At 37.5% G+C, this 144,179-nt stretch overlaps 2 protein-coding genes and 1 long non-coding RNA gene across 3 annotated transcripts; 1 reads left to right on the plus strand and 2 right to left on the minus strand.

The window, feature by feature from the left end:
* Window positions 1-539: 539 nt before the first annotated feature.
* Window positions 540-37,530, minus strand: LOC5579011. The gene is made up of 4 exons (XM_021839609.1): window positions 36,906-37,530; window positions 16,498-17,140; window positions 2,689-3,048; window positions 540-2,630 (listed from the first exon to the last, which is right to left on the minus strand). Exons 2-4 carry the CDS (start codon window positions 16,516-16,518, stop codon window positions 909-911), a joined length of 2,103 nt encoding a protein of 700 aa, XP_021695301.1. The 5' UTR covers window positions 16,519-17,140; window positions 36,906-37,530; the 3' UTR covers window positions 540-908.
* Window positions 37,531-40,708: 3,178 nt separating this feature from the next.
* On the minus strand, window positions 40,709-41,242 carry LOC110675231. Its single transcript, XR_002499308.1, has 2 exons — window positions 41,052-41,242; window positions 40,709-40,971 (listed from the first exon to the last, which is right to left on the minus strand). It is a non-coding gene; the product is annotated as an uncharacterized LOC110675231 (long non-coding RNA).
* Window positions 41,243-59,219: 17,977 nt separating this feature from the next.
* On the plus strand, window positions 59,220-61,501 carry LOC5579009 (uncharacterized protein F54F2.9). The gene is made up of 4 exons (XM_001664139.2): window positions 59,220-59,656; window positions 59,725-60,045; window positions 60,105-60,331; window positions 60,392-61,501. Exons 1-4 carry the CDS (start codon window positions 59,495-59,497, stop codon window positions 61,338-61,340), a joined length of 1,659 nt encoding a protein of 552 aa, XP_001664189.2. The 5' UTR covers window positions 59,220-59,494; the 3' UTR covers window positions 61,341-61,501.
* The last annotated feature ends 82,678 nt before the right edge of the window (window positions 61,502-144,179 follow it).

Consider the following 144,179-nt stretch of genomic DNA (forward strand, 5'->3'; position numbering starts at 1 on the left):
TAGATACAGCCTAGCCATATTAGTCCTAGTTTTCCAGATTCTGAAAGGTCACTCGTTACGCCTGTAGATCTGATGGTTTGTACTCCTTGTAGCTCTTGGATAGAACTCAAATCCTGATAGCATGTAATTATATAAGCTGGTATAGGTATCAATCTTGTTCCTAATCCTGCGAAAGATCACTGGTTGCGCATGTAGATCTGTAGGCCTGTACTCAAAGAAGTTCATTGTATAACCTTTAACGGTCGTTGTACACAGAACTTGATGGAATATATCTGCATGAGCATATATGAGTTTAGATGTTGTTCATTATTCTTTGAGAGATGACTAGTTCAGCTTGTAGATCTGAAGACCTATGCTTGAAGGAGGTTTTGGATAACCTGAAATAGTCGTTGAACCCAAAACATGGTACAGCCTAGATATAAGAGTCTGTTTGGATATTATTCTAGTTTGCAAGACTCTGAAAGGCCAGTCGTTCAGCTTGTAGTTCTGAAGAGCTGAACTCCAAGTAGTTCTTGGGTATCATCAAATAGACGTTGAACTTAAATTCTGCTTGTAATTATATAAACCCATATAGGCATCAACCTTGTTCCTAATCCTCTAAAAGATCACTATTTATGTATGTAGATCTAAAGGCATGTACTCAAAAGATTTCTTGTATTGCGACTGCACATAAAGTCAGCCTTAATAGTGCACCTCATTTTCATAACATATCCTTTCATCCCCTGAAGCCTTCAATATCTCAGCGCTGCACAACAAACTGATTGTCCAAATAATTGTTCTACGTGTCCTGATCGAACACAAACCCATCCTTACGCCTAAACGCTACCTAACGATAATCATCTATAACACACACCGAAAAGATCCCCCTCCAAAAAGTTCCCCAAACCCTCTCACAATCCCCGTCACTCCTACACATTCTGCTCGCCGTCCTCGTCCTGTTCGTTCAACAGCAGCGGACTGTGGTCCCCAATAGCAGCCCCGGCTCCCGAACCCCCGCCCCCACTTCCAGGCGGTAGACCCGTTCCCGGGGTCGTTGGCGCCGACTTGGACATCCAACTGCTACACCTGTTCCGACCTCGACCCAACAATCCCACCGCAGCGGCACTGGCCATCGCCGAAGGACTCCGCAGCGAGCGGTGCAGACCTGTCGTTGATGGTCCCGTCGAGTTCTGATTCGATGCTATCGGAATGTACATGGCTTTGCGCCCGCCGGAGCTTCCCAGCGCACCCAGGGCCGATCCTTGCGAGGGCACTTTCGAAAAGAACTTCTTCTTGCTGATCAGGGAGGAAGGCCGTCTCAGGTGCGAGGTCGTGGGAGGAGCCGTGGCTGCACTACTGGGATTACTGCTGTTGTTGTTGATGGAGTTGTTGGAGGCACCGGCGCCGGCTCCCGTCGGCGGAAGCTGCGGGTTGATGATGATGATTCCTTCGCTGGTACTGTTCGAAGCACTGATGTTCTGCAGCTGCCGGATCTGCTCCAGCAGTTCACGAACCTCGAGCGTGGGGCTGGTGGCCCGTGGCGGTGAATCGGGAGTTCCCAGATTCGCCAGGCTGGAAACGTTCGAGCCGGTGTTGGAACCGATGTAGGAATTCCGAAGACCTTCGAACTTCTTCGCCAGCTCGATGTTGATGGGGGAGTCTTCGCTGTTTGCCGTGAAACCGGAGGAAGGCTGCTGGTGTGCGTGGAACTGCGCTTGCTTTTGCTGCTGCTGCAGAATTTGGCAGCAGGTTTCTAGACTTCGCCGCAGGGCGTTGAGGTCCTGGTACTCGCTCTCGGAGTTGGCGGGGATCGTGATGGAGATGCCACCGATCGAACCGCACGAGCTGTAGATGTTGGCGTTGGTCAGACTGTTTCTTGTGCTGAGGTTGGCCGCGTTGCCACTTCCGCTATTGTTGTTGATGGTGTTGGAATGTTCGCTGGGAGCTTGCTGCTCCACGGCGTCGATGCTGCCTTCTAAGGAAGCGTTCCTGCTCGATTGTAGTGTTGAGGCAGCGTGATGCTGCGCATAGATCAGTCCTAAGGGGTTGGAGCCATCGCTGGCAACACTGTTGTTGTTGTTGGTGCTGTTATGTACACTGAATCGGTAGTGGTCGCTTTGCGATCCGGACATGGGAGCTGAGCTTCCGGATTGTTCACTCGCATCGCCTGCACTCCGCGCTTCTCCACTGCTAGCGCCTTGATTGCTGTTGTTGTTGTTGTTGAATTGGGCACTTTCCGACGACCGGAGCATCAATCCATGGCTGCCCATGAAACCACCGACCACGCCGTAGATGTTGGAGTTCGGCACCGAGTTGGGTCTGTGGCCGGAGGCCATGCCTTCCAAGGTACATGCTTGCTGCGAGGCAGATCGGGGCATCCCTAGATAGTTTCGCGTCGTCATTGACAGGTCCGGGCTGGCAGCTCTGGAATAAGGCGGCGGAATGAGCGTGTTCGCTTCATTCGCCGTACAGATGAAACTAGAACTGAGGGAATCTACGGTACTGGTCCCAGATAGCGATCCCACCGGACGCACAATATAGTTCCGGAAGTATTGCACCATCAGGTAGTTGGCGCCTCCTCCATTCCCGTTCTTCCCGGTGTCTCCGGTATAGCTGAACACCAGTGGATATAGGTCCGGTTTGGAGGTTACCTAGAAAAGGAGAGAGCAGTTAGATAAATTCTTCACAATCCCGAACGTCGACAACTACCTCCGTATAAGGCGGCGGTGCATGAATGTGAAACGAGTTGCACCGGCTGTACTGAGGCGGGGCGTAGCACGACCCCGCCGAGTCACCCTCCGACTGCGAGTGATGCCCTGGAGATCCCCAACCGCACAGCTGGCGGCGTTTCTTCCACAGGGAACAGGCGCACAGCAGGGCCAATACGATGGCCAGCACGAAGCACCAGAAGTACCAATGGTTGAACAGGAACAGATTCAGTACGTGGTCCGTCGCGGGCGTTGGCGTCCGAGGGGCGCTCGGAGGGGCGTACAGATAGCAGCATCCCTGGGCGCAGCATTCCTTGGGCGGCAGGCACCGATGGCCGCCTTCGCAGAACCGGGCAGCCACCTATAGGGTTGGATGAAATGGGAAATGATTAAAAACCATTCAACTGGAAGAGAAAGGTCAGGCAGTCAAACATCGAAACAGACATAGCTAATAATTATTGTTGCAACCGTTGTTCGTGCATGAGTTATGGATCAATCAAGGCCGCTGTAAGCGCTAGGATGGGCAGAGTGCAGTAAAACAGTTTTGGTGCAGTCGATGATGCCGGGTATTTATGCAAAGCAACGAGAGCAAGCGAACAAAGGTGGGAAGCGAACGTGAAAAGTTATAATCCAAACAACCGGGTCGGGTCGGGTGCCGGGAGTCAGAGACAGAGAGAGAGCAATCAAAGATCCCTCTGCTGCAGTAAGAGTGGAGAGGGCCTCAAGAGTGGTGCAGTGCAGTGCAGTGTGTCGTGCGGAGGAATGCAGAGTGCCGTCATATCCGTAGTCAGGTGTTTGTGCGAAGGACAGACAAAAGAGGTGCAATCGCCTACGACCGTGACTGTGTGGATAGACGTTAGACAAAGTGCATATAGGTAAGTACTAATAATAATAACAAAGGTGGATAATCGTCTTTCTTGATGGGTGGCGATGGAGCGACGGATGCAGGAGAAGCTAGTGGCTGTGAATTTCCGTGAAGACGATGATGATGATGATGATTTCCGGTAAGGTGGAGAGTTGTCGAGTGGATTATGCAAGGTCGAGATGGTTTTTGATGGAAACGGGGCTTCAAGGTCTTCTCTTGAGAATGGCTTTGAAATGAGTTGACTTATTGTGTATTTTAAATAAATGCCTGAAAATGATTCTACGTATACAATAATGGCTTTTGGTTAAAACTCATTAAAATTAATTTGAATGAGCAGTCGAAATTAATCAAAAATGAACAGCCTTGATACTTTTACACCCTCCCAATTGGAGATTTTTCGAGTGGTTCCATTGACTAGATTGTTGCTTTTGCTAGGTCTAAGGTCTCTTTGAGATGCGAGCTCTCAAATTTTCAACGAAACCAACAGGATTTCGGAAAATTTCATTTCAGAGCTTATTTTAGGATTTTTCCAGGAACCACTACAAGGAAACTTTTAAGAATCCCTCAAGAGAAAAATTCTACTAGGAACTCCTTTGAGTATTTCTCCTGAAATTACCCTGAACAGATTTTTGTAATATAGTTTTACAGGAGCTGCGTCCAAAATAACTCCTTCATAACTCGATATTAAAGGGAACATCGAGTTAGAAACGAAGGTATCGAGTTATGGAACACAAAACCAGTGCAACTGCGATCCAAGGAACCATCGTGGTAGCCATCCAAACCAACTTTTACTATGGTTCTCTTACTCGATATCGAGATACTAAATAATGAGTTAGGGAAAGTTGACTGTACCGTAATCCGGGGTAACATTGATCATTTTTTTTATATATATTTCTTAAATATTTCGTTGTAAAATGCAAATGTGGCAAATTTTATATTTTTCAAACAAGTACTGCCATCTATAACTCGTGACTATATACTTTATTTTGTTTTTTGAACGATTTAAGAATAATGTTTAGGCGATTTTTTGATTTAGCTGGTATGGGGTACCATTGATCACTTATGTAAACAACGTTCGCTAATATTGTGAATGTCGTTACTTACTTAAATCATGGCCCCTGAAGCCGAATATGAAGGCCAAACGCTTACAAGTCATTTAATGGTTTGGTGTTTTTATGTATGCAAAAAATCTTGTTCATTTTTATCGTCTTTTATAAACAATGATTTCTGTGAAAACGGATGGAATTTTTACTAAAGATGTTCGAATCTAACATCTTAGAAAATGTTTTGCACGAAATCCGTATGGCGAACAGATTAATCTGAAAACTATTTTTTTCCTACTTACAGGAATTCCAAACAAACTTTTTTGGAGGGAATATTTTAAAACTATTGTGGTAGAAGGGTGCAGGTCGTTAGGTTAAATGCCATCAGGTCGAAGGCCATTAGGCTGAATGCCGTTCGGCCGAAAGGGTTGTTAGGCCGAATGGGTTGTTAGGCGGAAATGACATTTGGTCATTTACCATTGTTTCAAATGACTAATACATTCATCTGTTTTTTTTAGTTATATTTCACAGCTGGTATTAGAGGTTTCTAGGTAATGTTAATTACCCTGATCTAACAACTAACAATCCATTCGACCAGAAAATTCATTCGACGGCTTCTAGGTATTGAAAATTAACCTGACCTATCCTTGTTGGTTACCCAATCAACCTTATGGTTCATTAGAACTATCGGTCATTTTTTGCCTAATTACCCTTTCGGCCTAACGACCCTCTCGGCCTAACGGCATTCGGCCTAAAGGCATTCGGCCTAACGGCATTCGGCCTAACGGGATAGAACCAAAAATCCTACGATTTTTCAATACTCCTAAAACTATTTTTTTTCCTTTAGATTCTTTAAAATGTTACTTCAATGATAAGATTTTTTGTATGAAGTTGCTCAAGAAAGCCTCAGGCGAAGGAAGGAGAAATATTCTTCTTCTTCTTTCTGGCATTACGTCCCCACTGGGACAGAGCCTGCTTCTCAGCTTAGTGTTCTTATGAGCACTTCCACAGTTATTAACTGAGAGCTTTCTATGCCAATGACCATTTTTGCATGTGTATATCGTGTGGCAGGTACGAAGATACTCTATGCCCTGGGAAGTCGAGGAAATTTCCAACCCGAAAATATCCTCGACCGGTGGGATTCGAACCCACGACCCTCAGCTTGGTCTTGCTGAATAGCTGCGCGTTTACCGCTACGGCTATCTGGGCCCCTTTGCAGTAGTGATCGTCAGGAAGGAGAAACAACAACATGTTAAATCAAACAGAATCAACCGATGGATAACGAAACAAAGAAATTAAGCAGATTTCCTTCTTTGATTTCTGGATTCTTCATAATTCCGCTAAAAAGCCTCTAGGGATTCTGCCTTGGAATCGCACAAGAATTCAACTCCTTAATTGCAATTTTTGATCAAACTATTTCGAAAGTAGTGTTTTAGGGAAGTTTTTTTTTCAAATTTCTTTATGAATTTCTTTACAAATCCCTGCCAAGTTGTTTTGCTAAATGTTTCTCCACATAGGGAAACTTACGGCTTCGGCAGCATTCGACTATTATCGGCAACCAAATTACAAACGCAAAATCCTCAGTATTTTTCTATCGAAACACATCAATGAAAACATTCAGATTATTCTTTGTTCTGTCAGCTTCCCGCTGACCAGATTGCCGAGACTGAACAAACAATATCGCCAGAGATGTCATCAATTTAAATGAACACGGCTCAAAAAGCGACTGATTTGGAGCTGCCGAAGAGATTCACCAGCAGTTCTTATGGGAAAGTTGCCGAAGAGATTGAAGCTGCCGACAATAGTAACACTGACAAGAGATGTTCGCAGCGTTGTAAAAAACATTTCCAAAAGCATGTTGATAAGTCTGTCGGTGTGAATCGATAGAGGATTTAGCAACGCATAAACGTAAACAAACAAACATGGAATTTGTCTGCTGATGGCCGAGAAAATTACAAAAAAAAGCGCGGCGTCGGCTTAGACTGCCGAGAATACGTAAGTTCCCCTATTCCTTTACCGCTATGCTAATTTCGGAAACGGAAGGTTTTCAATGAATGTTCTCTGAAGATTCTAAGTCAAAAGATATTACAAAAATACTTCTGAGCAATTCTCGCTGAAACCAGGCCGCCATCGGCACCCATCGTTAGAATTCCAATTTTATGTCACTGATCGCTAGTTTTCGATAAAACTTAAGGGTGGTCCTTTCGGTTTTTTCAAATTGGTGGACCCCTCGTGCGCCAGCTAGCTGAACAGTTTGCAAAAAAGCCCATTTTTTTGACAAATCTTGGGTATTTCTTCACGTGATATATCTCATATTTCCCTTGAGACACACAGCACACTTAGTGGCATCGTATAGAGAAACAATATAGCTTTCATTTGAAGTTTAAAAAATTTTGGCGGCCATTTTGAATTTGGCCGCCATCTTGATTTTTGTTTGAAAAATCGATTTTTCACCATAAGCGCACCGCTGGTTTTGAATTCTGAGATCACCATCAGAAAGCTGAGGAAAAAATGCGTAAGATAGGCTACAAAAACTAGGTGAGCAATGGTATTTACCCTATGAAATGAATGATTTTCTAAATCATGTTCCACGATTTTGACGTATATGGCGAGTGCAATCAATGCAAACATTATTTTTTATACAACAAAGAAACAATTTTTCAATAGTTAGTGTTTGTTCGATTCAGATGAAAAATAGAAGTATTATTTTGAGTGAAAAAATATGGCGGCCATCTTGGATTTTGACGCCATTTTGGTTTTAAGTAGTAGAATGAGTTTGCGCCTTGTTAGCACTCAACATGTTGAATTTTAATGCTACCGTTACACTTATTCTTCTTCTTGTTCTTTTGTTTCCTGACGTTTCGTACCTACTAGAACAGAGCCAGCCCTTCAGCTCAACTAGAAATTAACAATCAGTTGAACAGCTGAGATAAGAAAAGAAAGAAATAATCTGGTTGTTTTTTAACGAAGGCCTCATAATTCACCATGATCAGCGCTGAGATGGTAAAACATCATTCAACTGCTAAAAACCAAGATGGCGTTGAAATCCAAGATGGCCGCCAGATTTTCCAACCCTCAAATTAAACACCTGCGTTTCGGCATTACGTCCACATTAGAACAAAGCCTGCTTCTCATCTTTCAATTTCACTATTTTTCACATGTATGTTGGGCGATAGTAAAAACGATACTTTATGGCTCAGAAAATCAAGGATTTTTTCTGCTCCAAAACTTAAGATTTCCATTCTTAATTAATGCACTTTTGGCATTAATTTATAATCAAAATAATACGATAAAACTACAGATATTACCACAAGACTTGTGTCCCAACGCGCAATCTATAAACTTCAATGAAAAACAATGCATATGATAAAACAAGTTTGTTTATTTAAATCAATGTTCATCAATTTCCATTTCTTGAATTTGTTCAATCATTATTCCTGAATTCAAAGATATGTCGAAGAATTATTATGTTATCAAAAATTGCATTATAAAAGAAAATTCCTATTCAATAATCTGTATATATAACTAGTACCGAGTATCAGGCTCGGTTCCGGTAGGGACGTAATGTCAAAAAAATGAAGAACAATAAAAAGAAGAGTATACGTAACCTTGTTTTTCTTGGTAGCCTCTAAATTCGACATGCTGAGTGCTTACAAGGTGAAAACTTATACTACTACTTAAAACCAAGATGGCGTCAAAATCCAAGATGGCCGCCATATTTTTTTACTCAAAATAATACTCTTATTCCACACTCGACTCGTATTAAATACCAACGATTGAATACTTGTTTCTTTGTTGTACAAAAAATAATGTTTGCATTGATTGCACTCGCCATATACGTCAAAATCGTGGAACATGATTTAGAAAATCATTCATACCATAGGGTAAATACCATTGCTCACCTAGTTTTTGTAGCCTATCTTACGCATTTTTTCCTCAGCTTTCTGATGGTGATCTCAGAATTCAAAACCAGTGGTGCGCTAATGGTGAAAAATCGATTTTTCAAACAAAAATCAAGATGGCGGCCAAATTCAAAATGACCGCCAAAATTTTTTAAACTTCAAATGAAAGCTATATTGTTTCTCTATACGATGCCACTAAGTGTGCTGTGTGTCTCAAGGGAAATATGAGACATATCACGTGAAGAAATACCCAAGATTTGTCAAAAAATGGGCTTTTTTGCAAACTGTTCAGCTAGCTGGCGTACGAGGGGTCCACCAATTTGAAAAAACCGAAAGGACCACCCTTAAGTTTTATCGAAAACTAGCGATCAGTGACATAAAATTGGAATTCTAACGATGGGTGCCGATGGCGGCCTGGTTTCAGCGAGAATTGCTCTCTCGTAGATAATTTCTGTATAATCCGGGGATATGAAGCAGAATTTACAGAACAAAAACAAAGGAAAATTTGTGACGTAATTGATGATGCATTTTGAAAATATTTCTGAAGGACTTTTGATGAACTTCGCAAAAAAGTTTTTAATAACTGTTTTGGGAAAACTATATGAAGATTTTTGACAGAAACAATATATTTTGGTAAAAATGCTATGGCAATGCTTTAACTTTTGAAAGGTTAAGTATTTTTTTTTTTTGATTACTTCCGGGAACACATTTTGGGAGCATCTTGAACATGAACAAATCTTACAATAATATTTGACTAATTTCTAAGGAATTTGTAGCAAAAGATTTAAAGCCACTCTTCGATATTACTTGGTCGGCGTTAAGTCAGAGTGGACCAAGTGACATTTTTGATATTTTGAGTAAAATGGGTTTAAAGTCTAACGCTCTGTAATTTTTGAACTCGTTTAAATTTCGGCTCAATATTTTTACACGTCTTTATGTTACTTTCAAACAATATAATGTGAAGTGATAATCATGAAAAATCATAATTCAAACCTCTAATAGAACGATTTTTTGATGGACTATGTATACTTGGTCCACTCTGACTGAACCAAAGACCACCGTTCAGTGAGCTGGTTCACTCTGACTGAACAATTTCTTGAAAAATAACAATCATTTAATGCTTGCATGGTCAAATTGGGTGCATATCTCTAAGATAAACAGATTATCAAGACCCTTCGACACCAGTTTCGTAAATTCTTAAATGACCCATATCGTAAATACCAAAATCAGTGGCATTACGATAGCTTGAAAATTAAGGTTTCGCAGGGTCAGGGCGTTGAAGACCTGAAATATTCAAATATGCGTTCAGTCAGAGTGGACCAAGTGAAAATCTTGAGTACCGACCAAAATATGCTGGTCCAATAAGCGGATCGTAGGACATGCCATACATACAACATAGAACTACCGTAAACTTCTATCGGACTCTGAAATTGACTCAAAAAATGAAGTAATCAATCATTTTATTGCTTTTCAACACTTGGTCCGCTCTGTCTGCACAGAATTTGTTGCAATTTCTGACCACCCATCCGAATATGGTAAATGATCAAAAATCAAAATCAAATGCATCGAATCATGTAATTTTTATAAATTTCTATTGATGGATAAGTAGAAGAATGATTCGATGTCGAAAAATCTGACAAATCACCTGAAATGTCTTTCCTTTCCTCGCATTCTTAAGCGTGCTGATCATTTTCGCTGTTATGGTAATAAGCACTTGGTCCATTCTGACTGCACACTTTTATCGATTTTTGATGATCATCCAAAGTAAATTTATTACATATCTCTCGCAGTTTACAGCATTCTTCAAATCTGATCAAAGTGTAATGGAGGTAAAGTTATTTTGCATCTAATGAGAGAATAATCCAATTTTCTCAAGTATTGTACTTGGTCCCCTCTGACTTAACGGCGACCACTTAACAAATTTGATTAAACTAAAATTTTTGAGATTTTATTTTTTTCATTTTTATCATGGAGAGTTTAGTTTAGTTTAGAGTTCAAGGAATAAGTCCATTCATGCAAAATTATAAAAAAAGAAAGAACATATTGCTGGAATAAAAACTATGGCTGGTTTTTTGGACTTTTCTTAGAACCAAGGTTGAGATTCCTTAAAAAGATGTTTATGAATTAGGCCTTGTTTGTCGCCAATAATTCCTGCTATGTCATGTCTAAGAAGTTCCTTCAGTATTTTTTCCGATTTATTTATTTGCCGATCTTGTTCCGACCGGATTCGTAGCGAGCACCATCTTTACAGGATTGTTGTCCGGCATTCTTGTAACATGCCCTGCCCAGCGTATCCTTCCAGCCTTAGCTACCTTCACGATATTGGGTTCGCCGTAGAGTTGAGCGAGCTCGTGGTTCATCCTTCGCCGCCACACTCCGTTCTCCTGCACGCCGCCGAAGATCGTCCTTAGCACTCGGCGTTCGAAGACACCAAGAGCTTGCAAGTCCTCCTCGAGCATAGTCCACGCCTCATGCCCATAGAGGACTACCGGTCTTATGAGCGTTTTGTACATCGTGCATTTGGTGCGGGGGTGAATCTTTCTTGACCGCAGTTTCTTCTGGAGCCCATAGTAGGCACGACTTCCGCTGATGATGCGCCTTCGTATTTTCCGACTAACATTGTTGTCAGCCGTCAACAAGGATCCGAGGTAGACGAACTCGTCCACCACCTCGAAGGTATCCCCGTCTATCGTAACACTGCTTCCTAGGCGGGTCCTGTCGCGCTCAGTTCCTCCAACCAGCATGTACTTTGTTTTCGACGCATTCACCATTAGCCCGACTCTTGTTGCTTCGCGTTTTAGGCGGGTGAACAAATCTGCCACCGTTTCAAATTTTCGCCCAATAATATCCATGTCGTCCGCGAAACAAACAAATTGTCCGGATCTCGTGAAAATCGTGCCTCGACTGTTCAGTCCGGCTCTCCGCATGACACCTTCAAGCGCAATATTGAACAACAGGCACGAAAGCCCGTCACCCTGTCGTAGTCCCCACCGAGACTCGAACGAACTGGAGTGTTCGTCCGAGATCTTCACGCAGTTTTGCACACCGTTCATCGTTGCTCTAATCAATCTTGTGAGCTTCCCGGGAAAACTGTTCTCGTGCATGATCTTCCATAGCTCTACACGGTCAATGCTGTCGTACGCCGCTTTGAAATCTATGAACAGATGGTGCGTAGGGACCTGGTACTCACGGCATTTCTGGAGGATTTATCGCACGAAAAAGATCTGGTCCGTTGTCGAGAGCCGTCGATGAAACCTGCTTGATAGCTTCCCATGAACGCGTTTGCTATAGGTGGTAGACGACGGAAGAGAATCTGGGATAGCACTTTGTAGGCGGCGTTTAGGATGTGATTGCACGATAATTTTCACACTCCAGTTGGTCGCCCTTTTTGTAGATAGGGCATAATATATTATAACGCCTTGCTTCCACTCCTCCGGTAGCTGTTCCGTTTTCCAGATACTGACTATCAGCCGATGCAGACAAGCGGCCAACCTGTCCGGACCCATCTTGATGAGTTCGGCTCCGATGCCATCCTTGCCAGCGGTCTTGTTGTTCTTGAGCTGTTGAATGGCATCCTTAACTTCCCCCATCGTGGGAGTTGGTTGGTTTCCGCTGTCCGCTGTGCTGACCATCGCCTTCGTTGTCCTGACCTTCTGTGCCTGTGTTCTCTGCGCCATTCAGGTGTTCATCGTAGTGCTGCTTCTACCTTTCGATCACCTCGCGTCCGTCCGTCAAGATGCTCCCATCCTTATCCCGGCACATCTCAGATCGCGGCACGAAGCCTTTGCGGGATGTGTTGAGCTTCTGATAGAACTTCTGCGTTTCTTGAGAACGGTACAGCAACTCCATCTCTTGGCATTCCACCTCTTCCAGGCGGCGCTTTTTGTTTCCGCTTCAGTCTGTATCGTTCCACGTTTTGCCGCGTACCCTGCTGCAGCATTACAGCCCGCGCTGCATTCTTCTCCTCTAAAACCTCCTGGCACTCCTCGTCGAACCAATCGTTTCTTGAGCTCCATCCGACAACGTTTTCCGCAGCGTCGTTAATGGCTGCTTTGACTGTCCTCCAGCAGTCCTCAAGAGGGGCCCTATCGAGCTCGCCCTCATCTGGCAACGCTGCCTCAAGATGCTGCGCGTACGCATTGGCGACATCCGGTTGTTTCAGCCACTCGAGATTGTACCGGGGCGGGCGTCGGTACCTTACATCACTGATGACGGATAGTTTTGGGCGCAGTTTCACCATCACCAGGTAGTGGTCGGAGTCAATGTTAGCTCCACGATAGGTTCTGATGTCGGTTATATAGGAGAAGTGCCGTCCATCGATCAAAACGTGGTCAATTTGCGATTCTGTCTGCTGAGGTGAACTCCAGATGTACCGATACGGGAGGCTGTGCTGGAAATAGGTGCTACGAATGGCCATGTTCTTGGAGGCGGCAAAATCTATCAGTCGTAGGCCATTCTCGTTCGTCAGCCGGTGGGCGCTGAACTTTCCAATCGTCAGTCTGAACTCCTCCTCCTGGCCAACCTGAGCGTTCAAATCTCCTATGATGATCTTGACGTCGTGGCTTGGGCAGCTGTCGTACTCGCGTTTGATCTGCGCATAAAATGTGTCCTTGTCATCATCAGTGCTTCCGGAGTGTGGGCTATGCACGTTGATTATGCTGAAGTTAAAGAATCGGCCTTTGATTCTTAACTTGCACATTCGTTCATTGATCGGCCACCACCCGATCACGCGCCTTCGCATATCACCCATCACTATGAAAGCTGTTCCCAGCTCGCGTGTGTTGCCGCAGCTCTGGTAGATGGTATGATTACCTCTTAACTCCAATGCTCCTGTCCAGCACACCTCCTGCAGCGCTACGATGTCGAAACCGCGGGTCTTCAGTACATCGGAGAGTATGTGAGTACTTTCAATGAAGTTGAGAGATTTGCAGTTCCACGTACCGAGTTTCCAATCGCTAGTCCATTTCCGTCGCTGTGGTCTTTGCCGATTGTTCCGGTCCGTATTCTCTCGTTGACGTTCCTGTGCTGATGTGTTTTTACGGTTGGCTTGCAGGGCCTGACACCAATCCCCTAGATTTCCGGAGGACCATTCCCCCTAAATGTTCGGAGGGCCATAGTGCGCAGTTTAGCTTAGAGTCCTTCTCTTGCACTCGGACGATGATCAGCCGCCCCTGACATGGGGAACAGACGCTGTTGTGAGCCGCTCCTAACATGGAGTACAGACGCTCTAGGTTTGCAAAAGCAAAAGCAAAAGCAAAAGCAAACCCCCCCCTTCCCTGTCAGCATACGACCAAAGTTCCCACCGGGGGTTGGTTACCCGATGAGGTGAATATCGTTATGATATGATGTAAAATCTGATACCTTTAGAATTCTTTTTGACTGTGTTACAACTATTAGTGGATGTATTTTCGGTGGAGCAATGAAAATTTTCAGAAATATTTGTTTTGCTCACGTTTTTTGCGTGGTGTTCATTTTACCACCAACTACTGTTCATTTTACCCACATAGTGCAGGTAAAATGAACATTTGCATTTCTTTTTGATAGCGATGAAAATATGTGAAAATTTAGCTATTTTAGTCTGAATCCATGTCGCTGCTATAGATTACATCCCTATTTTTGATGTTGTACGATAGAACTAAACAAATTACTCATTTTTCTCTCAGAAACAAGCTGATTTCCTTAAGGTGTTCATTTTACCACCCCTTCCCCTACGCCATGCCCAGCCATTTACCGCGCAATAAATTGCATAAAGATTAAAAAAAAACACCATTAGTATCATTTAAACATTACATTCGTTTCTTTTATCTAAGTGTTCTGTGTTAATGAACACTATAATTCTAAATTGGTAATAATAAATTAGACTATTATTAATATATTGTTAACAACATGTTACATTTCCCTGGTTGTAGCAAATCAGAATGTTTACATGTGAATTGAATTCACCTGCTAATATGAGTGAAACACGCTTTCAAAAACTTAACCTTACTTAACCCAAATGTATAACTCCTTTTTCGTGATAATAGAAGATTGCAACGATTTTTGTATGAAATTATTTACAATTTTATTCGACATTGGTTCCAATGTGTCAACATCGGATATTCTATGTAACTCAATAAAATGGTGTCGTATAATATTGATCCCAAAATGGTGCCTTGAGGAGGTTTTAGATTCGTTGTAACGAATCAAATTTGTTACACGTTAAAGTTGATGAATGGTCGAATGTCCATGTCCATCAATACATTTTGAACCCTCAAAGTATATATTTTGGACACCTGGCATTTTTTTTTATCGTTTGGCGACGAAGTTCACGACACTGGTTGTATAATACGGTTGTCCATAATCTAACCAATCGATTGACAATGGAAAACCGCAGAAATTCTACACTTCTAGTTCAGAAATTTGAAAAAAGTTTTTGCTTACATATGAAAAATTTCTGACGGCTTCAATATCTGTGTGTAACGTGTTGTAACGGTTGAATGGATGAATCGATTAAATTTAATTAATTTCAGATAGAATAAACACATTTTATATGTACAAACGGTTGATGCAACTTTGGAATAGTCCTATCCTTCCAAATGACATGCGAATTGAGTTGGTCTTTCGATTTAAACTGGGAAATTTGCAGGAAAATGGCCCAGGGGGTCCAAAATATATAGGGGTCCAAAATGTATTGGTTACCCTATATCAGCTAAGAATGATAAGCTACTCTTTGGAAGTTTCTAGATGAGGATATGAACAATTCCATCATCTCCAGAGGCTTTCATATTTTGATTTTTTTTTAATAATAGTTCTCAAATAAGTCTCGAAGAAATTGTCTATTGTTTGGATCCAGGTTTCAAAAAAGTTTTAGTAATAACTACTATATGTACGTTATGACTGGCATTAAATGGTATTTGTTGAACACTTCCTTTGATAGACAAGCTTATAATAAAAAAAAGTAAATATAAATAAATTATATTGAATAAATCGGATGGTTTACCATTAACCTTTCCTTTATCCCTAGGAATACAAGACAGGTGAATCGATCTAAACATATTACTCAAACTTTGAAAAGATTTAAATTGTTGGACATTCATCACTTTCAACAAAAGAAATTGAAAAACATTGCGTCCCTCCACTGCATCTGAGTGACAGTGATCCCATTCTCTGACACCCAAAAGCCAAATTACCCCCGACTAATAACGAGATTATTAACACACAAAAAATGACATTGAATGACGTGAAAATTAAATCCCTGACAATGGCAATGTGTGTGGTGGTGGTGGCATGCGGTTCGATTCGATCATGATTGGCTTTGAACGCTGGAATGCATTTGCGATTGATATGAGGAGAGCCAAGGGGGTGATCCACCTTCCATACCCTATGGGACAATGACTGATTTTGATTGACAGTGGAAAATAAACCGAATTAAAGTGTGCATAACAAATCAACCGGTGTCGGTGGCGGAAAAGGGAGACGTTCGGTAACAGAACGGGTGACACTCGATTGGGGTGAGGAAATTCAAAAGATTGGAAAACCGAGAAAAAAACTTGACTATTTGGGTGTCCTAGATTAAATCAATGTTAGAAAAGTTATGGGTTGCGCTCAACCCTATAATGAAATATGTGCTTATTTATAGCACATTTATAGACCATATAAACTTCCAACAAAATAAAAAAAAACTTCAGAGGTTCTGCCAGATCGATTTAAGAAAATTGTCCATACCTGATGAAAATTTTTATATATCATACCCATAGGCTTTTAAACTTATTATTTTTCTATTGTTCTTTTTTTGAAAAAAAAAAACCCACTGCCGAAGTGAAATTTAAGGCTCGGAAAACTTTTGCACAAATGGTCAAAACATCGAAAATTATCAGAGGCGAAACCTTTGAATGTTCATATGTTCTTGAAAAATGCTATAAAAACACATCTTTTATACTAGGGTTGATTAACATGACTTTTCGAACATTGATTTGTTTTCCCCTGGGACACCCTATTGCATATCCAATTGGTCTATTTACGACTGAATCTTTTCTGTGCATTTGCTGATTAATTTTGACCGATTGTCGACGCTCTCCCACTGCAACAGAACGGCACAAAGCGCAAAACTTTTCCCCGACTTTTCCTCGCTCTTTGTTGTGATTGTGATTTCTTTCAATCTGCAGTTCGAAATCGCGAACTTTTTCCTTTGTTATTCTTCCTTTGTATGTACAAGTCGTTCGCCGAAACGTCCTTGGGTTGCTTTATTCGGTCGCTTCCGCTATTTAACTATTACTTCCGTGGCGATTTTCCTTTTATAGGATGGTTTTATGCAACGAACGGCGGCGCACATGTTTCTCCTTGTTCTCCACAGTCGGGGTCACCACACACTTTCACACGTACACCGATTGGCGACCGCCGATTTTTCCGTGGCTCTGACATCATAGCTAATAGTTTTCGTCTCTTCGGCACCGCGTCACAGTCACTGTTTTCTAAAACGGCACTGAAACTCGTCGCCATTCGATGATCCTTGCTGGTGATAGCTTTCCCCTCTATTGTCCTTCGACTTCCCCTCCTTCCGGGGAAGGGAAGATTAGGTTTTCACATGTCACCCTCCAACTGCGGAGCGATATCTAGGAGTATGACGACAACGATTCTGTTGATGCTTCTCTAATGGCTCTAGAGCTAATATGGGTGGAGAAAGCATCAAGTTACAGAACAATTACAGGATATCTAGTGTTTCATTGTCATTGAGTTTAGATTGGTATGTGGTAAACGGAATTTGAACAAATTAATATTCAGTGATGCCAGATCTTTTGTCGGAATAGAAGGAGATTTCTCCTTCTACTCCGACAAAAGATCTGGCAGCATTGAATATTAATTTGTTCAATAATATAAAATTGAAACTCGCTATAATTCAGGAATATTTCAATGAAATCACAATTTGCGTTATGGGTCAGGGATCTTGACACACTGACTTCACGTTGCTGATGATGATGAATGACCTCCCTGAAAATAATGCGCCTTACTCAACCCTAAAATAAAACGCACAAAAAAACTGAAAGGCTTGAATCACTACTTTGCCTTCTCGGGCACGTCTTCTGTGACGTCTTCCGTTACGTCAATACAAATAAAAAAAACTAAGAGGCACAACACACACTGCCTGCACCGCGCGCCACTCTGGCTGACCACTATCGACGCCATCCCACCGCTGCTCTCGCAAAATCCCAAAGGCGTCCTCAACCCCAGCAGAGCAAGAAAGGATTCAGAGTGGAACGACATCGAATTGAACTTAAACGAAAAAAGCAGCAGTAGCGGCAGCACTAAACATCAACCCGAAAGACGGAAAATTTAGTTGTGTGGAATAGGGTGTACCAGAAAAAAATCGGTGTTCGGAGAGTCATGGTGCGAAGCCCTAGAATGAGAGATATGCTTATTCATAGATTCTATAGAACTTTTGTAGAACAAACAAACTTTCTAAGAAATTGTTAAAAGGTTTCGCCATTTATTAATTGATATAAAAAAGTATTTTGTTTATGGAGATTTTCATATTTTAACGTATTCTGCGGATGTTTGTTTCGTATTTTAACTTGGAAACAATTTTAATTTCAAATTACAATCAAGGACACTTCAGTCGTTACGACTGCCTTCTATAACGATCGTCTACAGAATGCCGTTTGTTCCCTCCTTTTCTTCCTACCAATTTTTCACTGTTCTCTTCCGGTCAGAATAGCGTTTCATCTTTGCGTTTTCCTTTTTCCTTCTCTCCTCATTCGTACATTCAATGCGCGTCAAGTTACACGGAGAAAGTCGAAAATACTAATTAGTATGTAATTTATTATTTTACCAACATATTCTCCTTATAATCATTGAGAAACCTAAAAATTAGTCACCGAAATATTATGTTTTATACTTTCCCATGATTAACCATGAAATATTTTTTGACGTGCATATGTAGCGAATCACGCTACTCTTGGGACTTAACCGAAATAATTTCTTTTTCTTTATCTGTCCCATTGCAACCACGTCGCGTTCAAGTTCTCCGGTTGTTTTACGAAATAAGTTTGATTTTATATATTCTACTCAAAGCCGAAGTTCGTTCCGCGAAAAAACCATTAAAAATAAAACAAGAATGTGTACAGAGTTCCCGTAATAGTTTGTTCCACAGCAAACCATCCTGGCGGTGGCGGATGGGAATGAAACAATCAAGCAATACCAATGAATATGAAGGTAAGTTCGGTTTTCCCATGGCATCTCGATATTTAGAAATTTTATCTAAATTTTTCAGTTCAACTCAGGGAAGAGCTCCATTGCGATCATCGGGAGCTAGCCGGAAAGAATTGTGGGAAGAACTACAGCAAGCTTGTGGATTATGAATCTTATCGAAGCAGCATGCCGCGGCAAAAAGTGGATGTGATTGGCATCGCAATCAACACTGAGCATCAAATACAATATAATGGATCACAAATGATTAACCATTGCAAGATTTGAGTGAAAATAAATACGTTTCATACGAACATTAAGCGTTATTTTATTTTTGTTTTGTTTTTGTTCACAACAGGAAAAAATGGCTAATTTTATTCAGTGTTCAGGATTTTAAACATTTATGCATAAATTAAATAATTTCCAAAAAATCATTTCCGGATATAAAATCTGTTTATACTAACCATGCTTAAAATTTCAAAATGCATCACAATGAGTGAATAGACCGAATATGGTTTTAGAATGGTATTTAAGCCATCCAGTATAATATTTTCTTAGCGTGTAGCCGGCGCTTTTGATACACACTGAAATAAGGTTCTTCAATACTTTCATTTTCCGTGTGTCTCGGATTTCGAACACTGGAATAAATAATTTAATTCAATCCACTTCGCATATATACTTCTACAATATAGTTTAAATAATTATTTTAAAACGGAATATTTATTTATATTGTTATCTATAAACATTAAAGAAATCATTTTATAGCAATCAAAACATATTAGCCTGATCAATTATTATGATATTAATTGTTTCAGCTTTAGGACACTTTAGAATGTTGGACTAATAATATGCTTCGAATAATCGTCTCACATCTCGTTATGTAACATTATGACAGTTGTCGATCGAGCATAATTATGCTGTTTCGTTCGCAGTTGTCAAATATTTTCCTTCATAGAATCAGTTCCTACAGTTTGAAGGTTACTATTTATTCATGAATATTTTCTCATATTTGTATGAGTATTTTTTGGCATTCATACTACATTATATTATGAAAATATTCAATTTTCTTGTCTATAGTACCTTTTTATACATAAAACAAAAGGTTTTTCAAGTCATCGTTTGGTAAACATTCGACTTTAAGTACATGTACGGTATTCTATTTTAAAACCAGAAACCCTTTTATATAACAAACGGTAGAAGTCTTACCGATAATTCAAAGTTATTCATAGTAGGTTGCAGTTTGTCCTGAAACTTCCGAAGCATTATGTCATACTTTTTCGTCAACAAGTGTGTCAAAACACAGTAAAATCTAAATCAAAGGTGCGCATGAATTCAATATAACGTTTTCAAGGTGAAATTGTTACTAAGAAATTGTAGCAAAATTTCACAAAAATCATATCAACAGTCAGGTTTACTTGGAAGCTGTATTCCTAACGTAGTTTTCGCGCAGTGTTGAGCTCTTACCTTTACACTACCTCTCCCAACCCCCAACTCCGTAGCACTTAGTCGGAGGCATCTCGTTAAGTAAGTGCTACATTTCCCTCCCCAATCCCAAGTCACGGTAAAGATGGGCGTAGCCGGGAATAGCGATGTTCATGATTTTGGTATTCTTGTACATGATTGGATCAAGGTTCACTCCCCAGCCTTGTTCCTGAAAGCAGTCCAGATGAGATTACTGCCCATAAAAGCATAACTGTCCCATATTGATTTTCGAACCAACACCTTTTTTCATCGCAACATTCATGTTTAAATATATTCTTCACTATGGATATGGAAATTTATAGATTTTGTTTGAAAATGTTGTGGAAAAATATGAAGTTGGTGCAGTCCCATATTGAAAAATAAAGACATAACAGTCTCTATATGAACTATGAACCCTAGTAGCAATTATGTTCGACTTAATATTTTTTACTGATCAATATTAGTAAAATAAGTATTCTGTGGGGTGGAACTGAATGAATATGGCATTCAAAAATTTACAAGAAAATTATAAACATTTGTATGAGAATGAAAACTTCAAACTTTGAGCTCTATTTTCTCAATGCCTACTTATTCCATATGGGACAGTTATGCCTTTATGGGCAGATTATCGAACATGAATATAGCTAGTATGGAATCTACGTAGTATCTTGTATCCAACAAACAAGCTCGTGTGCAGAACGATTGAGAATATCTATGGGAAACTAACTGTAAGAATTGTAACAAGAAACTTGTTTAACAATTAGAAAAACAAATGGAGTAATCTTCTATTGCATTTCTGAATGAATCAATGAGATTCTTAAAAATATCTATGACCTATAGACAAATTGCACTGAGCGTTCCAGGAAGTAATTCTTGAAAGGTTTCTGGAACTTCCATAGTAATCTCTTGAAGAATTGTTGAAGGAGTTTCAGTGAAACATTTGGAAGAGTTTCTGCGCGATAAAACAATTTTCAAATATTTTCAAATAGTTTCTGTTGAAAATCTTGGCTTTTAGGGTCACTTCGGTGCAAAGCAAACAAAACTATACAAATGAATAGAATTTTGACTTTTCATCAATTTGTTATCTAGGAAATTAGAACAATCTCACTGGTTGTAAAGACAAGCAGTTGGTCAATTTTTGTCAAATTTGCCTAGTAAAACTGGTTAAAAGAGATATAAATATCAAGGATATTCATTCATTTTGATACGAATGATTACACAAGTTAATCCAATAAAGAATCCCAAAGACAGGGCTTTTTTTGGACTTGGTCCCTAATTAAAGTCTCTAAAAGTTTCTATTTTTAATAGGAGGTCTCTCAAGTCTCTATTTTAATCAAAATGATCCCTAAGAGCATCTTTAACGGGGGCGACTATTTGGGTGATTAAAATGATCACCCCCAGAGTTGTCATTTTAGTTTAGTCACTCATTCTCACACCGGTGGCTACCATATTTAGTAACTCGTTTCCGTACCGGTCGTTGCATTTTGGGTTAACATATGAGTTGTGAAAAAAATGGTGATCAATTCAGGTTGGGAATTTTTGTAACTCTGCTGGAATATCTATTATATTCTGGTGCGGAATTATAAGAATTTTATCGGAAATTTTTGAGATTGTTTATGAATTCGATTGGATGCTAATTTGATTGGAACCCTTGCCAATTCTACCGGAATCCTTGTAAATCTTACAAGAAATATTGTAAATTTGACCGTAATTATGGTGAATCCGACTGGAATTCTTGGGATTCCGACTGGAATCCTCGGGATTCTGATCAGAGTTGGAAAGAGATTTTGATAATCCTTGGGATTTCGACTGGAATCCTCCGAATTCCGACTGGAATCCTCCGAATTCCGACTGGAATCCTTGGAATTTCGACTGGAATCCTCGTGATTTCGGTTGGAATCCTCGGGATTCAGACTAGAGTCCTCGGGATTCTGATCAGAATGGGAAAGAGATTTTGATAAGAACACCGACTGGAATCCTTGGGATTCCGACTGGAATTATAAGAATTTTGGAACTGGAATACCAGTCAGAATCCCGAGGACTTTAGTCTGAATCCCGAGGATTCCAGCCGGAATCCCTAAGATTCCAGCCGAAATCCCGAGGATCCCAGACGATATCCCAAGGATTCCAGCTGGAGTCCAGTCGGAATTCGGAGGATTCCAGTCGGTATTTTTATCAAAATCTCTTTCCAATTCCAGTCAGAATCCCGAGAATTCCAGCCGAAATCCTAAGGATTCCAGTCGGAATCCTAAGGATTCCAGTCGGAATCCTAAGGATTCCAGTCGAAATTCCAAGGATTCCAGTCGGAATTCGGAGGATTCCAGTCGGAATTCGGAGGATTCCAGTCGGAATTCGGAGGATTCCAGTCGGAATCCCAAGGATTCTAGTCGGAATCCCAAGAATTCCAGTCGGCATCCCGAGGATTCCAGTCGGTGTTCTTATCAAAATCTCTTTCCAATTCTGATCAGAATCCCGAGGACTCCAGTCTGAATCCCGAGGATTCCAGCCGAAATCACGAGGATTCCAGTCGGAATTCTAGTTGGAATTCCAAGGATTCCAGTCGGAATCCCAAGGATTCCAGTCGGAATCCCAAGGATTCCAGTCGGAATTCCAAGGATTCCAGTCGGAATCCCAAGGATTCCAGTCGGAATCCCAAGGATTCCAGTCGGAATCCCAAGGATTCCAGTCGGAATCCCAAGGATTCCAGTCGGAATCCCAAGGATTCCAGTCGGAATCCCAAGGATTCCAGTCGGAATTCCAAGGATTCCAGTCGGAATCCAAGGATTCCAGTCGGATTCCAGTCGGATCCAAGGATTCCAGTCGGAATTCCAAGGATTCCAGTCGGAATCCCAAGGATTCCAGTCGGAATCCCAAGGATTCCAGTCGGAATCCCAAGGATTCCAGTCGGAATCCCAAGGATTCCAGTCGGAATCCCAAGGATTCCAGTCGGAATCCCAAGGATTCCAGTCGGAATCCCAAGGATTCCAGTCGGAATCCCAAGGATTCCAGTCGGAATCCCAAGGATTCCAGTCGGAATCCCAAGGATTCCAGTCGGAATCCCAAGGATTCCAGTCGGAATCCCAAGGATTCCAGTCGGAATCCCAAGGATTCCAGTCGGAATCCCAAGGATTCCAGTCGGAATCCCAAGGATTCCAGTCGGAATCCCTAGGATTCCAGTCGGAATCCCTAGGATTCCAGTCGGAATCCCTAGGATTCCAGTCGGAATCCCTAGGATTCAAGGCGGAATCCCGTGGATTCCAGTCGGAATCCCAAAATCCCATAATTCTCCGAAATCGATAAATTCTAACGAGGATTTTCGAATATTTCATAAACTTCTATCGGATTTCCAATAATTGCATCAGATTCCTAGTATTCTTATCAAAATCTTGAAGGTTTACCCGAATTCCCAAAATTTTGAAATTTCTACTTCATGCGCATCATGCATCAGATTTCCAAAACTCCAACCAGAATTTCATATCCCACACCGTATGCTTGAATTCAAATCGAATAGCAGCGCAACTATCGCGCTGCTAAATTTGATCACCCGATGCTTTCCGAAAGCAGCGCTGTCATTTTGCTACCCTGGTTAGCAGCGCCCGGTATGGATCAGCGTAATGATATTGCGCTATGTAATTTAGTTTAGTCGCGCACCGTTACGGTTGCTCTAAATTATTTTTTTCCTAATTCTGATGCCAAATTCCACAGGCTCCAGATAAACCTTCAGAAACTTTATCGGATCCAACAGGCTTTTCAAGATTCCCAGAGGAAAAGCTTCAAGAATTATCATAGTGATTTTATTTAGATTTTTTCAGGGTCTCGCACAAGAGTCTCTCCAGACCTTTTCTAGAAACTTCTCTACCAATTCTCCCAGAAATTCTTCCAAAGATTTGTTTAAAGGATGCTTAGAAGAATTTCTCCAGAATTTACTCCAGGAAATCTTTCAGAACTCCAAAGCTACTACCTCCAGTAATTTCTTCGAGTACTACCTTGATTTTCTTTTGCATAGCTATCCTAGAATTCCCACCAAATATTTTTTTTTATTAGTCCTTGAAATAAATTCTCCAATTGTTACTTTAGAAGATCTTCCCAAGATTTCCATAGAATATCTCCTGAGGTAATTCTCGAAAGTTTATTTCAAAGATTTGAAAAAAAAAAATTATAGCTAAGAAGTTTTTCATGAAACCTTGCAAGAATTACTTCTCCTGTTCATGTAGATTCCTTCGAGAATAGGGCCCTAAAATGTTTGATGAAATCTTGTTTTTATTTAATAACACGAAATAGCATGTTACTACAATTACTTTAGCATTTTTTCCCGCTCATATAAGGGATGGTACACAAATTATGTCACGCTAAATTTCAACTTTTTTGACCCCCTCCCCCCCTTTGTCACGTTTTTTGTATGAGTCCTCCGAAAATTTTGTAAGGCTTGTCACGCATGACTTGACCCCCTCCCACCCCCTTGGAGCGTGACGTAATTTGTGCATGACCCCTAACGGCTATATCATATTTAAACTTTATTTTAAAAATTGGGTCCATCAATGAACTTTGACACTTATGATGATGTTTGACGTTCGCTTAGTTGACAAAAACACCACAGGGCTTTTAGTTTTAACACTGGGGTTATTCCTATTTGACATTTAGGAAGAGACACGGAAAACAAAATACACCCAAAGTTTGAGTTTAAGCCAAGGGGAGTGAAAAAATCTCAAATACCATAAAAAATGTTTTTTTGAACACACACAAACGAAAAAGATTAAAAATTAAGTAAACATGTGTTTTTGGCCTAAACCAAAACGTTTGGCACTAAGATTTTTTTTTTTTTTTTTTTTTTTTTTTTTTTTTTTTTTTTTTTTTTTTTTTTTTTTTTTTCGCTCATTCCCGACTGAGCGGATAAAATGGAACTGCATCACTTTTTGGAGAAAGGAGTCATCGGGAAATGTCGGTCCGATAGATTTGGCTCACGGTTTCGCGCATGTTTTCGTCGCCGGAGATTTTTTTTCCTGTTTTGGAGCGTCTTGCTGGGTAGTGTTTCGTGAAGCCCAAGCAGGACAGTTCGGTTTTGCGTCGTCCGATAGATTTAGCTCACGGTTTCGCGCATGTTTTCGTCTCCGGAGATTTTTTTTTTTTGGAGCGTCTTGCTGGGTAGTGCTTCGTGAAGCCCAAGCAGGACAGTTTTTACATTCAGAAATGGAATAGTGAAAAGTGAAAAATGAAAAAGTGATTTGTTTGATTTGTGTCCTCAGTACTGTTGGTTTTTGGCTGCCCTAAGTTCACCGAACCATCCGGAAGTGACAGGCAGCACATACATTAAGAGAATCAATCCGGTGAGTTTGTTCCAGTATGATACTTTTTCTTTTGTGCGCCTTCCGGATCGTTTTTGTCCGCGTCGTGGAACTTCTGATCGTTTCTTGAACGGAAAATGTTATTTTCGGAGTTTGAGAATTATGTTCAGATTGCGCATTCTGTCCGGGCGGGTGTTACGCAACTAACAATCGGTTGTGGATGCTTTTTAACCGTTCGATGACCCTGGAGGGATCGATTCTGCTTTTCGTATAATTTTGAGCAGAAAAACCGACTGTGTTATCCTAGGGTGTTTAATTCGAACGCGCTTCCTTTCGTTTTTCGATTATCTAAAAATACAGTACCACCCAGTACAGTTTTTCAATGGGCACAGTACAGTTTTTCAATAGGCGTGATTTTTTTTTTTTACGCGTATCGTTATTTTATACAATCCGATGACCCTGGAGGGATCGGTTTTGCTTTTTACTGGTTATCGAGCAAAAATATTACTGCACAATCGACAAGCATTTCGCGTAATACTATTTATACTATAAATAAGCTATTGTTTTCTCTTTTGATTGCCGGCATTCAAAAGATTAATTTGAAAACGCTTAAACAACAAATATGTATGGTCTATCGCCAGCTTTCTAGGCGAATCCTGACAATATACCTTCCCCAACTTCCAACTCCGTAGCACTTATGAGGGTGTCGCTGAGTCGGTGGCCTCTCATTAAGTAAGCGCTACATCAACATTTCCTTCCCCTATCCCAAGTTACGGTAAAGATGGGCGTGGCCGGGAATAGCGATATTCATGCTTTTAGTATTCTTGTTTATGATTTGAACAAGGTATACTCCCCTGCCTTGTTCTTGAAAGTAGTCAGGATGAGATTATTAAAAAGAAACATGAATGTTGCTAGTATCCAATCTACGAAGTATACCGTAACTACGCTAACGCTAACGCTAACGCTAACGCTAACGCTAAACCAAAACGTTTGGCACTAAAATTGGGACAGGGCTTTAGGACCCTATTCATCCACGATTTCTACCAGGTTTGAAAACATCTTTTTTTCTGAGAATTTCTCCAGCAGTTCGTCCAAGTATTACTCCTGCAGTTTTTTCAAACATTTATTTTTTAATTTCTCAAAAATTCCCATGAAATCTTTGAAAGCTAAATAAAGTTTTCACACTAGTTAATACTACAACCATTTTCCAAATAATTCCTATGAGCATGCTTACACAACCTTCTACCCAATTTTTTTTTTCGAGTATTTTTTTTTAGAAAACCCTGTGAAATTCTATCTTCTTAAACTTCCTCAACAGTCCAGGCGTTATTTCCGGAATCATTGTTCATTAAGAGTAATTTTAAGACTTTCACTAGTTTTATATGAGATGACTTCAGGATTTTCTTTAAAAGTGCTTCACGGGTATACTTAAAAAAAAAAATTCTGGCGTTTCCCTAGAAGAAAAAAAAAAACTTTAAACACTCACTTGAGAAATTCTCAAAGCATTACAAAAAATTTTTAGCAGAAACCTCAGAAGAAATCTCTGGAGCAAATATTTTTAAAGAAATCTCGAGTTGAAATCTCAAATAAATTGTCAAAGACAATTTCATAGGAAATTCCTTAATTTTTTAATGGCGTTTTTGTAGAAGTTATTGATTGAATTTTAGAAGATATTTTGACCGGAAACCTTGCAAAAAAATCCAAGGATTTATCATTGGATAAAATCTTAGAGGGGTATGAATTTCTTGAAAAATTCTGTGATTCGCCTCGGGTAATTCTTGAGGCATCCAAAACAAAATTCTTGGAGAAATTCCCTATGACAAATTGTCAAACTCCTTTAGAAATTTCCGAAGTGATATCTAAACATTTTATCTGAATAAATTCTAGATGAAGCATCAAGTAAGTTCAAAAATGTTTTATATCTTGAAATGTATGTTCTGAGTCTTCTAAGAATTATATTATTTATTCTGTTGAGCGAAACAGTCACCTGAAAATATCATTAGAACGATTGCAAGCAGTAGAATATCTTCAACCCAAACCGACCAAAATGTAACTTACACCCCTTTGCGTTTGAATCTCTCAAATATAGTAACATTAAATGTTCAGTCTAGGATTCCATAGGGTTTACATTTTTCTTAGCTTCACCGTTTGTCCTACCCATGGTTACAAACGAGGACGCGCCTCTGTCGGTACCTAAATCAAATGGAGCTGTCACTTTTCCGTACGGAACAATGTGCCGCTCAATTATTCCGCAAGTAAATGTGACATTTCGCTCATACTGGATCAGCTGTCAAAGTTACTTTAATAAGGAGAATTTTTACTTGAGTGCTTTACTTTTGAAGTCCTTACTTGGCATAACCAAGGGTGGAGGGCGGCCGTCAAATGGCTTACCCAAAGAGCATCCATGCGCTTGAAAGGTATTGTTTGTAAGCTATGATATACTACGTGCGCTCTGTTGGCGATTCAACCACAAAATCCAGTAAAAATCAAACAAAACATGTTTTCGAGAAAATTGATTACGTTAGGTCGCTATTTTGTATGGTTATTTACATTTTAGAACCAGATTAACGTTGGGGTAGCAATAAAGAGCTGCCAGTACCTTCCTTGTGCTCAAGGTGAAAATTTTTTGAACCAAGCTTCCAATATTGCACAAAAACTTCAAAGGTACTAATCTCACGAAGTGCACTTTTTATTTTAGTTTTGTGCACTATCAGAAAGCTTAAAATAAGAAGATCAGGAACATTTGTCTGCTATTCCTCCAGTTCAGTGCCTTTAAAAACATGAGTAGGGTCACAAGTCCGCCATTGTGACGGCCATCTTTAGATTTTGAGGTGAAACAACACTGGGGTTGTTCTTATCTGTACGGCAACTCAGATCTACTAAAACCTGAGTGGTTTCAACGCAAACCCGTAGTTGGGCACAATAATCCAAATTTGGCTTAATTTCCAAGGCCTCCATGTGGTATTTTTCCTTTGAAGTCATAAGGAAAATTTACTTAAATTTGGTTTGATTCAACGCAAAATTGAGTAGGGTCGATGTACCAATAGCCGCATAGCTAAGAACAAATATTCGTATGAAATCGAAAAACAAAGCTAGCGTCATTATTTTTACATCATCTGGAAGCTATTTATCTTGGTATTGTGGGAAAAATATGAAAACTACGAAAACTCAAATGTTTGTATTTATTATCGCTTGTGCCACTATAGGAATACATGTGCCTATAGTAGCACTTTTTCTAATTTCTGTTCTTATAGTAACACTAGCATCACGGCGTTGGCAAAATACTTATCAAAACCGTATTTTTTACAAAGCTTTTATATTTTTCCTTCAAAGTGTGGATCAAAAGCTTTCGTTTGATGTAATAAAAGTTCTTAATTCATTAATTATTTCGTACAATAAAAAATAGTTTCTCTCAGTAGTGCTGCCATAGGAATAATTGGTTTACTATAGGCGCAAGAGAGCTCAAATTTTAAGCAAAACTAATTATTTCGATCATTTTTTGAACAAAATCAAGCTGTGTATCAATGGTACTTAGATAAATAGCTTCTGACCTTCATGTCAAAAAACATTTTGAAAAGATTTATAGCAAAACGGCTGTAAAAAGCCTTTAGTGCGACTATAGGGGACTGTCCACTAAGGGAACACTGACCCTACATTGTACCCAAGCTTGAGAATAATGCATTCACCCGAAATTTGACTCATTGGGCTTAACTACATCCATTGCACTATGGGCCAAGGACGCAATCTGGCGGGACAAAATTAATAACTCGGTAACGAAGCGTTTCCAGTATTTGGTGTCTTCGGCAAAGTTATTTGTAACAACGAGGGCCATCTACTGACATAAACGGATTGTTCGTAAATGTCTGCATAGGTGGCGCCACAATCTAACTTTTCACTGTGACGCTCTTAAGACTTGGCATGTTTGGCAAAGTTGTTCATTTTGATAAAACAAACAACTCTCTCGAAGACGTCAAAATTCCACAGCCTACTGTTTTCGAGTTATTGCTAAAATTAGAGAAAATCAGTGAAAAAACGATATATTTCACCGAATTTGTCATTTTTAAGAACCATGTCATACAATATTTTTTGCTGATAAATATATAACAATCACAAGCTCTGGTGGGGAATTTTTAATAATACGACGCATAAAAATTTAAAAAAAATGAAAAAACTTGAAAAATTTTTCTAACCTTAATATCTCCAAAACGCAAAAAATCGCAAGCTCAAATTTTGAGGCAACATTAAACAATACTTGATGAAACGAATGTCAAAATTTCAGAGAGGTATATTTTGGTTTTTTTTGAGAATTTTTAATTTGTTTACGGTTTTCTTTTCACTACGCGATTAATATTTTCGTGGCAAATATTAGAATGTATTTTAAAATTAGCAGAAAAATATGTTTTATTATTTCATGAAATTATTATATCTGCTCACAGTACAAGCTGGCTTTGGATTTCATTTCGAATTCATCTGTTACAATTTTCCGGAAGCTCAAAATTTAAGCAAATCAGATGATTAAACACATATTTAAGGTTAAATAACCTAACAGTTCTCAAAATCGAAGTTATCTCCAAATTGATACCTTTGATCTGTATCCTCTCATTCGAAACATCCAAGGATCAACGCTCTCCCCGCTTTAAACAAATCTACAAGCTCCGGACAAGAGAACGTGCACTCTGAAATTTTAGTATTAAGTGATATCGACATAAACATGTTTTAAAATTAGATTTTCCGTTTTAAAAATAACACATTCATAAAATAAATTGCTCACCTCGAGACATGATGACAACAATTAACTGACACATGATCAAGTTTTTCATGACATACTATATCATTTGAATTATTGAAGCAAAACAAATATGCGCCCAGTTTTTACCTACACTTTCATCTACATTACTCGATATCAACTCAATGAACTGTTCTTAATCTGAACAAGGAATATGTAGCCGATTTCTATGAGCAGATCGCAAACTCAGGGTTAGGTGCGAGTTAGCTATAAGCTAACAAATTTATTTTATTATTTTTCAGTGAATGGAATATAACAATTTTACTTACAAATTTCGGTTTTATCCTTGGGTAAATTTGTTCCGTTATTGTGCTATGCTCATTCCGAGGCTTATTCTTTTATCTGTGATTTAGATGTAGTTTTTAATGTATTCCATTTAGTTTTAAGATTAACTTACGATCTGTGATTATATCTGTGATACACACTTAGTTTTAGTTCATTTTATCATATAAGTTTGAAATTTAACTCCAAATGTTCTTCGAATTCACTTGATTAGAAATGATTAACGTTTCATCTTGCTGTTCGACATCAAATCAGTAATCACGCTACTTTTATACAATAGACTTCTGCTTATTGTTCTTTAGCTGCCTTACACTGTCACTATGGACCTATTGCAAGCAGTGCTGGCAGCAACAGCTACTATGATGGCTTTTTAAACAGTTTTGTGAAAGTTTTTGTTCCATGACTCGTTATTTTTAAAAATCGATCGTCCCTTAAGATTGACTTGTGGAAATTTAACTGTATTGGAGTAATATAATCATAGTAAAAAACTTGAAATACTGTAATGACCCGATTTTACCTACCCCTGATTTTAGCACCCTTTATGACCCGATTTTGTCTACCCCCGATTTTAGCTTCTCTTTTTCCCGATTTTTTCAGCCTAAAATTTATATATTTTTTATTAGACTAAACACATCTATACTGGCAATATTGGGTGCATAAAGTCATTTTTGAACATGGCCACATCTGTACAACCATTTAAAGATCGAATTTTTGAAAATTTAAATTCCTAATAATTACCCAAGAAGCTTATGAATGTTACCTTGGATTACGGTACATAGAAAATGAAAGTAAAAAAATAATTTTTATAGTAACAAAATCATAAAACTAAGTCCTTAGGTTAAAATAAAACTTGAAACCAGTCGAAAAATTTTATCCCGATTTTAGCTTTTTCCCGATTTTGTCAATCCTAAATGCAGCATGGGGCTGACAAAATCGGGACATTACTGTATCTCAAAAACACCAAAATATACCTCTCTGAAATTTTTACATCCGTTTCATCAAGTATTGTTCTATGTTGCCTGAAAATTTGAGCTTGCGATTTTTTGCGCTTTTGGAGATATTAAGGTTCAAAAGTTGCTCTATTTTTCCAGTTTTTTCATTATTTCTTAATATTTAATGCGTCGTATTATTAAAATTTCCCCACCAGAGCTTGTGTCTGTTATATATTTATCAGCAAAAATATTAATAAATTTAGATAAATATTAATGGCATTCGGCCAAATGACCCTTTCGGCCAAATGGCGTTCTGCCAAACGGCAAATCGGCCAAATGTTTATGTGGAAAAAGGTAAATAAAAAAAAGAATTGTTGGACAAATAGTTTCTTTTTGTTTAATTAAGAGCGTATGCATACATTTTTATTGACACAAGTTTTAGTCACTTGCCGAAAGTTAAGATATGATATTTGCATATTTTTTATGCTTAACGGTGCGATTTTACGTCGGAAGCAGGCATGCGGGTCTAAACTACCTGATGTGAAAAGAGTAATTCATGAATAACTTTGTTATTTTAAAAGGTATATTCATGCAATTGTTCAGAAAAAGAGTATTCTTGTGTGGCAAAAAAATAGTAGAATACACAAAAAATGTAAAAAATATTGGAAAAAGTTATAATAAAAATCATATTTTAAGAGGTCATTTAAATACAATGGCAAATATTTCAAAAATAACAAGAGATTGAAAAATCGTATGTTTGATAAAGTTGGATAATTTTGTCATTTCTCCTATTTTGTCGATAACACTATCTACCTAAATGTTAGATAAAATAATTTGTCTATCTTACTGCTGGTGAATTGATCACAAAACTTTTTCCTTGCCAAGAAATTATTCCAAACACACCATATCTCTAAAATCAACGGCGTCGAAAAGCGTCTAATTTTTGAAGAGCGCCTGAAACACATTAAGGTGAAACATCTCGGAATTCAAAGATGGCCGTCAGAATGGCCGCCTTGTGCCCCTACTCACGTTTTCAAAGGCACACAACTGGAGAAATAGTTGGCAAACGTTTCTGATCTTCTTATTTTAATCTTTCTGCTAGTGTACAAAACCAAAAAAAAAAGTTCACTGTTGTTGGATGCTTTCTTCGCGAGATTTGTGCCTTTGAAGTTTCAGTGTAATCTTAGAAAATGATTCCAAACTGTTTCACCTTAAGACTCTGTGGCCAGTATCGGAATACTAACAGCCAAAATCTTGATGGAAATGAAATTGAAAAATATATCAAACGGCGATCTCCGGAAGCGTGCTTTGCTCGACAAAGGTCATATAAAATTTTCGTCCGTCAAATTCAAACAAATATAAAAGATTTTAAAATATAAAAAACTTAATATGAGGATTTATTAGTGATAAATAAAAAAAAATGATTAAAATGGAATAGTTTTATTCCAATTAATTATCTAATACTTAGTGTTTTGATTATTTGATGCATTAATTACCTAATTAAGTTGAATATTGAAGTGTCTGCATCAGAAAACGTTACTTACTGAGAAGATTTTTCGATGAAATGAAGAACAAGAAGTGACTGACGGTGACTAACAATCACTGGATGATTATGGATTAATAATTTCGAACATTCGTTGTTGCGGAAGGAATAGAAAACAACGGTCTCCACAATCTTGGTTTGGTTGGAAGTACTGGAACACTAACAACGAAAATTTAGTACTAGTCTTCGCGTCCAATTATGTACATGGCAGACAGAACGATGCACCAATAGTCCAAAGCGCAACATACAATAATTGGTGGAGACAGCAAGATCATCGATCTGTACGAAAAGATCAAGCGTGTACACTGCTGAAATCTGGTGAGATCATTTTCAATACTTAATTTTATGATTTTCAATCAAATTGCCAACATGATCTCATATTTGGTGAGATATATCACGTATTCATATTCTTGTTATTCTTAATTTATATTTGTATCAACCTTTTATACTATTACTTTTGAAAGCATGTTTATTATTTTGCATAAATGTCTTTATGGGACACAGTTTCGTTTTGACAGAAAGGGGCAAAATAAGTTTTTATTTCATTTCAGAGAGCGATCAAAGGCGCTTAAACCATGGCTCTAGAGCCAAAACATGAGGAAGAAATGCCTATGTTCCATCCCAGAAGACCAACTAAGGAGTGTGCATTAACTTTCTTAGCATCACCACCCACAACAATTTTACCTATAGCCCTGAGTCGAAACGGTTGGTACGGTTGTCTTCGTTTCTTATTTCTTTGAATTTAAAAGGTTTTGACTACGGGGTAACATTAATCGGAATGGCCCATCTCGTAAAAAGTTCGTATCATCATTTATTGATTAAAGCCTGTCCACGATAAATTTCGGACACTGATGGCGGGTGTACCACAGAAAGTTCGAGAATTTTACAGAAAGAAGGATTAACATCCTTGTCAACTGTTTATTTTGTAGATATAACTCTTTTATTCTGAAATAAACAATTGTTTTTGTTGAATTATGAGTAACTTTTTTTTGCTGCCATTATTTGGGTGTCCGAAATTTAACGTGGACAGGCTTTAAATATTTCCAAATCATGAATTGTGCTTCTCCTTCTTATGTGCATAAGCTAATGAAAATTAAGAAGTTTTCGAAAATTGCATTTAATTCATGCGTAAATTTAACAACTTTTTGAAACAACAATTTTAATGGATAAGGATGACACTACCGTAGATTCATGTCTCACATAAGTTGTGCAAGCGATGATATGAGCAAGGAAAATGTGATTCTTACTAAAAATAACATCGCCAAAAACGATTCCGTTGTTAAAATTTTTATAAGAATATTAAATTAGGCAACGTTAACGAATTTCTGTTGAGAATGTAGAATTTCCTTAGGAAATTGCCTACCTTTAAGCGTATTCCGCGGTTCGAGGTGTTTATAATTTAAAAAAAAAAAACTCAAAAAGTAAATGATTTGTAAGCGTTTGGCCATCATATTTGGCTTCAGAAGCCATGATTCAAGTAAGTAACGACAATTTCAATATTACCGAACGTTGTTTACATAAGTGATCAATGTTACCCCATATCATCTAAATTAAAAAAATTGCCTGAAACATTTTTAAAAACATGCTTCAATCTTTCAACAAACAAAATACAGTACATGGTCACGAGCTATTGGTGGCAGTACTTGTTTTAAAAATATAAAACTTGCAACATTTTCGTTATTTAAATAGAATATTTAAGAACTATCCTAAAAACTGATCAATGTTACCCCGGATTACGGTATCAGTTTATTCATGCGTGAATAACCTAACCGTTATGATTTTTTCAATAAATTGTCGTCTTCAACCCCAAAGTCTGCACAGTGGGCCTGGCCAATTTAATATTTGCATAATATCGTTGATATTCTGCAAATATTAATACTGACAAGAAAATACCTAAATAAACTTAGGTATTTCCAGGATGCTTTTCGATATTGGCTGTACAAGCGCTTAGATTAGATTAGATTAGATAAATTCACTCAAACGGCAATCTCCAGCCGCCTTATTATTTAGGGTACCAAGTAGAAATATGATTTTTTTCAGCACAAGTTGCAAAATTATCCAAAGAGACTTGCAGAGTTGGATAAATATTACAAGTACCGTAAAACGGGGTAACTTTGATAGTACGAGACCCACAACATATTAAACGAAATAACGAAGTTTCTGTCGATCATTTAAGAAAAACGAATGCAAAAGTAAAAAGTATTAGTATGAAACTTCCTGTCAAAGCTATTTTCATTGGAATCAAGTGCGTTTGAGGACTTATAGGCAAATATAAAAAAATTACAAGATTTTAGCATTTTTGCAACGCTTACAAACAATCTGTTCTACGATCACTATTTGATAAATTCATAATGAGTTCGTCACTTATCCATGACAGCCTAATTATAGTAGAACATGAATTCGGTCTCAAATCTCTTAGCGAAAACCATTTTTACAAACTGGGACCATTTTTGAAATCTAAGTCAGAAATTTCCATACAGCGTTCAACGCCTAGAGATATGCAACGCCCTATAAATGCTCCGTAATTCATTCAATTTTGCTCAATTAAAACTCCATTATCAAAGTTACCCTAAAACAGAAAACCGACTTTCGATTATATGAAAAATCATAAATCCATTCAGAATAAATCTTTTGACAATTTATCAAGTGCAATCGATAGCTAGGATGTCAGTACTTGTTCTAAAAATATGAATTGTAATTCTTTGAAACAGAATGCATAAATATTGAAGTTTTCTTCGAAAAAACTATCAAAGTTACCCCGTTTTACGGTACAAAAATTCGAAAAGTTTTGTAACGAGTTGCATACAACATTTTTTGCAATTACGAAAATGATTGTTATAGTTGGATTATTTCTAAGGGCATCGATCCTATTTTCAATAAGAATCCCTACACTGAGCCAATGTTTGTTGATTAAGAATTGTTGAAAAGAATTGTTCAAGAAAATTTTTTTTGGAGAAACTTTTTTCAACGATTCCCATTTAAGCTGAAATTTATTTCCAACTGAGTAGGTACTACGATTAGAAAAAAAAAAAACGTTTTCTTGGACGATTCCTTGCCGGAATTTTCCATGTATCAAGATAGACCAAGAGATAACTTGTCAGCAGGAAATCAAGCTTTTCGATAAAAACTAGTCTGATATGCAAAGGAATTGCAAAATAAATCAATCTTTTCTTACAAAAATGATCGTATTAAATAGTACTATTGAAAAGGGGGTTTCAGTTCTCAAAATCGTACAGATGATTAATATTCTTAATGCCAGAGAAATGTTCGACCTATCGTCTCCCCCTGATAAGATTTCCGAGACTGAACAAATGATTTCGCTAGAGTTGTTGAATTCGGCTCAAAATGCAACTGATTTCAATTGTCAAATGCAAAGAGGCAAACACGTAATTTGTTCGCTTATGTTCGATAAAATTATAAGAGAATTGCGTTATCAGCTAAAATAAATGTTTTTTAGATTATAAATATATCTGTCAATACAAAAATTATTTTGTTTATTGAACACTTCAGTTGTCGCGCTGTTGTATTTTGTACAACACTATTGAAAAAAACTCGCTTTTCGTTCATAACAGCAGCGTGATGGCTCTGACGGTGGCAAACCGCGCGACGATTGGAAGGTTAAAATCATATACCGAGCGAATGCCAAAAACACTCTTAGAAAAATTATTGCAAAATAGTATGCCTCGAAAACATCTGTACAATACAACAATTTTTAACAAATAAGTCTATATTTCTCAGAAATCGATCTGGAGGAAACTCAAAACGATTTTGTAAAAAAATGAGTTATTCTGCCATAAATCAGCATATTTTTTATTCCAGGGTTGACCACCACGACTTTTCCATAATTGATATTTTTCTGGGACACCCCAATGAAGAATCGATGACAAGGACACAACAGTCTGTATACTGAAGGTAAATTAAAATGTTCAAATCCCAAAACCCAAATTTTCGTGCTTCGTACTAGATCAGAAAGGGCCGCAATCCCGTAGAACATCAGCAGTAGCAGGCCTCCGCCGGCAGTCGTCGAGTGGTGGCCTCTGCTCGAAATCATCGTTCGTTGTTCCGCTTTTTCTATTATCCTTCTTCTGCTTCTTCTTCTTCTTGTTCGTCCTTCCAAAATCACAGAGTAGGTAATTCCTTCTTTTTTCCACCGTGCAATTTTAGCTTCTTCTTCCTCATGGATACATTGTAGGCATGCTGGATTTGCACTTTGCACCGTCACACTCAGTAGGCACTGATTCCCCTTCGTATCCCCTCACATCCCTTCACAACCCTCTTCGAAGGTTTCCCATCGAGGATGGGCGAAACATTGTTCTTTCTTCTTGCACTGACTGGCCTAATCATCCCTGGTGGGCCACTCCATCATTGAACACCCCGAAACGTATCACACTGAAAACTCCCAAAAGTAGACTTCCTGGACGCGAAACCGAAATCTGGCACCGCACACAAGATGTCTCCAATCCGGGAAACGGGGAAAATCTTCAGTTTTCCATCAATCCATTACAGTCGATTGGCGTCGCGAAAATTTTCTCTCTCTACGGACCACGGCGAGGCACGGGAGTTGTTTTTCGTTCGGAACTCGGGATGGAAGTGAATGCTTTTTCGCTGACGATGTGTGGCGCAAGCTGGCAGGAATGGCAGTATACCAGCAGGCGAATATGAGCGAAAAATGAAGGGGTGGTATAAATGTAGGCGCATGCGTGGGATTTTGAATTTTCCGGTGGGATGCTTGTGCAAGTGATATTCGGTAGGGGATCGAATGTTCAGGATTACAATCGTGTTTAGCCTAGCTAATGGCTTTTCTGACAACAAACCACCTTCTGTATTTTTTGTATGAACAGAGCAAAAAATTATGTGTAACACCACGCTAGTTTAGAGGCCCATCAACTACGTTTTAAAAGTGGTGCAATGTTAGGTTTGTTTGCAACATTTAAAATGATTTAGTTAGGTATTCCCATGTGATAGATACAATTACAATGTACAAGGAAAGGGACGGCCCTGTGATTGAACCCATGATAAATAGGTGAGGGAAATAGAACAACCTCACTGGTTGTAAAGACAAGTCAACAAAATTCATTTAAAAAGGAGATGAACATAAAGGATATTCTTTTTTTTAATTAAAACGGACTGGTCATAGCTTTCATTTTAATTAAACAGGACCGGTTATAGGTTTCTTTCTAGAGACTAAAAAGTCTCTGTTTTTAATAGAAAGTTTCTAAAGTACATATCTTATCTAAAATGGTCTCCAAAGTCTCATTTTTACTTATTTTGCTTGCATTGAATCCTGATGTAAAACTGTACATAGAAACCATCAGAGATTATAACGAATTCAAAATGCTCTTCAGGAATTTCGTCTTCATATACCCCGAAATTTTTCTAGGGATTTCTCCCCAATTCACCCATAAATTAACAGCGATTTTTTAAAAGATGCTTGGAAGAATTGCTTCAGAAAATCCTTGAGATTTCTTAAATTACTATCTCCAATAATTTTCTTAAGTATTGCTTTGTTTTTTTTTTAAATACCTGAAGGGCGTAGACACAAAAGTCAATTTGGATAAATTGAGATGTAAAATTGTGAAAAATAATAGAATCGTTCTGGTAGGCTTCGATCCCACGATTCCCAATACGCTAGACTGGGCGTGTTAACCAACGGCATTGTGGTCGTGCGGTTAGCGGCGTCAGTCGTTTAGGCGTATTGTGTCACGAGGTGTGGGTTCGATTCCCGCTCCAGTCGGTGGAAACTTTTCGTCAAACGAAAAATCAATCACTGGACCACTGGTTGTTCCGCGTTGTCCGTTGTCTAATGTATGTGATCGTTCATTCTGTGCAGCCTTTGGCTGAAGACGGTGTAAATGTCTTTATAAAAAAATCATCCTAGAATTTCACTAATTTTTCAACCGAATTCTCAATTCGTTACTCTAGGAGACCTTCCAAAGATATCTTCAGAATGTCTTCCGAAGAAATCCACAAAGGTTTATTCCAGAGTGTTGCAAAAAAAATGCTTGAGGGTGTTTTTTTAAGAAAGAATTTATCCACTTGATCATGTGGTTTCCTTCAAGAATTCATCCACGTTTTCTTCCAGAAATCTAAAAATTCTTTGTTTTTCATGAATGTATCCAGAATGTCATCCATGTATTACTCCTGCAGTTTTACCTTACACTAGGAAGCTTGATAAAAAAATACATCTTTCCACGTCCCTGCAGATACAGATTAAAATCAGAAGTTATCGGAACTACCTTCCCGAGAAACACACATTCTGTGCTTTACTGGTGACGGACAGAAATTCGCTTCGATTTCTATGCTACAAATCTAGGCGGAAGGAAAACAAATCTTGGAAATAATTTGTCTGAATAGGAAAGGTGTGCCAGTTATGGCTATAGTGGTTCCCTAGTTGGCCATATGTGTTTTCTCGAAAAATTTTTCATTGTGGATATTTTTGAATGTTTTAACATCAAGATTCATTTGACATCAAACTACTAAAACACACAGAATGGTTAAAAATTTGAATATAAAGCCTGTCCACGTTAAATTTCGGACACCCAAATAATGGCAGCAAAAAAAAAGTTACTCATAATTCAACAAAAACGATTGTTTATTTCAGAATAAAAGAGTTATATCTACAAAATAAACAGTTGACAAGGATGTTAATCCTTCTTTCTGTAAAATTCTCGAACTTTCTGTGGTACACCTGCCATCCGTGTCCGAAATTTATCGTGGACAGGCTTTAATCAAATTATCACGTATGACGAAAAAGGGAACCATCATGTCCATTACTGGCACACCTACCCTATCTTGTTTTACTTCTATAAATGTCCACTTGGAGCAGATTGGGTATCAACGTCTTATTTTTCTGTTCTATATTGCTTCAGGAATTCTTGCCTTGGACTATCCACAAATATTCTTTCGGATTAGTTATACAAAAATTGTTCACGTAGCTATTGAATATATTCTTTACGGAACTGATATTTTTTTAAATATGTTATGATAGTGTTGATGAATGACAGCAAGTGGACAGCCTATCATAAGATTTGTAAGGAAGAACAGTAATGGTCTTTAGGTCATGAAACACATACCACAGCGTGTTAATAGCCACTTCCGGATAAACTCTCCTGTTAGGGATGGTACACAAATTATGTCACGCTAAATTTCGCCCCAGACCGGAAAACTTTTCATCAGGAATGTTTTCCGACTGGGCCACTGGCCGTGTATGCATAAAATATATCAAAAGCTTATTACGAAGAATAAGTGCTTTGAAGACATCAACATGGTTCGATGCAATCCCGCACTTTTATTCGCATTTTGCACTTATGAGACCGCACTTCGCAGTCCAGTGGTGAAAGAAATACCCAATACACCCTTTTGATATTTTTCCCGCTATCCCGTGCCCAAAGTGGGACATTCACGCCTCGATCTGGGTAGTCCGCTGGGAGAAATACGATTTTCACATTGAGTTCTATTGGCTTTGGTCCAGAAAACAGTTGATTACCTTTCCCTCGTACACGGAGAAAATGACATACTCAAATTTGGGTTCTTTTGACCCAACTCGGCACGTTAGTGCGTCACCCCAAATTTGAGTAAATAGCCTAGTACTCAAATTTGAGTAATTGTACCAAATCAAATCGGTGGGTGATTTTTACTCAACGTTAACTTGGGAGTAAAAACTCAAAAATAGGTATTTTCATACGAAGCGAAATCCAAAACAAAAAAATATCATAATTGATATAATAAGCATGTGTTTGTGATATATAAAGACCAAAAGATTAATTAAAAAAAACCTTTATTCGCTTGAAGCTTTTAGTCAACGACGTGGATGCCAGGAGCGACGTTCACGGTGCAAAAAAACATTTGGTATCGGGTGTGAAAATTTACTGCAATTAGGCGGTGGCACAGGGTGGCTGGAACGGGAAAACAAAGCTCGGAGCGGGGTGCCATCTGTCGAAATCAGTGCGGTAATTCTTTTGAGATCAGTAACCAGCATCTCGGTTCCGGAAATCGTTCACAACGAGTGGCAGGGAAGAACTGAGGATCTGAAAAGAAAAAGTCCGTTAGATATTAATTTCTTCGGCAAACTGAACTCTTCGGAGGAAACTAAGTCAAGGACACTTACCTTTAAAAAATCACTACACTAATCCACCAATTTTGCGACTATTTTTTAGAAACGATCACGATTTACATCCTTCACCGACGATGACTAACATGGAATGATCTGTGTTGACATTTTAAAGTGGCTGCTACATTTTTTCATCCAAAATTGTGTTTAAATTACCCAACGGCTAGAACGCAGCCTAAATGACTGCAATAAATAGAACAAGTCTCGCGTTTAGTATCATACAGGCGTATCTGCAGTGATGTCAGGCGTATCTGCAGTGAGCGATTTCTCTTCGTCGATTATCTCTTTGGACTGTTTCACGAAAGTCAATCGATATAGGTAACATTTTTCGATGTAACATGCCCAAGGACCATGAGTTCTTTCTACTAAATCGAAAAAAGCAGTGATAAGCAGTTGCCCGGCCGAGTAATTTGCTAAAGAGAAAATCGATGAAAAGAAATCGATTATTGCAGTTACGCCCTTATGATACTGAACGCAAGAAGTTGATTTTTACTCAAATTTGAGTTTTCGATAGAGAACTCAAATGTTGGGTTAAATTGATGTAATTGACAGAATGAAATTTACCCACTACTTCAGTTCGACTGCTCTACTCAATTTTGAGTATAAAAAACTTATTTTTGAGTACTTCGTTTTCTCCGTGTACAGAACTGACAGATACATTTTTTACTAATTTGTTTATTAAGGGCTCAACCGCGTTTGTTCAGGCAAAAAGTAGTCATAATCTGTGAACAACGGTAGGGTTTACTCCTAGGATTTTGCCAGCTTTTTGTTCAAGATATTTTCCGGTGAAAATTCATGAGAGATTGTTACAAAAATTTTCATAGAATTTTTTGTAGTGATTTCTCGGTCTAGTTCTAGATCTTTTTTTCAGAATTTATTTTTTTCAATACAGTTGTCAAAGAGTTTTTACAATGTTTCACAATTTATTTTTATTGAATTTTTCCTAAGGTTACGTCGTTATTTTTGGGATTAATGTAGCAATTTCACACACAAGCAAATAAACGTCACTCCACTGGTAATTGACAAGTACAAGTAGTATTTTAGAAGGGATCCACAAATCAAAGATTTGTCTAAAACTAATCATTGTGTTTGCGATTCTACCCTATTACCCTAAATGCCAAAATTCTAAAGTGACGGAGCATCTGAAAGATCTTTTCCCAAAATTAAGTCACATGAAAGTTGAGATGGGCCTCAGTGGCGCAACCAAGGGGGGGTTTTGGGGGTCAAACCCCCCCCCCCCAGAGCCGAAAAATTTTGAATTGCTAAATATTCTTGTGAAATTCAGCACTACACATCTTACAACTACAAAGCAATATCTTATTTTAATTCGTATGAATAATGTGAATGTTAGTAATTTTCAGTTATATACTTTTGAGTTGTGTGGTTTTATTCTTAAACTCTTTGTGGAGTTTGATAAAAACCAAAATTAACTGGTAAATACTACTATAACATGCTTATAAATAACAAAAATTTCTAAACTTATTAAATCAAACTGAAAGCGTTGTGCCAATAGTTGGAACATACGAATTCCTTGATTTATATAAAAAGGAGAAAAACATATCAGCGAATGCTATTGAAGTACTTATCTGCCGGTGGATGCATTTCGGTTCCGTAACAAATTTCAAACAATTTTGAGATGGATGTGGATCATGAATTACGTTCAATTTATTGGGTAAACCAAACAAATCGGGGGTTCGTTCGAAAGAAGTTGGAAAAATGTGCCCATTAAAAATATGAACGCATTGGCGTCCCACTGCAATAGTAAATCAGTATGCTTTTTTACAAAGTCATCCAAAAACAAAGTTTAATGTTCGTATTAAAAATCTAAGGTATCACAAATCACATATTTGGTCATAAAATCATCACAATGAAAGCAGAACTGATTTTAACCTTTGAAATCGATTTTCTAGGATGTCAATCCTGCAAGATGTAACAATTAGTCTACTTCCGGCTGTTTAGTTTTAAAATGCTGATCTATTTTCGACCTATTGCAACAATAGTGTCAATGATTTCTATTAAAAATTGCTGCGCTCAGCGATTATTCTCGAATTAATTTTCATTGTTAAAAATCTCCAAAACATAATTAAAGCGCAAGATAGAAGAAGAGCGGTGGAATGGTATCACACTTATGTATTGTAATTTTTCTATATTAATTTTACAATCCAAATAAATCCATTCCTAAAATGTCTTTTGAAATTTGTAAAACCCCCCCCTAGAATTAAAACCTGGTTGCGCTACTGATGGGCCTAAAATTCGAAATATATTCAAAAGCACAGATTTTGATAACATATTAACAATTGATGGAAAATCTGCTTACCAAAATTTCTAACTTGTTTGTGCTGGTTTTCTATGGTTAGAACCATAGAGCTAACAACTACAAAGAACTTATTAGTAACATGATGGCAAGTTTTAAAAAAAACTAGACGTTTATGTTACATTGAAAATGCATTCTTTGATTTGTCATCTTGCAAGATTTCCTTCAAACCTTGGAAGTTTTTTCAGACGAGCAGGGTTAGATTTCAAGGACATTGAACAACGGTTTAAAGGGTAAAATAACGTCAATGCAATGGGAACATTGGCCAAATGAAGTATTTTCAGCATTGGGCGAACATTTGTTCACATGACTATATTTTGAATTGATAATTGTTCTAGCTGTTACGTGATACGCTGTTATCTGTGATTGAACTGTCTTGGGGACAGTGATGCATTTCAAACTGAACGCGAGCCAAAAGTGAACTGAACGCGTTCTAATTTTGCACGAGAACGCAGCAAACAGTGAATTTGCGTGCAAGATTATGACGCTGCTCACGAACGGCCCGTTCACTTTAAAATGCACAGTGAAGCACAAAACCGTAAAACACTATTTTAAACAACAATGAATTCATATCACGCACAATGCATGGAACCTTAAGTGTTCATTGACATCTTAGGCAAGTCTTTCTGCGTTTAAACATGTTTTAAATCTGCCATGAAAACAATTTTCCTTTCACGTTCATTTTTCGGCTCCTTTGGGTTCAAAGTTTTGAACTGATCAATGTTCAAGCCTACTTGATCTCTCGTTCAAAAATTTGAACTGGAACGCAAACTGAACGCGTTCAAATGCAACACTGCTTGGGGAAACACTTCCCAGTGGGAACCAAAGTTGGTGAATATTTTTTACCCATGAGGTAGTATTGTGGTTCCAGAAGCCTGTTCTGAATGAATTCCTCCAGGAAGTCTAGATTTTTTTTTAAGTTTTTCCTACTACAGTCATCTTTCCTTTACTCGATATTGAAGGGACCATCGAGTTAGGGAGGTATCGAGTTACAGAACACAAAACCAGTGCAACTGAGATCTAAGGGACCATCGAGTTAGCCATGAAAACCAACTTTTACTATGGTTCTCTAACTCGATATCGAGATACGGAATATCAAGTAAGGGAGAGTTAACTGTATTTCTTACAGAATATCTCCAGCAAATCCTCTAAATGTTTCAGGGAGAATTCCTTTTAATATTCTAGCGAGATTTTTTTCAAATTTTTCTCTGATTAGAGAACTATTGAAAAAAAAATCCAAGAGCTATTCCAGAAACTAATTAAAGTTAAAAGTATTCCAGGAATAATGTTAGGGTATCCGTCCTATTATGGAGGACTTAAGCACGGTGATGAAATTAAAATCGTATTGCAGTGTCCAAAATCTAAATATCATAGTATTTTGCAATGTTAAGTGTTAAAACTATCCTTTATCTGGAGTATAGTGAAGTAAAAAAGTAATTTTTGGAATCATTCATACATTTTTTTTGACATAAATCTGAACCTCTTCCTCTGTCCTATTATTGCGGTATTTTGTCCAGCCCTGTCGTCCTGCTTAGTCGCGCTTAGTCGACGACTAAGAAGCTTTTCTCAGCATTTTCTCAACGCCATTTGGGACATCAAGCTTGTGCATGAAGATCAGGTGCAACTAAACGCCCTGTGTTTCAATACTCGAAATTAATAATTACAAGCTATATTAACGCCCTGAGTAGTTTGACCTTATTCTATGTAGAACAAGCGCAACTTAACGATCTGAAGACATCAATTCTTAGTTGTATCAACGCCCTGGAGTAGTTTAGCTTTGCTCTATGTAGATCAGGTGCATCTCAACGCCCTGTATGACATTAATCGATCAAGCTGTTTCAACGCCCTGGAGTAACTTGACTGTATTCCACATAGATCTTTGTGAAATCTGGAACATCACAACGTCCTGTAGAAAATCAATCGAAATTTCCATACTGTGTTAACGTGCTGGAGTAATTTGACCTTATTCCATGTAGATCAGATGCACCTTAACGCCTTAAATCAATCAAAAATTAAAAGCTGTATCAACGCCCTGGAGGCATTTGACCTTATTTCAAGTAGATTAGGTGCATCTTAACGCCCTGAAGGATATCAATTGTAAAATACAAGCTTTCAAAACGCATTAGAGTAATCTGATATTATTTTATGTAGATCATGTGCATCTTAATACCCTGTATCAATTGAAAATTTCAAGCTAAATCAAGGCCCTGAAATAATGTGACCTTATCCTACAAAGATCAGCTGCATATTAGGGTGAAGATGAATCGAAGCCAAAGTTCAAATTTTCACCATTGGTGACCAATCGATTAAGTTTTCAGCTTAACACTCCGGCAGCTATGACTACTTTCACTTACACGAAGTGCTGTGACCCAAAATTAGTAGGAACGGTATTTTCAACTCGCTATATCTCAGTGAGTTTTCATTCGATTTCTAATCATTTTTCACGTATCAATTTTCCCAGGTATCAAGATTACTGCAAAATGTTGAGAACTCAAATTTGTACAGTATTATAATCTTGAGAACTGAAAAACCCGAGGCAAGTCTTAAAAAAATGCTGTTTTTTGCAAATAACTTTCTTTTTATCGCGAAGATCTACACATATTTTTTGCTTAAAATGAGCACAATCTTATAAGATATTAGAATGTGAAAACTTTTTGGTAATTTATCTTGAAAAGAACCACACAATCTTCACAAATTTACGTATAATACAGATAAAATGCTTATTTTGTTTGTAACTTGAAATTTATCGCGATGACCAATACATATTATCATCTTCAAGTGTACATATGTATTTAGTGAGCAATTTTCCAGAAAAATGTTGTAAGTTTAACTTTCAAGAAACTACAAAATTTTCACTAAAATACGTGTAATACAGAGAAAATACTCATATTTGTTTGTAACTTGAAATTTCTCGTGATAACCAATACATATTATCACCTTCAAATGTACATATGTCTATATATTGCAGAACAATGTTGTAAGTTTAACTTTCAAGACACTACAAAATTTTCACTAAAATACGTATAATACAGAGAAAATGCTTTTTTTTTGTAACTTGAAATTTCTCGCGATGATCAATACATATTCTCACCTTCAAATGTACATATGTATTTAGTGAGCAACTTTGCAGAACAATTTTGTTATTTAAACTTTCAAAAGACTACAAAATTTTCCCAAAACTACGTATAATTCAAAGAAAATACACATTTTTGTTTGTAACTTGAAATTTCTCGTGATAACCGATACATATGATTACTTTCAAATGTACATATGTAAATAAAAAACAACTTTGCAGAACAATGTTGTAAGTTTAACTTTCAAGACACTACAAAATTGTCCCAAAAATACGTATAAAACAAAGAAAATACACATTTTTGTTTGTAACTTGAAATTTCTCGCGATGACGAATACATGTTATCACCTTCAAATGTACATATGTATTTAGTGAGCAACTTTGCAGAACAATTTCGTTTGTTTAACTTTCAAGACACTACAAAATTTTTCCAAAACTACGTATAATACAAAGAAAATACACATTTTTGTTTGTAACTTGAAATTTCTCGCGATGACCAATACATATTATCACCTTCAAATGTACATATGTATTTAGTAATCAACTTTGCAGAACAATGTTGTAATTTAAACTTTCAAAAAACTACAAAATTTTCCCAAAACTACGTATAATACAAATAAAATACACATTTTTGTTTGTAACTTTAAATTTCTAGTGATAACCAATACATATGATTACTTTCAAATGTACATATGTATATAAAGAACAACTTTGCAGAACAATTTTGTAAGTTTAACTTTCAAGACACTAAAAAATTGTCCCAAAAATAAGTATAAAACAAAGAAAATACACATTTTGTTTGTAACTTGAAATTTCTCGCGATGACGAATACATATTATCACCTTCAAATGTACATATGTATTTACTGAGCAACTTTGCAGAACAATGTTGTAAGTTTAACTTTCAAGACACTACAAAATTTTCACTAAAAACGTATAAAACAGAAAAAATGCTCATTTTTGTTTGTAACTTGAAATTTCTCGTGATAACCAATACATATTATCACCTTCAAATGTACATATGTCTATAATGAACAATTTTGCAGAACAATGTTGTAAGTTTAACTTTCAAGACACTACAAAATTTTCACTAAAATACGTATAATACAGAGAAAATACACATTTTTGTTTGTAACTTGAAATTTATCGCGATGACCAATACATGTTATCACCTTCAAATGTACATATGTATTTAGTGAGCAACTTTCCAGAACATTTTTGTAAGTTTAACTTTGAAGACACTACAAAATTTTCACTAAAATACGTATAATACAGAGAAAATGCTCATATTTGTTTGTAACTTGAAATTTCTCGCGATGATCAATACATATTCTCACCTTGAAATGTACATATGTATTTAATGAGCAACTTTGCTGAACAATGTTGTAGGTTGAACATTTAAGAAACTACAAAATTTTCAATAAAATACGTATAATATAGAAAAAATACTGATTTTGTTTGTAACTTGAAATTTCTCGCGATTATCAATACATGTTATCACCTTCAAGTGTACATATGTGTTTAGTGAACAACTTTCCAGAACAATGTTGTAAACTTAACATTCAAGAAACTACAAAATTTTCCCAAAAATATGTATAATACAGAAAAAATACTTATTTTGTTTGTAACTTGAAATTTCCCGCTATTACCAATACATATTATCATCTTCAAATATACATATGTATTTAGTGAGCAACTTTCCAGAACAATTTTGTAAGTTTAACTTTCAAGACACTACAAAATTTTCCCAAAAATACGTATAATACAAAGAAAATACACATTTTTGTGTGTAACTTGAAATTTCTCGAAATGACCAATACATATTATCACCTTTAAATATACATATGCAAATAGTGAACAACTTTGCTGAACAATGTTGTAAGTTTATCCTTCAAGAAACTACAAAATTTTCACTAAAATACATATAATACAGAACAAATACTGATATTGTTTGTAACTTGAAATTTCCCGCTATTACCAAGACATGTTATCACCTTTAAATGTACATTTTTACTTATTGATCAACTTTCCAGAACAATGTTGTAAGTTGAACATTTAAGAAACTACAAAATTTTCACTAAAATACGTATAATATAGAAAAAATACTGATATTGTTTGTAACTTGAAATTTCTCGGGATTATCAATACATGTTATCACCTTCAAATGTACAAATGTGTTTAGTGATCAACTTTCCAGAACAATGTTGTAAACTTAACATTCAAGAAACTACAAAATTTTCCCAAAAATACGTATAATTCAGAAAAAATACTGATATTGTTTGTAACTTGAAATTTCTCGCGATGATTCATACATATTACCATTTTCAAATGTAAACATGTTTTTAGTAAACAACTTCCTACAACAATGTTGTAAGTTTAACTTTCAAGGAACTACAAAACTCTCCCAAAACTACGTATAATACAGAGAAAATACTCATTCTGGTTTGTAACTTGAAATTTTTCGCGATGATCAATACATGTTATCACCTTCAAATGTACATATGTATTTAGTGAACAACTTAACAACTTTCCAGAACAATGTTGTAAACTTAACATTCAAGAAACTAAAAAAATTCCCAAAAATATGTATAATACAGAAAAAAATACTTATTTTGTTTGTAACTTGAAATTTTCCGCCAAGACTAATTCAAATTATCACCTTTAAATGTACATTTTTATCTAGTGATAAACTTTCCAGAACAATGTTATAAATTCAACATTCAAGAAACTACAAGATTTTCCCAAAACTACGTATAATACAGAAAAAATACTTACTTTGTTTGTAACTTGAAATTTCTCAAGTTGACCAATACATATTATCACTTTCAAATGTAAACATGTATTTAGTGAACAACTTTCCAGAACAAGATTGTAAATTTAACTTTCAAGAAACTAAAAATTTTCCCAAAATACGTATAATACAGAAAAAATACTGATATTGTTAATTACTTGAAATTTCCCTCGATGTCACCTTTAAATGCACATTTTTATTTAGTGAGCAGCTCTCCAGAACAATGTTTTAAATTTAACATTCAAGAAACCACAACATCTTCACTAAAATACGTACAATATAGAAAAAATACTAATATTGATTGTAACTTTAAATTTCTCGCGATGATTTATATACTTTATCACTTTCAAATGTAAACATGTATTTAGTGAACAACTTTCAAGAACAGTGTTGAAAGTTTAACTTTCAAGAAACTACAAAATTTTCCCAAAACTACGTATAATAATACTAATAGAGAAAACACTCATTCTGGTTTATAACTTGAAACTTCTCGCGATAACCAATACATATTATCACTTTTAAATGTTCTTATGTGTTTAGTGAGCAACTTTCCAGAACAATGTTGTAAATTTAACATTCAAAAAATGACCAAATTTTCCTAAAAACGCGTATAATACAGAAAAAATACTTATTTTGTTTGTAACTTGAAATGTCTCGCGATGATCAATACATATTATCACTTTCGAATGTTCATATGTGTTTAGTGAACAACTTACCAGAACAATGTTGTAAACTTAACATTCAAGAAACTACAAAATATTTTCCCAAAAACATGTACAATACAGAAAAAAATATATATTTTGTTTGTAACTTGAAATTGTCCGAGATGACCAATACATATTATCACTTTCAAATGTACATGTGTAGGTTTAACCTTCAAGAAATTACAATATTTCTCCAAAAATACGTTTAATACTACAAAAAATATCCGTCTTGTTTGTAACTTGAAATTTCTCGATTTGAACAACTTCAAATTTGCATCTGTGTGTAGTGAACAACTTTCCAAAACAATGTTCTGAGTGTAATTTTCAAGAAAGTACCATGTGCTTTTCAAAAATACAGAAATACAGAAAAAAGTACCGTAAAACGGGGTAACTTTGATAGTTTTTTCGAAGAAAACTTGGATATTTATACATGTTGTTTCAAAGAATAATAGTTTATATTTTTATATCAAGTACTGACATCCTACCTACCGATTGCCGTTGATAGATTGCCAAAAGATTAATTTTGAATGAATATATAATTTTCCACACAATCGAAAGTCGGCTTTCTGTTTTGGGGTAACCTTGATAATCGAACAAAATTGAATGAATTACGTAACATTTATAGGGCATTACAAACTTCTAGGCGTTTAACGATCTATAGAAATTTCTGACTAAGATTACAAAAATGGTCCCAGTTTGTGAAAATGATATTCGCTAAGAGATTTGAGACCATATTCAAGTTCTATGATAACTAGGCTGTCAAAGATAAGTGACCAACTATTCAAAACAACATCAAATTGTGATTGTTTGTGAGCGTTTCGAAAATGCTAAAATCGTTTCAATTTCTAAAATTCTCAATTCGAATAAAAACAGCTCTTACATGAAGTGTCATACTAATTTTCTTTAGTTTTGCATTCATTTTACTTAACCGATTAAAATTAATTATGATATTTGGTTTAGTATGTAGTGGGTAACGCACTATCAAAGTTACCCGCATTATCAAAGATACCCCGTTTTACGGTACTCATATTGTTTATTACTTGGATTTTTTCACAATAAAAATCACATATAAATGTGTATATGTATTTAGTGAACATCTCTTCAGAACAATGTTTTTAGTTTTTTTCCTTAAAAAAAACTATAATATCAAAGCAATACCCTCTTTATTTGTAACTTCAAATGTCTAGCCCAATTTCTTGACCAATGCATGTTATAACCTTAAAATCTCGTAGACTTGTGATCTCGCCCCAAAAACCAATGGTAATCGAGTGTGTAGCTCCTTGTTTCTAAGCAAATGAACGAGCAACTATTACCACTGAGAGATAGAGGATGATCTTCTCTTCATCGTAACATTATTGAATAGCGTGTAAATCCATTTGTTTGCTTAGTGATTACAAGCTACTCATTTGGTTACCAATGGCTTTTAAAGCGAGATCATAATTTATAGAGAAATTTATAGAGAAATGTACTTACGCATTTAGTGAACTTTTATGAATAATGCTGCAAGTTAAACCCTGAAGATTTTTTTTTCAAAAATACGTATAATACAGAAAAAATACTCTCCCTGGCTTGTAACTTGAAATTTCTCACAATAACTAATACATATCATCAACTTTATATTTTCATATGTTTTGAGTGAAAACCTTTCTAGAGCAATGTTGTTAGTTTGATTCTTAAGAAACTACTATATTTTTCCATAAATATGTATGAAACAGAAAAAATACTGTTCCTTACAGTAACTTGAAATTTATCGCGATAACCAATACATATAATTAACTCCATATGTATTTAGTGAACTATTGTTCAAACAATGTTGTCAATTTACCTATCATTAAACTAAAATATTATCTTTAATATCTACGTATAATATAAATATACTTTTCTTCAATGTGACTTTAAATTTTAAATTTTAATTTTAATTTGAAATATCTTGCGATAATCAACACATAAAATCACCTTCAAAAATATATTGGTGTGTGATAAAAACTTTCCAAAAATACATTGGTATGTCGTAAAAGACTTTCAATAACATTGATGTTATTTTAAATTCCAAGAAACTGCAATATTTTTCCAAAAATACGTGAAATACAGAAAAAATATTCTGGAATGAAACATTTTTTTTGGAGGCCGATACATATGTTGTGTGAATAACTTTCAAAAAAAATCAATATTTTTTTAAGACTACGTATAATACAGAGAAAAAATTTGTTGTGTTTATAACTTATAATTTCTCGCGATGACCAATACAAGTTCAAGTCATTTCTCCCTTGCTCAATATTTCGTATCTTGATATCGCTGAATACATACTCTTCAAACATATGTACATTAAAATTTGATAATATGTGGAGGTCATTGCGAGAAATTTCATGTTACAAACAAAAATGAGTATGCTTTTTTGTATTATACGAACTTTTTGGGAAAAAAATGTAGTATCTTGAATGTTAAAATTACAAGATGGTTCTGGAAAATTGCTCACCAAAACCATATGTACACTTGAAGGTAATAATATGGATTGGTCATCTCGAGAAATTTCAAGTTACAACCAATATTAGTATTTTTTCTGTATCTTACACACTTAAGTGAAAACTTTGTAGTCTTTTGAATGTTAAACTTACAACATTGTTCCGGAAAGTTGTTCACTAAATACATATGTATATTTGAAAGTGATAATATGATTTGGTCATCGCGTGAAATTTCAAATTACAAACATATATGAGTATTTTTCCTGTATATACGTATTTTTGGGAAAAATCTGCTGTTTCTTGAATGTTAAATTTACAACATTGTTCTTGAAAGTTGTTCATTAAATACTGTATATACATTTGAAAATGATAATATGGATTGGTCATCGCGGAAAATTTCAAGTTACGAACAAAAATATGTATTTTTCCTGTATAATACGTATTTTTGTAGTTTCTTGAGTTCCAAACTTACAACATTGTTCTTGAATGTTGTTCATCAAATACATATGTACATTTGAAGGTGATAATATGTATTGGTTATCGCGAGAAATTTCAAGTTACAAACAAGATTTTTTTTCTGTATTTAACGCATTTAGTTTCTTGAATGTTAAATTTACAATATTTTTCAGCAAAGTTGTTCACTAAATACACATGTACATTAGAAAAGTATAATATGTATTGGTCATCGCGAAAACCTTCAAGTGACGAACAAAAATAATATTTTTTCATTAGTACACGTATTTTTAGGAAAATTTGGTAGTTTCATGAAATTTGTTCTGAAAAGTTGTTCACTAAATACATATGTACATTTGAAGGTGATAATATATATTGGTCATCGCGACAAAATTCAAGTTACAAACAAAAATGAGTATTTTTTTGTATTACACGTATTTTCAGGAAAATTTTGTAGTTTCTTGAAAGTTAAACTTACAACATTGTTCTGAAAAGTTGCTAAATAAATACATATGTACATTTGAAGGTGATAATATATATTGGTCATGTCGAGAAATTTCAAGTTACAAACAAAAATGAGCATTTTCTCTGTATTATACGTATTTTTGGGAATTTTTTGTAGTTTCTTGAGAGATAAACTTACAACATTGTTCAGCAAAGTTGTTCACTATACACATATGTACATTTAAAGATGATAACATGTATTCGTCATCTCGAGAAATTTCAAGTTACAAACAAAAATGTGTATTTTCTTTGTATTATACGTATTTTTAGGAAAATTTTGTAGTGTCTTAAAAGTTAAACTTACAACATTGTTCTGCAAAGTTGTTCATTATATACATGTGTACATTTGAAGGTGATAATATGTATTGGTTATCACGAGGAATTTCAAGTTACAAACAAAAATGAGCATTTTCTCTGTTTTATACGTATTTTAGTGAAAATTTTGTAGTTTCTTGAAAGTTAAACTTACAACATTGTTCTGGAAAGTTGCTCACTAAATACATATGTACACTTGAAGGTGATAATATGTATTGGTCATCTCGAGAAATTTCAAGTTACAAACAAATATGAGTATTTTCTTTGTATTATACGTATTTTAGTGAAAATTTTGTAGTTTCTTGAAAGTTAAACTTACAACATCGTTTAGCAAAGTTGTTCACTATATACATATGTACATTTAAAGGTGATAATATGTATTGGTCATCGCGATAAATTTCAAGTTATAAACAAAATAAGCATTTTATCTGTATTATACGTAAATTTGTGAAGATTGTGTGGTTCTTTTCAAGATAAATTACCAAAAAGTTTTCAAATTCTAATATCTCATAAGATTGTGCTCATTTTAAGCAAAAAATATGTGTAGATCTTCGCGATAAAAAGAAAGTTATTTGCAAAAAACAGCATTTTTTTAAGACTTGCCTCGGGTTTTTCAGTTCTCAAGATTATAATACTGTACAAATTTGAGTTCTCAACATTTTGCAGTAATCTTGATACCTGGGAAAATTGATACGTGAAAAAAGATTAGAAATCGAATGAAAACTCACTGAGATATAGCGAATTGAAAATACCGTTCCTACTGATTTTGGGTCACAGCCGCCGGAGTGTTAAACGGATGTTTGGTTCTCCTTCGCCCTTCATGACATCAATCATACTTGTAAAGCTTCATTGACGTCATGGAGTTTGACCATATCTCATTTAGGTCAGACCTGTACTGCCCATAAAAGCATAACTGTTCCATATGAATTTTCGAACCAACACCTTTTTTCATCGCAACATTTATGTTTTAACATGTACTTTACGACGCATATAAAAATTCACACACTTTGTTTGAAAATGTTGTGAAAAAATATGAAGTTGGTGTAGTCTCTTATTGGAAAATAAAGGCACTATGAACTTCTAACCCAAATAGCACCTGAAAAAACGTAAATTGTGCTCAAGTTTATATTTTTTGCTGATCAATATAAGCAAAATGAGTTATCTGTGCGGTGATACAAAATGAATTTGACATGCAGAAATGTACTAGAAAGTTACAAAAATTTGTATGAGAAGCCAAACTTCAAACTTTGAGCGCTATTTTATCAATGCCTACTAATTCCATATGGGACAGTTATGCTTTTATGGCGAGTGTAGGACATAAGCTGAAAATTGCAAGCACTATCAACGTTCTGGATTAATTTGACCTTATTATATACATAGATCGGATGTATCTCATCGTCCATTAGGAAATCAATTAAAAATTTCGAACTTTATCTACGCTCTGAAGTACCCATAACGCGGGTAGATCACTTTTTCGTGGTGCGTTATGGGGTAAAGATCTACTAATGAATCCTAGTCCTGACTGCTTCAAACGAAGAGGACAGGATGCCATAGTAATCAAAGGAACACTATTAGTCCTTGTTACATTTTAAATCTTGTTAAAAGTGACAAGTCTCGGTTTTCCAGTAGCCGAGAATGATCTTGAGATAAGGAAAAAATGAGTCGAATTCAACTATTTGTTTTCTAAGCTTTAATTTATTATGTTCTCTAGCTTGAAGAAGTACGGACTAGGATTCTGATGCATGGACAATATCGGTGTCATTTCTTGACTTTATCAAGGGATCCGATTTTGACTGATAAAGGGGCGCGCCTGCGGAGAGTGTGCCCATTACACTCTTCGAAGGGTATAAAAAGCGGAACCTTTCAATTAGAATCCTTTCCTGAGATCAAGTTAGGAATAGCAACTGTAAAAAAACGAATACTTGATCACTTCTCGATAGTGACAAAGTAATACGACATGCACTAAACAAAGGACACGGGATATACTACAATAGATCAAATATTGGTCGCAGTGGTTTATGTTCCGAACAGAGAGAAAAAAACGCTCTGAAGTATATTGACCCAATTCCACGTAGATCATATGCATATCAACGTCCTGTATGCTATCAAACCAAATTGTCAAGCCTTATCACTGCCCTGGAGTAAACTGTAGATCAGCTGCGTCTTAACGCCCTGTATGACATCAATCGAAATTAACCCGAGCTGTATTAACGCCTTTGAGTAATTTGATGTTGTCTCAAATAGGTCATCTTAATTCTTTGTAGAACAATAATTCAAAATTCAAAGCAGAAAATGGACCTTAATCCACATATATCAGGCACATCTTTACACTCTGTAGGGCATCAATCGAAATTATCAAGCTATACAAACACCCTGGAGTAATCAAGAGCAAATTAACGCCCTGTAGAAAGTCAATTGAAATTTCCGAGCTGTACAACCTCTTGTCACCACTAAATTCTGAAATCCTTTAAACCCTTTGGTATATAAATTACTTTTTCCGCATGAAAAGAAAAATTATGTAGAAATTTCGACATTACTTCAGCATGAATCAATATCGATCGATTCTTCTAAGGCGGCGTCCATTTATTACGTAACGCTTAAATTGGAAATTTGTGACCCCCTCCCCCCCCCCTCCGTAACGCTTTTTGTATGAAGCGTTACGGGCCTACTCCCCCCTCCCCCTTGAGCGTTACGTAATTTGTGGATGCCGCCTAAGTAATTCTTGAAGTTCGATGAGATACATGGAATTTTGAAACTGAAAAAGTATTAAACAATCAGTTCGCATTCTTCTTCATTTTGGGCAAATAGTGTTCATGTGGTGATGATGAAAATTCATTTTCAAGTACGCATCAAAAACGGTGTTTGCTGAAATGAGTTTGAAAACCTGCTGTAACGAATAATTGACAATTCTGAAATCCACTAATAAATCCAACGCCAATCTATAACAATAAGGAATAGCGAAACATTAGTTCGGTAATCTCGTCAGGGGGCAGTTGGTAGAACAAAGAATAATCTAAATATTTCATTGAAAGCTGTAAATTTGACGTTTTAATTTTGTTTGCCGATAATAGTCGAATGATGCCAAAGTCGCAATTTACCGTTTTTCTCCAATGCTGATTAACTTCAAAGACATATTTTTGAAATTTTACTCTATAACTCGTCTTTGCACCCTATTCTGTTAAAAATAATGTTTGGTATGTTACTGAGTAATTCTTGCGGAAACAAAACCACCAAGCACATATCGTTAGAATTCCAATTCCCAAAGAAAAAAAAATAGTTATAGCATCTGCAAGACTAGGTAAGCAATGGAAAAGAACGATTATCTAAATTTATGCAAACAACATATTTCGTACAATAAGGTAATAAGTATTCAATCACTGGTTCTTTCCTTTAGTGAACTGTAAAATGAGATTAAATTTTGGATAAAAAAATCATCTTGATTTTAAGCAAAAGTATGAGTTATTAGTATGATGATATTCATCATGTTTGAATAAAAAAGAAATTGAGTTGAAACAAGTGCTCTCTATTTTGAGAATGTATGTAAATTTTGATCATTTGTCCCCTGGTATTGAATATATTCCGATGTTTTTTTTTTTCAATTTACAGGTGTTTCTTCGTTTCAAATTTTTATTGGAATGAGCATTGAACATAAACTAAACACGTACAAATGCATATTAGTTCTCATGTGGTTTGAATATATTAATTTGATACAATTTTCTTATGAGACTCCCTCATTAACGCCTGGGAGTACAACCGCCCTCTGGGCAACAGCAACGCCCTCCTCAAAAAAGGACGACTAAGAAGCTCAAATTTTACGACGACAGGGCTGATATTGTCCTATTATTGCGGTATACCAAAAATCATAGATTTTATTACATTCAATACCACACAATGTTCGAGCATTGAAATTATGCTCCCTCCATGTTAATGACACTGCACGGTACTGTCAGTTTGTGTAACTTTGGATGTCACGATTCGAAAACAAATCATCAGAATCGAAAGATTTTCTGCCAGTTTCGTATCCTCTTTCTTCGTAGGTGGACAATGTTAAAGTGAATAGACAAGGTACTTCCATCTGAGACCAAGAAATGAATTTGTTGACTTAAGTATAACCTACAATTTTGATGCTTTTAAAAATATTGTCCACTAGCAACACAATTTTAAAGGATTGCTTCCTTGCGATCATCTTGTATCTCTTAGTTTTTTCAACGTATTTTTGGCATGTGTTCCGATTTTCGATCAGTTTCCGTAATTTTTTGGTAGAACATTGTGTTTATTTGCAAAATATTTGTGAATAAGAGGAATTAAAAATAAACGTAAACCTTTTGTTTGACTAAATAAATGTATGAATTACTCAAAATTTTGTCCCTAATTAGTATCCCAATAATATAATTAAAGTTTCCAGCAATTACATTAAAAATGAGGAATTCTTACGAAGATACTTCCTTTAATTAATTGAAGGATTATTCGCACTTAAGAAGTGCGGAGCAAAGTAGTGAACAAAGTGTGCAATATACTCCCAGCAAACATTATACAACACGGTAACAAATTAGCAAGTTCGATTAAATGCATTGATCTCTTGAATCAATTCAAAACACAAACCACCATGATTTTAAGAGTTCCATATTTGGATTTACTCTCCTTTAGTGTCTAGACTCTAGACTCTGAAGTGAAAAGTCGTTGATTTTCAACATTATGCCTCTTGCATGAAAATCAATCACTGACAGCTCGTTGTAGAAAGTCATTGAGATTAATTCTTCCAAGTTGGTGTCGAAGTAAAATACTAGCCTTGCTCTCCGAATCTTCCATTCAAGTTCAAATCAAAATATACAACGTTGAATTCAAGAGCTGTTACTTTGATATGGTCAGGATTGAACTGAACTATTGATATTATTGTGCTTATTTTTAATCGTGAAGAAATCGCAAGCCAAGGAATTGGAAGCAATTTGTGTCTCAAATGTTAAGGCCGCACGGGACGTCATCATAATCACCCTATTCACTTCAAGAAGCAAATCTCAAGAACCACTCCATATATCGATGCGAAAATGTATCACTATGATTCGATATATGTAGTGCACAACCCGATACATTTTCAGATTCATCGGTTCACTAAAACTCGAGATTTGCTTCCACAAAGTTTTGATGATTATTGTTAGAGTGAGACGAAAGATAGGGAAAATAACACGGTCTCCCGTGTCCCCTTAAGAAATGGACAAGCAGAAAGAAAACCGTTTTACTCGATCAAGGCCTACTTACCGAGTGTGAATCGTGCTGAGATGCTCATTCCATCACTGTTGATGAAAATAAGATTTTAGAACAAATGAAGCAATAACTAACGGACCATTCAATTACCTACAATCCGCCATTACCGACGCTTGGAGCTCCGTTTCGACTAAAATGCAGAGAAAACCAACCAAAATCACGAAAACACACACAAACACACACCAATGAACGCATCGAGCGTGCAGCAACGTAAACAGAGAGCAAAACACGTTCAGTTTCGCTCGTTGTTTCTTCAGACTTCTCTTGCTCTGCTGGAGTCGCGGCAAAGCCTGCTACGAATGAACCGTCCAGGTGACACATAAACAAGCAAACGTCAAACGGGGTACTTTTTACTTTTGAACCGAAATTCCACGTCTCTTCAAAGCGGCGACGGAGGAAGAAGTTTTTCTCGAAAATTGAGATCGTTGTTTTTAGCTTTATTTTACCTTATTGCAACATGACACAGTGAAGGAAACGATGCACAAAAAACCAGCAATTCATCAGTGATTTTAAGCGAGTGGATAGATAGAGTTAATCGATAGTATAAGCTTGAGGATTTGAAAATGACTACGAATGCTAGCAGCAGGGTACTGCTGGCGGTGATGATGCTGGCAGGAATGCTATCATGTGTGGCAGGTCACGGTTGGGGTTCGGACGATATGGAAATCTTCGATCTGGTCGAGGAGGTCAACGAGAACTTTTACTCGTTGATGCAGATCAATCAGGTTTGAGTCGATGAAGTTTAGTAGCGTAGATCGTAATTACATCCGAGGATTTTTTTTTGGGCTTTTAGAATGCAACAAATCAGGAGATCAAGCGGGCTTTCCGAACCTTGTCGGTGGTACTGCATCCGGACAAGAACGACGCCGAGGATGCCAACATCAAGTTTCGGAACCTGGTTTCGGTATACGAGATATTGAAGGACTCCGGGAAGAGGGAGAAATACGACAAGGTGCTCAAGGAGGGTATGCCTAACTGGAAGTCTGCGCTGTATTACTATCGACGAATGCGGAAGGTTGGTCTGGCTGAGGGGTTAGCCATTGTGGTGCTGATCATCTCGGTTATCCAGTATGCTACGGCTTGGGCAGCGTACGCTGAGAAGAAGTATACGGCGGTAAGTTGACAGGAGGTTACAATCAAAAAAGTCGAGTAACCTTGTTCTGATCGTTTCAGGAACAAATCTTCGGCAGTAAGTTGAAGAAGTTGCAGAAGAAGAACAAAACGAACGTTGACATGGACACGATATTAAGCGAGATTCCCACGCCCAGCATATGGAACATTCTGCCGTTCCAGATACCGGTGTGGACATACAAGACCATCACTGGAACGCCCGGAGCGATCAAGTCAGCGATGAATTTCTACGCCGAGCAGAAGAAGGCTGAAGAGGAACGGAAGCAGATGTATTGCGATCAACTTGAACCCTCGTTGAACAGATCTAACTGACATTCCTTTCGTTTTAGGGAGAAAGAGGAAGAGGAGTTGCTGCGCAAACAGGAAGAAGAGCGTGCCAAACTGAAGGAAGATCGCAACCTCCGCAAACGGAACAAGAAGTTCGTCGCTCCGGAAAAGACCGACGAGGAACTCGCTGCCTACACCCAGAGTATTATCCAGCCGTCGGCGAACGACTCCAACAAAACCAAGCCAAAGCCCTTAGTTAGCGGTGGTCTCTGGACCGAGGACGACCTCACCGAGCTGGTCCGACTGGTCAAAAAGTACCCCGGCGGAACCACCGATCGATGGGAAATCATCGCCGAAATGATGGGTCGAGCCGTCTCCGAGGTGACCTACATGGCGGCCAAGATGAAAGAAACCGCCTTCAAGACGCCCGGCCAGACGGAAAGCGTCGCGGAGACCATCATCCAGGAAGCCACCAAGCAGAAGATCAAGACCAAAAAGACTGAACCAGGAGCAGCGGCGGCAGAGGCCACCGCCAACTGGTCGCAAGCCCAGCAAGCCGCCCTGGAATCGGCGATACAGAAGTATCCCAAGAGCGGCTCCACGGATCGGTGGCAGAAGATAGCCAACAGCGTGCCCGGAAAGACCAAGGAAGAGTGCATGACGCGGTACAAGTACCTGGTGGAGCTGGTCAAGAAGCAAAAGGAGGAGAAGGAACGGGAAGCGACGGCGACGGCGGCTGCTCCGGAAGAACCGCAGGAATGCCCGGCGGCTGAGGAACCCGCATGCGAAGAACCAAAATCGAAGTCAAAGGGAAAGAAGGCAAAGAAGCAGGAGGCAGCGGCGGCGGCGGTGGATGAAAATGACTTGGAGGCGGAGGACGATGCAGCTGATAAGCAGAAGGGTGGCAAGGCGAAGAACAAGCGACGCGAGCGGAAGAAGGCCATCGAGTACTACAGCTACGAAGATTCGGACGAAGACGGTGGCGGCGGCAGCGAACCGGGCGAGATTTAGTCTGAACTCGGCGGTCGTTAGGTTTAAGAGCGTGTGAAAGCGGTGAAGCGCGTGTTCGGCTGTCGGTTCCGTTCGGCACCATGAAGTTTAGCTTTGGGTTCTATGGCGAGCGCAGAACAAGTGTGAGTTTGGAAATAAAATGTCGTTTGATTGCCTCGAAACTGATCGATTTGTTGGAGGGAGTTCTTCGAAAAAACAAAGAGGGGTGGAGTGAGGTGGGGGTAATTCACGAAGTGTTATCAAATGTTCGGGGCTTGCGAATGATGAAGGTGCAAACATCAATCAAGTAAGGTAATTGAGAGAATCTGTGATATCGCAGCTGAAGTGTGGGAGCTTGCTTGTGTTATCTTTAACGGGAGCCTATGAATGGGATTGACAGAAATCGAATCATAATACAGTTAAACCTCCATGAATCGATATTCCATGACTCGATATCGACTCATGGAACCATACTAAAAACGAAATATCATGGTTACAGTCCCTTAAATCAGCCTTCCAAAGGATTTCTGTTCCATGACTCGATATTTCCATGAGTCGATGGTCCCTTCAATATCGATTCATGGAGGTTTGACTGTAACTCAATGATACTTTGGTCATTATCGTATGAGGGCGCAATAGGGTTGTAAACATTTGTATCAGATTTTGTTTCTACTCACGCGAATCTAAGAAAGTTTCTCCAAGAATTCTTGCAGAGGCTTCTGGTCGAATTCCATGGCGTGTTGCAGGGATTCCTTAAGGAACCTGTTCGCAAAATCTCCAAGAAATTGATGGGGGAGAAGTGGTAAGAATTTATCCCGAATACCTTGTGAAAGAAGTTCCGTTTATTGTTTTGGAAAATTTTCAATCTATTCTTCCTGAGTTTATTTTTAGAAATTTATGCGGAGGTTTTTTTTTATTCCTAGGGAATTTTCCAAAAGTTCCTCAGTGATGACTTCCGGGATCTTTCGAGAAATTCGTTTATTAATTTCTCTAGGAAATCTTTCAAAGATTCATAGTGAAATCTCTTTGCAAAATCTCTTAAGAATCTCTATGCGAACCTCTTAAAAAAAATATTCAAAATCATACAGAGATGTTGATGTTTTTGACTTTGATGTGAGTAGAAATAAGTTTAAAGCTAGAATAAGATTATTACATTAGATTAAGACCAATACAATCTGTACACCAATGCTATAACGAAGTGAAATAAATATAAATATAAATTTTCACCGCTCAAATAACGGCTATACCGAGTACCCCCGTTGGTTTGACCACATTTAATGTGAACACTTTTTAATTTGTACCCCGTTAATTTGCACATCTTTCAGATTAAAAATGGTTCAAAAGTCATTTACCTCCTGGAACGGAGTAAAGTGAAAAGGAACGCTGTGGAACGGAACGCAGAATCAAAACAAAACAGCGAAAAAGGTAACCCCGATGGTTTGCATGAAGTACCGTTCAAATTAACGGGGGTGTACGGTAGGGTCGATGTACCAATAGTCGCATAGCTAAGAACAAATATTCATATAAAATCGAAAAATAACGCTAGCGTCATTATTTTTACATCATCTGAAAGCTTTTTATCTTGGTTTTGTAGGAAAAATATGAAAACTACGAAAACTCATATGTTTGTATTTATTATCGCTTGTGCCACTAAAGGAACAAATGTGCCTATAGTAGCACTATTTCTAATTTTTGTTCCGATAGTAGCACTAGCACCACGGCGTTGGCAAAATACAAATCAAAGCCGTATTTTTACAAAACTTTTATATTTTTCCTACAAAATGTGGATCAAAAACTTTCGTTTTATGTATAAAGAGTTCTTAATTTATCAATAATTTCGTATAATATGAAATAGTTTCTCTCAGTAGTGCTACTATAGGAACAATAGGTTTACTATAGGCTCAAGGGAGCTCAAATTTTAAGCAAAACTAATTTTTTCGATCATTTTTTGAACAAAATCAAGATGTGTATCAATGTTACTTAGATAAATAGCTCCTGATCTTCATGTCAAAAAATATTTTGAATCGTTTAATAGGAAAACGGTCGTTAAAAGCCACTAGTGTGACTATAGGGGACTGTCTACTAAGGGAACACTGACCCTATCATGTTTAAACTTCAATTTAAAAATTGGGTCCATAAATGAACCTTGACACGACTATCATGTTTGACGTACGCTTAGTCGACAAAAAAACACCACGGGAGTTTTAGTTTTTACACTGGGGTTGTTCCTATCTGACATTTCAGAAGAGACACGGAAAACAAAATACAGTAATGCCCCGATATTGTCAGCCCCCGAATTTGTCTACCCCCGATTTAATCTACCCCCGATAGCACCGTTTTTGACCCGATTTTAGCATCCCTTTTTCCCGATTTTGTCAACCTAAAACTTATGTTTATTTTAAATAAACTAAACACATCCTATATTGGCAATATTGGGTGCATAAAGTCAATTATGACCATGGCCTCGTCTATATAATCAACTAAAGATCGAATTTTTGAAATTTGAAATTTTTAATAATTATCCAAGAAACTTATCAATGTTACCTTGGATTACGGTACATAGAAAATGGAAATAAAAAAAAATAATGTTTATATTAACAAAATCATAAAACTAAGTCCTTAAGTTAAATTAAATCCTAAAATTAGTCGAAAACTTTTATCCCGATTTTATCAACTCTAAATGCAGCATGGGGCTGACAAAATCAGGACATTACTGTACACCCAAAATTAGATTTTAAACCAAGAGGTGTGACAAAATCTAAAAAAAAAACTCAAAAAAATAACATCAAACATGCATTTGCGCCCCTTTGATTCACGAATTTTAGCCTTTTTTCCACCTGCTTCCAAAATTTTATGATTGAATTTCACACTTTTTGGAGGAAAACCTAACATTCAAGGGGTATAACAATGGTTAATTACTTTTTTACTCTAAATACAAGGGGATATCAAATGTTCCCTTCTTTCACGCTTACAGCTCGGTCATCCTGTACACCTAGGAAACTAGCCAACTAACTCATTTTCTTCCTCCAAATACTCAACATCTTCGTATTCAATATCCGATTCCGTATCTTCGCTTTTTTCTTGATTCTCTGCCTTTTGATAGATGAATCAAAAATTCATTCAAAACGTATGTTTGACACCTGGTAATTATCTAAATCAGCAACCACGTAACGATTGTTATCGAGGACCATCTTCACCACAGAGGGATTCCACGGAGGCATGCAAGTCGATTCTGATCGACCATTTCAAAAATATCTGAAACTTTGCACAGTTTTCCAGTTCCATCTAAATCGTCATTTTCCGATATCAAATCTTCAAGTTGAGTGACGACTAACTTTTCAAAAGGGTGTATGTGAAAATGGTTCAAACATATTCAAAAAGCTGCACAGCAAAAACGGTTCGTTCGATTTTTAGACAACTAAAGAAACAAAGTTAGACAACTAAATAAAGATTCCAAAAAAAAATACACACAGTAAAAAAAAATTTTTTTTTGCATTAAAAAACATCATTTTTCTCACAAAAACTCAAATATCTCAAAACCCTATCGGAATACCAACGTATTTTTTTGAGGGACCAATAAACAAAAAAGTTATGACATTTCAAATATTTCACAAATTTGACACTTAGTGAAATTTTTTTTTTTCATTGTTATTTTATTTTTAGGACCGCAGTTTGTTGCTGAATTTTTTGTTAAGGGTACCACATGAGGTTAACAAGTTGTTTTCATGATATTTTATTTAATTATTCATAACTATTATAGCATCTATTAGAAAGTTAGACGCGATCCAGTGTTGTGATCTAAAGTCTTGATAGTGTCATATTTTTTATTGTACGTAACTGAAGAAAAATTCTCTCAATAGTGTTGAAACCTTTTGATAAAAGAAACCTATAAGAAATCTAATATTGAAGACAAAAGCTACAAAAAAAGTTTTCTATACAGGTATACGACTAGTTTACCTGCAAAAAGTTTACCTCGTAGAGAACTAGGCGGGTCTATACCCAGGTGATCTAGTATACGTAAAGCAGGTCGGTTTTCTCGGCGCTGGTTTTCTCCACAAAGTTAAAATCTGACTACACCTGGGTATAGACCCGCCTTGGTAGAGAATAGACTTTGTTAATCATATTTGGGAGAAAGCGAGTAACTTCAACAACATCAAAAACATGATAGGTACATACCATGAACATACTCACGAAAAAGCTAAAAATATACTACCACTATGGTTATAAAAGATTTAATTGTAAAATTTTTCTTCAGTCAAGCAAACGACACCAAACTAGTCAGTAAAAACTTAAAAGTGATTTTGTTTATTAAAATCTAACGAGCAACATGAGTAGTCGCTTTCTCAACTGTTGCAGGCCGTTTGCAGAAAAAAAGTGTTCGAAAGAGCTACGAAATCTCACCGAAAGCACCATAGATAAACTGAAAGCGGCTGGTTATGCTCCAATGTCTACATTGAATACAAATTTACGCATTTGTACGTCCTGCCGTTTAAACGTTGACAAACGGGCAATCTGTACATCATCGGTGGATCAGGTTGCAGGAAGTTCGAAAACAACAACAACTGAGGAATTACTAGATGCACCGACAACAACTGAGGAGTTACCAGAAGTACCAAGTGCAGATAGTCTTGCCACGGTACCATCAGCGACATCTGTTTCAACAAATCAATCAGAAGATGAGTGCATCCAGAAGGTCAACATCGAACGCTTCAACGAAGGGATAGCTGGAATAAAAGTGACTCCGATTAAATGGACGAAGATGGGTTACGTCAATTATCCCGAGAAAAAATACCGTGAAATCAACGAAGCTGTACGAAGAAACCTCTTCAAATTAGGACCTGAGGATGTGGAAAATACAGACTACGATGAGGTAATTATGAATATGAAGGAAAGGTTCTCGAATCTAGCCACGACAAGGAAAGAAAAATTATTGATTTTGTCGATGCTGCCAAGCTCGTGGTCTATTCAAGACGCCATTGATGAGTTCATAACCAATAGAAATACAGCAAAAGAGGCAAAACAATTCAAAAATAACTGTCTTGCAACCAAAAATGCTAGGTCGAGTACTTCATTAACAGATGAGACAAAAGAAAAAATAATTCAATATTTTGAAGACGATGAAGTAAGTAGAGCTATGCCTGGCCAAAAAGATTATGTATCTGTAAAAAAAGATGGAAAGCGTCAAGCAATCCAAAAACGATTAATGATGACTACTTTGAAAGAAGCGTATACACGCTTCAAGGAAATTAACGAAAATATTAAGGTAGGTTTTTCCTCATTTGCAAGCCTTCGTCCAAGGCAATGCAAGCTTCTATCCAATTCAGGAACACATAATGTTTGTGTGTGTACAACACACGAAAATATTAACCTAATCTTACATAGTTTGAAAAGAATCAATTTATCAAAGGATATTAAAATGTTAACTGGTAGTCTTTTGTGTGAAAATACAACATCAAATTGCTATCTGCGATCTTGTTCGGATTGTCCAGATTCTTCATCATTGGAAAATACTTTATTCGCTGAGTTTGAAGAAAATTATATTGATCAGTTATCATTTGAGCAATGGGTGACCACGGATAGGTGTGACCTAGAAACTGTTGTAAAACCTGTAGATGAGTTTGTGTCATTTTTTTGCTTGAAATTAGAAAGTTTAATTCCTCACGACTTTATTAAAACAGAGCAATCCCGCTTTTTAAAAAACACGAAAAATACATTACAAGATGGTGAATTTTTAGTCATTTGTGATTTTTCTGAAAACTATAGCTTTGTATTGCAAGATGAAGTGCAGTCCCATCACTGGAACGTACAACAAGCTACAATTCATCCATTCGTTATTTATTTCAATGGAAGTACGCAAATTGAACATTTTAGTTTTATTGTAATTTCCGAAGATTTAAGACACGACTCAGTATCTGTAAATTTGTTCATTGCCAAAATGATTAACTTTTTACGCGTTGATAAGGGTAAAGAAATCAGAAAGATATATTTCATGTCTGATGGAGCAGCATCGCAGTACAAAAACCGTAAGAATTTTTCGAGCCTATGTCAATTTAAATCAAAGTACGGAATTGATGCAGAATGGCATTTCTTTGCTACGTCACATGGCAAAGGTCCTTGTGATGCTATTGGAGGAACCATAAAGCGCATGGCCACAAGAGCAAGTTTAGCCAAAGAACGTGAGCATCCAATTAAAACTGCAAAAGAACTATTTGATTGGGCGAATCGCAGAAAAGAAGAAGATTTAACAAAATTATCATTTTGTTTTACTACTACTGAAGAGTACGAATTAACGGCATCAGAGCTCAGCGAGCAATATAATAACGCGAAAACGATCCAAGGAACCCAAAAATTTCACTGTTTCATTGTCAGAAAATAAAATTAAAGCAAAACTGTACTCGAACTGTACTGATAATGATGCAAAAGTGTTCGATATTGTAAAAAAATTGAATAACAATAAACATATAAATAGGTATTAATAAAATGTTTTCATGATCTCATAACGCATACCCAAATCCAAAAACTTTTAAAGTTTATATATAACATTTAGAAACTCATCGATCATACTCTAAAAAAAATATCCTGGTAAAAAAAAATTTTATTTTCGTGTAATCTGTTAATTCATTTTAATTTATACATATATACAAATACATATAATATTTATACATATACATAATATTTATACATATAATATACATAATACTAATGAATACATGTTACGACTTGTTTAATTCACGCAAGGCCCTTAACAATAAAATCAGCAACAAACTGCGGTTCCCGTAATAATTTACACCGAAAATTTTTTTTTTTCTACTAAATGTGAAAATTGTGACATGTTTGAAATGTCATAACTTTTTTGGTTTATCATCACCAAATTTTTATGGTAGATAGCTAATATAATGGACCGTTTTCCCTCAAAAAATTACGTTGGTATTCCGATAGGGTTTTGAGATATTTGAGTTTTTGTGTCAAAAATTATGTTTTTTAATGCAAAAAAAAATTTTTTTTACTGTGTGTATTTTTTTTTTGGAATCTTTATCTAATTGTCTAACTTTGTTTCTTTAGTTGTCTAACAATCGAACGAACCGTTTTTGCTGTGCAGCTTTTTGAATATTTTTGAACCATTTTCACATACACCCTTTTGAAAAGTTAGTCGTGACTCAACTTGAAGATTTGATATCGGAAAATGACGATTTAGATGGAACTGGAAAACTGTGCAAAGTTTCAGCTCAATAGAAAAAAATGAATTAAAAAATTTACCAAATTTTGGTGCTGTTGCTTGGAATCACTCCACAGATGGACCTCTAAACTTCGGTTTGAGCTTATTTCTCTCTCCTACAGTGTTCATCCTTCGCAACATCACCAAATCTCCCTGCTCATACAATGTATTCCGTTTGCAATGACGGTCATAAACACGTTTATTATACAGTTGCATATATGTAAAATTCGACAAAAGTAGGCATTGAGTAAATGGAGTACCAAGGGTGCATTTTATGGCGGTATGGGAGGAAACTAAAATTTCTAAAAATTATTGCGGGGAAATTTAAAAATTTGGATTGCTTCGCGGAAATAACGCGCAACGATCTATCTCCGCATAGAGGAAATGAACTGTTGAAGCATGTGCATCGTAGTCACCTTGCAATGCAGAATACTGAAGATCTCAATCATAGTAGTCATTATATAATAATGTCAGAAATGAATTCATTCCTTCCATTACCGTTAGCCTAGCTACACGCATTTTCCTTTATTCTAAGAGGTTGTGGACCCAGTAAGAGCTAGGTAAAGAGACCGAGAGCAGCAATACGAAATGGATTCGAAGCTCGAAAAGCTGACAAACGAGAACTACCTCCAGTGGTCGTTTGAGGCGGAGATGTTATTAGAGCGTGAAGATCTCTGGAAGTACGTTGTCGATGCGGCTCCGAAACCGGTCACTGCAGCGTGGACGAAAGGGGACAGGAAGGCTCGAGCGACAATTGCTTTATTGGTCGAGAAGCGTCAACATCCACTCATCCGAGACGTCGAGACTGCGAAGGAAACCTGGAATCGATTGAGGGAGCAGCATCAGAAGACTACAATGTGTTCAAGAGTATCGCTCATCTGCCAAGTTTGCGATAAGAAGCTTCCAGAAGGAGGAGATCTTGAAGCACATATGTACGAATTGTAGGAACTGTTTTCAAGACTTCAAGGTGGAGGAAAAGACCTGGGAGAAGATGCTCAAGTGGCAATTTTTTTGCGAAGCCTTCCGGCATCCTACGAAAGCATCCGGACAGCCTTGCTGGTTCTGAAGGACGATGAACTGAAGATGTCTTTCGTCAAAGGAAAAGTTTTGGACTACGCCCGAAAGCTACAGGAGAATGATGCTGTCGTGGATGAATCCGCGTTTAAGGTAGAAGCAAAGAAGTTCATCTGTCATTTTTGCGGAATGAAAGGGCACAAGAAGAAAGATTGTCAAGCCTTCAAAACATCAAACCATCCCAACAAACCTACGAATAAGAACTCGAAACTGAAGCACAATCCTGGCACTGGTAAGAGCAAGCCTCATGACAAGCTGTACGCGTTCGTTCTTGATTCTGCTGATCGAAAAGGGGTTGACTGGATCGTTGATTCTGGCGCGACGTCTCATGTGTGCTGCGACAGAAGTTTCTTCGAAGAAGTGAAGCCAAGTTCGGAGAAGAGTGTTTATCTCGCAAACGTGAAAGAGGAAAAAGTCCAAGGAATAGGTACGGTGAAGATTTTCTGCGTAGATTCCAACGGTGATCGGACGATTATAGCCTTATCCGATGTTCTCTACGTCCCTGGATTGGAAATGAACCTTATCTCGGTGGGTAAGTTGATCGGAAAAGGCGCAAACGTGCAGTTTGGAACAAACGGTTGCCAAATTTTGTACAAGACAGAAGTAGTAGCTGTAGCAGTCAAACATGGAGGCCTGTACCGGTTGAAGATCCATGGTGAACGAGCGTGGGTGCCGGACAGAATCACACCGAGAGCTGCCAGCACACTTGGCATAGGCGTTTTGGACACCGGGATGAAGCCGTCATCCACACACTTAATCGTAGAATTTAATCTCGGTAAAACTGAATGACGATTTCAGTCCGTAAAACATATTTTTACTGAAATCTCGTTTAATTTTGACAGATGAACAATATTGACAGATGCAAATTGACGAATATCGGTAATTTGGATGAATTACTGAGATTCGGTAATGTATTTTGCGACATCAATCGGCAAACCACAATTTTCACTGAATTTCAGCAAAGCGCATCTGTCAAAATCTAAAACTCAAAGCTGCGTAACCTAAAATATGCTTGCATTGTTTAAGACGTGGAAAGGAGCATTCCAGGGGACATTCATTCACATTCATGTAATTCACTGGCTATTGTGATTATTACGTACAAATGTGCATTCAGATCATCTGTTCAGTGTAGTCAGCATTCATCTATTGCTAGCTTTAATACATTTTCATGAAATTCGTTACTAATGAAGCACGATGAAAATGGCAAAGGAAGCAGGCAAAATCTAACTTACATGGAGAAGGATAATATATCTCATATTGAGGGTAAAGTGAGATTATCAGAGTGGCGGTATTTCATGCATTTGTAGTGCAGGCCTTAAATGTGAATAATAAATTTGTTTTCTAATCAAAATTTTATTTATTATTCATTGTTTTTATTATTCTATTCATCCAGTGAAAAATACTTTGAACTTTTACCGAGATTTTTAACGAAATCTCAGCTGTTGGGTTCTCGGCAATTATTTTCGCCGGCCTCGGTGAAATAAATTAAGTGTGCAACAAATCATCAGCAAGAATTTCGGGTTGGAAATTTTCTCGACTTCCCAGGGCATAGAGTATCTTCGTACTGCCACACGATATACACATGCAAAAATGGTCATTGGCATAGTAAGCTCTCAGTTAATAACTGTGGAAGTGCTCATAAGAACACTAAGCTGAGAAGCCGGCTCTGTCCCAGTGGGGACGTAACGCCAGAAAGAAGAAGAAGAATTTGGCGAGCGGAATACAGGTACGTGACTGTGGAACCAACGAACTTTGTGAACCGTGTCTCAAAGGAAAGCAAGCTCGGAAGCCGTTTCCGAAGTCCACCGAGAAGAAGTCAACGGTCCTGATACACACCGACGTTTGCGGCCCCATGGATGCGTACTCACTAAGTGGTTTCAAGTACTTCGTGACCCTGATCGATGCCCATAGCCGCTTCTGTGTGCTTTATTTTCTGAAGAAAAAATCGGAAGTTCCGGAGAAAATTCAAGAATTTGTACGAATAGTCAAGACACAACAAGGTCGAGTTCCGAAAGCCATACGATCGGACAATGGTGGAGAATATGTCAGTGCAGAGCTGCGGAAGTTTTACAAGCAAATCGGAATTCAAGCACAGTCCTACACTACAAGTTACTCGCCGCAGTCCAATGGAGTTGCTGAACGAAAAAACCGATACCTGTCCGAAATGACAAGATGCATGCTGGCTGATGCCAAATTGGATGTCACTCCACATGAAATTTGGTACGGACGGAAACCTGATATGAAGCATTTGCGTGTTTTTGGAGCAGAAGCATATGTGCATGTCCCGAAGCCACTCCAGAAGAAGCTGAGTCCTGTTTCGCAGAAAATGACGTTCGTTGGATATTCGGTGGACCATAAGGCGTGGAGGTTCCTGGACATGAAATCGCTGAAGTTGATTGTAAGCCGAGATGCGGACTTCATGGAGTTCAATGCAGGAGGACATCAAGCCAATCAAGACATTGCGAGAAGACCGGAAGTTTGGGAATATGACCTGGATGAGCAGAAACAAGAACTGATTCCTCTTCAGGAAGATCCTGGAGCAGATGTCGTAGATCAGGATGAACGAGACACTGATGACAATCTTCAGGAGGAGTTTGAATCAGCTGCCGAATCGTCGTTCGAAGACCAGGAGGCGGAAGTCACCATCACACCAAGGCGTTCGGAACGAATTACCAAAGGAATTCCTTCACTTCGTTATCAAGAAATCACCGGTGCGGTCGTTGGTAAGTTGCAAGATGAGCCTTTTTCGTACACGGAAGCTGTCAGTGGTACCGAGCGCAATCAGTGGGTTGCTGCGATGCAGGAAGAATTGGACTCTCTGGCGGAGAATCGGACGTGGGAAATGACCGAGCTACCACCCGGAAGAAAAGCCATCGGTTGCCGCTGGATTTACAAACGCAAGACAAACGAACATGGTGCAATTGTACGCTACAAGGCTAGGTTAGTGGCCCAAGGTTTTTCCCAGCGCTATGGCTTGGACTATGAAGAAGTTTTCGCTCCGGTTGTAAAGCAAGCCACCTTCCGGATCCTGTTGACTGTTGCTTCTCGTGAAAACCTGATTGTCAAGCACGTGGACATTAAGACGGCCTATTTGTACGGTGAGTTGCAAGAAACCATATACATGAAGGTACCTCCAGGAATCGAACAACCCAGTTCCAACACAGTTTACCGATTGAGAAGAAGCTTGTATGGCCTCAAGCAAGCTGGTCGTGTTTGGAATAAAACGCTGGATGAAGTACTTCGGAGAATGGGATTCGTTGCGTCTACGGCGAATCCATGTTTGTACAAGAGAGTTACGAAGAAGAGGAACACGTTCATCGCAGTTTATGTGGACGACATGGTAATCGCGTGCAGCAGCGAAACCGAATTTCAAGAAATTATGGCTACTTTGGAGAAGAAGTTCAAAATGTCGCTACTAGGAAATCTGAAATTGTTCCTGGGAATGCATGTGGAGTTCAACAATGGCTGTTACATGGTGAGTCAGAAGGCGTATATTTCCAAGCTTGCGGAGAAATTCGGCCTTCAAAATGCCAAGCCGTCAGCAATCCCTATGGACCCAGGATATATCCAACCAAAGGAGGAGGATTCTAAAGTACTACCCAGGAGTGACGAGTATCAAAGCCTTATCGGAGCACTATTGTACGTATCTGTGATGACCAGACCAGACATTGCTATCGCTACATCAATCCTTGGGAGAAAAGTGAGCAGACCTTCTTATGCTGATTGGACAGAGGCCAAAAGATTGTTACGCTATTTGACGACCACCTGGGACCTGCGATTGAATCTAGGCGCTAGCAAGGATTATCTGAAGTGTTTCGTGGACGCCGACTGGGCAGGTGATGTCAGCGACAGGAAATCGAACTCAGGATATCTCGTATATTTCGGTGGAGGATTGATTTCATGGGCCGCTCGCAAACAGAACTGTGTGGCGTTATCATCAACCGAAGCTGAATTCATCGCTTTAGCTGAAGCCTGTCAGGAGTTACTGTGGTTGAAGAAATTACTGGACGATTTTGGTGAAAACAATGAGCCGATCAAGTTTATGGAAGATAATCAAAGTTGTATACACCAACTGGAGAACGAAAGAGTTGAGAAACGATCAAAACATATTGATACGAAATACGCATTCACGAAAGATTTGAAGAAAAACAAAGTTATCGACGTAGAATATTGCCCAACGGGTGAACAAATAGCCGATATGATGACGAAGCCTTTATCAAAAACTAAACTACAAACCTTCAGAGATGCATCTGGATTGAAATTGATCAAGAAAACTACGCTTGAGGAGGAGTGTTGAAGCATGTGCATCGTAGTCACCTTGCAATCCTGAATACTGAAGATCTCAATCATAGTAGTCATTATATAATAATGTCAGAAATAAATTCATTCCTTCCATTACCGTTAGCCTAGCTACACGCATTTTCCTTTATTCTAAGATGAACCACAGCAAGCATTGCAGGCTTGAGGAAAAAAGGTTGAATTCAATGACAGTAAGCAAAAGCTGCATTGCGTTTTTCTGCCTGTTTGACTTCATTTAAACTATCGTTTTCGTGACAAAGTTTGCAAATAACACCCATGGACGCCCGATTCTGCTCATTTGCTGATCATAAATCGGGCGTCCATGGATTCAAAAAGTCATCGGAATCAAAGATGGGTGATCTGATTCTGAATCCTCGAATGATATCGAAATCTCTAAATGGAATACTCCCCAAACGGTTCTTTCTAACGAAAAGCATATCACCCATTCAGCATTCTCCTTATGATTCGTAGAAGAATAAATTGCTCATTTGTCCCAACCCTCTATTATGATCTACATATGCTTGTTCAAAAGTTTATTTTTTTTAATATTCACACAAGAAAGATGCAGCATTGGATACAGCAGGTAAAACCTTCATAATGACAGACAGAAGCTGCAACAATGTCACGGGTGACTAGGATGAATTTTCCGATTGATTGCTTTAGATTTTCCAGGAATCAAAATTTTTCTTGCAACGCGTAATACCAGGAACTCAAGCAGGAACTCAAAAGTGCTTATATAAGGCTGATATTTTGTACAACTAATATCGCATACTAGGTGAATTGTCAGAAAATAATTCTGATAGAAATTTCATTGTTATCACATTACGAGCAAAGACAAATTAAAGACCTCCATGTCCCTTGCAGTTGCCCAAAATTTTATGGCTCATAAGGTAATCTAGAATGCCGTGAAAAGTGTACTGCGATCTGTCAAACTTGGGTACCTTTTGTACTACCGAGGGACCAAATGCAGTACTAGAAGTGGTACCCAATCTGAGCCCGAGTGTGACGGACCTGTTACGAGGCTCATTTATAATCTCAATGCGGTTATAATTACCAATGTTACAAAACAACTTGGTATATTTTTTTCGAATTTTCTAGAACAATCTCACAGGTTTCAGTGAGTTGATCGAATGTATTTATTATTTGATGACTCTCCATGGTATTAACTCCATTTTGTCAAAAATGTCGAATGTGACTGTTTTGCAATTATGGGCAGTGTAGTATACGTCCATAATTTTATTCAAAACTGATTAATGCACCAGAAACATCATTTGCGCAGACACCTATCGATCAACATTTTTCCCTCGATGTTCTACAATTTTCCATTATTTTTAACACACATAACCACAACCAAAACATTACCCGGTAACCTCGTGATTGTGCATTTCCTGGCTGTAACAACCGACCGCAGCAATTTCTTCCTCAACACAGGTAACACGATGCCACTTTTCTCCACAACAACCAGGAAACCAACCAAACTGCATCTCAAGAGGAAAAGCCACCTCGCGAATTTCCCACCCAAATCAGCCGCATTTCAACTGCTCCGAATTTGTGTTATCTCTTGCAGACTCCTCGTCATCCGCAGGTGCAAAAATTGCAAAATTGCTGCTCACGAAAACAAAAGCGCCCACACGCTGGCGCTGCAGCAAAATTAGGGACCCCTCAGCTAATCATGTGAGAAATTGCTTTCGTTTTTGTTTACAACGATAGTTTGCATCGAAATGAACCGGCAAACGAACGTAAACGATGATTATAGTGCTGTCGATGTCGATGATGATTATGATGATGATGATTGGGGGTTGCATTTCACCGAACCAAAATTCCGCAACAAAAAAGCGCGCGCTCCAAAGTGGGTAGACCAGGATGGGTGAAAAACACCACCCAAACAATAATCACTCTGACGAACTGGTGAGGTTTGGGAGGGAAAACATCGAACTACGGACAAAGCAAGAGAAAACTGAACGACCAACAGTGGTAGAGGAAGAAAGGCGCGAAGAAGGAAATAAACATCGTTTAATAAATTAATTTCGCACCTATTTATCAAATAAATTATTTTTTCCTTCGCTTAACTTGAGTGAGGTTCGGTCGATTTAAATCGACAAGAGGCGAAACAGTTGCTTTTGCTCCTTGCTTTGTATTGATGTTTCCTTTCTATAACATAAATTTTGGCGGCGAGACTCACCGCTTGGCCATTGCCGCCTCCTTCACCGCCATCGCAAGGTGCATTATTGTGCTTTTGAATGCCCCCGCGGAAATTGGCCTTAATTTAATAACACACAGCAAACACCGCGTAATGCGAGGGGAAATTTCCAATCAATTCTGAAGTTGAAAGATTCGGTTTTGAATGGGAAATGAGAGCAGACATTGAAATTAATATCAAATAAAGACTTTATCAGTGAAACAAATGTAAAATGGTTGGATTATAAAACTGAAAACTGAAAGCTTAAAACGGAAAACTAAGAACTGGAAACTGAAAACTTAGAACTGAAAACTGAAAACTGAAAGCTGAAAAATGGAAATTGAAAGCTGAACCCTTGATAATAAAAACCTGAAACTGACAACTGAAAAAGTAAAAACTAAGAACTGAAAACTGAAATTTAGAACTGAAAACTGAAAACTGAAAGCTGAAAACTGAAAACTGAAAATTGAAAGCTGAAAACAGTTAAACCTCCATGAGTCGATGTTCTATGACTCGATATCGACTCATGGAACCATACTAAAAACGAAATTCCATGGTTACAATGATGGTCCCTCGAAACAGCTTTCCAAAGTATTCCTGTTCCATGACTTGATATTTCCATGAGTCGATGGTCCCTTCAATATCGACACATGGAGGTTTTACTGTACTTAAAATTTGAAACTGACAACTGAAAAACTGAAAACTGAAAACTGAAAGCTGAAAACTGTAAACTGAAAACTTAGAACTGAAAACAAAAAACTGAAAGCTTAAAAATGAAAATTTAAAGCTGAAAACTTGATACTGAAAACTAGAAACTGAAAACTGAAAACGGAAAACTGAAAACAAAAAAACTGAAAACTGAAAACTGAAAACAGAAAACTGAGATCTGAAAACTGAAAGCTAAGAACTGAAAACTAATAACTGAAAACTGAAGACTTATTCTAAATTCTAAATTCTAAATTCCAAAATCCAAAATCCAAAATCCAAAATCCAAAATCCAAAATCCAAAATCCAAAATCCAAAATCCAAAATCCAAAATCCAAAATCCAAAATCCAAAATCCAAAATCCAAAATCCAAAATCCAAAATCCAAAATCCAAAATCCAAAATCCAAAATCCAAAATCCAAAATCCAAAATCCAAAATCCAAAATCCAAAATCCAAAATCCAAAATCCAAAATCCAAAATCCAAAATCCAAAATCCAAAATCCAAAATCCAAAATCCAAAATCCAAAATCCAAAATCCAAAATCCAAAATCCAAAATCCAAAATCCAAAATCCAAAATCCAAAATCCAAAATCCAAAATCCAAAATCCAAAATCCAAAATCCAAAATCCAAAATCCAAAATCCAAAATCCAAAATCCAAAATCCAAAATCCAAAATCCAAAATCCAAAATCCAAAATCCAAAATCCAAAATCCAAAATCCAAAATCCAAAATCCAAAATCCAAAATCCAAAATCCAAAATCCAAAATCCAAAATCCAAAATCCAAAATCCAAAATCCAAAATCCAAAATCCAAAATCCAAAATCCAAAATCCAAAATCCAAAATCCAAAATCCAAAATCCAAAATCCAAAATCCAAAATCCAAAATCCAAAATCCAAATCCATAATCGAAAATCGAAAATCGAAAATCGAAAATCGAAAATCGAAAATCGAAAATCGAAAATCGAAAATCGAAAATCGAAAATCGAAAATCGAAAATCGAAAATCGAAAATCGAAAATCGAAAATCGAAAATTTTAAAATTCAAAATTTAAAATTACGTCAAATGGCTCTAAATGGTTTCAGGTGGCTCTGAAATGGCGTAAAATGGCTTAAAATGGCTTAAAGAGGCTTAAAATGGCATAATATGGCTAAAATTGGCTTTGAATTGGTTAAAAATAGCTCCATATTACTTAAAATGGTCTAATATAACTTAAAATGGCATTTAAAGCCATTTTAAGCCGGCTTGAATTGTCTAGAAATGGCTTAAAATGGCCTAGAATGGTTTGAAATGGCTCAAAATGGATTTAAATTGCTTAAAATATGGCTTAAAATGGCCTTAAAACGATTAAAAAAGACCTAAAATGGCCCAAATGGCTTTCAGAATATCTTAAATGGCTTAAAATATTTTAAAATTGCTTACGTAGCCAAAAATGGCTGCAAATGGCTTTAAAATGTCTTAAAATTTCTTCAAATGGCTCAAAATGACTTTTAAAACGCTTATTTGGCTTGAAGGGGCCCAGAATGGCTCAAAATTCCTCAAAATGGCTTTAAAAAGCTTACAATGGCTTAAATTGGCTTGATATTGCTTAATATGGCCTAAAATGGCCTAAAATGATTCAAAATGGCTCAAGATGGCTCAAAACGACTTCAAATATCTTTAAGTGGCTTCAAACGGTTTTAAGTGGCTCAAAATTACTTAAAATTGCTTGGAAAGGCTTATATGGCTCAAAATGGCTTAAACTAGCTTAAAATGACTAAAAGGGCTTTAAATGACCTAAAATTGCATAAAATAACTAAAAACAGCCTGAAATGGCTTAAAATTGCAAAGAATGGCTTAAAATGGCTTGAAATTCCTTAAATAACTTAAATGGTTTAATACGGTTTAAAATTAGGGGCCCAGATAGCCGTAGCGGTAAACGCGCAGCTATTCAGCAAGACCAAGCTGAGGGTCGTGGGTTCGAATCCCACCGGTCGAGGATCTTTTCGGGTTGGAAATTTTCTCGACTTCCCAGGGCATAGGAGTATCTTCGTACCTGCCACACGATATACGCATGCAAAAATGGTCATTGGCACAGTAAGCTCTCAGTTAATAACTGTGGAAGTGCTCATAAGAACACTAAGCTGAGAAGCAGGCTCTGTCCCAGTGGGGACGTAATGCCAGAAAAGAAGAAGAAGACGGTTTAAAATTGCCTAAAATGGCTTCATATTGCTCTAAGTAGAATGACTTTAAATGGTTTCAAATGGTTTAAGATATGGTTCAAAATGGCCTAAAATGGCGTTGTGAAAACTTTTCGCAGTAGGGTTTTACCAAGCAACTCGACTGAAATATATTTCATTATTAGTTTGGTATTTACATTTAAATGACTATTGTCTTACAAATTGGTTCTCAATTAGCCTGATAGTAGCGCACTTGGATGGCTTGGGTGGTTTTATACCAATACTAAAATTCAGAAAATCGAATTCACGTTAATCTTTTAAATCTAGGTTTAGTTCAACTTACGGTTTTTCAACTGATCAATAGGACTTAAATTAGTTATTCTAGGTCAATGTATACCACAAAGCGCTTGCTAGTGGATTCCTAGAAGGGTATACAAATTTGTGGTTATATGGTACAATTTTAGTATTTACGAAACTATATTACCACTTCAAAAAAACTTTAGGATTTGGATGATAAAGCAAAGCTCTATAACTCGAATTAGGCTTATTAATTAAATTCTTTAGAAAACTGCATAATATTATATGAACTATAAATCACTCAACTAAACGTGCGCGCATTCGTTCACTGTCAATGTATCGGTTTTTTGACATATTCGTTCTACAGTGTATCATATGAAGTGGGCTTAACAATGTAAAGGGCCAATCGTTCCCTCGACGCAACAGGCGTTAACTGGCTTGAACTGGCTTCATATAGCTTTGAAATGCTGAAAATGGATTATAACGACTTTGAAACTAAGCCATGGTTTAAAATGGCTTAAAATAGTTAAAAAAAATCGTGAAATAGATACAAATATTTTATTGGCTTCAAGTGGATGGTTGATTAATCTGTCCTTAGATGCATGCAATATGACCGTTTAACACCAATTTCGATCATCGACACTGCCGTCTGCTCATGCGAATAAACTGGCCAATTGGATCAGCTCAGCGCCATCAACAGCCCACCCCGAAAGAGGACGCGGTCACTTTCACTGCTTGCCGCCACCGCCGAGATCAACCCTTCGAAAAAACACTTTCCGCGCCGGCAAAACCCAATCCTCGAAATTGGGTGGAATCCAGCAAAACCGAAATGCACACCTGAATCTACGCTTCTCGCACACACGGATGCCTCTGCTCGCTAAATTAATTCAATCGAATCATTTTTATTGTCCAGCCGAGCCGCCGCCCGGTGCATTTACCGAGTGCCGATGGTCCGTCTCCAAACATACTCTGCTCGAGTGGGCATTGGCTAATAAGCTTTCCTCGCAAACAAAATAATCAAATCGAATTGAGCATATGCGAAGCAGGAGGTGAACAGAGGGGGGCGTGTCGCCCCCCTGGCTAATTAAAAAAAAACACTTTAAATTTTCAAGGAGTTTCTCCAAAAACCACTCCTGGCCTTATTGCCGAAGGAATCGAAGAGAAAATAATTCAAGGAATCTTTTTGGAAAATCCGCAAGGTATCATTAGTGGAGCTCTTCAATCCTGGCTACGCCCATGAAAGTAAGTGCAAACGCGTTTGCGAACGAGATCCCAAGCTACCCAAGCTGAATGGTCAATTCAAGAGCGCGCGCGCGAAGAAATCGAAATCGTGCATCATTTGCATACGGATGCAGCGATGAAGCAGCCAGACAGCGAGCAGCAGTTTTGTCGATCGTTGCAAATTGAATTAACCATATTGCGCTGACACGAATTCACCGGACCGGTGTTAATTTTGTCCGCAAATGGACTTGAGTGGTTGTTAATTGATCCACCTTGTGTTCGCAAGAAAAAGTCTTGTTAAACATAGATCACTCCAAGATTCCGGCAAAAAGCTCGTAAAAAGTTGCTGAATATCTCACCAATAATCTTGCTAGAGATCAACTCATGATTTTATAAGGTTCAATGTCCCAAAACCATTGGCGTAGCTAGGATTTTTTGCTGGAGGGGGCCTAGGAGGGCCTACGAAATACTTGTTTTACAAATTTTGTAGTTTTATCAGATTTGCATTGATTTTATGACCTTGTTATTTAGCCTCATTTAGCGGCACATCCGTGATATTTGTAAATTTTAATTTTTGCTACGAAAAAGAATGCATTCTTTTTGTAATTCTGTCAAAAATTGTATCGAAAAAACTCACAATATCCTTTGAGATTCTTCCACGAAATTTTTAAGGTATTCAACCATGTGATATGAAGAGATTCCTCTCCTCTCCTCTCCGCTGAGAATTCATACGGGAATTTCTTCATGAATTATTTTCGTACCTTTCAGTGCTTTATCCAAAATCTTCTGTACCAGTTTTCACTAAGCCACACAAAATCATTCCCAGACATTTTGATTTCACCAAACGAATTGCTAAAAAAAAATGTTTGAAGGATTCCGCTAGATAATGCATTAGAAATTCTTACAATCGTTTATCCTTAAAGGTCTTCTACGTAGTTATTATATAATTCCAAATGGTTAGTTTAAAGAATCCATCCACCTGTGTTCATTAACAATTTGTTTAGGATTTTCTGGAATTGCTGAGGATATTTTTTATAGTACAAAAAATTCTAGGAGTCTCACCAAAAATGTCTTCAAGATCACCAAGCAAGGATTCATTCCGCGAATTCTTCAGAGAGTTCGCCAATATTTTTTCCAACTTTGCTTGTGAAGTTCATCCCAAAATATATCTACAGGATTGTTTGAAAAAGTCGCAGCAAAAATGATCCAAATTAAAAAAAAAAAAAAGATTGGCTGTTCCATGTATTACTGTAAGAATTCCTCGTAATATTCCACAAGAATTTCATGAGCAATTAAAAAAATGTCATTCATGATTTCTCATTCATGATTAATGTTCAAAGAATATTTCTATAAAGTTCCTAGCATAATACATTCATCTGTTCTTTTACAAACTCTTCCGCGAAAATACTCAAAGATTTCCCGAGTAATTCGTTGAGGGGTTTCTTAGAGAATGTTATGATTGTTTCCCTCATTTTCTTCCGAAAAAATTACCGGAGATTCATCTAAGTATTTTCCAGAGATTTTTTTCTTTGGACCGCACTAACGTTCCTTTTGGGATTTATTTGAAGAAAATTTTCACCAGATTTACTAAGATTTTGCAATTCATTCCTGAACTTTCTTTAGGAGTTACATCAAGTATTGTTTAAGGTTTTAAAAATAATCCCACTTTTTTTGCGAATGGTAATCTCAGGATTCTACCATAAATAAAATTCAAAAATTTACCCACTCTACAGTTTTAGGTTCAAAACTACTCCTGGAATATCTCAATATTATTAAGGAGATTGCTTCACCAATTCCTCTACGAATCACCTCATATCAGATTTGAAAAATTGATTGACTCTTTTGAAAATTTAAACACATACAAAAGAAAGAACCTTGTCGGTATTTAAAAAAAAAATACTGTATTCCTGTCGTCAAATTCAAGAAACAAATCGTAGAATTTCTGAAGCTTGTTGACCATGTACCTCACAGAAAGTCTTAGGTGGTCCTTGTAAGATTTACTACAAACATTCTTGTTCTTTTTTCTGTGTCATTTATAATAGAAAATTATTTTTAACACCAATCATTTGGATGGATGTAATTTTCACTGAAAGTATTTGTAACCAAAATCTTTAATAATATGAACTCCGAAGTTTCATGATACTATGTTGAACATATTGATGCAGAACTCATTTTTTCCTACTGTTCGAAATTCCAAATTTGTAGATCATCGATTATTTTGTAGTATTGTAGGAGTTGAACGTAAAAATATTGCCGGTATTTTTAAGAACGTTACCGAAGATCTATTGTGGTGAAATTCGTGATCCAGATTTTAATGAATTTGAATCATATAGGAAACTTTTGCATTACTCTGAAAATTTGTTAAGGAATTTCTGATAGACTTTTAAGAATCTGGAACCATACGTATAAGAATTCTGCAATTTTTCAAAATTCTTTCAATTTACCTTTATTTAGAATCATGCAAATGTTGCTTTTTGGAGTATGAAAAGATTTTTGTACGAAGTTCCTCAAAACGTCATGCGAAGGAAGGAGAAACAACAAAATGTTGAAGCAGGTAGAAAATAGATGGGCAACGGTACAATAAAAAATAGTTTATGTATAATCTTTTCTCTAGCGATAAATTACAAGATAGTTAAAACCTCCCTAATGAAATTACAAATAAAACAGATCTCTCAAGAAGGTCCATCAGAATCTTCTTTAGAAATAATGCTTCAAATCTATCTTTCCTTGACTTCTAGTTTTCTAACATTCAGCCAGAATACCTCTAAAAATTTCGCCCTCATATCACACAAATGTTCAAACCAAGAGTTTGGATTCTGCCAATAACTGGTAAAATTGTTTCTTCAGAAGTGTTTAAGGAAGATCAATATTAATTGCTTTATGAATACCTCAATAAATCGTTCCCCCTTCTCAGTTATTTAGCTATATGTTTCTCTACAGATTCCTTTACCGCTATGCCAATTTCTTTTTGTCCCGTGAGTTTCAACAAATTTCCTCTGAACATTCGAAGGCAAAAGATATTTCAAAAACAATATTCTTTCCAATTCTTGAATAATCCGATGATTTGTAGAAAAAAAAAAAACAAAACATAGAAGAGTTTTTGATACAATTTGTGAAGTGTTTTGGAAATATTTATTAAGGTTTTTTGTTAAACTTTGCGGAAAAAATTTAGTAACATCTTTGGAAAAAACAATTTTAATAAATTCACAGCAAAATATCCCAGATCTCAGTATTAGATTTGGCAGAATCAATTATTTTTTGGAGGAATTGCGTGTGAAAACTGAAATTTTGATGCATGTCAGTAACATTTTTTTAGGTAAATCCGGGAACATCTTCCGGAATCAATTTGCTAATAAAAAGTAGACATAGAAGGAATTTATGTCCACCAGGAGGAATTCGCTGCGAAAATATGAGCAAGTCCCACAATATTATTTCCTTATTTCCTAATTTCCAAGAGATTTGCAAAACTTTTGAAGCTACCCTTCAATATTCCTTGAGGAATTTGATTATACTAGAATTTTAAAATACTAGAATATGGAAACGTTTTTTGAAAAATCTGCTACAAAACTGTTGGATATTACTCAAATAATTTATGAAATAATAAGTTTCATTGTAAAAATAGAGCTTAAGCAATAAATTTATTCATACAAAATACTTTAAAAAATGAATCAAAATTAAAGCGAGAATTTATTGCTGAAATAAAGCACTACGGTCGGTTTTGATACATTTTTTCACACCAGGTTAAATTTCTGACATTCATCTTAACAATGTTAAGCCTGATTTTTCGACAAAAATTTCCACTATGTATTATCTAAGAAATTCCTTTAGTAATTTTGTCTGTTTTTTTTTTCAATTATATTTTTTGATGTTATACGAGTTTAAGTTAATGTATGGATTTCACAAGTGAATTCTCATAAGGGAAATCATCATCACCGGACACTTCGAACAGGGTTTCCTTCAAAAACATGATAAATCAGAATTCTGTGAATATGCTGTTTTATGCTGAAACAGTATTATTTGAATTATTAAAAACAAAAAAAAATTGGGAATCAAACTTCCTGGATATTGGCACTTATTTGTACACGGTATTTTTTGTAACGGAGATGTCGAAAAGTGGCGCTAATTGCACACAACAAGAAGCCATTTCTAACAGTAACCAACGGACGGTTCAGCTTTCGGTTGTAGCGCGATTCACCGAAGACAGAACCACCACGCTGATGCTGTGTAAGACAAGCGAGGTTTTCTCACTATAGGAGTACAACATAAAATAACGTAACTTCTGAAGAGATTTTTGTTAATAACAAGAGTCATTTACATTGATTCAGAAGATTTTGATTCATGTTATTTTTTTTTTTTTATTATCATCAAAAATTCTGGGTGGGGGGGCCTGGATGATTCTGGAGGGGGCTAGGTTAGGTTACGTCAAAGATGGTTAGAAGGAAAAAGATAACCGACTCTTGTCTTTTCTAGGCGACATGAATAGCGCCGCTCTGGTGAGTCAAAAGCCAACTAATAAGTAACGTTCTCCTAGTGACCACCAGATGTTGAAGTGGTTGTTTATGACATTCACGCTTAAAAAAAAGGTACACAGCTAAAACTGGGATGTCCGATATAGCAAATCATTTCTGAACACCATAAAATGTAAGAAAGGAAGAAAAAACAGTACAGGAACTTTGTTTAGTATGTGTGAAAATTACACCAGTTTTGTGTTGTTCTAGAAGAGCCTTATTTTATGTGAGCCGTACTCAATCCTGTGTAACATTTTTGAAGCGTGTTTGATTTCTTACACTTTATGATCGTTTTTTAATTGCACGATGATTTCAATTTAGTCGAAAATAATATTTATGCGCTTTTCACTCAACAGATGGCAGTAGTGTTACTTGAATAGCGTGTCGTCGGCAAAATATATGACAAAATGAAGAGTCGATCATCTTTTTCCTTTTAACCATCTTTGGTTACGTCAATGCCCAAAACCTTGGAACCAATGGAACGTTCAGCATTTCTCAAGAGAAGTTTGCATTAGTTTTAAAGGATATCAGATATTAGCAAGAGATTTTTATGTGAACAATAGAGTGATGCAAATTTTGAAATATTTGCTCCCCTATGCTTAAACGATTTCAATTATAGTAAATAGCATCATCCCAAAGTTTGAAGTGATTCGGAAGAAAATTGACTGTGCACACGCCATTTGAAGTTTATATGGAGATTACTATGGAAAACGCCAATCTTTTGTGTTCAGCTCTCTATCTCTTCGTCATAATATTTTATGGAAAATTGAACAAATTCTTCTAATGTGAAATCAAAGATGGTTAAAAGGAAAAAGATGATCGACTCTAAGTGACTTATCCGCTCAATACACGAAATAACATGATTGTTAGAAAACTGGCTTGTTTTTATTTTTTGGCTCTCATACAATTTGTATGGAATGAAAAATTTCAGTTTAAGTTCGAAGTAGATTTTCTCAAAACTGAGTTTTTTTTCACTGACACCCCTTTGCTTCCCTAACCCCCTCATTTTTACGCCAGACTACGCAAGTGGCTTAAAATAGGAAATTAGAGACCTATGGCCTGAAAAAAGAGACTTTAAAAGATTCAGAAAGAGGCTGTGAAGAGTCGTAACAGGAACCAAGAAAACAAAACGAAACCTATTAGAAGCCAGGAGTTCAGGCAGTTCCTTCTTGAAGAGTTCGATTCTTCATAGCATCAGAGCAGGCATTTCAAGATCCAAGATCTTTTTGGAATTACGTGATTTTCCCCAGGAATTTTATCTGCAATGTATTAAGATTAAATGTTTAGACGTTACTCCGAAAATTTCCTAAAGAGTTTGACTAGGGGAATTTGTTTTGGATGCCTCAAGAATTCAACCTAGATTTACTCAAAGAAAACCACAGAAACAGAATTTCTTCAGAGACTCATCAGAATTCCTCCTGAAATTCTTTGTGAATTTTTTCAAGAAAGTCTCAATTCCTCTAAGATTTTATCCAATGATTAATCAACCTTTTTAGGGATTTCCTATAAAACTGTCTTTGAGAGTTAATATAAGATTTCAACTAGATTTCTCCAAAGATATCTTCAGCAATCCCCTCAAAGATTTCTTCTAAGGTTTCTTCAGAAATTCCTCCTGTCATACTTATATTTTCTCCAGGAAAATGCCAATCAATTATTTTGGAAGAATATATCCGTGAAGAACTTCTAAAAAAAATTCTGAAGTTATCTCATATAAAACAAGTGGAAGTATTAAAGTCACTATTCATTATCAATGATGTCTGAAATGACGCCTGAACAAAATCAATCGAATCTCGGGATAGCACTTTGCAGGATTTTCTAAAGAAATTCCTCGAAAAATATTGGAAACAATCTCTATAGAAGCTTGTGTAGGAATGATCGGAGGAATTATTGGGAAAATTGGTATAGTATTAGCTGGTGTGAAAGCTTAAATAAGCTTTCAAAAGCTGCATGAGAATTTTTGGGAAAACTTTTTTTAAATGTTTGGAAAAACTGCAGGAGTAATACTTGGATGAAATGCTGAAGAAATTTTTAAGTAAATAAATGTTTTTTCTTTCAAGAACTCTTAAGAAATTTTGGATTTCTGGGATAAATCGTGGATGTATTCTTGAAGAAATCCACATGAACAGAAGAAATTCTTGCAGGCTTTCTTGAAAAAAAAAAAAAATAAACCCACAGCGATTTTTTTTAAATCGAAAATAAACCTTTGACGATTTCCTCAATTTCGTAGAAACCTGTGAAAATCTTAGAAAGATCTCCTGAAATACAACTAGAGCTCAGTTGAAGAGATAGTGAAAAACATATCGGGTGAAAACTCAATGATAGGAAATTACTGGAGGTAGTCGAAAGGAAACCTGGAGCATATTCTGAAGAAATTCTTCTAAGCATCCTTTGTAAAATAGAATTTCTGGGAAAATTAGTAGATAAATCTCTATAACAATTTTGAAAGAGATCCCTGTAAGAGACCCTGGAAAAAACTAAATAAAAACACTATGATAATTCCTGAAGCTATTCTTAGGGGAATCTGAGATAGAATTCATGAAGAGCCTGTTGGACCCTTTATAGTCTCTGAAATTTCTCTGAAGCATAGTTTAATTTATTTTACAAGCTTTCCGCTGGTCTTATTTTTTATTTTATTTTTTTGCTAAATCGTGGGTAGGACAATCCTTTGAGTGTACTACCCAGGTGGTTTTGTGCGTAGTACATGTCCTACCTGTCCTACCCACTTCCCGCGCCACTGCAGGCTACTATGTTATACAGCAAAAAAGCAGTGCTGCTCGAAATGTAATTGAATGATCATCTCAGCATGATTTAGACTTTGTTATCAATAAAAATAAATTATTCTTACGTCCGATCTAAATGTGGTCTTCGGCAAAGTTGTAGCTGGGGAGTTTTCCATAGATTATTATGACGAGCAGTTAGAGGACTGAACACAAAAGGTTTGCGTTTCCCATAGTAATTTCCATATAAACTTCAAATAGCGTGTGCACAACCAGATTTCTTCCGAATCGCTTCAAATTTTGGGAGGATCATTTTCATCATAAGGCAGCATCCATTTATTACGTAACGCTAAAATTGCAAATTTTTGACCCCCTCTCCCCCACCTTCGTAACGCTTTTTGTATGAAAAATTTCAAATTTTTGTATGAGCCGTAACACTTAAGCCTACTCCCCCCCTCCCCCTAGAGCGTTACGTAATTTATGGATGCCGCCTAATTGACATCGTTCAAGCATAGGAGAGTAAAAACTTCAAAATTTGCATCAGTCTAGTGAACAACATTATTTTACGCTCTATTTCAATTACGGTCGGTTAAACAAATATGTTTTCTATCAAATAATAGAAACAGCTATCCATTTTAGCTTTTCTGGGGGTAACAAATTAATTTAAAAAAATGCTAGCTTAACTGCATATGTATTGTATTGCGGGGTAAAACGCCCCGCTTGAGTTGGACGTTATTCGAGATGTAAACGAACGCACACAATTATGCTTGTTTATATATTGCATTATATGTTGCATACATCCGGTAATTGTTCAATGATAGTATACATGCTTATGCGAAAAATGTACATTTGTAAGGTTCCAATTTGCGTGTAACTTCGACGTGGCATTACGTTTGGTAGAAATTGAATTCAAACGGCTGTTTTGGTGTTATGAAGTAGGGGTGGGCGTTTTGCCCTATGAGTTGATTAAAGTTTAGGTCCATCATTAAGCTTTCTAAGGACAAATTTAACATATGTTTTGCATGTAATACAAACTATGACAGTACACAAGATGGCGATAGTTTTAGAATTTTGGATATTTATCGACCTGATCGACTGATTCAGAGTGTACACAACGAAATCGAGCAACATCGCTGTTCAAGGAGGGAAACAACCTGAAAACTCGAGATTGACGGAGGTGAAGGATAAGGTAGATGAACTCATTGTCAAGGACAGGCACAATGGGCATACCACGACCAACGGCAAGCTGACGAGCATCAAATCCTCTGTCAACGCTGCCTTGAATGAGCAGAAAGCGCTGAGGATGAGTGCATAGCTTGCTGTAAAGGCTCTGGAAAATGCTACGGAGCAAGCAGCGGCTGACAAGCTAAGGACTCCAAAGACACGAGGTGACAAACCTTCCAAGAAGCTAGATAGAGAGTCACCAGGAGAAGAGGAAGTCCTAAAAAAGCAGCGCAACGAGTAAGGAAAAGGTGTGCCGGAAAAGGACGGAAACGCGAGATAACGCTGAGCAAGTCTCAGTGCACAAGGAGCTGTGCCGAGCAGCTGACGCCAACCCCTAGGGGACGTTTATCGAAAGGTCATGACGAAAGTCAAGGGTCCATCAATGCCGGTGGAAACGTGTGCCGAAAAGCTGAGGGTTATTGCCGAGAGTCTATTCCAAACGCATGATGTGGCACCGTGGCCACTTACACCGTATGTCGACGAAGAAGAAACAAAGAACTTGTAGCAGAGGCGAATGCATTGAATGTGAAAAAAGCCCCCGGACCGGATGGAATACCGAATGTGGCACTTAAATCGGCGATCCTATCGTACCCGGATATGTTCCGGAAGGTGAAGCTGGTGCTACTACCGAAGCCAGGAAAACCACCCGGTGCTATATGCTTGCTGAATACACTTGGCAAACTCATGGAACGGGTCGTCCTAAATGTATGGAAAGCGAGCACTTATTATCAGAAAGGCAGTTTAAATTTTAAATACCTAAAATTGATCAGTTTTGACGGTTTTTCTGATCTGTTTTCTGTACTGTTGTCTATGCCCAACAACTTTATTCAGGAAAACGAGTACGATGGTGAGTTTTATTGGCTCATGTAACGAAATTTTCTAATAAATGTGATTTTAATGTTAAAAATTATCTCTAAAATAAAAAATCGGGGTAATCCCATTTTGGGGTGAAATTGATCACTTATCAATACAATAATTGTTAGATTCGAAAACTACTCAACTTATTTAATTTGCAGGGCTGTTACAAAAATCTTAAAATCGTATCCGCGAAAATCGCGACTTCAGAAATTCAATCCGCGCCTAGAAACACCAATCAGCGCCAAAAAAAAAAATCTGTTTTATTGACATCTTTACTACTCATTATAGAAAAAAAATGTGTAAACGTGCATGATCAAAAAGTGATTATTTTCACCTTATCTTAAAGTATTTATCTACCAATGAGCAAGGCAAGTTGTTATACGCATTTCTGTCAACACTGAGAATAGAGTTAAATGATGAAATATGTTTAATATGCTCTAGTTGCGCCACTAGGCAGGAAAAAAAGGTAAAAAGCAGAAAAATCCAATAAATCCAGTTTCATGTTCTTGCATTAACATTTCAATATGTTTTTTGTAGAAAATTGTACAATTTAATAAATGGTAGTGTCATAAAAAGCAGAGAGGAGGCCTAGCCAGCAACTGTAATTAACAAAATTCGATATAATCTTTGCATATAATAGGAGATGCAAAATGAAGTTACTAATGATAACTTAAGAAGAAATACGTACACAGTAATTTTACATTGTCAATTGGAAGCATAGGAAACCTTAAATTGCTATTTAAATTTCGAAATACTCTTTTATCTAACTTTACACTATATTTTAAGTGGTGATGTTGTCGAGAGCGAAAAGATTGCCATTAATAAGATTAGATCGCCAATACTGTATTTTTTCATGAAATACATGGATAGGATATTGTTTTAGAAAATAATGTTGCAAAAAAATTGTTTTATTTCCGAGATGAGTACAGTAAAACAATAAGTTTGAAAGGCATTCATTGTATGAAAATTGTTTTAATTTTATTTTATTTTTTCAGGGTTCATATGACGAAAATTTCAATAATTTTTTTCTAAGTGTGTGTTTGAAAAGTTAAGCACCTGGTGAAATTGCTCAAAGTAATGATATCAGCTGCATTATGATTTTTAAAATGTTTCTTCACTCGGTGTTCAACTGTTCCATCCAAAGTATCATATTAATAAATGAATATTCATGATCAGTAAGTTTAACACATTTATGTTTTCAAATATTAGAAAAACCAAGCTAAATGTACTGAGCTGTCTTAATGAGCTCCACTTTCTAAGATTTTTAACGGAAGAGAAATGTCCTTCAAACTCATAGGATTTAAACGGTATAATTTTCTATTTACAGTTTACCTTGAAGTCAAGAACCGATAGATCGCCGTTAATTTTTAATAGATTAGTTTCTTAAAAAAAATAGGGAGGAACTATCTCTTGATTGACTAGCGACCCTTGAGGAAAAATACTTCTAATAAAATGATACTGCTTTTTATATTACCCTGAACAATATTTTTGATATCAGCGGCTATACTAACTGAACTTATCTGCTCTCAAGGAGAAGACGTGGATTTTATGTTTTAAATAAAAATATCCTAATTATGAAATTACGACTGTATTTATATAAGTGCAAATTTTGCCGCATGATTTGGGAAATACGCGATTTTCGCGACATAATTTTATCCACTCACGATTTTCGCGCCTGGCACACCAAATCCGCTACAAATTCGCGAAAATCGCGAAATCCGCGAGAATCGCGAAATTCGCGCCAGTTGTAACAGCCCTGAATTTGAGCTCACTGAATCCAAATATGCTTTTTAAATTCTTAAACAATGAATATTTATTAGGGTGCGGCTTATTTTTCAAAAGTTCTCAAAACCAAAAATTCGTGTGCTCTACTGAGTTCAAATCACATTAAAAGAGAAACCTCAAAATCTGAGCCAAAAATATTTACATTTAGAGGTGGCGCAAGCGTGTTGAAGGTGAATTTTCAAGTTATTAAAATGACCTGCAGTTAAGTAAACATAACTTTGTTATTTTTCAACAGATTTCAATACTTTTAGCATCATTTTCTTTAAAATTAAATTTATAAAAATTTTGTAGTACATCAAATTTGTCTAAAATCAAAACTTGCCTTAGTAAAAAATACTTTTATTCAAATTTTTCCTCATTTTGCTAAAAAAACATTTTTGTTTGACCATAACTTCATTAAAACTCAATCGATTCCAAATCTTTTTACATATTTTTGAAGCAAATTTATTTGTTTTCAAACTGTACATACAACGTTTTTTTCTAAAAAATAATTTTGGCTTAGGTATTCAACAAAAACTACCCAAAAACATGATTTTTCAATGATAAAATCGAATTTCTTTGGATTGTTTAAGTTTTTTTTGCCGAAAATAGCATTTTTTCTATAAAACTTAAACATCCAAAGCATCTTGCTTCAATTACGAGTTGAATAGTGCATATGTTTTTTAACATATGCAAACATAATTTTGTTTCAAAATTATTTAAAAACTGTAGCAAAGTCCTTCCCAAAGGTTTAACAAATAAGAAAAATCAGTTTCAGCTTAAGAGACAATATTTTACTGCCAAAGATTTGACAAAACTGGCATTTTTCGTTAAAAAATCATGTTTTTGTGCTGTTTTTGCTGAATAACTTGGTCAAGACATTTTTTAGCGAAATGTGATATATGAGAGGTTTGAAAACAATTAAATTAGTTTTAAAAGCATGTAAAAAGATTTGGAATCGGTTGAGTAATCATGAAGTTATGGCCAAACAAAGTTGAAATTTTTAGTAAAATGAGGAAAAATTTGGAATAAATTACTTTTAACTACAACTTGTTTTGATTTTAGACAAATTTAGTGTTCAACAAAGTTTTTAAAAATTTAGTATTGAAGGTATTGATGCTAAAAGTTTTAAAATCGGTTGAAAAATAACAAAGTTATGTGTACTTCACTGAAGGTCATTATTTATAACCTGAAAATTCAACTTCAAGACGCTTGCGCCACCTCTAAATATTAATATTTTTGGCTCAGATTTTGAGGTTTCTCTTTTAATGTGATTTGAACTCAGTAGAGCACACGAATTTTTGGTTTTGAGAACTTTTGAAAAATAAGCCGCACCCTAATATTTATGGAAATATTAAATAATTAAGCTTCAACATACAGCAGAAAACGCCTCAGTGTAGGCAATTTCCAGAGGAATTTTCAAACATCTAACAGAAATTCAATTATTTCAACAAAATGAGCAAGTTTTGATGATAAAATCTGTTTTGGGGATATATATTTAGCAAACTCACAAGCTTCGAGAATGGTACCATGTTTAAATCCTTTTTTAGAACTAGAAGTTTATGGAAGTCTTCGAATACCCGCCCGAACATGCATTTGCATTTTTACATTATTTCCATAGAAAAAAATATTCTTCAACAGAAAAAAACTTCACAACACACAATTCGACAATAGTTAAGACAAACAACGTTTATTCACTACCCTGAATCCATTGACTACCTTTCAATGGTTTTCTTTACCAGCTCAATGATTTTTTTTGTTGGAATCAGGATTCGAACCCACAACTAGGATGATGGTGTGTGCTGGATGCCTGGCGCGTTGGTGTCCTGTGCTAAAGCTGCTGATGTAATAAGGTAGGATAAAAGTTCCTTATAAACGAAGCCACTGTGTGTATTAACATTACTATTGGCCCAATTATTGCGAATAGAAAGAATTCTCTTCGGCGGTTGATTTCCTTTCCTCACCAAATGAAACATCAATAGAAAGAATTTGATCACCATTCTTTCTCGTAGAGGAAATAACAGAACATAACCCACAAAACAAAGCCCAACAAAAAGATTTCAGGGGAGAGAAATTGATCGACATTTCTTCTCGCTCCTTATGAGTAAAAGATAGATAAATACAACAATTCTGATTGAATACATGTATCCTTGGATCATGAAATTGGGGTTCGAGATGAAAGAAAGTCATTTCATTATTCTTCCATATCCCACAAAACGTAATGAGCGAGTACGAACGTGCTCGATCGTCTTACTTATTTATTACAGATTCAAGTGCGTTCAATGAGGTTATGCAATCTTGTATGACAGCATAACTGTATATTCACTCTAAACGCTTAGCATAATGCTATATTAAAATAATGCTACAAAGCATTTGCAATGTTAATCAAATGCATTATTGCTTGACAGTTATTGAATAAATGCATGATAACATTATTAATGCAAAAAATGTTGACTTTCGACCAAATTAATGCAATAATATAATGCTTGTGGTTACTTGGGTACAAGTTTGATTGATTTTGGTGCTCTATTTGTAAGAATAAAATTGTGTGACATGATGATCAATTTCACCCTACCGATCAATTTGATCCGAATTTACGGTGCATAGAATGAATTATAAATGAAGAAAACCCTACAATTGTTTTCCTTATATTAATGTACGATATATCGGAAGAAAATATCGATACCACCGATATATTTAATAGGAAATATCGATACCAAAATATTGAATATCGAAAGCAAAATATCGATACTCCGATATATCGGAAGTATTGGAACGTCCCTATGCCGAAGAGCGGTGCATACACGGGGCTATCATTTCCGAAGAAGAACTGTCAAACAGCTTCCAAATTAGCTGATTTGAAACGTCTTGTGAAAAGGCCTATGGAAGAAAAGGATGAACGACGGAAGTGTGGGGTGTGTATGTTTAATACCTTTCCCCTGAGACACAGCTGAGACGGTAATGCATGCGTATGTTATAAGCGTAATATCAGTGTGTGCGTGATGTGGCCGTCAGTCTTCCACACGCTAACTTTAAAGTACCCATTAAATGGGTATCATGTACCCATCTTTCTGACCAATATGGAAATGTCAGAAAAAGGGTATTTTCCGATGACATAAAAAAGGGTACTTTAATCTCATTTCGAAGATGCTTCCATAACGATGAAAATGGGTAGATAGTGCACGTAATAGTTCGGAAAGCAAAAAACCGCCATTATATGAATCTTTTGTTGCCACAAGAAATTAACAAAAATTAAAGGTAAAATAACGTGATTTATCGAAACAAACTGTTGGAAATCAGGAAGAAAGTATCCTTTAACTTTTACCAAAAAATGCAAGCTGCATTCTATATTAACACGTAAGTACTAGACACCTTATGCTAAGATCATGATTTTCACAAATTGGTTTTCTTATTTCAGATACTTACGTGTCCTGCAGGTTGCTGTTTGTAATGACTAGCTCATTAAAACCAAAACTGCTCGATGCATCGATTCCCGTTGAAATGATTCATCATTTCGTTACTTGTTCCGGTTCTTGAAAGGAGGTTATAAAATCAAGGAATCCAGCATTGATCAGCATTGACTGGCGTTCAGGAGCTTCCATGTAGGAAAATAAATCGTAATATAAATTACAACTATTATGTGAAATAAAAGTGTTTTTGTGAAGTCTATTAATAACGTTTTATATTTTTGAGCATTATCTGAAATCCCTAACCTCAATCTACTGTATCGATAATGAAAAATATGGGGTTTCAATACCCATTTTCATGTTGGAGGTCAAGAGTAAAAAATACCCGTTGTTTGAAGTTCGTAAGCAATACTCTTTAATGAGTAAATCAACTTTACTCTTTTAATGAGTTAAGCCACTTTAGTTGGAAATGGGTACGAAAGCACCCATTAATGGGTACTTCCGAGTTAGCGTGCTATCGCCTCAAGTCAGACAGTCAGGGATTGAATCCTGAGAAAATTGAGAGAATCTCTCACGTATCGCTCTCTGTAACTATCATTACATGCTGCACATTATGATAGACTGTTTATCGTATACTGCTACAAGTTTGATCAGATTGGGGGGATAGTAGTGCATGATAAAACCCCTCTAAACATGCTCCAAGCCTGGGGGACACTGTTGTTATTGGATGTTCGTGGATTGTTTATCGTGCCAGTAAAGAAAAACACATATCCCCAACGGTAAACAAGTGAGAAAAATGGATTTTATCATCGCTCTCTCGTTGGGGCTCTCGCTCGCTGTTTCCATCTATCAGACTTGTTACACCTTGCGATACAATGACGATCGTGGACGGCAACAGATGGGATGTTTTTCTTTGCTTGCTTTGATCGTGCTTCATTCTCAAATGAGAGCGAATTCTGCAACGCCTGCAGACAGTGTTAGTTCTCCGGTGAAGTAAGTCGCATTCCGGGTGATTCTTCCACAGTGGCTTATAACATGGCTGACAGTCTCGCAATTTGTGATTGTTGAGTATTAACAGGAAGGAGGCAGAGAAGCGGAGGAAGATGAAAGGCAGTTTACTCGGCATGCACTCAGAAACACGGGTAGTCACAGAATGACTAAATTCTAGTAATTTATGACTACTTTTTACCGGCCTCTCTTTAATCCTGCAGGGAATATTATTTCTATTTGTCAATTCGTCTGGGTTGAAGCATCGCAAAGCTTCAACCCAGTAGAAATGACAGTTAGTTTAAAAAATCACAGCAGAATGAGGGAGAAGCAGATAGAAAATAGTCATTAATGCATAAACTTTAGTAATTCTGTGACTATTTTTATATCTGAGTTTGAAAGAGCAAACCACTGGCAGACTGCGCAGAGTGCAGGAGCACAGAGCGGGAAAACGTCAATAGCATAATAGCAGTTCCAGATGCTCAATCACACACCAACATTCCTTCCTCATCCCAAATGACTGTAAGGACTAGACCAGCGCCGTTATTTAATTATATAAGAGATGCTAAAAGTCCCATCCTCTACCAGTTCCGAACAATCATGGAGTAGCAACCTTTGTCAGTCTATACTATGCTGTGTTTATCAAACGGTGCTGACAATTAGCCATCCATCCTAAAATGAATTACTGTTCTTGAGCTTCTGAATGGCTACATTAACTTCCTTTATAGTGGGGAATTGCTTGATTCCATCGTCCGCTGAAATGTTGTAGACGTTTCCTCCTCTTTATATACTTTGCCTGCGCTCTTTCAAGGTCAAAATGCGGCTACATCCAGGTGTTCATCGAATTGCTGCTTCCACCTTTTGATCAGCTCACGTTCCTTAATTAAGATGCTTCCATCGCCATTCCTGAACATCTCGGTAGGAAGCAAGAAGCCTTTACGGGATGCGTAGAGCTTTTCAGAGAACTTTTATTTCCACGTTTAATGAGATCAGTAGTCGAATTCCGCGTATTTTCTTCGAACAAAAGACTATTTTCTTGCTGGTGAGTTATGAAGAAAATTTCTTCTCTTCGAAGAAAATGTGCGCCGGAATTCCCATACAACACAGTTGCTGCATATCATCACACTCCGTACGTTTGTTCTGCGCGATTTGTTGCCATAATTGTTGCCACATAACTTTCTGCATTCCTCTCCTGCAAGCCGATCAAAGCTCGAAGACCAAGAGATCGTATGAAAAATATTGAGCCAATTAAAAATTAAATAAATAAATTATAAATAATTCGACGTTTGAATCTCAAAATGTTTTGGCATTCGAAGAATTGTTTTTCGACATTTTGTCCCTAAACCGTTTACAAATGTTACAGGGTTTTGTGTTCACGAAAATGTTGTAAAGGACTTTTTTTTCTTCTGGCGTTACGTCCCAACTGGGACAGAGCCTGCTTCTCAGTTTTGTGTTATTATGAGCACTTTCACAATTATTAAAGGAGAGCTTTCTTGGTCAATTGGCACCATTTTACATGTGTATATCGTGTGGAAAGGGTTTTTTTTTATTTCCGTACAAAGTGGGCCGAAGGGTCTCAGATTTTCATGAAACTTTTTCCACAGGCAGGGCTCATTAAAAAATTAAATTAAACAAAAATTGAGAAAAATTCAGGGTCGCTTATTTTCCCGGAAAACTCAGTTGGATTTTTTTGTTTTCCTCTGACACTACTTACTTTGAAAAATCATAGCTCAAGAAAGAAGCGTCGTAGAAACAAACTTTTTTAATGAAAATGAAAGCAAATTTTCCAGGGAATAGAAAAAAAATGTTAACTGGAAAAAGTTTTCCACAAAATTTTTCACCGTTGAGAAAATTCATAAAGAAAAGCCGGAAAAACTATGTTCCAATTAGTGGAAAGCTTTCAAAAATATATTTTTGAGTAGGTAATTTCATGAGCTTGATTCGCTGAAATTTTTGAAATGTACTTTTTTTTTCGTTTTTGAGTTATGGGCAATTTTGTGGAAAATGACCATATAAGCCTTTTCTTTGAAAACCCATATTTCAAACGAAGCATCGGAAAAACAAAGATTTTTTATCAAAGCAATTGCAAATTTTCTAAAACATCTGAAAAAAGGATATGGGATTAGTTTTAATGAAGTATAAGCCGGAATGGATGATATTTTTCATGAAAAATTACACCGCTAAGAAAAACTGAAAAAAAAAACTGTTTCTGCCTCAATTTTTCATTACACTGAAAAAGGATTCTTTCTTTTTTATGGAACAAATAAGGCTATTATTATTTAATTTTTTAATTTTATTTATTCAATTATTCAGTATATAACTTACATTTTCATCTTAATACTATCCATTTTTTACAAAACTATGATCAAACGCAGGAATTAAAAAGTAGTACATCTTAAAAATTTCAGTGATTGAAATTTATAAAATACTGTTCTCAAAAATATTTCTTTGAAAATTTTACACGAGTTGAAACATAGTTTTCCCGGCTTTTCTTTATGAATTTTCTCAACGGTGGAAAATTTTGTGGAAAACTTTTTCCAGTGAACATTTTTTTCTATTCCTTAGAAAATTTGCTTTCATTTTCATAAAAAAAAAACTTTGTTTCTACGATGCTTCTACGAGCTATGATTTTTCAAAGAAAAGGCTCAAAATGGCACTTTTGCACATTTTTTACAAAATTGGCCATAACTCAAAAACAAAAAAGAATACCATTTCAAAAATTTCACCGATTAAAGCTTATGAAATTACCTTCTCAAAAATATATTTTTGAAAGTTTTCCACTAATTGGAACATAGTTTTTCCGGCTTTTCTTCACGAATTTTCTCAACGGTGAAAAATTTTGTGGAAAACTTTTTCCAGTTAATTTTTTTTTATTCCTGAGAAAATTTGCTTTCATTTTCATAGAAAAAAACTTTGTTTCTATGATACTTCGTTCTTGAGTTATGATTTTTCAAAGTAAGTAGTGTCAGGGGAAAACAAAAAATTTCCAACTGAGTTTTCCGGGAACATAGGCGACCCTGAATTTTTCTCAATTTTTTTTATTCATATATTGATGAGCCCTACCTGTGGAAAAAGTTTCATGAAAATCGGAGACCTTTCGGCTCAAACCCGTACGGAAATAAAAAAAAAATGTTCAAGTGCGAAGATACTTTACGTCATGAGATTTTGATAAAATTTCCTCTACGAAAAGACCTATCAGCGAAATTCGAACCCACGCCTCTCAGCTTGGTCTTGCTGAATAGCTGCACGTTAACCGCTACAGCGATGTGGGCCCCTTTGAGGACTAAATATAAAGAATTTAACGCCAACAAATTTTGAACTCTTTTACAAATTATTATGCTCAACAACTCTGCCGAAGATCACAAAGTGATCCAATGGCTGTAAGACCCTCACTAACCTAAATTCTTTTGCAAAAACTGTATCCTCTAGTTGTATAACAAGTCCACAAACGAAACCTTTTCCTAAGCCCTAAGGCATTTCGCCCAAAACGGAAATAATTTAGATATTTCTAAACCGCCCTAATGACTCAATGGTTCACATACTCATCGCTTACCTAATAGTGCCCGCGCCTAACCGAAATGGCTTTTCTCACCTCGTAAAAGCGATTACCCTTAGGGCCCCCGAGAGGCAGGCAGGCGTCGGTCGGTGGATTCGAAATTGGCACGTAGGTCTGGTTGGGTCTGTACCTTCATGAAAAAAAACAACCGAAAGATGTAAGCAACTTGGCACGGAGGTATCATTTCCCATTTCATCCCAGAAAGCTCATGTCGATGATGATGGTGTTGTGGTTGTAACTGATGATGATGGGCTTGATACGTTCGAAATGATGAATCTTGCATTTCTTTGCCTTCCGTCCCTCGTGGCATTACACGCGTGGAATTCGACCTACCGCAGCTGCAGCAGCAATCGACGCGTTGCACTGTGGGCAATTTGGGCGATTTAGGTGGCCAAAAGTGTTTCGAGAAGTTTTTAACATTCCTAATGTGCCGATAGAAGCGAAACACGTTCGGAACTGTATTTTGATGATCACTGGTACCGTAAACGAAAATGTGATAACTGTTAAAATTGCTTATATTTTGTGGGAAAACTTAAAATTCAAAGTTAAAAATTGAAAAATTCAAATCCGACTAGTAAAAAATAATCAAAATGAATTTGGCCACATAGATACACCAAACAGTCGTCACTTGCACTGGTGGAAAACAACATTCGAACAATTCAATGCAATGGATCACTACAATTATAACTATGAGCCTTCGCTGCGATGATGTGTTATTGTTACCCTTTCGCGTGATTTTCTTGGACGAGATGATAACCAACCTCTGCGTGCCATCGAGAGATGTTTTTTTTTCGTGTTTTTCGGATACTTTCCGCGGGCCCCCTTCTCCGAGGGTTACATCGAGAGGCAGATGTCGGTGAAGCGTTACATTTCTTAACCCACAATCTCAGTGGCACAATCTCGCACCGCGTTCGCCTTTCGAAGAGGAAGAATAGGTACAAATTGAACGATAACAACTGGAACACAACATCTGTAATAAAGTCAGCTCCCCACACACTAATAATGCAATGCAATGACGGAGCTATCGATAACGTTGCAGCATCTTTTGTGCCACCTTGCGTCGATTGCGTCAAGCTATAACCGGTAATTTACGTGCATTCGACAACATGTGTGGGATTTTCTTCTGTAATCCTAACAGGCACGTGTGATAATGTGTAACAGATCGGAGCTCGGGTTTCCTCACTTGCTCTGACTGCACAGGTGACTGGGAATCGAACGGATCTTACGGTGCCGGATCGCGTAACGCAGATCGAGAATGCTTCGCAATGGGGGAATAGAGATAGGGGACCCGTTTCAAGGCGTCATCAATCTTTTGACCCGTCATATTTAAATGCAGAACCGTTTTGTACGTAGTGTTGAATAACAATTTTTCGCTTTCAAAATTTACAAACTTACAACAACTTTTCAAAGATTTTTGTTCAACTATTCAGGTATTCCTGCGAGTGTTTGTTTTGATGTTCTTTTGGAAAAAATCCTTCACTTATATCCTTATAAGCGACTATTGGAAACATGGGCGTAGCCAGAAGAGGCAAGGGGGGTGGGATCCGTATCCTTCGTCGGCTGAGGCGAAAAAAAATCAAAACCAACTGGTTTGCTCCGAAGTTTGTATATTGTTTGATTTTTTTAAAGATGAATGCTTAAAAATTCACGAGACGCGACGGAGACAAGACATAACACTTACCGACCGAGGGTAAGGTCGGACATGGTCCCGAAGATGGGCTATATCGCGCCCGAAACCGGTCGACGAAAAGGTAATTTTTAAAACTTTTTGACGATTTGTAAGAACGATAAGTGTTATGTCTTGTCTCCGTCGCGTCTCGTGAATGTCGTGTAGTGCTTACGTTAGTGCAAACTATAAAGATGAGTAGATTGTTTTAAGCATTATTTTTTTATAATCATTTGCATCATGAAATTTTGAATATTTCCTAAAGATCAACCTAAAATCTAATGATGACTAGTCTGTGTATGAATTTCTCAAAAATTGTTTTCAGCTTTTTGTATGTATGTATGTATGTAGGTAGCCACCAATCCTTGCTTGAGTCTTGCTCTGCATGCGGCTCCACTCAACAGTAAGGTCAAATTTTATTACCAATCTGCATTCAACATATCGCTGTATGAAGGGCCAAAAGGGGGGTGGCGGACCCGTAAGTAGAAACACTTACGCGAAACCCGCGGGAAATAGAGAATCTCCTTCCAGCCATGTGATCCAACATATTGAGTATTAGAATTTGCAATACTTGTCGAGCTTTCCACGGAAAGGTTTGTTAGAAGAAGGGCGCGTCAAATCTTTTACAACTGTTGGAGAGAAAAGTACTAGACTCCGATTAGCACTCCACTTCATTGTCCAGTTGTAAATTCAATGATGCCCTGATGCTCCCTCCCTCCCAAAAACATGATAAATTCAATTATAGTGATACGTTATATAATAGAACAGATTACAATATATATAATAATATGATAATAAAATATGAAAATAAAATGGAAGTAACAATAAAATATGACGCGGTGAAACAGCATCTAAATGCATGTAGTGTTATATCGGCCGACATATATTTTTCTTTTGAATATTTGTCCTACTGATGATATTAGGCTGGTCGAGGGAAGACTGATAAAAATAAACAAATAATTTGAATAAACATTAAAAAAAATCAGCGATGTGTAAATAAAGTTTCCGGATACACCAAAAACAAAATTCCAGCTTCCATTTGTTTAGGGAGGACAAACAAAATAATATTACATCCGACGCTTCGTTTCATTCGCTGTAGCCTACTGTAGTAAACAAGGACAATTACATTTAATTAATTTTTAAGTAGCAGCATGTGGTGTAAGGATGTTACGGCACATTCCCCTATACTCCAGCTGACACCTTACTACACCGTCCATCTGTGACTTCTCTGATGCCCTAATGCACCCTCTCAATACCCAGCATATAATAAATGAAATAATTATAATAAAATATATCCAATGGAATTTATAGCTGTATATGATATGAATATAGATGTTTCAGAATTTCCATTCTTTAAATGTGATGAATTAAACCTCATTAGGTAGTCTCCAAAATAAGGACGAATTACAATTTTCGGAATAGAACGACATGTTGAAATATTAATAGCAGTGATTATGTTAGTATGGGGGGTCTGTAGCCTTGAGGTTACGCTTTCGCTTCATAAGCGGAAGGTCATGGATTCGATTCCCAGCCCCTCCACAAAAAACCCGTCCAGCCACCAGAAGACGCCTCACGGAGGAACGTGCTTTGGGGAGCACATCCATCCTCCGTCAGTATCAGATGGTAACTGAGACAAACTGACCCTCTTCGCAGGCAGCTAGCCTCACTAACAACAGAGTTCTATCCTACCCGCTCGGTGTGAGAGTAAAAGAGTAGGAGAGAGTGAAACTAGATGTAAATATAGATAAGTTGAAAATAGATCTGTATCGATAAAGAAGCTACAAGATCAACTGTCCGGCACAGTTGTGGCCACGAGCACGGAGTGCCTTAAAAAAAAAATATGTTAGTATCTCCGATGACTCCATGATGCTTCTGTAAATTATGCCAATGAATTAGTATAACAAACCAATTATAAATTAAATAAGTAATTCGTGCACCTCCACTGGACTAGTAGCTATAAGGAATGAAAATATTTGATTATTATTATTTTCATTTGATATGAAACTACTGAAACACACAGAATGATTAAAAACATGAAAATAATCAAATTATCTCGTATGGCGAAATAGGGAACCATTATGTCCATAACTGGTACACCTACCCTAGAGAGAAGAAATTATGATATATAACTTATTCGAGGGCCGTGTGCAATATGCAGCTTTAGTCCCTTATCAGCTCCAACATCGATCCATCGATTGTTCCTACTTTGTTCTCTAAAAGTTTAATAGAATTGAAATTTAATTTATTGAAAATTGGAATTTTACATACAAGTGTTAATAGAATTCTGTTATGTAACGGTCAGTATACTCTGTAGTTTCATCAGATTAAACTGCAATAGATGTATAATTTACTGTTAACTGCTCGAAAAAAGACGAATATGTTCATTGGATACTATAGTAAAATACAATCTTCTATCATGCTGTAAAATAATAATGGAACACTTTTTGTATGTAATGATTTGGTAAAGTCAATTTACCTGAAAAGTAAAAAAAAATCAATCTGACATTATGTTAAGGACCTCACACTGGCAGGAACAGAAACAGATGGAACTTAAAATCACACAAACGCTGCAACAATGTAAAGTTTACCGTACGATCTAGTTTCATATTTTCATATTTTAAAATACAATAGTATAACCTATGTATTATAATATACTATTTCATGATACAATCCAATAAAATATTACATAATTTTATATAGCATAACACAATTCATTATAATATATCTCTGATTTGGTCCGTTTCTGCTCTTCTGTTATTTTTGCTAGAAGAAAATTTTTTTTTGGTAAGAACATGCATCTTTTAAAGGAAACATTGTTATTTTGAAATGATCCTTTCCGCACTTTTTTTAATTGGGCATTTCCTTTCCATAGCAATCTCCATATAAACCTCAAAGAGCGTGTGCACAACCAAACTTCCTCCGAATCACTCCAAACCTCGGGAGTATCATTCTCATCATAATTGGCATCGTTTAAGCACAGGGGAGCAAAAACTTCAAAATTTGCATCAATCTTATAGTCACGCAATCATCGAACAGTCACGCCCAATGCCAAAAACATTATGTTTGCCATACCGGAAACTATGTGGCGATTGTGGACTAATGCCAAACTCTAATAAAACCGATACGCGTGAGTTGTTGGTCAACCACCAAACATTAGAATAAAGCGTTTTCCTTCAGAACAATAAAACCTAATAAACAACCAAGTCAGATTCAGTCATTTCTCGAGACCAAAGCAGCAGAATTTCACAGTAGGGTAAGTGTACCAGTTATGGACCTAATGGTTCTCTATTTCGCCATAAGTGATTTTATTATATTCAAATTTTTAATCATTTGGTGTGTTTAAGAACTTTGATATCAATTATATCTTGATGTTAAAACATTCAAAGATTTTCAAAATGTGAAATTTTTCGAGAAAACACATATGACAAAATAGGGAATCACCATAGCCATAACTGGTACACTTTCCCTAGGTATTGTGTGTGAATGGGGACAGAAGAAAATATTTGTGTGTTGCGTCACTGAGGCTTTGCGCGAGATAAAATGGTTGACTTTTGCTGTGCGTTTTGCTTTCAAATACTATGCGAAGGAGAGTGAGACATTAGCACAGAGTGCACTGCACAGTGAAAGTCAGAGAATAGCTCTGAAATGAAGAGTAATTTTCTCCCGCAAATTCTACCTACGTCCTCAGTGTACTTAGCTTCAGATTGCAGTTGTAGTTTCTCCGCATCTTCGTTTGTATTCTCCCTTGAAATATCTCACTGATTGCGAAAACACGCACACATTATGACATGCAAATGTATCATCACTGTCATCACTCTACCAAACGCAAGCACAATATTGCTTTGGTTGCATGGATCGATGGCACTGTTTATGTTCGCATTACTGTGCTACACTTGTTTAGTAGCAGCTGTTCGTTTGAATTGACATACATGTAAAGGCGTGACATTATCTGTAGCACTAAACACACACACAAACGAAATGCTTTGGACGCAAAATTTGGACGCGAAAAAATGGCTGCTAGGCAGAAATGAATCACTTGAAAAGTTCACTATTTTCATATCATTTTCACTCTATTCATTAGCCCTTCACTTCCTTCTTTATCCACGAACACGTCTTAATACTCTTCATTTTGCTATTAAATTGTGATAATTGCACGAAATAGAGCATAAAGCACGGAACCACCACATAATATCAGGACTGTTTCACAGTAGTGAAAACAAATTGTTTTCAGCTTTTTGTATACAAAATAATTGCGTCTTGATTGATTTCTTCAAAAAAAATTTCCATCAAAGTCTAATTAGGGTAGGCGTTCCAGTTATGGACAAAATGGTTCCCTATTTCACCATGCCTGATAATATGATTATTTTCAAAATTTTAATAATTGTGTGTGTTTTAGTAGTTTAACATCAAATGGATCTTGATGTTAAAACATTCAAAAATATTCAAAATGTGAAAATTTTCGAGAAAACGTATATGGACAAATAGGGAACCACTATAGCCAGTTTATTATTTATTTATTTATTTAGTTGGTGTTACATCATTTAGTTTGATAAAACCTCGTTAACGATGTTACGCCAATTTACTCGGTCCATGGCTGTGTCTCTCCAACTTTTTGGCCCACGTTCTCCAGATCTTGTTGCACCTGATCAAGCCACCTCGCTCGCTGTGCTCCCCGCCTTTTGGGCCAACCGGATTCGACGCGAACACCATCTTTGCAGGATTGTTATCCGGTAGTCTTGCAACATGCCCTGCCCAGCGCACCCTTCCGGCTTTCGCAACCTTCTGGATACTGAGTTCGCCGTAGAGTCTAGCGAGCTCGTGGTTCATTCTCCCCCGCCACACACCGTTCTCCTGCACTCCGTCAAAGATCGTTCTAAGCACCCTTCGTTCGAACACTCCAAGTGCTTGCAGGTCCTCTTCCAGCATGGTCCATGCTTCATGTCCATAGAGGACCACCGGTCTTATAAGCGTTTTCTTCTGGAGCCCATAGTAGGCGCGACTTCCACTGATGATGCGTCTCCGTATTTCACGACTAACGTTGTTATCAGCCGTTAACAAGGATCCGAGGTAGACGAACTCATCAACCACCTCAAAAGTATCCTCGTCTATCGTAACACTGCTTCCCAGGCGGGCTCTGTCGCGCTTGGTTCCGCCTATCAGCATGTACTTTGTTTTTGACGCATTCACCACCAGGCCGACTTTTGTCGTTCACGTTTCAGGCGGGTGTGCAGGTCTGCCACCGTTCCAAATGTTCTGCCGACAATATCCATATCATCCGCGAAGCAAACAAATTGGCTGAATCTTGTGAAAATCGTACCTCGGTTATTGAACCCAGCTCTCCGCATGACACCTTCAAGCGCGATGTTGAACAGCAGGCACGAAAGTCCATCACCCTGTCGAAGTCCCCGGCGAGATTCGAACGAACTGGAATGTTCACCCGAAATCTTCACGCTATTCTGCAAACCGTCCATCGTTGCTCTTATTAGTCTTGTGAGCTTCCCGGGAAAGCTGCTCTCGTCCATGATTTTCCATAGCTCTTCGCGGTCGATACTATCGTATGCCGTCTTGAAATCGATGAACAAATGGTGCGTAGGGACCTGGTACTCACGGCATTTCTGAAGGATTTGCCGCACGGAAAAGATCTGGTCCGTTGTCGAGCGGCCGTCGATGAAACCTGCTTGATAACTTCCCACGAACTCGTTTGCTATAGGTGATAGACGACGCGTCGCGACGGAAGAGAATCTGGGATAGCACTTTATAGGCGGCGTTTAGGATGGTGATTGCACGATAATTTTCACACTCCAGTTTGTCGCCCTTTTTTATAGATAGGGCATATAACGCCTTGCTTCCACTCCTCCGGTAGTTGTTCCGTTTCCCAGATTCTGACTATCAGCCGATGCAGACAAGCGGCCAACCTGTCCGGGCCCATCTTGATGAGTTCGGCTCCGATACCATCCTTGCCAGCGGCCTTGTCGTTCTTGAGCTGTTGAATGGCATCCTTAACTTCCCACATCGTGGGAGCTGGTTGCTTTTCACTGTCCGCTGTGCTGACGTAGCCATCGCCTTCGCTATCCTGACCTCTGTGCCTGTGTTCTCTGCGCCATTCATGTTTTCATCGTAGTGCTGCTTCCACCTTTCGATCACCTCGCGTCCGTCCGTCAAGATGCTCCCATCCTTATCCCTGTACTTCTCGGCACGTGGCACGAAGTAGTTGCGGGATGCGTTGAGATTCTGATAGAACTTCCGCGTTTCTTGAGAACGGTACAGCAACTCCATCTCTTGACATTCCTTCTCTTCCAGGCGGCGCTTTTTGTCCCGGAATAGGCGGGTTTGCTGTTACCGCTCTAAAACCTCCAGGCACTCTTCGTCGAACCAATCGTTTCTTGAGCTCCGTTCCACATATCCGACAATGCTTTCGGCAGCGTCGTTATTGGCTGGTTTGACTGTCCTTCAGCAGTTCTCAAGAGGGGCCCTGTCGAGCTCGCCCTCATCCGCAACGCTGCCTCAAGATGCTGCGCGTACGCATTGGCGACATCCGGTTGTTTCAGCCGCTCGAGATTATACCGGGGCGGGCGTCGGTACCGTACATCATTAAAGACGGATAGTTTTGGGCGCAGTTTCACCATCACCAGGTAGTGGTCGGAGTCAATGTTAGCGCCACGATAGGTTCTGACGTCGGTTATGTCGGAGAAGTGCCGTCCATCGATCAAAACGTGGTCGATTTGCGATTCTGTCTGCTGAGGTAATCTCCAGGTGTACCGATACGGGAGACTGTGCTGGAAATAGGTGCTACGAATGGCCATGTTCTTGGAGGCGGCAAAATCTATCAGTCGTAGGCCGTTCTCGTTTGTCGGCCGATGGGCGCCAATCCAATCGTCAGTCTGAACTCCTCCTCCTGGCCAGCCGCCCCTGACATGGGGAACAGACGTTGTCGTGAGCCGCTCCTAACATGGAGTACAGACTCTCCAGGTTTGCAAAGGCAAATGCAAACCCCCCTTTCTCTGTCAGCATACGACCAAAGTTCCCACCGGGAGTTGGTTACCCGATCTTCCCCAAGGTTACTCGTACCCCGGCCAGTACCACGAGGAGGTAGGGATAGGAGTTGCTGGGCAAGAGGCTAAGGACCACAAAATGGGGTCTATTTTATTCCTGTAGGTACGCGAGGTACCAATGGTACGCCATGCTCAGCCATTTACCGTGCCAGATTTCAGTTAATATAATCAATAAAATACCTTATTTTGGAATGGACCTTCGTCATTATTCTCTAATTTCAATTCCATTCAGTAAACAATCGTCAGATAGAGAAAAAAAAATAGCAATTGTAACATTCAGAATGATATCATATTTCAACTAAACTTCGTCATCGTTCGCCATACTGAAATATTCACAATTCATAATGAAACAATGATATAATAAAAATGCTCTTTCGCTAAATTACCGAGTGATTTAGATAACTGAATGATAGGACAATTTCGATAACACTCGAATTTGATGTCCTCATTACTATCCAGGCTGTTCCATCAAGAGCATTGATATATCTAAGCAAATCGATGAGTTTACTGAGTGTAAATTTCCTGCAATATTTAACGCACTTGTTCTACTATAATAACATTTATATTTGCCTAAATGAGCATATTGTATAGTTTTGAAGAATTAAAGCTCCAACAAAAAATATATTTATAACTAAAACGGTTTATTATATATCTCGTTAACAAATGGAATAACAATATTTTCCAAGTCGATAAAGCATTGGTATTTACTAAACTCATTAAACTTTGTGTATGTTTATTTACAAATAAAATAGTTTACACGTGCCTACAATATAATATAAAGCTTCATTAAATCTGTTTAAGAAAAAGAAAAAGACAATTTGCCCCGTCTTCAGCCATAGGCTGCACAGACTGAACATAACTTACATTAGACAACGGACACACGGAACGACCAGTGGACCAATGAAGAATTTTTCGTTTGACGACAAGTTTTCTCCGACTGGGGCGGGAATCGAACCCACACTCTGTAGCACAATACGCCTAAACGACTGACGCCGCTAACCGCACGGCTACGAAGCCCACGTCGGTATTGCCGGTATTTTTTAAGAAAATTACTGAAAAAAAAATGTAGTAAAATTCGTTATGTGAGATTTTAATGAATTTATATCTTAGGGAAACTTCTACATTACTTTGAAAGTTTGTTGAGGAATTCGTGATGGACTTTCAGAAATCAGGGAACTTATGAGAATTCTGTAATTTTATGAAACTTCTTTAATTTACCTATTTTTATATTCTTTAAAATGCTGCTTCTAGGAGTATGGAAAGATTTCGGAAATAAAAGTTTTCCTGGGGTTTTTCAACAAATTTCCTCTGATGATTCGAAGGCAACAGATATTTAAAAAACAATTTTCTCTACTCTTTAATGAATGTTCGAATCCTTTGAGCAGAATCTCAAATAGAGAAACTTTAAAGTAGATGGAGTACCGTGTACCTTTTAATTCCGCTCCTAATTGCTTATCTTTGACAGATACGCGTATTTCGACTACCACTTGCAGTCTTCTTCAGTGTCAGTTACTTACATTTTCTCTACATTAATCCGGAGATTTGAAGCACAATTTATATGAAAAAAAAGATAGAAGAATTTTTTAAAGCAGTTCGTGATGTATTTTGGAAACATTTCTTGATTTTTGATGAACTTCGCGGAAGAATTTGTATTTAATTTTTCGGGAAAACTATAGAAAAAATTCACTCAAGATTTTTTAGTAGTACTTTCAGCGATATATTTGATTATGATTTGACAAAAACAAACTTAACTTTTGAAAGATTAAGCATCATTTTTTTGGATAAATCCGGGAACATATTCTGGAATCAATTTGCTAATAAAAAGTAGACATAGAAAGAATAGATGTCCGCCAGAAGGAATCCGCTTTGAAAGTATGAACAAGTCCCACTCCAGACAACCAGAAGTCGCATCAAAGTTCACGTAATAACTCGTTATTTCATACAAATTACATCAAACCCGCAAAACACAGTTGATAAACTCGTCAGATCGATGAGTTTCCTCGCGTAAAACGCTTTTTTCTGAGTTTGTTTGCACATTTTGTTTCGTCCCGTACACTCGTACAAAAATCTCAGACTTTTAGACGAGATTGGCGCATCCTCCAACAGTCGAGAGCTGTCCTGGCCACGTCCAGCGAATGCTGAGGGATGGGTAGGGATGGTTTGGATTAATATTGACGCTTGTTTTTTGTACCACGATATTTCTTGCAACGAAGAAATTGCAAAACTGCGCTTATTGTATACAACAAGAAGATAGTTCTAACAGTAACCAATCGATCGACAACCGGATAGTTGTGTAAGACAAGCGAGGTTTTCTCTATAATAACGTATCTACTGAAGAGGTTTTTGTCAATAACAAGAGCCATGGGCATTGATTCAGAAGATTTTGATCTATGTTAAATTGTTTTTCATTATATTTGTATTACCATTAAGAAGGGGGGGGGGTTGGTTGTCTCGATGGCTCGATGAGTTCCTATTCCTTCAACGAAAGAGTAACTGGTGTGGAATATCTAGGAGAAATCAATTTAAATATTTTGAAAAATATCTTCAATTACTGTTGAAGAAACTGGAGTAAGGAAGCAAGATGATTTCTTGTAATTATATTTGGAAATCATTGCAAATATAAATCAAAGATTTGCATCAGATTTGAGCTATTCTAAGAGGTATTTAATATATTTTTACTTTCAAAGCAAGGGATGAATTCCTCGAAGAATTTCTGGGATAATTGCTGAAATATTTTAGGTACATTAATGTCAAAACCTAGAATTTTGAGAAAAAATCAGAGGGGGTTGTGTACAAGACACGACCGCATGACGTTAACTACGCCAAGTGATTTTTTTCATTTGAATTTTAGTCGAATTTCATAGTTGCAGCCTTCCTTTAGTTCAAACTCTAACATAATATCGTGACGGTCCCAACATTTTAGATTTTTAATTGACACCAAGTATATTGCCGTAAGACGTAGTTAACGTCAAAAAATAATTAAAAGAATCCACAAGGATAATCACTAGTAAGGAATCAAATGGAAAATTGCTTACCCGGGTAGAGATAGATAACAAAATAATGATAAAATAATAAAAAAAAGGCAATAATATCTAGTTTTACCACTATTATGTTATTCAGCCATTCCATGAAAAACCGATCTAGTGGGTCTCCGAATTCCGTGCAAATTTGCTATTTTGTTCCTTATCCGAAATAAGGATACACGTATTTTTGGATTTTTTGATTAGGGTGACCATTTCCGAAATAGGGTGACCAAAAAAATCGCGATCATGCAAAATTTTTATTTGTAAAAAAAATTATAACTTCTGAACCGTTTGACCGATTTTCAATCTTTTTGGACGAAATGAAGGCTAAAGATTTTGACTTATCGGGAAAAATATAAAATTTCACAAAAATTGTGTTTTTACATGAAAAAACTCAACAGTTTCCGTTGTTTCGTGTTTTGAAGGCCGCGGGACCAAAGGAGCTATTGCTGCTGTCATTTTTTCGTAAACTGTCAAATTTTCAGCGATGTATGTTTTTTAGTTTTTGAGATATATTTTTTTGAAAATAAAAAATCAGTTATTTTTTATCGGCACACACTGTAGGTCTCAGCGCATTAAATTTGTAATGTTTAAAAAAAATCATAATTTTTGAACAGCTCAACCGATTTCCAATCTTTTTTATGGAATGAAAGCTTAAAGTCTCAACTTTTCAGAAAAAATAGAAAAAAATAGAAAACTTTGAAAAAAAAAAAAATTTCACATTAAAATATATGAAAATTTCTAAAAAAAAAATAGAAATTTTTATATTTTTTCACGTTTGAACATATTTTTATCAGATTTTTCAATTTTGTCTGAATAGTTGAAATTTAAAGCTTTCATTCCATTCAAAAAGATTGGAAATCGGTTAAGCTGTTCAAAAGTTATAATTTTTTTTTTAAATTACAAATCTAATGCGCTGAGACCTACAGTGTGTGCCGATAAAAACTGACTGATATTTTATTTTCAAAAAAATATATCTCAAAAACTAAAAAAACATACATCGCTGAAAATTTGACAGTATACGTAAAATTTTCTGAACTTTCAAGAAAAAATGAGAACAGCGATAGCCTCTTTGGTCCCGAGACCTTCAAAACACGAAAAAACGGAAACTATTGAGTTTTTTCATGTAAAAATCACAATTTTTGTGAAATTTTATATTTTTCCTGAAAAGTCAAAATCTTTAGCCTTCATTTCGTCCAAAAAGATTGAAAATCGGTCAAACGGTTCAAAAGTTATGATTTTTTTTAAAAATAAAAATTTTGCAAAATCGCGATTTTTCTGGTCACCTTATTTCGGAAATGGTCACCCTAATCAAAAAATCCAAAAATACGTGTATCCTTATTTCGGATAAGGAACAAAATAGCAAATTTTCACGGAATTCAGAGACCCACTAGATCGGTTTTTCATGGCTGTATTAATATATGACATTAAACATCTCATCAATAGCAAAATATACAATCATATTAATATTCGTGATTGGTCTATTATCCTTGAAAGTTCTCTAATAACTAGTTAATAACAAAATTAAAAAAAAATAATGAATGATAAAAATAAATAAATAAGTAATAGTAAATAATAAGAACATTGGCTATCTAAAGAAACCCAAACTTTGCCATAATAGTAAAATATACCATTATTTTGATATTTGAAAACTATATTTTAATAACTCATGGGATCAAATTTTGCCATAATAGCTCATTCGAATATTTAAAAAGCTTAAGTTTTTTTCAGGAAGGCAAAAAGTTTATTTTTCCTTTATGCTAAATTTAGATATTGAAGTCAAAGAACTAAATTTACTGTTATTTGTATCTACACGTGAATAGCTTATTTTGTTATCAATATCTAAATAATAACATATTTTGTTATTTACTGGTGCCTATATTTTTGATATTACAGTGCCTTCCCGATTTTGGCAACACCCGTTTTTGGCAACATTTTCTTCCCAATTTTGGCAACACATTAAAAAATATTATCAATTGATTATAAAGTACTGAAATCAAACATTTTGAGTTAAAACAAAGTGAGAATAAGTCAATATGAAAATGTTGGTGATCATTGCGAGCTAAGAAACGTAATGTGGAACGTGCTAATGAGTAGAACTCGCATATTTCAAAGTTATTGTTTAACGTATAGGTCATAAAACAAGTGTTATAAAGCAGGTAAGCTGTATATTTTATAATAATTAATTGATGGAATACGATGGTAATCGACAGTCAGTAAGTGTAATAAGAGCATCAAATGTTAAGATAATCAACTATACTGTGTGATCTCACAGCTTTTGTTGCTTTTGTGCATGTATTTTTTAACATCAATCGAATTATATGTGGCGGTCTGATGAGTCTGAAAATGTTTTCAAATTATCTCGGAATTATTGATTAGGTAATTCAAAAACCAAATGAATTACTGGTGAGTGATTTCTTTCAGGTATTTATGTCGGCATTTCAATAACAGTTGTTGGGGAAAATTATAGAGAAACTTTGTTTACAACTATAGATGGCAATTTGGTTAAAATGTCGAGAATGGGTTTTGATGTAGACATTGAAAAATGTTCTTCTAATAGCGAATAAAAGAAGAGCCAGGTTCAAAATTACAACTAAGAAAAATTATCAAGATTTTTTTAATGTTATCAAAATTAAATCAACGTTAAAGTTCACAAATTTTCCAGTTAGAAGAAAAAAGAAGTAATGATTACAACATTTTCTTTCCATTGATTCCGGAAAATCTAATGTACATTTTTTACTGCCATTCACTTTCATTCTTAAGATATTACAGAAAATCCCACAGATGTACAATCGGATATTGTAACGGTATTCTTGTGAAAAAGAAACATAATGAAATTAATGAAATTTGAAATTTCAGCAGCAAAACTTTTAACAATTTTCACTGATCCTCAATTCGAAAATTATTCCTCATGTTTCTTCAACAATTCCAGCACACAGTAGCGCAACCCAGGATTGGGTCACGGCAGGCTTGTGAATTTTAATTTGGTAATTTTAATAGAAAAATCGACTGGTAGATTTAACTAAACTTTGTTTAACTATATTAACACGCATAATAAAATTGATTAAACAATATTACAATACGTTACATACGATACGTAATACCGTTTAGTCGCCCGTCTGTGTTGTTATCTAAATATGTTTTCTAGTTTTCAACGATGAGTTCTCTCACTTGTGTCGTTTGTAGTGCATCGTCTCATTTTGTCAAATTTCTTTTTTTCGTGAAAATACGTTGTTTTTATTTCCGATTCGATTGTAATTGATTGTGTTGAGTGTTTCTCTATCACATAACTCCAACGTACTGAATGTTCCAGCAGAAGCCGTGCATTGTTTCTCCGTTGAGCAAAACATTCAACTATCACTGATCAACAAGCAACGCCGTCGTCATCCATTGTTTGACATCGAGACGTACCTACTGTTTCGTAGTATCGCCCCGCCATCTGGATTAAAGTAGTTCAACGTTCCGTTAGGGTACTCCAAAAAGAAAATGATCCATTATTGCGATACTTGCAAGCTTGAAATTGTTGCGGAAGATATTGTTGTTTCCTGCGAAGGACTCTGCGAAGATCAGCGTATTTTCCATGCGAGGTGCGTTGGTTTGTCGTACGACGAGGGATGTGCGTGTTTGCACCGAAACGTATTTTGGATGTGCGACTCGTGTAGAGATTCTATTGAGCACGCACGTTTCCGAAAAGTTTTTCACGAAAAACAAGAGATCGCATATGCTACGAAAAGTGAATTGGATTGCTTGAAGTCAGAGGTAAACAGGATAAGCGAAATGATCTCTAGAACAGTTCCTGACCCCGCAGCAGTAAGAAGTCAACCTACGTCATCTTTTAATCAGCAACTAGACCGTTTTGCCGATCAGAAATGTTCTCCGTTATCTTCCACGAAACTCAACGCAAGTGATCCAGCGGTAACTCCTGATGACACAAATCTGCAATTATATGTATCGAACATTGCACCAGATGTGAAAGAAACGGAAGTGAAGCAAATGGTTTGTGATTCCATAGGAGCTAATGATGTGATAAATGTCAAATGCTTAGTACCCTCGTGGAAAAACGTCCACACGCTCAACTTTGTATCGTTCAAAGTGACCGTCCACGCCCAGTTCCGAGATGCTGCCTTAAGATCCTCAAATTGGCCCAGTGGAGTACGATGCCGTATATTCAAGGATTTCTCCGATTCGGTGTGGCGACCTTCAACAAGTACAAGTCAGCTATCATTCGATCTGCATTGAACATGAAATAGTCTTGTTTTTGTCCGATATGTGTATTTAATGTTTTTAAGTTCAGCACTCTTTGATATGATTTACAAATAATTTGGTTTTATGAATATGTTCAATTGTAAAATTTGTAATAGTATAGTCAGTAGTCTGTGCGGCCCAATAGGTCGAAGATGGTATAATAAATAATTACAAAATAATTACAGAATGATCTTAGGCGCAACATTTTGCAATAGAAGCCATTTCAACTATTGTTACAACCATTCGAAAGCAAACCAGTATTGCAACACTTAACTTCCAGTGAGTGCATAACTGTCTCATGTTTGAGAACCGACAAATCATGATCAACACCTTCAAAATCTCATAGTTGTTGAAACTCCCAATTGGATAGATTTGATTCGACAAAATTAAGATTTTTTTGTATAATCTTTAGAACCCAAAGAATGAATTATACAATATATCTAAAAATTTGACAAACTTTTCACACTTACTTACTTGATACTTGATGGGCTACAATTCGCTACGATGAATCTGCGCCGAATGGATGAGTCTTCTCCACTGGGCTCGGTCCTGGGCCAATCGTTTCCAGTCGCCCTGAACGTTAAGTGCCCTTAAGTCCTCCTCAACCGCAAAAAGCCATCGTGTGCGCGGCCTACCACGAAGTCGGCGGCCTCGTCCGGGTTCTCTGTTGAATATTATCTTTGCTTGTCGTTCTTCCGGCATACGGGCAACGTGACCAGCCCAACGCAGCCTGCCGTGTTTTATGCGCTTGACAATATCCACCTCTTTATACACTTGGTACAACTCGTGATTCATGCGACGCCGCCAGATGCCGTTTTCTAGTTTACCGCCGAGTATTGTTCGCAGCACTTTACGTTCAAACACCCCGAAAGCTCTCCGGTCGACTTCCTTCAATGTCCATGATTCATGGCCATAAAGGACAACCGGAAGGATCAGTGTCTTGTATAACGCGAGTTTTGTTTTCGTTTGCAGGCTACGGGACTTCAGCTGGTTACGGAGCCCGTAGAAAGCCCGACTCGCAGCTGCAATACGTCTTTTCACCTCGCGGGTAACATCATTATCGCATGTCACTAGTGTTCCAAGATACACAAATTCTTCCACCACTTCAAACTTATCACCACCTAGCACCATTTCGCTACCACTAACACGTCCGGACCCACGTTGACCACCAGCTATCATGTACTTCGTTTTTGTGGTGTTGATCGTGAGCCCGATTCTCGCTGTCTCCCTCTTGAAAGGCACGAACACCTCTTCCACTGCCCGACGGTCAATCCCGATGATGTCGATATCGTCCGCGAAGCCAAGGAGCATATGAGAACGTGTGATAATGGTACCGCTTCTCTGCACACCGGCTCTCCTGATAGCACCTTCGAGCGCTATGTTAAACAGCAAGTTAGAAAGAGCGTCACCCTGTTTTAATCCATCTAAGGTTACGAACGATGATGAAATCTCGTCCACCACCCGCACACTTGATTTTGATCCATCAAGCGTTGCACGAATCAGTCTAATCAGCTTCGCCGGAAAGCCATGTTCGGACATAATTTGCCACAACTCGTTTCTCTTCACTGAATCGTACGCTGCTTTGAAATCTACAAACAGATGATGAGTCTGCAAGTTGTACTCCCGGAATTTATCTAGGATTTGACGCAGGGTAAACATTTGATCCGTCGTTGATCGGCCCTCTCGAAAACCAGCTTGGTATTCGCCGACAAAGGACTCCTCATACGGTCTCAATCTGTTGAACAGAACTCCAGACATGATTTTGTACGCCGAATTAAGGAGTGTTATCCCTCGGTAATTGGCGCACTCCAGTCGATGCCCTTTCTTGTACAAAGGGGAAATGAGACCTTCCAACCAACTAGTAGGCATTTGTTCTTCCTCCCATATCCTCGATATGATACGGTGAAGGAGTTCGTGCAGCTGCTCGCTTCCGTGTTTGAGAAGTTCGGCCGGGAGCTCGTCCTTCCCAGCAGCCTTGTTGTTCTTCAGCCCATTGATAGCTTTTTTTACCTCATCTAGCGTTGGAGGTTCCACAGCCTGTCCATCGTCATCGATTTGAATTCTGCTACCAGATCCACTTCCATTATTTCCATTCAACAATGACTCAAAGTACTCTTTCCACCTGGCGGCCACCATTGTCTTATCCGTCAGCAAGTTTCCTTCGCGGTCGTTGCACATGGCGGGAGACGGCGCTGTTTTTCTCCGCACACCATTTACGGACTCGTAGAACCGTCGCATGTTGTTCTCTTCCATAGCTTCTTGCGCCTGAGCAATTACTGCCTCTTCATGCTCCTTTTTCTTTCTGCGATGGATCCGTTTTTCGGCTGCCCTTGCTTCCTTGTACCGCTCTCTGCTCTGACGGGTACCAGACACCAGCATCCGGCTTCTAGCCATGTTCTTCTCGTTCGTCATTCTCTGGCACTCCTCGTCGAACCAACCGTTCCTTGGTCTTCGTTGAGCAGTACCTACCACTTCTCGCGCTACTGTGCTCACTGCTCCGTGGACTGACTCCCACAGATCGCTGAGGTTGACGCTTTCGTCGATTTCGCTAATCCGCTCGTCGAGCTTTTGATGGTAGTCCGCTGCTACACCATCTGCTGACAGGCGTTGGATATTGAAACGCAACGATTGTCGATTTCTAGAACTCGAGACGGTTGATAATCGCGCTCGAATTTTGCTTACAACGAGATAGTGGTCTGAGTCGATATTAGGACCCCTGAAAGTTCTAACATCGATGACGTCGGAAAAATGTCGGCCGTCTACCAGAACATGGTCGATTTGGTTGCAAAGTTCGCCATTTGGGTGTTGCCAGGTGTGCTTGCGGATATCCTTGCGTGCAAAGTAAGTGCTACTGATGGCCATCCCCCTGGTGGCAGCAAAGTTCACTAAACGTAGGCCGTTGTCGTTGGTAACAGAGTGAAGGCTCTCTTTACCAATGATAGGGCGGAAGAAGTCCTCTTTTCCGACCTGCGCATTAGCGTCGCCGATGACAATTTTCACGTCGTGTTTTGGGCATTCTCCATAGGTCTTGTCTAGACATTCGTAAAACGCGTCCTTCACGTCATCGGGTTTGTCGTTAGTCGGTGCATATACGTTGATCAGGCTGTAGTTGAAGAACTTGCCCCGAATCCTCAATACGCAGATCCGCTCGTTGATCGGCCTCCACCGAATAACGCGCTTCATCTGCTTCCCGATCACTATGAAACCGACTCCGTGTTCAGCTTTATCGCCACCGCTGTAATAGATGTTGTATTTGAAAGCGGTGTTAGCGACGGGATCTACCGCTCTGAATTCACGTTCTCCAGATCTTAGCCAACGCACTTCCTGAATAGCAGCCACGCACACGCCAACTTTTCGCAATTCACGAGCCAAAAGGCTCACTCGTCCAGGTTCATTTAAGGTCCTGACGTTCCAGGTACCGAGTTTCCAATCATAGTCCTTATTTCGTTGCCAGGTCGGTTGCCGAAAATAACGTTCGTTTCTTCTTCTTTCTCCATTTTTCGTGGTGGATAATGAATTCGGTATGCTACCTTACCGGGGTCGCGCTACCTACATCACGTTGATGGGACTGCCATCTTAGGTGTAGCTGACGTGATACAGCGTTTCGTACTCAGCCGCTGGATACCAGAACAGACGCTGTTTGAGCCGCACCTCCTGGTGTACAGACGCTCAGAACGCACCTCCTCACTCTAGCTGATGTCAGAAGGACAACAGTGCCCAGGCTGCACTACCAGCTAAGTACGCAACCCTTAGCTGGCGGTCTTTGTCATCATTTGACCCGTGGAAGCGCGAGGTAGGAACTTGTGAGGACCATAGCTGTGTTGGACGCTCCTTCCTGATTGTCGACTCACCATTTTGCAGCCATTTTGGTAATCCTTATTTTTTCGGCTTTGAGAGGATTTTGACCCCCCTACTCCCCCCCTGATTGCGCTACTGCCAGCACAGAAGACTTCTTTAACATGATTTTTTTTAGAAATTTCTTTCAATCCTCTATTCGTTCATTTTATTACTCCCTGCTAAATATGTCTCTAATATTATCAAACGAACATAATGCTTGATGAGATCTCGTCATTAACTCTATTTCTGGGTGCATGGCGGTCTCAATAAATAGCATTGTAAAAGTGCCATGATCCAAAACAGGCGTGCAGTTTTTTACGGGTCTTACTATAAAAATGTAATGGATATATTTCACCTTTTTTCTGTTCATTCCTGACATTACATTTAATCTGTGATAACATAGATTTTGGCATAGTAATTTATAAGAACTTCCACTTTTTTCAACTTAGAGCCTTGTTCAATACATAAGACGTATGATAACCAAAATTGCATTGTATGTTATGGAAATCCCAAAAACAAACTTACTCGGAAGGTTCTTGTATTAGAAATCTGCTACTTTTGATATGGTCTTGCTTTGAAGTTGCACATTTGTACTCTAGAACAGTCGCAAATAGCCACTGAAAATAATACCACGCTTATACTGTGTACAACAAGTGTGTTTTTCAGATGGTGCATATAATCAGTGCATGATTGGACAAAGAAAGCTCCCGGATATTGTTCACATCATTCGTAATAGTTGACATGCATTTTCTGATACGTTTAGAGATTAATATGATAAAAAACATAAGCATCTCAAAATTCCCGATTTTGGCAACATCCCCAATTTGGCAACATAAAAATCACGCCTTGTTGCCAAAATCGGTAAGACACTGTATTTTGTTATAACAAATTATGAAATTATTTAGTTGTGCCATCAAAGATGGTCCTTCTAACCATCTTTGATGACATACTAACTTAGTTGTTATTTTCGTTATTCTTACTCTTGATTCAAACAAAGAAATACAACGTATTAACATTCCAAAATTCTATTTTAATGGTAAATTTTGTTATTCATTCGCAATGCTCCTCCACCCGTGTAGTGCCTACATATTTTTTATCCTGCAAAATAAATCAATAAGATTGATGCTTCATTAAGAAACCAACTCAGACCAACTGAAGGTCATATTCTAAATTATAGACTTGTTTTTAAATGCGTTTCGGGTCAATTTGAGCTGTGATCATATGTAACTCAATAGTTTTTCACTTCATTACTTTATAGATGAGCAAAACCTCGATCGGATTTGACCTCTGTGCTAGACCATTAACGTTAATTTTGCCAAGTTCTTCATGAACTGCTTTGTGATCTACAATTAATAGCAGCATAAAAAACATCCGGAGTTATATTATAATTTAAGGCAATCAAATAAACTATGTTCATTACAAGTTGAAAGCGAGAGCAAACATCGCAAACACGAAGCAACCTTGATCCGCCTCGATCTTTTGCGTGAGCTGTTTTTTTTGGGTGAAAACAACTTTTTTCGGCACCATAAGCGACTCGTAATCGCTGTCCTTCAAACCGGCCGGCCATCCAAAACTATATAGCCAGCACTAAAGTGATAATTACCGAAAATCACGATCTAGCATAGTGGCACGCGGTCACTCCAAACTTACAGCTCTATTACCAACTGCTAGAGGGCACCTGAGACCTAAGACGATGATGACCAACAAAACGATTGTCACACTTTCGAAACAAATCACATCGCGCGAATCGAAACCACTTAGCTAGTAGTCGCTTTGATATAAAACGATAAAAAATCCCACGATTTACAACAATTAGACCCCCAGGAGTTGCTTCACAACTTTGTACAAACGATCCAAAGCCTAATCGCGGCTTGCTTAGAGGTGGATGCCTCTCGAGATTCCAGCCGGCGTCATTGTCCGTGGCGAGAGGAGATCGCGCTTAGCAAACGGTCCAAGCAATCTAGGCAAAGTTCACACGGTCATTGCTAATGCGATTGTGTTGCCGAAACCCTTAACGTGCCGAGCGCAAAGAACTGCTTGCGGTGACCCTTAAGTCAGTGAGTACCTCCTAGCCTAATGCGATCATAGTCGTCATCGCTGTGTGTCTTTGGCCGAGGAAGAAGCAATAACCATTAGCAGAGAGATCCACTCATTCATTCAAGATCATTGCGGATCGAGTGCGCGCGCACGCTGCATTCTTTCAACGATCTCCGTTACCATCGTCGAACAGGTAGGACCTAAACATATCTCCCGTTGTTTGTTGCGGCACCCCCGGTCCGCATGATCATACAGGTGCTCCACGTATGAAGGCAGTCTTGTTCTTATTCATGGCTTCGTAGATCTACGCGGGGCTCACCGTAATGTTGGTTCAACTAACCTTCCCTTCTCTTCTAGCTCGAGTACCTGCCCTCGCATCATCAACAACTAGAGGATCGTATCACATCTAGAGAGCAATGTGATCTTACCTAGTGTAATTGTATACACCGCCAAGACTTCGGCTACCGTCAATTCCAACCAGATGGCTGATGATTGCGAATGTACTTTATTGTAATTATGACATTTTGGATTCGTAACCGATGCGATCATGTTGCTCCCCTCAGCGAGTCAAGAATCGACTTAAGATCTCTATTTGCCTCAATCAAATCGAAGCCCGAAGACGACGACGACGTGGAAGGTTGCTATTTGCGTACTGTGGTGATGACTGATGGATCACATTTTGCTCATGGTTCTCTGCAGTTGATTTAATTTTTGCGATGCTACCTAGGGGAAGACGGGGTGAGATGGACCACTTCCAGTTCGGCATGGAAATGTCTCTGCCTGAGCACAAGATTTATGGCATCCCTAAGTATTTTTTGGTGATGTTTACTGAGATTTTTTCACAATCAATTTCAAAAAGAATGTTTTTTCTGATAGATACTAAATTTGGTTTAGGTTTGGCAGATGCCAATTTAAGGATACCGCTTGGCAAACTTTTGCACGAAAATAATACATTAGCGGTCCATGCTTCAATAGAAATGTGAATAATACGTTAGAACAGCAGTGAAGCATAAATTTTAAGATGATGTGCTAATACCCGTCGTATTAAGCTTTGATCTACGAGAACCAGTTGTATTCTCAGTTTAACAGTGAATTATGCTGATATAAATGATGCCAAGCAATTCTTTTTCGAAGGCTTTTGCATTGTGAATTAACATTTATTCATCAAAATGTCAAAAACACTTTGTTGTCTATATCCGTCGCATCCATTTTCATTTCGGTCGCATTTAGTTTTGATTCGTCTCACAGCTAACAGCTCACTGTGGTACAGTGAGTGGTCGAAATACAGCACTTCAAAGTTGTAAGAAAATGTTCAACTAGATTATTTAGATCTACGGGCATCTCCTTTCATTCCCTCAGCATGATAAAATATGTGGATTGTCCTTGAAACTCTTTTTCCCTCAGCATAATATAGCCCAAACACATAAGCACTATTACTTTTGACCGAACAAATGCGAGACGGTTGACGGTGTAGCTAAAACAATCTTTTACACTGTAGTGAACCTTGCTATTTCGACTGTCCGTAATCAAAAAAGACAATTTTTCTGCACGCCTCTATGCACCGTTAAAGTCGTTAATGGAATGGAACAGACATCAAATCCTTTTTCCTAGAACGCAATTGATGTTATGGATCTTACTCAGGTGGCGCAGATCATTGATGCGTGACACTAGTCCTCTCTTTCATTCTCCCGCTGTTCTTATGCAGCGCGAATTGTGACGTCACTATTTGCGCTGCTAAGAACAGCGGGAGAATGAAAGAAAGAACTAGTGTCACGCATCAATGATCTGCGCCACCTGGGTAAAATCCAAACATTTGAACGCAATCCGAGTTCTATCCTCGTCTTTTTCTTGCTACAACGACTATAGCTTTCCTGCTCTAACCATTACCGTCCAAGGTGTGTGCATTGCACTCTGTAGCCAGAGTGAAGTGGTCTCACTTGGTGAAAGTGGCTAGAAGGCCATTTTTAACTCGCTGGACGTTTTGTTTACAAACATTACTACCTGTCCTGGATATTGCTGGAACTGACACTATCTGTACTGTCAATTGCCGTCATCAGAAAATTGCTCTCTTTCCCTCCTTTAGGGAATCTGAAAGCAACGGTGCCAGTACCTGTAAGAGTACCATTGTTTTCAAGTTTTGTTGAACAGCGAAAGAGCGAGAATTTTGCCGTGAAATGCCTAATAGTGCGGACGAAATAAAAAAAAGAGAAAAAAGTGGAGTACAGATAATTTTTAACATCACTTTTTCTCCAACCAATCAGAAGTGATTACTGCCTGGCCCGGATGAAGCTGAAACTAAAACCACAAACAAATAGATGTAACACTAGGGCAATTCAAATTTAAAAAAAGTTTGAAAATCCAATCTCCCATATGCTCCTTACCATTCTTACCATTAAAACAGTGTAATGTGAAATTTTCAGCCTTCTAGGTGGTGATTTAAAGGTGGCCCAAAGACAATATAGGTTTATATGGAAATTACTATGGAGAAATTTAGAGAAATGTTCCAAACACTCTAGTACTGTAATGGAAGTAGAAACTTATCATCCCATGCAGGGATGAATGCTTCGAATATTACGTAAGAATTTCACCTAGAATTCCTTCGGATGCTTTTCTTCCGATTCTTCAAGGAATATCTTCGATATAACACAGCTTAAAAAATAATTTATTTGCGTTTCTCAAGAATCTAATTAGGCGGCATCCATTTATTACGTAACGCTAAAATTGGAAATTTTTAACCCCCTCCCCTCCCCTCCGTAACGCTTTTTATATGGAAATTTTCAAAATTTTGTATGAGTCGTAACGCTCGAGCTTACCCCCTCCCCCCCCCCTCCAAGCGTTACGTAATTTGTGGATGCCGCCTTATGTGTCTCTAGTTGATTTTGACTTGCTGAATCTGAATCAAAGAAACAGTTTTCTACATCAAACATCACACACATTGATGCGCACAAGTTTTTTTTTTTCTCAGTCATCATTCGACGGCTTGGGACAAAACGACTTGAAACGGCTTAAAAGGCTTAAAACGGCTAAAAGTGGCTAAAAACGGATTAATTTTGCTTCAAACAGCTTCGAAAGATTTCAAAAATGTTAGAACGTCTAAAAATAGCTTGAAACGGCTTGAAATGACTAAAAGACGGCTCAAAATAGCTGAAAACAGATTAAAACGTCCTTAAACGAATTAAAACAGCATGAAACGGCCTAAAATAACTTAAAACGGCCTTAAACGACCTAACTTGGCTAAAAAAAACGGCTTGAAATAGCATAAAGCGGCTTAAAACGGCTTATGACGGTCTAAAACGGCCTAAAACGGCTGAAAGTCGGCTCAAAAGGCTGGAAATGACTTAATACGGATCAAAACGGCTAAATATCGGCTCAAAACAGCGTAAAACGGCTAACAACGGCTTGAAATGGCTAAAAGACGGCTCAAAAAGGTTGAAAACAGCTTAAAACGTCCTTAAATGACTTAAAACGGCTTAAAACGGCCTAATACGGCTTAAAATGGTTCAAACGGTTTAAAACGACTAAATATCGGCTCAAAACAGCATAAAATGGTTTAAAACGGATTGAAATTGCTAAACGGCGGCTCAAAATAGCTGAAAACGGCTTGAAACGACTTAAAACGCCCTAAAATACCTTAACACGGCTAAGAAATGGCTCAAAATAACATAAAACGGCTTAAAACGGTTTGAAACAACTTAAAACGGCTCAAAACAGTTTTAAATGGCTGGAAACAGCCTAAAATGGCTTAACACGGTTCAAAGTGGCTAAAAAAGGCTTCAATCGGCATCGAACAATTGCAAACAGCTTAACATGGACTAAAACGGCTCAAAACGGGTGAGGATGGCTTAAAACGGCTTAGAACGGTTTAAAACGGCTAATAAACGGGTCAAAACAGCTTTAAACGGCTTAAATCGCCCTAAAACTGCTACAAGTGGCTTAAAACGACTTCAAGTAATTTACAACAGCTTAAAACGGCTGAAGAACGGCTCAAAACTGCTGAGCGGTTCCATTTGAATTCGAATGTCGGTTTACTTTTGTATTTTTTGATTTGGATGACATTTTGCACATGCTTTCTTTATGCCCAAAAATGCCTTTTTACATCATCGGCTCGCCATTTTGGCTCTAGCCTTACTTTTGAGAAGGGCCTAAGAAAAAGACCCTTAATAATTTTCAAAAAATTATAACTTAGAAACGGTTTGTCCGATCAGTTTGATGCCTTCCGCAAAATTTTAGGTTATTGTTGGGACTATCTGGAAAAAATATACACTGTAAAAAAAATGTTGTAATTTTTTATACATCGAAAATAAAGCTTAAAATCAATTTTCTCAAAAATCGTATTTTTGATTTTTTTGATTTTTTTATATGTTGAAGCAGACAAAAAATGAAGTCTTTTGCACAGTGGGTCAAGATGGAGAAATCATGAACAAAAAAGTTATGATTTAAAAAAAAAGGTGAATTTGTTGAAAATGGTCATAATAAACTTTTCAAATGTTTCGGTAGCAATTAGCAAAATTTTCTCATATACCTTTTTTGTTGAAAATTTTGCGTACTTTCATAAAATCGGGTCGAAAAGCATTCAAAAATTTTATTTAGACCATATTGAAAAATCAACCTTTTTTTAAAAAAATCATAACTTTTTTGTCCATGATTTCTCCATCTTGACCCACTGTGCAAAAGACTTCATTTTTTGTCTACTTTAACATATAAAAAAATAAAAAAAAATCAAAAATACGTTTTTTGAGAAAATTGATTTTTAAGCTTTATTTTCGATATTTAAAAAAATACAATATTTTTTTACAGTGTATATTTTTTCCAGATAGTCCCAACAATAACCTAAAACTTTGCGGAAGGCACCAAACTGATCGGACAAACCGTTTCTAAGTTTTATTTTTTTGAAAATTATTAAGGATTTTTTTCTTAGGCCCTTTTCAAAAGTCAAAATGGCGAGCCGATGCACAATGGTCGGAAAAAAACGAAGTTTGGCCAAAACTAGTTTTATCGCCTTAATCGATGAAATATGTAATCTGAATATGTTATTTGGCGTTTTTATTGTTTCAGAAGGGGTTATTCACATATTACGTAACTTTGTTAAAAAAAGTTTTTTTATTAGAAATGCTATAAAATTTGGCTGAAAGCACAAATTTTGTTTGTATTTAAAAGAGTTTGATCAAAATATGTATGAAGAGTGGGTTAATATATTTTATATAAACTTTGTATGAAAAATTTCGTCAAAATGTATGAAAATATTGAATTATTCAAATAGCTCTAACTTGCAAATCAGCAAATTTTTGTAAAAAATTTAAACGTTTTTTGTAAGATCTAAGGATGTATTTTAAAGTGCAATATTCGAAATCGCGGCGACATGACGCGACAAAAAATGTTTTTCATGTTCAAAATCATCAAAATTACTAAAGTGTAATATTGAACAGTTTTAAAACTTCAACCAAATATTTTTTTCCATCCTCATGCTTAATAAAAGTGTTGAACCATAAGCTTTCAGATAGTGCGTAACTTTGGGAAAATATTGCATTCTTAAAATATGAATTTTGTACTTTATTTTATTGTTAAATTTTTCATTTTTGTGACTTCAGTCATTTTGACGTTATAAAAGTCAAAGAAATTTAAATTGTAATACAATTTCAATTAAGAATGATAATAATATAATACATGAGGTATATTTTAAAATGATTAAAACTGTAAAAATCTCAAAAAAGTGTTTTAGTAGTTTTGGCCGCTCCTTTATATGGAGCCCGACCATTGTGCGATGATGCAAAAAGGCATTTTTGGGCATAAAGAAAGCATGTGCAAAATTTCATCCAAATCAAAAAATATAAAAATGAAATTTGGGAAAAAAAGTCGTCAATTTCTGTGGAACCGCTCTGCTTAAAACGACTTAAAATGGTTTACAACGGACTTCTAGCCTTAAAACGGCTTCAAACGGCATCAAACAATTTCGGACAGCTTAAAATGGCTTAAACAGCTTACACGACTGAAGAACGGCTCAAAGATTTAAATCGTTTAACACGTCTTTAAACGGCTTATAACGTCCTAGAACGGCTCAAAATAGCTGAAAACGGCTTAAAACGGCTTGAAACAGTTTACAACTGCCTGAAAATAGCTTAAAACGGTTTTAAACGATTTAGCATGTCTCAAAATGGCATAAAACAGCTTAAAATGTCTTTAAACGACTTATGACGGTCTACAGCGGCCTAAAACGGCTTCGAACAATTTCAAACAGTTTAAAATGGCTTAACAGCTCTGTAAACGTTTTTAAACGGCTTTAAACAGCTAAAACGGTTTAAAACGGCTTTAAACAGCTCAACACGGCTAAAAACCGGCTCAAAACAGCTTCAAACGGATTTAAACGGCTTAAAACGGCCAAAACCGGCTTGAAATGGTTAAAACGGTTTATAAGCGGTTGCTTCAACACCGCTTAAGCCTTAAACCCAGTTTAACTATAGACGAATTCCAACCAGAATGAGTCGAAAGTAATAAAAATCGTGATCGATAGTCTTCGATTAGGATTAAATTTTGCACATGTTTTTGGTATGGTAGAATAAGTGTTTTCCATAGAAAAATTGATCATTTTGACTAAAGTGTAACTTTTGAAAATGGCCTATAATTTTTTGCATGCAACTTATTTGAAAAATTCGAACTCCGAAACTGTTGATTTTAGAGAAAAATGTTCTATGAAGAAGTTGTAGTAAACCGTTTGGAGAAAAAAATATTTACTGAAAAAATATTTTATTTATTTTCATAAAAAAATCAAAAATAAAACTTAAATTTTGAATTACACAAAAACCCCATTTCTAATAATTTTCAAATTTTTACCATAGAATCTTGGTTGTAAACAGATGTTTGGGACAGAGTTTCATGATGGAGAAATTTTAAATAAAAAAGTTTTTCTAAGAACAACTTTTGGTCGATTTTCAAAATTTTGATATTTTGTCAGAATAAATACATTCTGATGATATAGTAAGTCTTTTGAAATGATTCTAAGCCATGATTATGAATAATTTCTTTAGAAGGCCATTTTCGAGTTATATCGAGTTTAATGCAAAAAATATTGTTTAAATATTTAAATAGGCCATTTTCATTAGTGATTCGTGATTATCCATCGAGGAAAATAAGTAAGTGGAAAGAAATATGGTCTTAACTCTCGAAAACGTAATATTTCTAATGGAGAAACGCGAATAACTTATAAAAATGGCCTAATTTAATATTGAACCAATATTTTTTGCATTAAACTTGATATAATTCGAAAACGGCTACTTCTAGAGAAATTATTCGTATAATCATTATGGCGTAGAATCATTTCAAGATACTTACTGTATCATTAGAACGTATTTATTTTGACAAAAAATCAATAATTTGAAAAGCGATCAAAAGTTGTTCTTAGAAAAACTTTTTTATTAAAAATTTCTCCATCATGAAACTCTGTCCCAAACATCTGTTTACTATCAAGATTCTATGGTAAAAATTTAAAAAATAATAAAAATGGGGTTTTTGTGAAATTTAAAATTTAAGTTTTGTATTTGATTTTTTTATGAAAATAAATAAAATATTTTTTCAGTGTATATTTTTTTCTCATAGTCCAAACGGTTTACTACAACTTCTTCATAGAACATTTTTCTCAAAAATCAACAGTTTCGGAGTTAGATTTTTTCAAATAAGTCGCATGCAAAAATTTATAGGCCATTGTCAAAAGTTACACTTGAGTCAAAATGAGCAATTTTTCTATGGAAAACACTTATTCTACCATACCAAAAACATGTGCAAAATTTAATCCAAATCAAAGATGGTCGAGTTCTGTGACTGACCGATTTGACATGGAATCCGTCTATACAGTAATGTCCCGATTTTGTCAGCCCCATGCTGCATTTAGGGTTGACAAAATCGGTAAAGAGCTAAAATCGGGAAATTTTTTTCGACAGATTTCAAGTTTTATTTTAAGTTACGGACTTAGTTTTATGATTTTGGTAATATAAACATTGTTTTTAACTTCCATTTTCTATGTACCGTAATCCAAGGTAACATTGATCAGTTTCTTCGACAATTATTGAAAAATTCAAAATTTCGGTCTTTAAATGATTACATTGGCGTGGCCAAGGTCATAATTGACTTTATGCACTCAATGTTGCCAGTATAGACGTGTTTACTCTGATTTAAATTTTAGGCTGACAAAATCGGGAAAAAAGGATGCTAAAATCGAGGGTAGACAAAATCGGGTCAAAAAGGGTGCTAAAATCGGGGGTAGACAAAATAGGATCATTACTGTATTGGTTAACGTGGTTTACGACCTAAGCGATGATGAAGAAATTAGCCCTTAAAAAGGCTTGAACCGGCTTAAAACAGCTTAACACGGCGTAAAAACGGCTCGAAACAGCTTTAAACGGCTTTAAATGGCTAAAAGTGGCTTGAAACGGATTAAAACGGCTTCAAACGGCTTTGAACGATTTTGGCTTAACACGTCTAAAAACGGCTTAAAATAGCTAAAAACGGTTTAAACTGGGTGCACGACGTTAGGCATTAGGATGTTAGGGATAAGTACCATAGGCATAAATACGGCGGTTGCCTTTCAATCATCCCATAGTTGTGAATCCTTTGAGGTCAAGTTCGAGGACAAAACTTGATTCAATGATCAGCATAACAATGCCGTAGAGTGCTCTGCTGAAGGTATCTTAGTTCGTTTCCTGGTCGATCCAGGATCTTTTTGGTTTCTTCACTTCCTTGGCCATGAAGTATAATCGTGCTCGTGTATCTTGTACAAATAAGAATGCAAAATGGCTACTTTTGCAATGCTTTTTTGGTTAATAACTATGGAAGCGCTCCTAGAACACTAAGCTAAAAATTTGTATTGGGGCGTAATTCCAAGAATAAGAACGACGGCTTACATGACCTGCTGCATTTCTGTTGAGTTTGGTTGTACACATAACTGGCAAATTTTTCATCAGAGTTTATCCCTTATTTAAATTGAAGGCTGTTGTTATAGTCCTACTGTCGATAAAATTATTGGACTTAGTGCTGCCAATGTTTCGATCAGATTTTTTTTTCTGCTTTTATAAATAGCTGATTCAATAATGAATGTCATTATTGCTTTTAATATTTCCAGCTTACATTTCCTTTTGAATCATAGGCTCTTCTTTTTGCTTATATGATTCATTTAATGACTAGAGCAAAAGGCTGTTTTCGATACAATACGAGTTTCGAATGATACACACGCAAGTTATTTTATGTCAAACGTCCATTATGCCTAACGTCTCTATTAAAACGGCTTAAAACGGCCTAAACTGCCTGAAACGACCTAAAACGGCTAAAAACGGCTGAAATGTAGAAACGTTTACCCCGAATACCATCAACCCGAATGCCACCACTCTGAATGTACCACAATCCCGAATTCCATCACCCCGAATGCGATAATGAAATTCGGGGAAATGTCATTCGAGGTTATGGTTCGTTCTGGGATATGGAATTCGGGGTGCCGGCATTCGGGTAATGGGGTAGAATCGCTTAAAACGGCTTAAAATGGCAGAAAACGGCTAAAAAGTAGATTACAATGCCTTTAAACGGCTGTAAATGGCTTAAAGAGTCTTAAACGTCTTAAAACATTTCATCACGACTTAAAACGACTTTAACGCAAATTAAAACTGCTTAAATCGACTTTGAACTACATAAAACAGCTGAAAACGACATAAAATGACCTAAAACGGTTTAAAACAGATTTAAATGGCCTATTACGTAATGCTTAAATTGGAAATTTTGGACCCCGCCCCCCATATTTCTTCAGTGAAGATATACGAAGGTTTTGCATAGTGTGAAATTAGTCATTCAGAGGATCAGGAAGGAAATATGAATCGTATTGCGGCATGGTTCCGTCGATCGCTAATCATATTTCGCTCGGTACGTCTTCGTCCATGGGATTAAGGTGAACAAGTACAAATTGGATAATTGCATTGAAGTTGTACATCGAAAAACAGTAGTTTTATAGTATTTTTGGTGTAGGGTAAAAGCACCGGTTTTTGCCAGTCTAAGAGAAAATGTCAATAAAAATTAAATGCGAAGCCGTATTTTTACTACAAATATGTCAAATTCAAGCTTTCAATCCATATTATCTGTGAAAATCAAAAAAATATCAAAACTAAGCTAAAACAATTTTTTTGCTTTGAAAATCCCGTTGGTCAATATAGGCCAACGGAACCAGTTTCAGCCAGAGATTTAACTTCGGTTCCTAAATTGGCCAATCGCATTGATTTCTCATGAGAGTGGCCAAATTAGGAGTGCCCTGGCTAAATTAGGTGTATGAGAGTTATAATTATAAGTAAAATGAATTGCTTTTCTTATGTTTTGAATCAATTTGGACGAGTAAATGAATGTAGCTCTATCATGTGAATGTAATCTACTGAACACAAAACGTTTCATGCTGATTGGCTTTGTAAAACGGTGTATAATCCACTATGGCTACAACTGGCGTATGGCCAAAACCGGTGCTTCTACCCTACCATAACAACTTTCACAAAATTACACTTGGTAAGCTCAAATATCTGCCATAGTGGAACAGATTAGTTTGATACGACGAATATTAGCGATTGTGACGAATTTGATCGAGAACCTTTTTTTAGAAAAGACTCTAAAGATATCAACTATTAAGGTGAAGATGAATATCAGACCCGAAATTCAAATTTTCAAGAGCACAAATCTGGAGAACCGAACACCTGTTTGAGCTGAAAACTTGATCGATTGGTCACCACCTGTGACCAATCGATTAAGTATTCAGCTTGAACGGATGTTTGGATCTCCAGATTTGTGCTCTTGTAAATTTGAGGTTTGGCTTCGATTAATCTTCACCTTAAAGCGGGGTAAATCTGAAAAACATCTGATTTAATTTTAATTTGTCGATAATATTACAACATTGTATGTGAAAAGTAACATCTTCCATGATTTAATATAATGTAGGTTTCCCAAGTTCAGGATAGATAATTTGGCATTAAAATATCTGAGCATCTGTTCAGATTACTTTATGAAAAATCTGGATAGGATTATTGATTGAAAAATATAATAGTTGTTTCCTCAAAATACCATTTGTACCAATTAATTAATTATTTCTTCTAGAGACCGAGACCCAGATAGCCGTAGCGGTAAACGCGCAGCTATTCAGCGAGACCAAGCTGGGGGTCGTGTGTTCGAATCCCACCGGTCAAGGATCTCTTCGGGTTGGAAATTTTCTCGACTTCCGTGGGCATAGAGTATCTTTGTACCTCCCACACGCTATACTATTGCAAAAATGGTCAATTGGCAAAGAAAGCTCTCAGTTAATAACTATGGAAGTGCTGATAAGAACACTAAGCTGAGAAGCAGGCTCTGTCCCAGTTGGGACGTAACGCCAGAAAGAAGAAGAAGAAGAGACCGAGAATACCTCTGCACCTCCCCAATCTCCGCGAAAAGGGTGTTGATTAGTGAGGAATGAAAAAGATCTGGGAGTCACCTTTGGTAGGCAATGAGATCCGCAAAACTAGTTTTACATTTTTGTCTCGTGGTGAAAACATATCAAAAAAGTATGTTGAAATTCATAACACCAAACTTTTCAAAGGTTATTTTTAGTAGGGGAAGAGCACCAATTTTAAAAAGACATTTTAAAAAGACAATTTACACCGTCTTCAGCCATGGGCTGCACAGATTGAACCTAACAAACATAACCTCAATGTGTAAGTATTGGTGCTCTTATTATTATAACAAAAACTAACGGCACCGGCTGCGTCCGAATGCAGGTCAATTTAGGGATGGGAGGGAAATGTTGACGTGTTAATTGCTTTGTGGAAGCCGAGGAGTCCTCAGCACTTCCACAAGTAGACACTGAGAGTTTGGATTTGGGAAAGGATTCGTTTTGGTAAACGATAGAGATATAATTCTAAATGAATACGTGAACACATAAACGGATGATCGATACCGAGAGTGCGGTTAGAGTAAAGTGGGGCAAAAGTTCGAGTGGGGTAAGAGTTTCTTTTTAAGATTTCCAGCTCAATTTAAAACAAATCTTATAAATGTCATGGTGGTTCGAATGCTATTCAAGTAAGAGACTTTCAATCCAAATATCATAAAAATCGGTTGAGATTTGGAAAAGTTATGGCTATTTGTCGTTTTTCGACGTGAATATTGTAATTTTTGGTCAAACTTTCGTTGCATGGAACCAGTTGAAGATAAAATCTTTTTCAATATTTTATGTAAGGGCGTTTCTAGGCTTATCATAAGGTTGCTTTGAGGTGTATTAGTTTTTGCATAGATGCTTGAAAACAATTTTTGGCCCATAGTGGGGCAAAAGTTCGAATCAGCGGGGCAAAAGTTCGACCCATGTATAAAATCACGGAAAAAATTGCAAATTGCCTAAAATCCACATATTATCTTCAAATTCATTTGAATTTGTCTGATCGTGTGAAAATTGTTACCAAAATTTTACATTTCCACATAGTTTTGTGAAAAACTGCTATTTTTGAGTATATTACAATTAACCCGGTTTTGGGCAATTTTTTGATGAAAATTTAGTGTGTATTTTTCGTCAAACTTAAGTTTACGGCTGGTGTAAAGTATGCCTATCATAAAAGGATCGATATTTTGTGTTTTAGCCAGCGAACTTTTGCCCCACACTAGATTCGAACTCTTGCCCCACCGGTGGGGCAAAAGTTCGAATAAGACAATTAATTTTGAAACTGTTATAACTAAAAATGGGTAAATATTTTGACACAAGTTTGTTCAGCAAAATTATAGCCAATATGTTGACGGTTCACTGTATGGTATTTGTTTTGTTTTAACTGCTATTGTTTTCCTGGAAACTTTGATTATACCACTAAGGTCGAACTTTTGCCCCACCTTACTCTACTATGCGAACCGGACACGATCCGAATTCCGTCGCTCCCCCACAAAGGAGCATGCAATAGATTCAACGGATCAAACACTACTGACGTGTCGATCTGTTTTTTCACCCGCACACTTTGTTTTCGTTTTTTTTTTCTTCCGAAAAACCCGAACCGGACACAATTGATTCGGATTCCGTCGTTCGCCCTCAAAGGAGCATGCAACAGATTCAACAGATCCAACACTCAATTAGTGCTATTCTCCTAATGAAGGAACAATAATGGTATGTGTATGTTAAAATTATATGAAACATGAATAAGGGTTTATGTCGACACCTGTAGTGAAGAATCATCCAAAATTTATTTGAAAACTACATAAACGTAAGGGATGGTACACCAATTATGTCACACTAAATTTCGACTTTTCGACTCCCCCCTTCCTTTTGTTATGTTTTTTGTATGAAATTCGAAAATTTTGTAAGGCTTGTCACGCTTGGCATGACGTAATTTGTGCATGATCCCTAACCAGGATGAAAATTATATCATAAGCATGAAACAAGCTCACCAGTTGGTAACACTGCTGAACACGTTTTTGTCTCAAGCATCAAAATACCGTTATTTACTTAATAAGGGGGTTGCTGAATCCATTGCCATTTTCAAAAATATCACAGCACGTCTAGTTTTAGAGATATTGGCAGTTGAAAATGCAAAATTTGACTATTTTAGCCAATTTGCATGCAAGTTTGCCAGCTTGTAAGGAAATTTATTCGCTTAATTTGCCACAGAATTCAAACTTTATGTGTATAACAATACTTATCAGCAAAGTTCATGATACTATCAATGCTCAAAAGTTGTTTTTTGGTGTTTTAGAAAAGTATTGCAATTTGCCATGTAAGAGAAACAAAGAGTTTTGTATGGAGACTGCAAGCATGTTGAAAAAATCGATTTAGACTGAATTTTATCGTGCAATTTCAACCAAATTACATCTAAAATGAAAGTTGAAGTCCTATTTTGCATGTTTACTGTATTGGATCACAAAAAGTTTAAGTAATCATACCTTAAATTTCATGTAAACATCACTTAAACCAGCGTTTTATACTACTTTGGCGACCTGTAGCTAAAAATTGTGACGTGCTGGGACATTTCTGAGAACGGCATCAGATTCAGCGGCCCCAAATCTACTAGAGACACATAATTTGGTTCTTGTGACACGCAAAAATGTCATTTTTGTTACGCTGTGTAATCCATCCTCGGCTGAACACAAATATCCTTTCGTAATCGGACAACGCGAACCGAACACGATTGATCTTGATTTTGTCACTCCCTCCACTAGAGCATGCAACTGAAAGAAAAGACCACATACTACACGGAAAAATCAGTTTGCCTAATTTTTGAGTTGACTTTACCCAAAATTAAGTATATCGATTATTCTCTCAACCCAAAATCTCTCGGTATTCTCTGGGGGAAGACACCAATGTTGTCAAAAACAGAGAGAGCTGCATCTACCAAATGGGGGTAGTTTGGCCCAATAAGCCAAATTTGGGTAAAATGCATTATTCTCAAGCTTGGGTTGAATGAACTAAATTTTGCGCTGAATCAACCCAATTTTAAGTAATTTTTTCTTATGGCTTTAAAGGCAAACTATCTAATGGAGGCCTTGGAAATTTAGCCAAATTTGGGTTATTGGGCTCAACTACGGTTTTGCGTTGAAACAACTCAGATTTGAGTAGATCCGCGTTGCCGTGTACAAACCCAAAATTGAGATGCAGTGTCAAAAAAGGATTGACTGAATTTTGATTTTGTTGTATTACGGTTATTATGAAAATTTTCCGTTTTACGGTAGCCGCCGAGTTCTACCGCAGCTGTCAAAGTTCTACCGCAGGCTTCAAAATCATTCTATTATTGAAGCAAACAATTCAATCATAGTATGCTTGAAAGAGAAAGCGCTATGAAAAACACTTACAAACAACAATCATCAAGACGGTATCTAAGGTATTATTTATGCCTACTGATTATTTACCAGTGCAAATCAGTGATGTGACAGCTGCGGTTGCTTTCCGTTGAACCGTAAAACGGAAAGTTTTCTCTGAAATTGCAATATAAATTAAAATGCTTAGCCGATCAATGATACCCCGTCTTCCCCTACTTCTCTGCCGCCGGCTAGTTTCCTGATCACTTCAGTTCGCCGCAGATGAAGATGAGTTTGACTCGATCACCCAACCACCACCGGCAACCACTACTTACTTATAGTAAAAAGGGTGATTGTGATGGCTTCTTCGCGTTCTTGGCCGCGGAGCTGTTTTCACGGCTGCTGATGGTTCTTGTTCAATAAAATTACGCGTGCGATGGCTTCTTACAATTATAATTGAACGATGACGGTTGCGATTAATTTGCGGCGCAAGCAAAGGTCAGTGGGGTAGAGGAGCAGTTGAACAGCGAATTGTGCATAGCTAAATTTTGTCTGATAATGAGTCGACATTTCTGGAATTGTGTCAGGGAGATAGCGTTAGCGTTAGCGTTAGCGTAGTTACGGTATACTTCGTAGATTGGATACTAGCAACATTCATGTTTCTTTTTAATAATCTCATCCTGACTACTTTCAAGAACAAGGCAGGGGAGTATACCTTGTTCAAATCATAAACAAGAATACTAAAAGCATGAATATCGCTATTCCCGGCCACGCCCATCTTTACCGTAACTTGGGATAGGGGAAGGAAATGTTGATGTAGCACTTACTTAATGAGAGGCCACCGACTCAGCGACACCCTCATAAGTGCTACGGAGTTGGAGGTTGGGGAAGGTATATTGTCAGGATTCGCCTAGAAAGCTGGCGATAGACCATAAATATTTGTTGTTTAAGCGTTTTCAAATTAATCTTTTGAATGCCGGCAATCAAAAGAGAAAACAATAGCTTATTTATAGTATAAATAGTATTTCGCGAAATGCTTGTCGATTGTGCAGTAATATTTTTGCTCAACAACCAGTAAAAAGCAAAACCGATCCCTCCAGGGTCATCGGATTGTGTAACGATACGCGTAAAAAAAAAAAAAATCACGCCTATTGAAAAACTGTACTGTGCTCATTGAAAAACTGTACTGGGTGGTACTGTATTTTTAGATAATCGAAAAACGAAAGGAAGCGCGTTCGAACTAAACACCCTAGGACACAGTCGGTTTTTCTGCTCAAAATTATACGAAAAGCAGGATCGATCCCTCCAGGGTCATCGAACAGTTAAAAAGCATCCACAACCGATTGTTAGTTGCGTTACACCCGCCCGGACAGAATGCGCAATCTGAACATAATTATCAAACTCCGAAAATAACATTTTCCGTTCAAGAAACGATCAGAAGTTCCACGACGCGAACAAAAACGATCCGGAAGGCTCACAAAAGAAAAAGTATCATACTGGAACAAACTCACCGGATTGATTCTCTAAATTTATGTGCTGCATGTCACTTCCGGATGGTTCGGTGAACTTCGGGCGGCCAAAAACCAACAGTACTGAGGACACAAATCAAACAAATCACTTTTTCATTTTTCACTTTTCACTATTCCATTTCTGAATGTAAAAACGGTCCTGCTTGGGCTTCACGAAGCACTACCCAGCAAGACGCTCCAAAACAGAAGAAAAAAAAAAAAATCTCCGGCGACGAAAACATGCGCGAAACTGTGAGCTAAATCTATTGGACGACGCAAAACCGAACTGTCCTGCTTGGGCTTCACGAAGCACTACCCAGCAAGACGCTCCAAAACAGGAAAAAACAAAATCTCCGGCGACGAAAACATGCGCGAAACTGTGAGCTAAATCTATCGGACCATTTCTGGAATTGTGTCAGGGAGATAGGGCAGAAAGTTGATTCGCTTTTTAGATTATTACAACGGATACTTAAAATCATTTGTCGTGTAGAAAGTTAACGTTATTTTTTCAGTAATTGATAAATCTTCTTCTTCTGCTTGGCATTACGTCTTCACTGGGACAGAGCCTGCTTCTCAGGGGTTCATGAGCACTTCCACAGTTATTAATTGAAAGCTTTATTTGCCAAAGTTGCCATTTTCGCATTCGTAAATCGTGTGGCAAGTACCATGATACTCTATGCCCTGTCAAGTTAAGTAAATTTCCATTACGAAAACATCCTGGACTGACCGGGAATCGGCCCCAGACAGCTTCAGCATGGCTTTGCTTCGTAGCCGCGGAGTCTAACCACTCGGTTAAGGATGGTTCCTTGGTTTAAACTTTTTGTATTATTTAAGGAAAAAAAAAACAATCACTAAGTCGTCTATAGATCGTCGCCTTCAGCTTTTTGTAACTCAAGGCGCTCAAACTCAGTGCTCTCAGCGCTCTCTGCCCATATGGCATGTGCACTCTCACCGAGTACCGTGAGCGTCTACCCAAATCCATCCTCGGCAGCATCTTTCACTATCGCACCTTGAACCGACTCTTGAAGTGATTGCATATGAATATGGTTTTCCGATTTCAATTGTTGGATGGTTGTTTTGAAAAACAGCCACTCTCAGCAATCACTTCCACTTTTTTTTTCGCTCTAATCTTTTCCATCGCAAAAACCACCATCAACAACAACAGCAACCTCTACTATTCAATAATCATCGTTCCTATCTCCTCCCATCCGCACAAGAAAGCCACTCTTCTGACTCATTGTTTGCTTTTAATTTGATCGATCGCCGCAAAAAAAAACTTTCCCTCACTCGCACATTACTGCGACGACGGCGGGAGTGCGGCGAGCCACCCTCATCCCCGGATTCATGATCGGTCGCACTTGATCACGTCATCGTTGTTGTTATCGACTTGGCTCGTTGGATGATCGGGGACGGTCGTCGGATGTTTGCCGTCGTGATGGCCTTGCCTTTTTGGGTGGCCTTTCGCGTCGTCGTCGTCGTCGACGTCGTGACATTTCACACCTCTTTCTCCTTGGTCGATGCGGCACGCGGCTTTATTCGGGTTAGGAGTGTACCGAACCGATCTCCGCACCATCGCACCGCTGCCATCATCGATTGACGTAGGTGTGTTCCGAACAACAAGTGGATATGATGACTGAAGACTAATCCGAAAGATTTCGTCCAAAATTGCGTTGCGACATCGGACGAAGTCGAGGAATGCAACTGAGTCAATAAACCGATTTTGTGTTCATTACGGTTTTCGTTTTACGAGATATACGGGATGTTATGTTGTAATTTACTACCGCAATGGCCGTTTTGCCGCTGCTCGCGATGAATGATGACGATCACGTGTGCAAATGGATCCAATTTGTTCGCGATGATTACCCACCTAGATGAGTTCGTCGCCCAACCAATCGTCGAGGTCTTTTCTTCGGCACTCTCTGATGATAGTAGCAGGCGAGGTTCCGTTACAGTTCCGCGGCGCCTTCTACGATTTCAATGAAAGTGAAGCTGAAATGTAACATGTTCACAGATGTGGCACTGTGCTCACGGCCTACTTCAGTTACAAGCACGGCGTTACGTGGGCACTACACGTTGGTAAAAAGAAGCAAATAGTAAAAGGTGGGACAAAAGTACGACCTAAGTGCTGTAATCTATATTACCATATCAACTATAGTATTCAAGAAAAAAAAAATAATACGAAAAGGTGGAATTTCAAAATATTGACTACAAATTTGCCAAACCAACTTCTGTCAGAATATTTACAAATTTTAATTAAAATAGATTCAAATTTCATTGTCTTAAACCGTGTGACAAGTGATGAATGTGGGTAAAAGTTCGCTAGCTGAAACACAAAATTTCGATTCTTTCGTGACTTGAATACTTTGATGTGCGCATAAAGATATGGAGTTGAATTTTTCCAAATGGGGTTCAATTTAACGTTCTTCGCTTTGTCATCGCAATCATCGTCATCATTGAAACTTCAAATGCAGTTTTTCTGTTCAAAACTAAAAATTATTCGATGGAAATGTGTTCACTGTGTTTCGGTTGGAGAATAGAGTACAGTGAACACATTTTCCATTAAATTTTCTTGATTTTGGACGAAAAAACTGCTTTTGAAAATTCTAAAATCAATGACGGATCCTGCCCCCTTAATTTACCCAAATATAAATACAGGTATGTTCCGTTTTTATCATGATCTCATTTCGTCAACAAATTATTCCATTTTTATCAAAATGAATGAATATAAATAAGGAACCTATTTTAAAGCATTTCGAATGATTCTCAATAGTCTGAAGGTTTTGAATTTCCGACATTATGTTAGTGTTGAGATACATGGTAAATGTCAAGGCATATACCATTTAATAATGTTTGAAACTTTCCTTTTTGCTAATCAATTAGAGCGTTCAAACTTAGCATGGTCTGTTGGACAAGATAGATGCATCCTTCAACAGTCGAGAGTTGTTCTGGCCACGTTCTAGCAACAACTGAAAATAGTCATTGATTGAATACTTACTCAAAAGACTTGCAGAGACCTCTTCTGTTTCCTATACAACGTGAAATGAATGTTAGATGTGAATGTGATAGACACATATGTTCAGTCAATGATAAGTTTTTTGTTATAAGGAATAGACCTGGTAATAAACACAAGAATGATTAAACAACGACAAGGAGCATAATCCAGTTTTTTTTATCTTCTAACCCGTCATATTTTGGATAGTGGGCGGTATGAATAAAATGTAGTAAAGTTGAGCTCACTGCATTCTCGGAAGTATACACTATATGTGGAAATTATTTGTGTCATTTGACTTCACTACACCTATAGAACATACTACGAACAACGCGTTGGTATGAATAAAAGTAGCATTTACTACAAAGCTACTGGTAGTTAGCTTCAGATCTTACTACTCACGCTTTGAGATCGTTGAATTGAATGGAATAATTGGAAATCATGGCATAACAATGTCAGCTTTTATATTTCTTAAGATATTTTGAGATTTCCGAAAAAAATCTGTGATTTCAAATAGAGTTTTGAGATTCCGGTAAGATTACCGTAGGAATTTTGAATTTTCGCGCGAATTTTTGCAATTCAGGTTTTTTTATTCATTCATTTTTTTAGTTAACATCTACACACATAACACTGAATCTACAATTTCACGCCACATTACTTGGTTCGTCGCCGCATCTCTCCATCCTCCGTTCTGCCCCACGCTCGCCAAATCCGCCCACCTAGCTCGCTGCGCTCCACGCCTTCTTGTACCAACCGGATCCGAAGCGAATACCATCTTTGCAGTACTGTCCAACATTCTTGCAACATGCCCTGCCCATCGTATCCTTCCAGCTTTGACCACCTTCTGGATACTGGGTTCGCCGTAGAGTTGGGCGAGCTCGTGGTTCATCCTTCGCCGCCACACACCGTTCTCCTGCACACCGCCGAAGATCGTCCTAAGCACCCGACGTTCGAAGACTCCAAGTGCTTGCAGGTCCTCCTCGAGCATCGTCCACGTTTCATGCCCGTAGAGGACTACCAGCCTTATGAGCGTTTTGTACATGGTACATTTGGTGCGGGCGTGAATCTTTTTTGACCGCAGCTTCTTCTGGAGGCCATAGTAGGCCCGACTTCCACTGATGATGCGCCTCCGTATTTCACGGCTTACGTTATTGTCAGCCGTCAGCAAGGATCCAAGGTAGACGAACTCGTCGACCACCTCGAACGTATCCCCGTCTATCGTAACACTGCTACCTAGGCGAGCCCTGTCGCGCTCGGCCCCACCAGCTAGCATGTACTTTGTTTTGGCCGCATTCACCACCAGTCCAACTTTTGCTGCCTCGCGTTTCAGGCGGGTGTACAGGTCTGTCACCTTTTCAAATGTTCGGCCGACGATGTCCATATCATCCGCGAAGCAAACAAATTGACTGGATCTCGTAAAAATCGTACCCCGGCTGTTGAGCCCGGCTCTCCGCATAACACCTTCAAGCGCAATATTGAACAACAGGCACGAAAGTCCATCACCTTGTCGTAGTCCCCGGTGGGATCCAAACGAACTGGAGTGTTCGCCTGAAACCTTCACACAATTTTGCACACCTTCCATCGTCGCTCTTATCAGTCTCGTGAGCTTCCCGGGAAAGCTGTTCTCGTCAATGATTTTCCATAGCTCTACGCGGTCGATACTGTCGTATGCCGCCTTGAAATCGATGAAAAAGTGATGCGTTGGGACCTGGTATTCACGACATTTTTGGAGGATTTGCCGTACAGTAAAGATCAGGTCCGTTGTCGATCGGCCGTCAACGAAGCCGGCTTGATAACTTCCCACGAACTCGTTTACTACAGGTGACAGACGACGGAAGATGATCTGGGATAATACTTTGTAGGCCGCATTTAGAATGGTGATCGCTCGAAAGTTCTCACAATCTAACTTGTCGCCTTTCTTGTAGATGGGGCAGATTACCCCTTCCTTCCACTCCTCCGGTAGCTGTTCTGTTTCCCAGATTGTGCCTATCAGCCGGTGCAGACAAATGGTCAGCCTCTCCGGGCCCATCTTCATGAGTTCAGCTCCGATACCATCCTTACCAGCAGCTTTATTGTTCTTGAGCTCGTGAATGGCATCCTTAACCTCCTTCAAAGTGGGGGCTGGTTGGTTTCCATCCTTCGCAGTACCGATGAAGGCATTTCCTCCGTTGGCCCTACCTTCATTGCCTGTGCTCTCAGCGCCATTCAGATGTTCGTCGAAGTGCTGCTTCCACCTTTCGATCACCTCACGGTCGTCCGTTAGAATGCTCCCTTCCTTATCCCTGCACATCTCGGCTCGCGGCACGAAGCCGTTGCGGGATGCGTTGAGCTTCTGATAGAAATTACGCGTTTCTTGAGACCGGCACAGCTGTTCCATCTCCTCGCACTCCGTCTCCTCCAGGCGGCGTTTTTTCTCCCGAAAGAGGCGGGTCTGCTGTTGCCGTTACTGTCTATAACGCTCCTGTTCTGCCGGGTCCCTTGCTGCAGCATGACCGCCCGCACTGCGTTCTTCTCCTCTAAAATCTGCCTACATTCCTCGTCGAATCAATCGTTCCTTCGACTCCGTCCCATGTACCCGACGTTGCTCTCAGCTGATGGCTGCATTCACTGTTCTCCAGCAGTCCTCAAGTTCATCCAGCTCACCCTCTTCCGGTAATGCAGCCTCAAGGTGCTGCGCGTATGCAGCTGCGACATCCGGTTGCTTAAGCCGCTCTAGGTCATACCAGGGCGGCCATCGGTACCGTACGTTGTTAACGACGGAGAGTTTTGGGCGCAGTTTGACCATCACCAGATAGTGGTCGGAGTCGATGTTAGCGCCACGATAGGTCCTGACATCGATAATGTCGGAGAAGTGCCGTCCATCAATCAGAACGTGGTCGATTTGTGATTCTGTCTGCTGTGGTGATCTCCAGGTGTATCGGTATGGAAAGCTGTGCTGGAAGTAGGTGCTACGAATGGCCATATTCTTGGAAGCGACGAAATCAATTAGTCGTAGGCCGTTTTCGTTCATCAGTCGGTGGGCGCTGAACTTTCCAATCGTCGGTCTGAACTCCTCCTCCTGGCCAACCTGAGCGTTTAGATCTCCTATGATGATTTTGACGTCGTGGCTTAGGCAGCTATCGTAGTCGCGTTCGAGCTGCGCGTAAAAAGCGTCTTCATTATCATCAGTACTTCCGGAGTGAGGGCTGTGCACGTTTATTATGCTGAAGTTGAAGAACTGGCCTTTGAGCCTCAACTTGCACATTCTCTCATTGATCGGCCACCACCCAATCACGCGCCTCTACATATCACCCATCACTATAAAAACTGTTTCCAGCCCACGTGTGTTGCTGCAGCTCTGGTAGATGGTATGGTTACCTCTAAACGTTCGCATCATTGATCCCTTCCAACACACTTCCTGCAACGCTACGATGTCGAAACCGCGGATCCTCAGTACATCGGAGAGTATGCATGTGCTCCCGATGAAGTTGAGAGATTTACAGTTCCACGTACCGAGCTTCCAATCGCTAGTCCCTTTACGTCGCTGTGGTCTTCGCCGATTGTCCCGGTTCGTATTCTCTCGTTGATTTTTCGTTGCTTGATT

The sequence above is a fragment of the Aedes aegypti genome, chromosome 1 (assembly GCF_002204515.2).
Source record: "Aedes aegypti strain LVP_AGWG chromosome 1, AaegL5.0 Primary Assembly, whole genome shotgun sequence".
NCBI classification, from domain to species: Eukaryota; Metazoa; Arthropoda; class Insecta; order Diptera; family Culicidae; genus Aedes; species Aedes aegypti.

Coding starts and splice junctions, on each gene's coding strand:
- LOC5579011 (XM_021839609.1), bottom strand. CDS start 16,518: ATGCACAGAAAAGATTCAGTC. Junction 3,049..16,497: donor TGCACAGAAAAGATTCAGTC/GTAAATAGACCA, acceptor CCAACCCTATAG/GTGGCTGCCCGGTTCTGCGA. Junction 2,631..2,688: donor CACCGCCGCCTTATACGGAG/GTAGTTGTCGAC, acceptor CTCCTTTTCTAG/GTAACCTCCAAACCGGACCT.
- LOC5579009 (XM_001664139.2), top strand. CDS start 59,495: ATGACTACGAATGCTAGCAGCAGGGTACTGCTGGCGGTGATGATGCTG. Junction 60,046..60,104: donor CTGAGAAGAAGTATACGGCG/GTAAGTTGACAG, acceptor TGATCGTTTCAG/GAACAAATCTTCGGCAGTAA. Junction 60,332..60,391: donor GAAGAGGAACGGAAGCAGAT/GTATTGCGATCA, acceptor CTTTCGTTTTAG/GGAGAAAGAGGAAGAGGAGT.